Here is a 135,412-nt window from a genome sequence, read left to right on the forward strand (position 1 = left end):
GTGACAACCAACCCCATAGTGTGTGACAACCAACCCCATAGTGTGTGACAACCAACCCTATAGTGTGTGACAACCAACCTCATAGTGTGTGACAACCAACCCCATAGTGTGTGACAACCAACCCCATAGTGTGTGACAACCAACCCCATAGTGTGTGACAACCAACCCCATAGTGTGTGACAACCAACCCCATAGTGTGTGACAACCAACCCTATAGTGTGTGACAACCAACCCTATAGTGTGTGACAACTATCCCCATAGTGTGTGACAACCAACCCCATAGTGTGTGACAACCAACACCATAGTGTGTGACAACCAACCCCATAGTGTGTGACAACCAACCCCATAGTGTGTGACAACCAACCCCAATCAAAGTGAGATTCATACTTTACTCTCATTTTTAGGAAGTCTCACTGAGATCAAAATCTGACAAAAAATTACACATGATTTGCAAAAACAATCTTATCAGAGCTCCAAGGAGTCAAAGTTGGCCTCCTCAAATGTTTACCTATATCAGACTCACAGCTTTAAATCTAAAAGTCCTACATTTGCAAATCTACAAAGAGACAAAATGACTGATTACAGTATTAGGTTTAACATTTACCGCATCAAAACAAGGCATATGCATCAATTAACTTACATTTAATTTGCAGTTCAGAGCATGAAACCAGAAACCAGTTTCAAGCTTTTTGATTCATGTTGTGATCTGAATTTATGATTCAAACACCTCGAGCACGGCTTATGAACAAAAGGAAGTATGATGCTTGATGAGGAATGACTCAGCTACAGCATGACTGTGTCGGCTGTCGAGTGAAGTAAACAAAAGAGAAGAGGGCGTCGTTTCTGATCGAATTGAATTGAATATTTCCAGGATGATGATATATTTGGAAGAGAAGTGTTTGGTGTAAGCTGCTGAGGACTTCAGTGCTGTATTGTATGAATTGAATCGACACTGAGAGCATCAAAAGGAGCTGAGGCTGTATCACCAGTGGAATGTGCTCAGTCTTTTTAGGGATCAGAAGCTGGTATTGGATCAGTAGTCGTGTTTGTATGAATTGTGTGGTCTGTTCCCTGATATTGGTTTCAGACTGGTTCATTCTTCCTGTTCCGGTACGTTCTCTGCTTCGTAGTGCACAGGAAACAAAGGTGACTGAATCCAAGCGCATTATGTTGGGAGCTGGAGCTGATACATTTTTTAACTTGCGCTTCTGCGTTGGTATCATAGGCCAGGGGTTTCCAAAGTGTGGGTCGGGACCATAGACTGTATAAAATATGGACGTAGTATTTGTGACGTCACCCGTCTGTTCCTGAGAGCTGTTTTGAAGCCAATCGACGGCGGCAGCCATATTGGAAATGCTGAACCTAACCATGCAGAGTGTGACGTAAAGGGGCGGAGTTTGAGCCTCCTAGCCAACAGCTATGTGTTCCCGTCCGGGAGTCAAGTCAGTCATGTCCTTATTTGGGCAAAAACTCGTAATCTTAATATCTTCTGAACCGTCACGTTAGAAAAAAATGAACCAGGCTGTAAACACGTTTATTAATGCTGCAAAGATCGCCTTTTTCCCATTCATGTCTATGTGGTTTCCGGTGTTTCTGCAGCCAGCCTCAAGAAGATTCTTGATGTATTGCAGTTTATAACACTTCTGCATGGGCTTCATCATTTGAGACCGGAGGTTGCCGCTTGGTAGGGACCCTCTGAGGGGTCGCGAGACACAAATGGGGGTTGTAAGATGTCTTCCAGAATGTTTTTTTTTTTTAAGTTATCTAAAATGAGTACATTTTACCCATTATAGTGAAAAAAAACAACAACCATAGGAGCTAAACTTGAAATAAAACCTTGAAAATATAAAATGTAACGAGTTTTCTGCCTTTCTTTTTGCCAGATGACTCCTAAGTTTAGGGTTAGTGTACAGTTAATTAACAAAAGCATCAGTAGCAGCAGGTTCATTCATAATGGCACAGGACACAGACACAGGCTCATACAGGTAGTAGGGATGCACCGATCCGATCCTGGTATCAGCTAGATCGGACTCAAAAAGCTAGATTGGATATCGGTGACAAAGGGCCGATATATAGTGCCGATCCATATGGCAGATCTATTCATCTCAGTTCTATGCTTTTCTGTGTTTACAGCCATGTGCGTCTCCTACGTCATCAGCTCTGGCCGGTCTGTGCATGTTTGCCTGGTGGAGCATGATGGAGGATAACTACAGAGGCTCTGCAGTTTAGCTGCATGTCACACTTCTTTTGCTAACACCTCCGCCGGAAACTTGCAACATGTGCAGCGCTAATGTTTAACAGATGGCAGTCACGCTGAAAAATATAATGGAAGCCCAAAGGAGGAAGTTTACTTCAGCTGTAGCCGACTGCAAAGAAGGAAGAAACCTTCTATTAATGGATTCAAAGTGTGAAAACACGGACAGGTTATTGGATTTAATTGTTCCAGATCCTTTAAATAAAGGGATTCCAGCCTCTGGTTTAGCACTTGGAACCCAGGTACAGTTCACCATCAAGTCAGAAAAGCCTGAAGTTTCCAAAACATGATTCTATCCTCACATTCAGGAATAGAGATTGTTAAATCAATACCAGGATCGGATCGGCTTGTATCCATATCGGCAGATACCAAAAGCCCAGGTATCGATATCGATATCAGAACCTAAAAAATAGGATCAGTGCATCCCTAGTAGGTAGGGTCAATTTCTCCAGACCAGCTAAATGAAGCCACATCGAATCACTTTGAGGGACAGTGGGGGTCGCAAGTCTTTGGTACCAATATTTTGGGGGTTGCAGGCTTAAAGGATTTGGAACCCCTGATCTATGGTGTATGCTATGGCATAGATTCAATGCAGGAATAAATCCAGCTTTGGGGTTTTCACATTAACAGAATTAACAGAACAGAAGGGCATCAATAATAGTGCAACCATAAATCAACATGGATCATAGATTGATGTTAAATTATTCTGAATATGAATAAAAGTGTGCATCATCTGCATAAAACACGATACTGCATTATTGAGAAGTAAACTGCAGGGAGCCTAATTTAGATCCTTGTGGGACACCTTTATAACAAATGGAGGCATCTTATTTGATTCCATCCATCCAATACTTGTATAATACATGTATGTACCTACAGCCTTCTTTCTTTAGGGCGATAGTGCTAACCTCGATTCTTAAAAAAAGTATTCAAAATGATGAAATTACATAGAAACTGTTTTTTCAAGAGGTTAAAGCAAACGAGACGGCACATGATCAGGTTTTAAGTTCATACCACAATAACCCTGATGCACTAATTCACCCTGCAAGCACTCCGTCTGCAGAGGTGACAAGCTTTATACCACAATGTTTACTTCGTACGTTGGCACCAGACTATGAGAAAGAAAATACTCAAGCCTGAATTGTTTTTCTTCTTGGAACTGTTTGCGGATTCTTCAGCCAAGCAGAGATGTTGACGAGCTGCTATCAGCGCTGTGGTTCACCTGTGATTGTGTTGTTTGCGAGCGCGGTTCCTCAAATATTGATGTGAAACTGTTGACCTACTATTCAACTTATTGAGCCTGAGAACACGACGGGAGGGCTGAGCAATAACCGGCTCTGTCAGCATCAAGGCTACTTTTCTTTGAAATGAGTCATCACTCCTGAAATCAAGCCTTTCTTATCACTGAGAGCGACTTAGTTTGAAAATATATATATTTATCATATTTATAAGATAAGATAAGAAGTCCTTTACCCGTCCCACAACGGGGAAATTCAAGTGTCACAGTAACAGAGTAGACAGTGCAAAAAATAAATATATAAAGCAAACAAGAGCCTATAAAGTATCAATTATTAAAATTAAAGAGGTAAAAATAAGCATATCTTACAACATATATATATATTTTATTTTTTTAAATATATATATATATATATACATACATACATACATATGGCAAGCCATTCAGGAAATTAATATATATTGAATGAAGTCTGAATATATGGAATGAAACTTGATATATATGGAATGAAAGTCTGAATATATTGAATGAAACTTGATATATATGGAATGAAAGTCTGAATATATTGAATGAAACTTGATATATATGGAATGAAAGTCTGAATATATTGAATGAAACTTGATATATGTGGAATGAAGTCTGAATATATGGAATGAAAGTGAATATATTGAATGAAACTTGATATATATGGAATGAAAGTCTGAATATATTGAATGAAACTTGATATATATGGAATGAAGTCTGAATATATGGAATGAAAGTCTGAATATATTGAATGAAACTTGATATATATGGAATGAAAGTCTGAATATATTGAATGAAACTTGATATATATGGAATGAAGTCTGAATATATGGAATGAAAGTCTGAATATATTGAATGAAACTTGATATATATGGAATGAAGTCTGAATATATAGAATGCAAGTCTGAATATATTGAATGAAAGTCTGAATATATAGAATGAAAGTCTGAATATATTGAATGAAACTTGATATATATGGAATGAAAGTCTGAATATATTGAATGAAACTTGATATATATGGAATGAAGTCTGAATATATGGAATGAAAGTCTGAATATATTGAATGAAACTTGATATATATGGAATGAAGTCTGAATATATAGAATGAAAGTCTGAATATATTGAATGAAAGTCTGAATATATAGAATGAAAGTCTGAATATATTGAATGAAACTTGATATATATGGAATGAAAGTCTGAATATATAGAATGAAAGTCTGAATATATTGAATGAAAGTCTGAATATATAGAATGAAAGTCTGAATATATTGAATGAAACTTGATATATATGCAATGAAAGTCTGAATATATGGAATGAAAGTCTGAATATATTGAATGAAACTTGATATATATGGAATGAAAGTCTGAATATATTGAATGAAAGTCTGAATATATTTCATTCAATATATTCAGACTTCATTCCATATATTATTTCCTGAACGGCTTGCCATATATACATATACATAAACATATATATATATATATATATATTTATTGGTTATATATTCTAAGAAATAAGTATAAGACATTAACTTAACAAATGTTTCCTGAGGTTACTTCCTGTGTCCTCCAACCAAATGTAAAATAATTATAAAACTCAAAAGCAGCTTTTCTTGCTTCTTCTTTCCCTGAACACCAAAAACTCCTGAACAAACACAAATACTTTAGTGATAAAGTTAAATTTCCTTGTTATTGTGAGTTATATTAGAATCACTTTGTTGTTTATATTTCTTTCATAGCTGCTATTTTTTGCATTTTGTGATTGCCACCTTTTAAGAAAATCTGACGCACTTTGCAACGACAACTTTCATTTCTTGCATATTTGTTTACAACTTTTGAAAGCACACCTGCAACATCATCTTACATTAAACAGCATAATTAGTTAACATACGTCCTAATGTGGTTGGCAATATTAAAAACTCTCAAAAGGAAAAGTATAAAATAGATCAGCAATATATTCAAGAGAAGAGGAGAACATCTTCAACTCCTTTTTCTTTTAACTGGTTAAATTATTATTATTTTTAAATTGTTATGTGTTAAAAGAGCAAATAATCCAATGCAATAATAATAATATATTGAAGTAATTTCAACCTCTTTGAGTTAGTAATGATCTGACTTCTTCAGGTTTCTGATCACAGACTGTGTGTGTGTTTTGGTTTCTTGAGATCGCTCTGCTTTCGTTATTTTCTCTCGGTCTCTCTTCAACCGTGTTTCCAAATCTTGTTTTGTTCTAGTATCAGCTTTATTATTTACGTCTATTATTATTATTATTATGATATAGTATTTTTATTCTTATTTTTACTTTATTACATTTTTTTCTCTATTTATAATTTTTTGTTCTACCCTTATTCTTGTGCTACTCTTGCTACTTTATCTGTGCAGCTGCAACAACTGAATTTCCCCCCTGGGGATCAATAAAATATGATCTTATCTTAACTTATCTGAAATCTAAAAGTGAAGATCATAAAGTACATTTCATTAAAATCATCTGACATCTGTACGAACAACCTTACTTTGTTCAAATTGACTTCAAAACTGTTTTGAAATGCAAAATAATGGAACATTAGACATGCAACTACAAAATCAATTTAACCATGACTTACTATTGAAATAAAGCAATTGTGATTTTAATAATTAAGTGTTTGACTTCCTTAACTTTTAGTATGTTCTCCTGTTTTTTAATCTAAACAGTAAGTGTATTAATTCAAGTAGATATAAGTCAACACAGAGTTCCTTCTTGTGTTCCTGCTCCTCTCACCTTACCATCACTATCACGTGCAGTATCACGTTTCTTCATCACAGTAAGGTATCAGTGTTTTCACTGCTGGGTCAGTGTTGCTAGAACTACTTCTAAATACCATTATTGTAGCTTCATTTGTAACTTAACCCACTTTTATTTATCCTTTTATGCATGCTATTCTTTTTATTTAAACTTCATGTATTTTGTACACAATAAGTTTGTTTCATGCTTTTATTTTGAAGGGTAATGTTGGAGCAACCAGACACCAGAAATTAAATTAAATTAAATTCTGTTTTCTTACTGCTGTGAATGATTTCACTAGAAACACTTCAGCCACTTAAAAACAATTAAAGTTGTATTGTTAATGCTTTGTCTTAAGTTGTGTTTTTGATGTTTCTATGAAGTGTTTAAGTATTTTTATTATTGTTATTCCTTTTAATATTTTATTTTATACATTCATATTTCTTTAAAGTTTACTGTGTGTTTTTCTGTTAATATTCTACTTATTATTTATAAATTATTTTGATTTATTAATTTATTTTTTTATTATTTTGTATTTATTTATTTACTCATTTTATATTTATTTAATATTTATTTATTACCTTTTATTTATTTTGTTTATTCGTATTTCTTTAAAGTTTACTGTTTGTTTTTCTGTAATTATTCTACTTATTATTTATAAAATTATTTTGATTTATTAATTAATTAATTAATTTATTTTTTATTATTTTGTATTTATGTATTCACTCATTTAAAAAATATATCTATTTATTATCTTTTATCTTTTATTTATTTTCTGGACTATGGTCTAGATGTTTTTGTGAATCACTCTGATTGAAGAACACTCCTTTAATGATTCCCTTCTTATTCCTTATAAGGTTCATTAGAGAGCAGCTCTACAGTGGGTTTCTTGTAAATGTGTCTCTTTGTCTGACTGCATGTGTGATTCTGAAAAAAGCTAAAGGTGAGAAGAGAAGCTGGAAGTGGCAGAGAGGTGGAAAAAAAAACAGTTTCACATCAAGAAAACTTCAAGCCACCAGCTGCTCCTTTCAACCACCGGAGGGCGGACTGAAACCTGCTTCACTTCTTTCCTGCACAACTGAAACACTCAAACTCACACCATCATTGATTAATGGCAGAGATATAAATCACTAAGAGGTTATTTTTACTACTTTCACCACACTGACATGCAGAGCTTCTCTTTTACTTCACTGTTTTATGGGTGAGCTGTTAAAGCTTTTCTTAAAACCCTGAGGAGCCAAAATATCTGTATTCTTCACCATCGTCTAAAAACAGGACGAGGTGTTTCAGGTTTTAAATCAAGATACCAAACATTCACTTTACAGACTCCATTTTGCATTCAACAGATGAAGCTTAAGAGAGTTAGTTCATGATGCTTGCATGCATGTTTTTGCCTCATTATTTAACCTTAATTGGCACATATTAATATTCAGTCTGTTGTAATTTAGTCTGTTTGAATTTTGCAGTTTGAGTTTCTCTCAGGAAGACTTTTTGTCCGATGTATATTTCACAGGGGATTCGTCTGCAGTGGTTTGTTTGATGTGGGGGACGTAGCAGGTAGTGTGATGTGTCAAAGTCGTTCCATTTCATACCCTCACACTCGTGCAATGACTCTGTTGTTCATCCTGCAGTCTTTCTCTAACCAGAGGTGTGGGCGAGATGTGTTTTTATGAGACTGTAGAGGGAAATTTGATCGAAGACGTTCGGTGAAAGAGGGCTGTAAGAGTGCTCTGTTCAGACGCTGTTCTGCAGAGCTTCCTCCTGTTTCTGAGACTGTTATTTATGGGATGGTGAAACTAACACCACCACATATCTCAACTCAACTCATTCTTATTTATAAAGCACCTTTCAAACACTGAAGCATGCAGCCCAGAGTGCTTCACAAAAGAGACACAGGAAACAGCAGTAACAGGTTAAAGTGGAAAGGGAAGGGATAAAATACTTACAAATAATATCATTATAATAAAATCAGAGAAATATCAGAATAAATATAAAATAAAATCATTATGATCAAATCAATAAAAATGAATAAAATCAGATAAATACTAGTAAGGACAAATATTAAATCATTATTAAAAAAATAATAAAATAAATAAAATCAGAGAAATATCTGAAAAATAAATATAAAATAAAATCATTACGATCAAATCAATAAAAAATGAATAAAAAATGTAAATCAGATAAATACTAGAAAATTTTTTAATAAAATCATTATTAAAAAAATAATTAAAATAAATGAAATCAGAGAAATATTGGAAAAATACAAAATAAAATAAGATAAATATCAGAAAAAAAAATCATTAGACTACAATCAATGATATAAAATCTGAGAAATATCAGAAAATTAAAATTAAAAAAAGTCATTATAATAAAATCAATGAAATAAAATCAGAGAAATATCAAAAAAAATTAAATAATTAAAATAAAATATAATATTATAAGATAGATCAAATAAAATAAATACAAATTATGTTAAAACAAAGGTTGTATTTTTAAAGCCAGATTAATGTCCAGAGGAAGAGAGTTATACAGTTTTGTTGCATAAAAATAGAAAGCTCTCTGGTCGGCGATGTGCATTTAATACTCTAAACAAGAAATTCTGTGCATTTCTCATCTTAATTGTATGATTGCATGCAACAATTAATCACTTTTATCACTGTGACTATCAGAAGTGTTCATGCACTAAATAAACAAATATTAAAGGGTGCATTTTTTGCTATAAGTCACAGCTCGTCTGTCTTCTCTGATATCCTGCAAAATGTGCTCTTACTGCAATAAACAAGGACAGGTTGTTGAAATGCATACTTTTAAGAATTTCTGCAAGACGATGCATGCAAACAATTTGAGCTTTGACGTACTTTCTTATGAACTTCAGATGAATGTTTTTATGATGAAACCTCAGAGCGTCAGAGTCGAGGAGCCTTTGTGACGCATGTCCTTCACATGTGGTCTGTTTCAGTGTGTTTATTCATGTTTAATTACATGCATTATGTTACCTACTGTTTATGTTCTCTCATGTGCCTGTGACTCAGAGTGATATAATGGTATGTAAATTAAAAGAGCAATAAATAATCTGATATTTTAAACTGTAGCACTTTTTGTATTTTCATTTTAACCCCACAAATAATTGCATTTTGAGAGCATGCTATTTATTTTAGCATTCACAGATTTTACACAGTTAGATTATTTAAATCACACAATATTTAATGTGCAAACTAATTCTGTGTGCAGCGGGATCTTAAGGCCTTTTCAAGACTTGAAATAAATTTGTATGTAGGACATCGTCAGTCCCGTATTTCTGCTTTAAATCTGATTTATTATGCGGTTTCTGGATTCCAAACATGAGATGTGAAGCTCTTCGAACATGCAGCAGAGTCCTGAATGCCAGAAGCGTTTCCTGTGTGTGCGAGCTGAGGTGCAGATAGTAGCCATTAGAAAAGGCTCAGACATCCTGCATGCTGAAAACCACAAAGCACAGGAAACTGCTGCTTTTACCCGTGGTTTGTGTGTTAGAGGCACATGCATGCTGCCTGTCCTGTGTTTAAACATATGTGACATCCAAGAAACATAACTATACGAGTGTGAGTGAATCATTTCTGCTACCTTTACAAATCCGTCAGAGCTCTCTGAGAGCCGGCTTACTTAAGTGTTGAGAAGTTTTTGGCTATCTTTCACGCTGCACCAGCTTCCTGATTCCACCCTGTCTCTGTCCGGCGGCCACATTCCCTGCCCGCTAAGTGAAGGAGGAAATCCCTTGAGAGTGTTTTTCACCAACTATCTGAGGAAGAGCAGGAAACGACGCCGTGCTGCCTCCCTCTGCCCACTTCCTCACCTCATCAGGGTGGTCCCTCTACGACTTAAAGACATATCAGCGAGGTATTGTGTGTGCGATCGTGTGTTTATGTGAGGAGACCCTAAGGAGAACAAGAGGACATACCAGCATGTCCCTTTATTTAGTCCTTAAAAATACCCCTACTTGTACACATGGAGAGGTCGTTTGTCTCAGTTAATATAAATAAAGCTGATCTAACACTTCAGATTTACAGAACATGAGTGAGAACAAAGCAACTTTAACTTTAAGTACATTTTTAAAAATGGTCTAAAATTAGAAAGAGAAAGATTTCTTCTTAAAGCAGCTGCTCTTTGAGGGGTTTTTCCTCAACTTAACTGATTAAATAATGCATTTCTTTGGGCCTTTAAGAATCAAGATTTGGTGCTTTAAAAATCCTGATGGTTAAAATCAGGATAAAATATTAACTTGAAGATGAATACACGAGAAAATAAACAATATAAAGGTTCTCATTGGGGATCAGGAACTCAAAATAAAACACTACATCCTCTAATCCCAAATATAAATCCATTAGTATTTATTTTATTAGAATCAGAATCAGAATCAGCTTTTTTGGCCAAGTATGCTTGAACACACAAGGAATTTGACTTTGGTAAACTGTGCTCTCTTTGTACAAGGCATAAGAATAAGAATAAGACCTACAATAAAAAATAAAATAAAAATATAATAACAATAACATCAGCTATAAATACAAAAGAACAACAAATAGGCTTGACTAATATGTACAGGCTAAAATAATATGATAAAGTGCAGTGGTGAGTTGCAGATGGACTGATGTGAAATGTTGAGATCTATGTCCTTCAGTTTAAATAATAAGGCCAACATAGTAAAACGCTGAGCTGGAGAGAGAATGTTTCCATGTGATCACTGCTTCTGTCTCAAAGCTCCTGTAGGGAACTTTTGCTTTCCATCCATTTTGGCGCCCCCTTGTGGACAGAGCAGTGTATCTTATCTCTCTGCTGATCTTGTCTTGTACATGTGTAAACAAGTATTTAATAAAAATACATAAAACTCATCCTACTGTCTTTAAAGAGTCACATTTATGACAGACTTTGAATCTGTACTACAGAAAATGTAAACAAATCAAACAGACTCTGCACGAGCGGTTCCCTCGTTAAAAGTAGGGGTGGGCATTTCAAGCCAAAATACTATTTGATAATCATCGGCATCTATTTGACGATTATTTGAATAATCATCGCTGTCGTCTCTACTTAACCTTTCAAACCTGCTGTCAGGGGTCTGGACCAAGCAGCAACCTCCAGTCTAAAAATACGAGTCCAATGCAGAAGTGTTAAAAACTGCAGTTCATCGAGGATCCGCTAGAGGCTGGCTCCGGAAGTAACAGAAACCACATACACACCAATTCAAAGAAGCCGATCTTTACAGCAGAAATAAACATGTTTACATCATTTCTCAATCTGAACTCTTTTCTGTGGATTGATTTGACATGACGTGTGTTCAGTTTGCCTCTTATGTCGCTCATGTTAGTGAAAGTTAATAACCGTTGTCAAGAGTTTTGACCAATCAGAATCAGGTTCAGGTTCAGGTTCAGGTTACTTTATTTGTACCCTGAGGTAAACTTGTTTTGCAGCCAGGGAGATGTTAGGTCGATACAAAATTACAAGATAGACTTCAGACAGAACAATCTACTTAATGTGCAAAACATACAAAAAATATCCTAAAAACTAATCTAACACTAAAAATGGTAAAATGAATAGACATGATAAAATGATAAAATGATAAAAGTGCTAAAGGTTCCATTTTAAAAAGCATATCAGAAAACAGTCAACCAATAAAAACAATGGAATCACATGAATAAATAAGACAACTGGGCTCAAGTCATAAGATTGGAGGCTGACTGTGTGAGAAAATAAAAGCTATTGCTTGTTCAGCTCAGTAACAGCAGCAGGAACAAAGCTTTTATTGTGACGCTGTGTCCTGCACCTTGGGACTAAAAACCGTCGTCCAGAGTGAAGAAGCTGGAAATCACTGTGCAGAGGGTGTGTGAGGCATTATTTAAAATAGAGGTGGCTATCCGCTGTAACTGATTAGTGTACAGAGAAACTGTGGATGCCTGTGGCTCACCAATCAACTTGCTTGACCATTTAACTATCTGGTTTAAAGAGTTCCTTTCCTTCAGAGTGATTTGGCCAAACCACGAGACTAGGGAGAAGGACACAACAGATTCAAGCATCTTACCAGCTGGAAGATCAGTAAGAAAGCCGGGTGATTAGTGTGTATAATTCATATGTTTGCATTGCTAAGCTGATACTCAGTGTGTGTTCATTGGTTGATTTGCAGCGGCCCATGCGTGGCAGTCATTGTGCTGGCTTCTCTGTGCAGCAGCGATGACAAAGATCTATTCTTTTAAGAAACACAGACTGTTGCAGAAGTGTTAAAAACTGCAGTTCATCAAGGATTTGCTTGAGGCTGAAGTCACATAGACACCAATTCAAAGAAGTTGATCATTACAGCAGAAATAAACATGTTAACAGCCTGGTTCAAAAGACGAGTGTAGTCTGGATAGCTCATTTCTTGATCGGCACACACTGTACGGGGGGTGAGTTTTTTCATAGCGTGGCAGTTTTGAAGATATTGAGATTACGAGTCTTCCAATGAGAGGCACAGCTGACTTGATTGACAGGCGGGAACACTGCAGCTGTTGGCTAGGAGGCTCAAAGCCCGCCTCTTTACGTCACACTGGCTCCACAGCGGCAATATGGCCGCCGCCGCCGATTGACCTCAAAACAGCGCTTCAGAAACAGATGGGTGACGTCATGGATACTATGTCCATTATTTATACAGACTGTGGTCTGGACCCTACAAAAACCCACTCAAAGACTCAAATCAATTACAAATAATCGCCGAGTAGATGTCAGTGATTAATTGTATTTTAGCTTGAACTGCCCATCCCTATTGGAAACAAGCAGTAACCTCCTGTCTTACAAAATGAAGCCCCAAAAACTGCAGTACCCCAAGTGTCCACTCGAGGCCGGCTGCAAAAGCTAAGAAAACTCCATTAACACCCATATTAAAATTCTGTTTACAGCCAGTCAACAACATCAATAAAGTTTGGGTTTGAAAAGCTCATTTCTCTAATTGTTTATGTGTTTTGGTTACATCAAGGCTGAGAGATGTGCCACGATTCCAATATGGCGACTATCATCATCGTCAGGCTTCAGAAAGTGTGTTCAGAAACTCCATCCTTGTTTTATAAAGACTGTAGTTGAAAAACAATCACAGCAGCATCAATATATCCTGGATGAATCCTCCTTAGTTGATGTTGGCTATAAAATAATATATGATTTGAGCTCTGGTCACCTAAACAATCGTTAAAGCTGAATAGGAATTTGGTTCCTCCTTCCTCCTTACCATCACTCATCGTTGAGGAGGCACACTTTGTTACGACAGGAACACAAAAACACACACACCCATCACACACAGTCATCAGTGCTGTGATAAAGAGGGCTGGACTTCTTCCTTCACACACTCTGCTCTCAAACCTTCAGCCTCATAATGGCACCTCAGGTCAGTCAGCGGCCTCTGAGGTTACAGCTGATCCCTTCCTCGCTCTGCACCATGATCCTGAACCTGCTCGTCCCTGCTCTCATCCTCGGTACGTGTCACATAAATATATATATATATATTCTTACACACACACACAGGTTTGAGGTTTCTCATGTTTTAAACTTTAAGGATTTCCTGTTTTCTGGGTCTGCTGCGTGTTTCCAGAAGTGTCCATTGTTCTCCCTCCGTGTGGGGCTGATGAAGGATACAGGGCACTGCAATCTCAAACAAACTGCTGCTGGGTGTCTTTGAAACGTCCTCGACTTGTTTATGTAAGGTTAATTTAAGTCACTGAATCTATCTGCAGGTGTGGTGGAGGCACAAACTGCAAACACGACAGAGGGTGAGCTGAGCAGAACCCAGGAGAACCAGACTTTCATCACATCCACCACCGCAAACTACAGTAAGACAATCAATCTTAATCACTCTTCATCTGTTAGTTACGTTAATAAATCCCTCTGTTTAGAAAGGAGACGTCTTGTTCTGTAATACTAACTATTAGGGAAACAGCGGGCTGCGGCTCATTTCCCCAAACAGCTCAAGGTCAAATTCCACCAGATCCGTGTCCGGTCCATCTCTGATCCATCACAGCACCTGATCTGATAGGTTTCTATTCTAGTCAATGTGTTAACTTCCACTGGATCCGCTCCGTTGCTTTCCGGATCAGTTACACAAGACTTCTATTTCTGCCGGATGCCGGAGCACGACCCATCAATCTCAACAGAGCAGATGGAGCGGGACAGGAAGTCAGGTTTCACCAAAAAAAAATGAAAACATCCGGTTAATTTTCAGAATAAAACACTCTGTGTTATCACCAGATCGTATTTCACTTAACTACAACAAACCAAAGTCATGATGAGCGGAGCCAGGCCTGGAGTCAACAGGTCAGAGGTTTTCAGAGGACCAGAAAGACAACATGGATGAGGAGAGGAGGAGGAGAATCCTTGATTCAGGGATTACAGCGGGAAAACCTCGGTCACATGACTCCAGCTGTCTGGCGGTCCTGATCCGTGCTGCGTATTGGAAACGCAACCGGTGGGTGTTGGCGGACGGGAAAGCATGGAGTCGGGCTGCAGTGGATTGGAGGTGGACCCGGACACGGATCTGGTGGAAGTCCTGTGTCAAAGTTTAGCCGAACCGTCTGACACCCGGAGCCATGCTCTGCCTTCCGGGAATCACATGTTCCTGATCCCCCGAGACTACGACGTAATAAAAGTGATAAACAGTACACATGCTCGGCTCATTTATCAGGACCGGTTCACTAACTTTACCCAGGACTGGTTCACTAACTTTCCCCAGGACTGGTTCACTAACTTTCCCCAGGACCGGTTCACTAACTTTCCCCAGGACTGGTTCACTAACTTTCCCCAGGACCGGTTCACTAACTTTCCCCAGGACCGGTTCACTAACTTTCCCCAGGACCGGTTCACTAACTTTACCCAGGACTGGTTCACTAACTTTCCCCAGGACCGGTTCACTAACTTTCCCCAGGACCGGTTCACTAACTTTCCCCAGGACCGGTTCACTAACTTTCCCCAGGACAGGTTCACTAACTTTCCACAGGACCAGTTCACTAACTTTCCACAGGACCAGTTCACTAACTTTCCCCAGGACCAGTTTACTAACTTTCCCCAGGACTGGTTCACTAACTTTCCACAGGACCAGTTCACTAACTTTCCCCAGGACCGGTTCACTAACTTTCCACAAACAGCTCAGAGTTTAGACAAACAGCTCCTTCCAACACCCGGAGCCGAGCTCCTCTGCGTGCACATACTACACTTCAGCCTCCTCTGCTCCGGGCGTCCCATGGTCCTGTTGCCCCGGAGACTACTGAGTGATAAACTAATAAATGATAGAAGTCCTGATTCTAAAGTATTTTGTGACTCAGCACTCAGAGACCGTTTGAAATGAATAATTTTCAGATTCTGGGTTTTGATGTCTTTAGATTCAGAGTCAGACGGCTCAAACATGCAGGCTGTGAACACACTTCATGAAAAATGCTCTGAACTGCAAAATAATGTTCCTTTTGAACAGTGCTTTTATATTTATGGATGTTTATTTTCACTCAGATTTTCACTGATGCTTAATGACACATTAAATTTGGTATTCTACATGAATTTGAAGTATTCCATTCATGTTTCCAGAGGCTTTAAGTATTGATTTTCTTGACCTGTACTTTTGGCTCGATTTGATCTTTCACTCTGATTGTTATTGATGCTGAATGCTAAATGATCAGTACAGGACCGGTGTTGCTGAGAGGCGATTATTGCTCCATATAATCAATAAATCCTCGTCCACAGGTACGGTGAAGCCCGGCAATCTCACATCCAGTTTGTTAACCGACTTGCAGCGCCAGGTTGAGAATGAGCTGCTGAACAATCAGACTTTTCCTGAGGTCTCAGAGGAAAATGGTGAGTGTTTGGGGGACCAGGGTCTTTATTGATGCTGTTTGAAGCTGAAACACAAACTGTGAGGTAAGGGATCTGTAATCTGCTCTCAGGTTTTCAAGATAAAGAAACATGCCCTGAAATAAAGAATCAAACCTTTGTAAACCCAGAGTACAGTAACAAACCTCTGGTTCATTCTTGTGTGTTTGTGTGTTCCTGTACATTAAGTTCTTTTCCACTGATTTTGCAGAGGACTTTCAGGACCAGGAGATACTGTTTCCAGGCAGACACTGCGACCATGAAAAGCTGGTGGAGTTCAGTCATTACTTCTGTGGGGACCTTTTTCACGTGGAGATGATGTCAATCAAGCCAGAGGACTGGTGCGTGCTGAATAAAATCATCTGGTAAGGATGACTGAGAATCTCTCTCTGATGTTTCTTTATCTGTTCATTCAGTCATGATTCAACAAAGATCATTTATCTCTTGAGATATGATTGAAATACTGAGCGAGGACAGCTGCAGGGAGACTGGACTGCGCATAATTTACCTCCCTATCAGCTCAGTCTTAAGGTCTAACTCACAAAAGACATTGTGCTAACGATATTAAAGCACAAAAACACCAACAAAGCTCTGCGCTCTGTGCAGTTTGCTCCAGTTTGGGTAAGATTGTGTCTGAGATGAGCTGTCAGTATCTCCACTCTGCTGCACAGAGCTGTGAGCTCTCATCCTGATGGCGCTAAATTATATACAAGCTGGATGGAGACGCTTCTTACTATTTATGCTGGCTGTTAGCGAAAAGGCTAAAGGCCTGCCTCTTTACCTCACATTAGCTCGGACAAAGTTAGGTTGCGTTCAGCATTTCCAATATGGCACTTGCCGACGATTGCCTTCAAAACAGCGCTCAGGAACAAATGAGTGACATCACAGAGACAACATCCAGTTTTTATACAGTCTATGGTCTGGATAAAGAAATGAGCGACTCAATCCCAAATCTATTTTTGAACCAGGCTGTTAAAATGTTTATTTTCTGCTGTAAAGATCAGCTTTTTAGAATGGGTGTGTATGTGGCTTTCAGGGCTTTTGCGGCCAGCCTCTAGTGGACACTTGAGGAACTGCAGTTTTTAGCCTCTCTGAATTAAGAAGAAGAAAGGTACTTTATTGATCCCCAGGGGGGAAATTCAATTTTTTCACTCATGCTATTTTGGACATGCTACACATACAGTTTTTTTTTTGGTAAATACATACAAATGCACACACATGCAGTGAACATGCTTAGGGAGAGATGTCAGAGTGAGGATACTGCCGTCAACCAGCGCACCGCAAGCCTTGCTCAAGGGCACCTCGGCAGTGCCCAGGCAGGTGAACCAGCACCTCTCCAGCCACCAGTGCACTTGCCAAACTTCGTCCATGCTGGGACTCGAACCGGCAATCCTTCGGTTCCCAAGCCAAGTCCCTATGGACTGAGCTACCGCCGCCCCCCGAATTGACTTCATATATCAATATGTGAAGTTGCTGCTTGGTTTTAACCATATTTCAGTGTACTACAAAACACCCTGCAGTGTCTACTAATACAGGAAGTAGTTCACAGATATGTTTTTAAATTATAAGTACTAAAGCGTAAGAGCAGACTAGCATTGGGACGAAATATCAAGACAGCAAGATACTTGGGCTGGGCGATATGGCCTAGGAATAAAATAATAATAATCGATTTTGTGTTTTTCTCCTGAAAAAAGAAAACTACAAATCACTAACAACAAGTTTTGATTTAATTTTATCACTAAAATTTGACAAAGGCAAACTGAATTTCCCCTTAAAGGTACAGTGTGCAGTACATAGTGACAGAACAGACTTGGTAGGAATGGGATCAATATTCATTGTACTGATATTCCTTTTTTGATTGTAAAAACCTGACAAATTGAGTATGATACTTATCGTGCATCACAGGAACTTATTTTCATTAAAGGCCACTGTTGTTTCACGGGAGGGGTGGACTGTTAAGACATTGCTAAAAAATCCTATGTCCACACACTGTACCCCAAACTGTAAACTTTTCTTTAAAAGTGCATTTTGTAGTTTCGCTAACATCGAATTCAAACACAATATAATTTTAAAGCCTCTGAAAACAAGTGGAGGGGGTTACGGAGAAAATCTAGATTTTCTTTTTTTTTTTAAATCGCCTGAAACCAAAAATTAATGGATTAAATGGATTTATCGTACAGCCCTACAAGATACCGTATGATGTTGCTCTAGAAATTCTCACAAACAATATATAGCGAACATCAGCATCACATCAGCTTATATGCATCCAATCGCTTCAAAATGTACTCAATGGAATTTGTAGAACTTTGAAAATACCCTGGCGAACGTTAGCTAACATTTGGCTAACATTGAATCACTCAACGGTCAGCCTGGTGTTCGGTTCTAATGATTCCACTATCCTCCATTCTGAATGCTCCCAGTTTACAATCATTTATAAGACATATTCATTTTGGGCGGTTAAGCAGACGCAGGCAGGTAACTGTTTTGTGAAGCACTTCCTGTTCCTTACTTCCAGTTAATGGTAAATTCCAGTAGCTTGACTAATTCAAAGCCGATAGAGCAACAAATCTCTCGAAAGTGACGTCTTTGAGGAAAAGGTGAATTATGTGTGGCGTCAGAGGATGTCACAACAGCTGGTACAAACAGAAGAGGCCAAGCCACACAACAACGAATATTTTAGTGTGTCATAGTTTTACTTCCGCATTCAAAAATAAGGTAAATAGTCACTTATAATAATAATGATAATAATAATAATACATTTTATTTATATAGCACCTTTTAAAAACATGTTTAGACAGAGCGAGCGAAAACAAAAACAATAAAGTACATAACAAAGCTAAGGAGAGCTAAAATGAGTGAAGTAAAAACAATAATAAAAACCATGCAGAAATTAAAAAGTCAGTGATGAGTTAAGAACTAAAAGCACATTTAAAAAAGTGTGTTTTATATAAGCCGTATATACTCCCTTTAATTCTTTTTTAGAGAAGGGGAAGCAAGAGTCAACCCTCTATTTAATATTTCAGTAAAAAAAAGTAGTTCATTTATTATTTATTTTATTTTATTTTATTCTATTTTACCTTTATCATTACTATCATTATTAATATTATATTTTTAACTATGTAAGCACATTGTTGTATTCCCCCCAATGGGGGACCAATAAAGAATATCTTATCTTATCTTAACGACAAGATTGTACTGCACATGCGCAAATACGTGAAGACCCGCTCAGGACCGCTTTTCGATAGGTAGCACAATGAAACACAACACCTGTTACAAAACTAGCCAGCAAGCACACAGAAAAGAGACAGAAGTTGTATTTTACTCACATTATTTGACGTAGAAGTCCATTTTCTGCTTCTGGCTTGACGGTGACGACGTCCACATCCAATGTTTGAAGACAGAAAGTCCTGAATGTCCCTCCCATGGTCCCTCCATCTCTGACAGACAGTCCTCTCCTGTCCCTCCATCTCTGACAGACAGTCAACATTAGCTAGCTAACAAATGAACAAACACACAGCTAACAGTTGATTCATTATTTAGGGACTAGGGAAGACTGAAGGATTATATCTTCATATAATCTGCTTCTGTTAACTCATGAAGTCACATTAGGATAAAAACGATGAATCCACAGGACGTTAACTTCACAAAACTTTCAGTTACCTGACAAACTGTCACGACCTCACGGGTGCAGTACCCTTTATGACCACCTATGTAATGAAGGGGGGCGCTGTTTGACCAATTTCAGGATTTTTTTTTTACAAGATCACAAAACATTGATACGGAAGAGGATTAGGGCCACTGAAAAAAAAGTCCAATTTTTTAAATTTTATTTATTACTCTGAGATTAAAGTCAGAATTCTGACATTAATCTCAGAATTGTGACTTTAATCTCAGAATAATAATATTCAGTGGATTCAGTGGACCTAATCCTACATTGATGTTTGTTTATTTTTACCGAATATTTCTTGAGTTTTGAGTTCGAAAATTCTCAACTAAGTCCAGCAAATTTATTTTTATGCTCACTTTATTCAAATACTAAAATTTGAAAACAAATGAGCTCAAAAAAAAGAAAAGTTTGCACCAATTTGCCTTTCAAAAAAAACTTTACTTTTCATCAAATATAAAATATATACAGCACTGTAGACGCAGGGTGTGTCTGTGTGTTTGTGTGTGTGTGTGTGTGTGTGTGTGTGTGTGTGTGTGTGTGGGTGTGTGTGTGTGTGTGTGTGTGTGTGTGTGTGTGTGTGTGTCTCACTTGGGCTGACTGATTGCCTAATGAATATCACCTGCAACTGCCTGTGAATCTGTTTGCCTGGTGCAGGGAGAGAGGAGGCAGGAGGCAGGGTGCTGATATTTCTGTTGACCACTAAAGCTTTTTACCACCACATAGTTCTGTTCTGCAAGTTCATCTACATGAAATATATTTTTTGAAGTATGTTTTATCGAGAAGGTCAAATAAACACCCTCTAATTGCAGTAACGGCTTCATGTTTCCTCCCTTGTAGTCCGCGTGTCAGACAGATCCCTGTATTCCCCTCTCTGTGACTAACTTAGTTTTTGATAGTCATGCAACAAGCACATACAGACCAAAGGTATAACATTTGTATCAAAAAATAAGGTAATAAATTCAAATAATAATAACTTTATAAGCTTCGTTTGCTGATCATTTTAGATGAAGTCTGTCGGTGCAATTAATTTTAAATAATAATATATAATAATGATACTAATAATTATGATTCACTAAGTATTTGACTGAAGATTGAAAATAGCTTAAACAAAAATTATGCAAATTCTGAAACACACAAAATGCAGAGCAACTGTTTCAGGGACATAGACTGTATAAAATATGGACGTAGTATCCGTGACGTCACCCATCTGTTCCTGAGAGCTGTTTTGAAGCAAATCGACGGCAGCAGCCATATTGGTAATGCGGAACTCAACCAGGCAGAGTGTGACGTAGTGTGAGTCTCTTAGCCAATGGCTGTGTGTTCCCGACCGGGAGTCACGTCAGTCATGTCCTTATTTGGGCAAAACTCATAATCTTAATATCTTCTGAACCGTCACGTTAGAAAAAAATTCACCCCCCGTACAGTGTGTGCCATTAGAGAGATTAGCTTCATAGGGCCAAGCCGTTTTTTGAACCAGGCTGTAAACATGTTTATTAATGCTGCAAAGATCGTCTTTTTCCCATTCATATCTATGTGGTTTCCGGTGTTTCTGCAGCCAGCCTCAAGCGGATTTTCGATGTATTGCAGTTTATATCACTTCCGCATTGGCTTCATCGTTTGAGACCGGAGTTTGCCGCTTGTTCAGGGACTGTAAACTTAAATTACCTTATCCATTTTAGATTTCTCTGACATCTGCCCAGTCTATCAATTATTAGTGTGGCCCCATAAAAGGTCAGATGCAGATCAATTCCCAAAGATTTCCAATACATAATGTTTCATAACAGAGAGTAGCAATAAATCCTAGCATTGATCAGCAAGAAAACATCAGTTGCTGGTAATTTCTGCTCCATGAATGTCTTTAACTATCATCAAAAAGTGGAATAATTATTCCCCCTGGCTGTTTCCTCTTTCTGCTGCAGGGCGTACAACAACATGTCCCACTGCCTGGAGAAGCTGGCTGATCTAGTCGGCTGTTATTACCCCAATCCTAACATTCACGACTTCTTCATTGAAATCCACTCCATCTACTTCCACAACTGCACCAACGACGAGCTTCTGCTGGTGGACGCTCCTCATTGGCTGGTGATCACCCTCACTCTCATCCCCGTCAGCCTCATCCCGGTGCTGGTTTACCTGGTGGTGTGGAAAAGCAAATTCCAAGAGTGACCCCTGAACCACCACACTAAAATAAATGTCAGTTTGCCATACCTATTGTATAAATGCTGCGTAGTTTCATGTTTTTTAAAGGTGTTTTTATGTATTCTGAATTAAAGGATTACTGCCACATTTATAGAAATGTGCTTTTTTACTTCCTACTGAAGATTTGTATGAGGAAACTGATGCTATTTGAAGTTTATGAGGTTAACTTAAATATATTCACAGCAATCATTTATTCATCTGTTGCTGATGAGTCTCAGTTTCACTGTAAATAGTAAGTTACACAGAGGCTTACATTTGTTAAAAACACAGTATCACTATGTTGATTTGTATAAAGAAAAGAGGAGAAGAGTGCAACTTGTAAAATTGTTGTTGATCATTTTTCAAAGCATTACAGGAAGTCAGTGAATCTCAACCATGATTGGCTGAAGGCAGATTCGGCGCTCAAGTGTAAATGTTTGATCTTTGACACACTGTAAGCTGCAGATATCTGTTCATAGAGATAAAGAAACTGTTGTAGTATTACTGATTTGTCATTACGGTGATTTTGTGTTCTGCTTGCTTTTGCTCTCCATACTTACACTGCATTAAACCCTGCTTATACCTGATTGGACAATACTACTCACTCAGACAACAAACAGAAGCTGCAGCACTTCTCAAACTCAAATCCAGACTCTGCCCTAAGACTCTACATTCCTATTGACCTTGGAACGGAGACCGGATACAGGGATGCAGCCAGCCTTCGCCTATCAGGATGTAATTTATTCATAACGCAGATTTCATGCTCAGAGGAAACTCAAAGTACGTCAGAGAATAAAGTTCAGAAAACACAGGGACAAAAGAGTGTGAGGAGTTTTAAAGGACAGATAAACTGCAAAGAAATGTTTAAGGAGAAGTGTGAATTTAACAGCGGGTAGTTTTAATTAGAAGAAAGGTATGAACAAGAGTCTTTGGACCATTTTTAGTTAGATGATGAATATGTGGAATTTGATGGTCATGCATATTTAAAGTGTGTTAAGAAAAGACAAGAAAAGAGCAGAAAACATAAACCTTATTGATTCACCTGAGGGGAAATAAACTTGTTCACAGAAGAAGAAAATTAGATTTAATAATTATAAGTACAAGTCCATTTACCATTTACCTTGGAGCAGTGTTTTATTCTTCACATTTTGTTGATGACTGCTAAAAAAAACAATCACTATAAACTGGATGAAGCCTAATCCCCCCTCAGTTGACCAAGGGCTACAAAAAGTTAAACATGTACAGTATGCATGATGGAACATATGACTGCCCAGCTACAGCTGACACTGCCTGTGTTGGAGAACAGTTACTTATTATTTTAATTAGCACTTTTATGTTTTATTATGGGCTGCACGGTGGTGCAGTGGGTAGCGCTGTTGCCTCACAGCTAGAAGGTTCCTGGTTCAAAACCCCGGTCGGGCAGGTGCCTTTCTGTGTGGAGTTTGCATGTTCTCCCCGTGCATGCATGGGTTCTCTCCGGGTACTCCGGTTTCCTCCCACAGTCCAAAAACATGCTTACCAGGTTGATTGATCACTCTAAATTGCTCATAGGTGTGCATGAATGGTTGTCTGTCTCTCTGTGTTAGCCCTGTGATAGGTTGGTGACCTGTCCAGGGTGTACCCTGCCTTCCGCCCGGAGCCAGCTGGGATAGGCTCCAGCCCCCCGTGACCCCTAACGGGATAAGCGGTCAAGATAATGGATGGATGGATGTTTTATTATTTGGATGTTCATCTCTATAAATTTTGCTAGATGACTTTTATTAAGGTCAATCTTTATGTGTGCATGTTAAGCCAGGTATATGTATGTCTATTTGTAAGTCTGTATGTATGTATTATTATGTGTCATGTGAATGGTAGGTGTACATGTGTATACCTGTATATCAGGGGTGTCAAACTCATTTCAGTTCAGGGGCCACATACAGCCCAAGTTGATCTAAAGTGGGCCGGACCAGTAAAATCACAACATAACAACATATAAATAATGACAATTCTAAATTTTCCCTTTGTTTTAGTGCAAAAAAGTACAAGCACATTCTGAAAATGTTCACATTTGATGAACTATCTTTCTACAAGAACTCTTGTATTTTCTGCCATGATGAGTCTCATAGTGGGCCGAATCTTTGACTCTTAAAGCCCTGAAACCTGCTGCCAACACACCAAACACACAGGTTACCCATTCACCTGACACCGAGTGTAATGTTTACTGCAAAAGAAAAGATAGATTATAATAATGAAGAAGGTAAAGTTGACTATTTAGTGGATCATCTTATAGTGCTCTAAAAAGTCTTAATGAATCTCAACCGGATTATGCAAACAGCAAGTAGCCTAATTTATTTCCTCACTTTAAGAAAAAAGTCCCAGGAAAAAAAGCGCCTTTCAGGTGTGCTCCGTCAACAATATAATTTAATGCGACCCCTAGAGGACAAATCTGAAATCGCAGTTACTTTTATTGAGAAATTGCAGTCTTAATGTCTTCTATGTAACCCTTTCATTTCACTCTTAACCTAACCAGAGCTCAGAGGTCTGTGTGTGCTCAGCTGAGATGTGGTATCCTTCCTCTGGCATTAGAAACAGGTCGCTTCCACTCTGTTCCAGAGGAGGAGAGGAAGTGTTCCTTGTGTGATCTGGAGGAAGTTGAAAATGAAATGCACTTTTTATTCTACTGTCCATCATATCATGATCTCAGGTCCCTCCTTTTCAACAGAATATCAGAAAACTGTCCTGATTTGTTTTGCATGTCCGATGAAGATAGACTTCAGTTCCTGTTTACACACAAAGTGTTCCAGTTTGCTCAGTTTGTGTTAAATGCTGTTCAGCAGCGTAGGAGCACACTTTATGTCTGATTTAGTTGTTGTCACTGCCAAATGTCTGAAGTATAACTCTGTGCTTTTGAATTACTTTAGGTCATTGTTGGACATGTGCAGTATTGTAACTGCTCTTCTTTCTTCTATTTTTCTTTTTCTTCTGATGTTGTTGCTCCTATTTTGTTTTGTTTTGTAGTGTCTTGTAAGTACATATGGGCTGGGCACCTTTTGCATGACACGATGAATAATAAATAAACTAAACTAAACATTTTACAAAGTTATTCCGCGGGCCGGATTGGAACCTCTGGCGGGCCGGTTTTGGCCCGCGGGCCGCATGTTTGACACCCCTGCTGTATATGAAGATGATTGTGAGTGGTGATATATGGCTGATGTGTGCATGTTCCACCCTGTGTGGGACTGCTAAGCTAATATCTTCCTGTGAGTCAGAAGGGGCCCAATCTCAAGGTGAAACTATTTTTGTGTTTTTATAAATTGCCTGTTGTTTTGAAACTGTGGCAATAAAGTAAAAAAAAAAAAAAACACTTTGGATGCATTACATGTATTAGTTTGTTTTAGTTTGATCTAAAATGTTGTTTCTGATCAGGTTTAGAAGGAAGCTAACCAAACAAATCCAAACATCTGCACAAAGATTCAAAGAACATCAGCGAAACTGACTCTCACTTCTGAGAAAAAGACCTCATCTTTGCATCCTGGTGTTTCTGTGTGTTTCAGTTAATGAATGTGCTAACCTCAGACGGTTGATGCTTTGTTTTAAAATCAGAGATTAGAGCACACACACACTCCGTCACTGAGACTCCACACAGAGTACAGAACTCACAGGCTGATAACGGCTCTGTGATAAAGGCTGTCGGTTCCTGATGGGTTGTAAAACGGAGCCTAAAGATAAGGAGATGAATCATTAGCACAGAGACTCACCGACACGTCTCTGACTGTCCTCTGTATGCACCACCACCACCACCACCTCCATGAGCTGTGAACACACAAACAGGTGATTTGTGTTAAACAGGTCAACTGACAGTGAAGTAACAATTTCCATCTTCACACCTTCACAAACCTGAAGCCACAAACTCCCTCAACACTAACAGGAAGTGACTTAAGATCACACCTGCTTTAATGTCCTGTTTTCATTTTTAAAGAGTTACTTTTCCCAAAATTGGTAACACACATGAGAGAGAGTGAGTGAAAGGAACTCATGGAAGACACAGTGTATTGGGATTAAATGCAACAAAAGGGAAGCCACAGGGTGCTGAGATTGAAACGATGCATTGTTTACAGACTGTTAAAACAATAATGGTCCACGTTTCCTTCCTCACACGTATCACTGACACACGTTTGTTGATTCTCTGTGCACAGAAAAGCATTGTGTCTCTTATCTTGCAGCCTCTGTTACTTAACGTCCTGCTGCTTTGCAGCATGCCCCCGAAAACCTCAAATCACACTTCATCAAGATGGGAGGATTTCAACTTCAGGAGGAGACAGTATTTCATGCATCTGTCTGCTCATGCTACTGACATTCAGGTTCTTCAGGGAGTACTGATGCTTTTTAAACACACTCACATTCCTCAAAGGGAAGCAAAATCTGCATGGAGTCAATTTTAGTCACCTGGAATGATTAAAACACAGATTTATTCTCATGGATGAGCAAAAAAATAGAAGAAAATACAAAAAAAAAGGAACAGGCAGTGTTGGTTTCTCTTCTGTAGGTCATGTTGTGATCATCTGAGGTTTTTCTACCCACACACTGGGAGTCACCGCTCTGAAATATCTTTGTATGTATGTTGTAACTTTAAGATTTTACTCCATTTGTAACTCCAACCTCATTTTCAACTCTACCTTACTCATCCAACATTCCCTTTATCTCGTATCGAGGTCTGATTTCCTGAGTGGGAGGTCTGGTGTCGACATCGTCAGGTGAAAATATGTGCTTTGCCTGTTCATGTAATTAATGTAAAGTTGTGACGACAACTGGGACAAAGAAACTCATTTTCATTTTAAAATCACAACAATAAATGAACTTTATGATATCTGGGCGATGAGAGGATGAAGATTTAACACAGAGGAGGAAACAGGAACAGAGAGAGACATGTTGGACTCACTTCACCCAAACCTTCACACATGAATAAATGATGCTTTGGTTTGAAGTGTGCACAACCTGTGCAGCGTTTCTCTGTGTTTGTTTGTTGTGTGGATGTTCATCATGACACAAGCTGACATGCTGGGTTGTGGCTCCCCCTGTTGGGATGATTGTGCTGGTTGCAGAACCATAATTTACCCCAAACTTTAAACATAACTTCTGCAACAAAAATAAATAAGGTAGTTGTTCTTTTTTTTTAGGATTAGGGCCACTGAAAAGAAAAAAAAATATGGTCCAATATATTTTTTTATTATGATTGTTCTGAGAAAAAACTCAGAATTCTGACTTTAATCTCAGAATTCTTACTTTTTTCTCAGAACAATACTAATAATAAAAAAATATATTGGACCTTAATTCTTTTTTTTTCAGTGGATTAAAGTCAGAAATCTGAGATTAAGGTCAAAATTCTGAGATTAAAGTCAAAATTCTGAGAATAAAGTCAGCATTCTGAGATTAAAGTCAGAATTCTGAGAATAAAGTCAGCATTTTGAGATTAAAGTCAGAATTCTGAGATTAAGGTCAAAATTCTGAGAATAAGGTCAGCATTATGAGATTAAAGTCAGAATTCTGAGATTAAAGTCAGAATTCTGAGATTAAGATCAGCATTATGAGATTGAGGTCAGAATTCTCAGATTAAAGTCAGAATTCTGAGAATAAAGTCAGAATTCTGAGATTAAGATCAGCATTATGAGATTGAGGTCAGAATTCTCAGATTAAAGTCAGAATTCTGAGAATAAAGTCAGAATTCTGAGATTAAAGTCAGAATTCTGAGATTAAAGTCAGAATTCTGAGAATAAGGTCAGCATTCTGAGATTAAAGTCAGAATTCTGAGAATAAGGTCAGCATTATGAGATTAAGGTCAAAATTCTGAGAATAAAGTCAGCATTCTGAGAATAAAGTCAGCATTCTGAGATTAAAGTCAGCATTCTGAGAATAAGGTCAGAATTCTGACTTTTACTCATAATAATAATAACAATAATAAAAAAATCTATTGGACATTAAGTCTTTTTTTTTTCAGTGGATTAAAGTCAGAATTCTGAGATTAAAATCTCAATTCAGACTCTTACTCAGAATAAAAATAGGAATTTTTTTTTTTTTTCTTGTGCAAGCTTAAATATTAAAATTTATAAAAGAATGTACCCAGGTACTTATTTTGCACTTTTACTTTGTGCTGTATCTTAATGTATTCACTGTTTATTTTTCTCCTGAACATGCATCAGTAGGAGCAATTTATTTGGCGTCTATCTGCCTGTTTTAGAAAATTGAGTGCTGCTCTAATCTGTTTTTTTTGGGGGGGGGGTTGTCTTTATGATGGGACAGATGAAGAGAGACAGGAAAGAGATGGATAGACATAAATCATGGGACAGCAGCCTCTGTCTCCAGCATCCTTATCTTGATCTTTATGAGGAGAGCAGCATCCACATACTTCACTCGTGCACCTTTAATCTTGAAGCAAAGCAGCACACTGCCGCCTGTTTAAAGCAGCTAAAAGAAAGTTTCTGCTGCAGTGATAAGCATCACAACAATGACTAACAGTGGGGCCTTCAGTGACCATTGTTAGCTGATAGATAAGGTGACATCAAACAGAGCAGGCCGTTATTAGCGTTAGATGTAAAGTAGTGGGGGGGAGGTGAGTGAGGGGGGCTTTAAGGGAGACGCAGGATCACACACCAGCAGTCACCTCATGAGACAACCATAAGGACACACTGTTTGAAACACTGGAGCAGACGGAGGGACACAGAGATAGAGGTAAGGCAGGGGGTGGAGGTTTCTTTGTGGGTTGTTTTTACATGTAGTTTAAAAGAGCTTTCATAATACTCTTAGAATTATACTGAAGTGAAGTCGGTAATACTGTGAATATAAATAATCTGGGAACATGCTGGAGACATACTCAGCGCTCTGATGATACTGTGTGGGCTGATTTTAAAGAAGTGGGTCCTTTAGATTGAGATTAAGATGTCTTGGTTGATATGAAAGGTGTCTGTCTGTCTGTGCAGGTAAAATGGTCGGTCTTCATTGGCTCCCCTGGATTAATAATTCAAGATCTGGATCAATCACAATCACTTCAACCAAGCAGGAGCAGGACATGTGTAAGTAATATCAATCCATCTTTATTTATAAGCGCAGAATCACAACAAACGTTCTCCTCAGACTCTTTCCAAACAGAGCAGGTCTAGACCGTACTCTATGTTCTATTATTAACAAAGACCCAACATCAAGACCGGATCAGATCCAGTCCCCTCTTACAGACAGGACTCAGTCTGATCTCATCTTAATCCACCATGAGCAGAGCACTTTGCAGCATTTAGCAAGTTACAGTGGCAAGAACAAACTTCCTTTAACAGGCAGAAACCTCCAGCAGGACCAGACTCATGTTAGACACACATCTGCTGAGACCGTGTTGGAGAGAGGGATAGAGGGAGATGAAGAGAGAGAGAGAGATGATAGTGGGGAGACGGATAGTAGTAGTTGTAGCAGCTGGAGTCTGGCACGTCCACAGCAGCAGAGATCCAGAGGAACCTACGAGACAAGGGAGCTCAGGGACTCCAGAAAGGTCTATGGTTAGTAAGAGTTAAAGTAAGTGAGGAGAGAGAGGGAAAGACAGGATCCCAGTGTGTCAGTCTAAGCCTATAGCAGCATAACTAAGAGCTGGTCCAAGCCTGATCCAGCTCTAACTATAAGCTTTATCAAAAAGGAAAGTTTGAGGCCTACTCTTAAAAGTAGAGAGGGTGTCTGCCTCCCAGACCCTGACTGGTAGATGATTCTTAAGGAGAGGGGCCTGATAACTGAAGGCTCTACCTCCCATACTACTTTTAGAGATTTTTTTCATCATTTAAAATCACTCCTTAAAAAAAATGAATGCATTTTAATTCCTTACAGTGTGGTTGCAAACAGATTAAAGCCTATACCTCGTGCAAAGGGACATTTTTGATATATATTTTTGTTAGTCAATCATAAATCCTTAAAACTTTATTTTCCTGTTCACTCATTTATCTCAGTTGCATCTGTATTTCAGATCATTTGACACGAAAGTGAAGAAGGCTTTAAGTTGTTTTTTGGATACTTGAAAAGCAGCGTGTCTCTCATTAGAAGAAGTTTTGATTTGACTGAACGGGCTCTACTGTCTGTAAAAACACAAACAGCTCATATAAAACATTGTTACCTCCATGAAATGTTAGATCACTCTACTGCTACCTTTTTTAAAATATATTATTAAAGCACTTTGTAACATTGTTTAGAAATGTACTATAGAAATAAAGATGAATATTATTAATACTTGTTGTTGTTGTTTATTTCAGCTCCAGCTTGCCTCTGCATCAGAAAAAACACAACGTGTCACCACGTCTGTCGGATCGTCGCTCTCTCCACACTCTTCTTGTGTCTGTTTGTGACCTGTGTATCACTTTCTGTCCTGTGTAAGTACAAGTCATGGTGTTATAGTCCTTTTTGTAATACATTAAACTAAACTTTACAGAAAGATGAACACTTGGACATGACCACTTTTAAGTCCAGACTAAAAACGTTCCTCTTTAACGCTGCTTACTCTGCTCAGTAATGGATGCAAAACCGTTTTTAAACCTTAGTTTTTATTTCTGTAACTACAAACTTTTAATTTCTCTTAACAAACTGAGTTTTAACTAAGTTTTGTAACTAAATTTACTTTCTTTCTTTCTCGATCTTATATTTTAAAATATTTGATGTTTTCATGCTTATGTTTGTTTAATGTCATATTTTAAATTGGGTATTTTCTGACAAGGGATGGCGTTATGGAATAAACCTGATATTGGATCTATTAGATGTTGGGCATACAGGCACCCTGTAGGGGGGTCAAGAGGTCTGAGCCACGACACAGTAAAGACTCAGTTGTGATTCTGTGTCCTGCGGGACAGTAAAGGCTGATTTATACTTCTGCGTTGAATCAACGGCGTACCCTACGCTGGGGGTCCGCGTAGCTCCTGTACCTACGCCGAGGCCTACGCACGTAGCTGACGTGCACCTCCTCCAAAATGTAACTCCCCGTAGAGCCGACGTGGACCGCAAGCTCTGTGATAGGTCCGCATTTACAACACTTCCGGGATCCCGGACATCGGCCGCACATCGGCCGTGTATTTCCTCTTCTCCTCTCTATTCTTCATGTAATCATGTCTGTATGATAAACAGCAACATGTATCAGCTGTAGATTAACAGAACACGCTCTGAATCTCTGTGGAAAAGTAAACAGAGATCGTAGCGGGACCGGAAGCAGGCGGCCGGCTATCAGAGAGACCACACTGCCCTCAGGCGTTTCGGCGGAGAATTGCTGCGCGACACGGACTCATCGACGCACAAGTATGAGGGGCTCATGTCTACGTCAGCCCCTGCTGCGTAGGGGCGACGCAGAAGTATAAATCAGCCTTAAGACTCTGCAAGTTACGAATTTCAAAGCAGTGAAGGAGGCTGATAATTTATAATAATCCCTCCTAATTTTGATAAATAATAAGACCCAACACTATTTATTATGTACGTTAAGTTACATAAGTACACAGAGAGAGAGAGTAGATCAAACATAACTGGCCGCATATACAGTTTTTATGTTTGAAGTGTTTGCTGTATGTTTTTGTTGATTGTTACTGTTCTGGTTTTTGTTTTTAACTCTGTAAAGCACTTTGAATTGCTCTTTGTATGGTGCTTTGTACATAAACTTGCCTTGCTTTGCCTTGCCTAAATCAATGTGATGATAACTAACTATAATGACCGAAACCATATTTGAGAAACATATATTTGATGTGTATTCAGATTTTTTAGTTTGACCCATGTCCCATCTGTTTACATGGAGGAGGCGGGTCTACAGACTTATACTGCAGTCAGTCAGAAGGGAAAAGCAACATGTTTAGGCTTCACTTGTATGAAGTTTAAAGCTACTGCATAAGAAAAAAGGAGGTAGATGATGTGTATTGAGGGGTAGCACAACCGTGTTAGAGGTGCAACACTGCCACCAAGTGGACGGGAGTGGAAGCAATTAAGAGGAGTCAAACCCTGTGGGATCCTTAGATTGATTCTGACCTCTCACATTAGTCTCAGAATAAAAAACAAACTATCTACCTTCTCCTTTAAGTCATCGGTGCCAAGTTCATCTTTGTTTACATTTCTTTCTCCTTACCTTTCAGATAACAGTGAGCCAGACGGTAAACCAGAAAAGAAAAGCCGCATCTTTGAGTACCAGAACGTCACTGACAGCCTCCAGGCTCTCACTAAAACAAACACAGAGCTGAGGAGAGAGACTGAAACTCTGAAGGAGCAGACCAGACTCCTCAACAGGACTTCAGCCAAACTGCTCTCAGTTAATCTCGCTTTGAGTTTGGAGAGCGCCGAGTTAGCACAGAGTACCTCTAATCTGACTTCTGCAAATTTACAACTCACACAAGAGCTGGAGCGACAGGTCCAGATCACCTCTGAGCACGAGGACAAGGAGCTGAACATGACTCGAACCATCAAACACCTGAAAGAGTCCAACACCCAGCAAGAGGAGGAGAGACGGCGACTGTCTGAGACGACCGGCCTCCTGAGAGACGAGCTGCTCCAGGTGAAGAGAGAGAATCAGGAGCTTCTGGAGATCAACGACAAGTTTCACATAGAAGTTAAAAACCTGAGTGAGAAGCTGGAGGCTTTGTTGAATGACGGCTGTGAGGAGCTGAACGTGCAGCTTCAGGAGAGAGTGACGGAGCTGCGAGAACAGAAGCAGAACCTGAGCAGGGTGTTGATGGAGGAGAGGGAGGAGGCTGCAGAACGAGAGGAGAGAAGGAGAGAACAGGGGGATAGAATGACGGAGGAGGTGAGGTCGCTGCAGGAGGCCTATCACTCCCTGGACCTCTACTGCCCCGTGGTTAATCACGAGACCAACGGTACAAATCTCTTTTATTATTCATATCTTCAACAGTCCCTGCATCACTGGCATTCAACAAATTAAAACGCACCTTTTCTGCAAACTTCACCAATCACCCTTTTCCCTCCCTGACTTTGTTTTGCTCTAACAAAGCTCTGGTGTGATAGTTTCTCCCAAATCCATCCAATTCAGCATTTCATGACACTTTAATATCCTTTTCTTGGCATCTTGACACCCAGACTATACAGGAAGTGATGTGAAATGATGAATCTGTGATGCACAATGACAATAATCCAATGCAAAGACGAGACATTTGCATGTTTGTGGGAATTCAACAATTTAAATTCATGCAACAAACCTCACGAAGCACATTTTTTACATCCAAATATCTTCTTTGACGTACCTTAGGAGCTCACTTGATATGATGCTCTGCCAAAAGTGATGCTAGAGGTCCTCTAGATCATGATATTTTGCAGCTTAGGTCCACGGACTGAGCTGCTGTTTGACGAGGAATAAAGAGTTAAGAAAAGATGCTGTGAAAAGAATAAAATGAGTGTTTATATAACTATGGTAACTTATACTGAGAGATGTTTTTGTCTTATTGTTTTTCCACAGAGCGAAGCTGTAAAAGGTGTCCGGACAGCTGGAGACACTTTGACTCAAAGTGTTACTACTTCTCCCCTCACACTCTCACCTGGAGCTCCAGCAGAGCCTGGTGCCAAACACAAGGGGGCGACCTTCTCATCATCAACAGTGAAGAAGAACAGGTAGAATTCAACAGAAGAAAACATGACTATTAAATGTCTGTGAAGGGTCTAAGTCATCCAGGTCATGGTAATCCAAAACTTGATCTGTAAGGCAACTGGACCAGTCCGGACACTGGACCAGTCCAGTTGCCTCACGGATCAAGCTTTGGATGACTGTAATAACAAATAAAACAGAGTGTAATCTGAGTTTTCTCTGTGTTGTTCAGAGTTTCATCTTTGAGAGCAGCCGGGCAGTGCAGCAGAGTGGCTCCAGGTTGTGGATTGGGATGACGGACGCTGAGGTGGAGGGTGACTGGAGCTGGGTGGACGGCGGATCGCTTTCTTCAGACGTACAGTAAGTCAGACTACGAGGACATTTTGATGTGTCTCTCTTTCAATTTACTCCTTTCAAAAAGTCTGTCCTCTCTGTCTGATCTCATCTTAATCCACCATGAGCAGAGCACTTTGCAGCATTTAGCAAGTTACAGTGGCAAGGACAAACTTCCTTTAACAGGCAGAAAACTCCAGCAGGACCAGACTCATGTTAGACACACATCTGCTGAGACCTACCGTGTTGGAGAGAGGGATAGAGGGAGATGAAGAGAGAGAGAGATGATAGTGGGGAGACGGATAGTAGTAGTTGTAGCAGCTGGAGTCTGGCACGTCCACAGCAGCAGAGATCCAGAGGAACCTACGAGACAAGGGAGCTCAGGGACTCCAGAAAGGTCTAAGACAAGAGAGAAGAGAGGGAGACCAGAAGAAAGAAAAAGAGGAGAATAAATGGTGAAGGAATAGATAGAAGGAAAGAACGGGATGAGAAAAGGAGACAGAAAGAATGAAAGAAAGAATGAATGAAATAATGAAGAAAAAGAAAGAAGGGATGAAAGAAACAAAGAAACAAAGAAAGAAAGAGAAGAAAAAGAAAGAAGGAAGGATGGAAAAAGAAGGAAGGAAAGAAATGAAGGAAAGAAAGAAAGAAGGAGGGAGGAATGAAAGAAAAAAAGAAAAAGAAAGAAGAAAAGAAAGCAGGAAGGAAGGAAGGAAGGAGAAGGAACGAAAGAAGGAATGAAAGGAAAAAAGAAATAAAAGAGAGAAAGAAAGAATGAAAGCAAGTAAGAAGAAAGAAAAAAGAAAAAAGAGAAAGAAGGAAAGAAAGAAGGAAGGAAGGAGGAAGGAAGGAAGAAGAAACGAAAGAAGGAACGAAAGAAGGAAAGAAGGAACGAAAGAAGGAAAGAAAGAAAGAAAGAAAGAAAGAAAGAAAGAAAGAAAGAAAGAAAGAAAGATGGAAAGAAGGAAAGAAAGCAGGAAGGAAGGAAGGAAGAAGGAATGAAAGAGGGAATGAAAGAAAGAAAGAAAGAAAGAAAGAAAGAATGAATTAAAGAAAGAAAGAAAGAAGGAGGGAGGAATGAAAGAAAAAAGGAAAAAGAATGAAAGGAAAGAAAGCAGGAAGGAAGGGAGGAAGGAAGGAAGGAGAAGGAACGAAAGAAGGAATGAAAGAAAGAAAGAAAGAAAGAAAGAAAGAAAGAAAGAAAGAAAGAAAGAAAGAAAGAAAGAAAGAAAGAAAGGATGAATAACAGACCTCAAAAAATGAATCTACAGCAGAGATCGAGAGGAACCTACGAGACAAGGGAGCTCAGGGACTCCAGAAAGGTCTATGGTTAGTAACTTTAATGGGACAGGAAGAGTTAAAGTGAGAGACAGGCAGAGAGAGGAGAGAGAGGGAAAGACAGGATCCCAGTGTGTCAGTCTAAGCCTATAGCAGCATAACTAAGACCTGGTCCAAGCCTGATCCATCTCTAACTATAAGCTTCATCAAAAAGGAAAGCTTGAAGCCTACTCTTAAAAGTAGAGAGGGTGTCTGCCTCCCGGACCCTGACTGGTAGATGATTCCAAAGGACGCATGCGTGAAGTATAACACCTCCTCTTACTGTTCCTCCAGGTTCTGGCTCAGCAGACCAGGAGTAGGAACTGAGCCCGATGACTGGAAGCAGGACGACCCTTCAGGAGAAGACTGCGGACACATAGACACCACCGAGGACACACACACGTCGTGGATGGACGGCTCCTGTAGGATTCCTTACAGATGGATCTGTGAGAAGAGCGTTTAGTTTTGTCCTTTAACATTTTTTTTTCATATTGTATATAAAAACAGATTATCTGAAGTTTCCCTCACTGTGACAGTTACAGATCTAAGACCACAGGAGTTGTTCATTTCTTACTTTTTTATTTACATCTACAAACAACTTGAGCAGACTTCTTTTTGTTGATACAGTTCATAACAAAGTTGATTCAAAATCCTTCAATAAAAACAAATAAGACATCAATGTGTTCTTGTCTTTTTAAGCTTGGGATCTGTGACCGGTTTTCAAACTCTTAATAGTGCAACTTAAAGTAGGGGTTTTGCTCATACAGTGAAAGTAAATACACACAGAGTGAATAAACATTTGCACAGACAAACTCTTCTCCATTCAGTGCACATATATAAAGTGATTTCAATGATTTAAACCCCTAAAATATAAAGTAGCTTCTTCACAGCTGTCATTGTGTGTAGTTTCAGGATGCTTCAGCTGCAGGATAAGGCTGCACGGTGATCATATTTATATTATATACAATTATGCCCAACAAATGCATGGAGGAGAACAAAACCAGTGTTTTCTGTCGATCCAAATGTTCTAACAGAAATAAATCTATTAGTTTGATGTTAATCTTAAACACAACATTTGCACAGATGAAACACTCACATGCTGATGCTTAGCAAACGTAATGCCCAACGTATTATCCAACTTAAACTTAGTTTAGGACAAAGGGTTAGAGGCCGGGTCACATCACCAACGAGTGGGGGGCGCCTTATCTGGGAGCAGGGGGGGAAACCAAGCGGCAACCTCCAGTCTAAAAATATGAGTCTAATGTGTTAGTGCTAATGAAGTATCTGATAGGAAATAAGTAACTGATGTAAAACAAGTCAAAGAGAAACCTATGTTGCCCCAGACATTCAAGGAATTTTGGTTGAGACCCCCTTCCAATTTAGTGACATGCATGGACAATGTTTGTAACCATTAGGCTAGCAGAGCCCAGGAGGGTATAGTAAATAACTAGAGATCAAGACAAGTTTGGGCTTTGCAGTAGGCTATGTCATTGGCTCAAAGACCTATAAAAGGTGCTGGACAACAGCATTCTGGGAGTCAGCAGATTTGCAGAGCTGTCTTCCAGGCATTCCGCGGTGCTTGTCCGATACTGGTATTGTTTTCTTGTAATAAATGTATTACTAAACAAGCAAGCCAGTGTCACGAAGATTCCTTCTACATCTACACATCACGGGCAGGGCAAGATACGACACTAAAAACTGAAGTTCATGGAGGATCCGCTTGAGGCTGGCTCCAGAAGTACCGGAAACCACATACACACCAATTCAAAGAAGACGATCTTTACAGCAGAAATAAACATGTTAACAGCCTGGTTCAAAAGACCAGTGTAGTCTGGATAGATCATTCATCGATCGGCACACACTGTACCGGGGGTGAATTTTTTCATAACGCTGTGATTTTGAAGATATTTAGATTACAAGTTTTCCAATGAGAGGCACAGCTGACTTGATTGACAGGCGGGAACACTGTAGATGTTGGCGAGGAGGCTCAAAGCCCGCCTCTTTACGTCACAACCGCTCGACAGCAGCAATATGGCCGCCGTTGACGATTGGCCTCATAACAGCGCTTCAGAAACAGATGGGTGACGTCACGGATACTACGTCCGTGATTTTGCAAATTTTGTTTCCTCCAATGCTGCTCAGGCCACATATTTAACGTGTTTTATTTGATCTATTTATTACATTTAAGTGTCTTATTGGGCTTATGTTTGATTTAATAATATGAAGACTTAAAGGTGACATATCATGCAAAATTGACTTTTTAATGGTTCTTTACCTGAAATATGTGTCCCTGTCTACAAACCCCCCGAGAATGAAAAAAATCCATTCTGCCCCTGTTCTGATTTCTCCACCTTTCTGTAAATGTGTGTGAAACCAGCCGTTTCAGACTTCAGTGTTTTTGTTACGTAACAACAATATCCGGTCTGTCACGGAGTCAGAGCTCGGAGCTTGTTCAGCCCATAGACTGTATAAAATACAACTCAACCCCTCCTCCGTTTTTCATTCCCTGCACACATGTGTGCTAACAAGGAGCTTAGGAGGGAGGCATGCTAGTTGTAGGCTGTCTTAATAAACACAAAGGTCGGTTTTACTCCCCACGTCTGCAGATTTGAAGATCTAGTGGATGATTTTTATTTGTCATGGATAAGTGCTAGCGCTAATTAGCATAGCCACATAGCTATATGTTCATAGCTGTAGCTGTAGCTGTAGCTTTAGCTGTGTACCAAGACACACGTCGACATACTGACAAATAAAACAACAAGAAACACTAAATCTGTGACCAATCCTTCAGAAAAGGTCCTGCTGCCTTTCTGGTAGAGGTCGGTTTTACTCCCCACGTCTGCAGATTTGAAGATCTAGTAGATGATTTTTATTTATCATGGATAAGTGCTAGCCCTAGTTAGCATAGCCACATAGCTACATGTTCGTAGCTGTGTACCAAGACACACGTCTACATATTGATAAATAAAACAACAAGAAACACTAAATCTATGACCAATGGTTCAGAAAGGTCCTGCTGCAGGCGCCTCTCCGTCAGGATCAGATTCAGAGGGTTGAAGTAACGTGATCTCTGAGCAGCCGTGTATATTCAGCCAACATGTAAACATTAGATCAACGTGCTGGAGAGCCGAGGCACATCCACTTCCGGAGGGGGCGTGGTCAGAGGGAAAACAGACTGTTCTGATGAGGAATGAAGAAGAGGACTTTTCAGGCAGACCAAAATCTGATTTCAAAGTGTTTTTTTGAGCATAAACTTTAAAGACATGTTTTGGGGACCTCCTAGACCAATATATGTTGATGAAAAAAGCGTGATATGTCCCCTTTAAGTAATGAAGATGTGTACTTTGTCCACCACTTGAAGGCACTAACCAACCCTGACAAAGTCTATTTTCTTTAGTAGCTTAAATATTAATCATAGCATGAATACAACAAGCCTTGTTTATCATACTGTGCGTCATTACATATAGTGATCGGCTATTATACTTTGGATTCCACCTGAGATCGTTGCAGGTGAACAAAAGAGTTAATTTTCAACCCTGCGTGAGAGGCATGACTGTGCAAAATGTGTTGCTAATGAAGCCTCTAGATTTTGAGATACTTTGCCGTTTGACTCGCTGAAAGCACTGGATGGAGAGTAAAGTAATCATCCACCATGGATATCAATCAATCAATCAATCTTTATTTGTATAGCACCAAATCACAGCAAACGTTATCTCAAGACAGAGCAGGTCTAGACCACTCTATGTCAAATCATGAACAGAGACCCAACTTCAAGACAGGGTAAGACTCAGTCTGACCCCACCTTAATCCACCATGAGCATTACACCTTGCAGCATTTAGCTAGTTACAGTGGTGAGGACAAACTTCCTTTAACAGGCAGAAACCTCCAGCAGGACCAGACTCATGTTAGACACACATCTGCTGAGACCGAGTTGGGTCTTGAAAGAGGGATAGAGGAGAATAAGAGAGAGAGGTGATGAGATGAGATATGTGTGATGGCTCTTGGGACTCTTAGCGTCTGCACAAAAATCCACTGGCAGTGCATTCAACAGTTGTTTGCATATTTAAGTCCAGATCAAAGTGGTTCACATCCTGATTGAAGGGTCAACATCACCGTCTCTGGAGTTTGGCTGAAGATCTAAATTGTGGCCTGCCAAATGTTAGTATTCATTTGGTATGCATGTGCAGCGACTACTCCTGCTTGGGTTTTCTCCTTCTGCACAGTCTCAAGCACAGACATCTTATTGTTCCCACCACAACGGCCGTCAGAATCAAAAGGATTGCCACCAAAAAGCCCATAACATCCAAAGAATAGTAGGCGTACCAGGGCATCTTGTAAGACTCGGTGCGTAAATGTGAAGCACCTTTATTCCTGATGACATACTCAATCCAGTAAATGGCGGTGTCCAGAGGGGGCATCGGTGTGTCCCGGTGCAGAGAGGAGAGGCGTTTCATGTTGTAGCTGTAGGACGGGTTGTGAAGAACTTCTTGTATCACTTCTAGGAAGCTCTGGCTGGTGAGTGTGGATGCGTCAACAGACTTGGCGGCTCCTCTTGCCTCCAATCTTAAAACGTTTTCAAACTGGTCGAACAGAAGGGGGATGCCTACGACTGGCACTCCGTGGAAGATGGCCTCGTAGATTCCGTTGGTGCCGCCGTGGGCCACAAAGGCTCTGACTTTCGGATGACCTAAGAGATCATTCTGGGGCAACCACTTCACCAGGAGGGTGTTGTTGCCCAGATTGTTTGGGGGTTCACCTAAATGCCTCCATATCACCTTTTGAGGGATTTGGGCAAAGGCGGCAGCGATTTCAGAGGTGATCTCTAGCGGTAGACCTTTGACCAGTGTGCCAAGAGACATTACGATGAATCCGTGCTCTCCTGAACTTTGCACAAACTCCTCCAGCTCGTCCGATAAAGCCTCAGAAGGCTTACACTGGAAGCCACCAATGTAGGCGATGTTCGGCATGGTGGGTCTGGGGAATTCAAAGACGAAGTCCACCCTAATGAGCCACATGTCCACTCCTTGAAGAAGATGATAGAAGTTCACATCTGGACCAAAGTACCGATCCACAAGTTTATCGTAATGAGGGCATACTATGTATTTGTCGATGCACATGTTGAGGACAAAGAAGAGCATGTTCTGGACTCTTTCCACAAAGCTCATCTTGTCCGAGGCGGCGTATCCTGATGCTGGAACATAGGATGTGGGAGATGGAGCCACCACAGAGTGCCCCTCTCCACTGGTGATCCATCTCACGTTAAACACAGTTGGCAGCTTAAGTTCGTGAGCCACAATAACTCCAACGGGCAAACCTGGGTCGGTCAGAACTATGTCGAACTGAGTGTCCCGGATGCTCTGCAGTAGAGTCTTGTTTTCAAGTATTTCCACCCCCACCAGGCTGGCTTGTTGGTGAATTTTTGACAGTGAAGTGAGCATCTCCCAGTAGAACTCCATAAAGGCTATGGGAGACCCCCCTGCTTTCTTAATTGCCAGCATCTTGACCAGGAAGGTTACAAAGAAGTCCTGCTCCTCTATGCAGATGGCCTCTGGTAGGGTGATGGAGATGGTGCTGTAATGTGGTTGGTTTTCTTTGAGGTACCAGCTGGAGGCCGTACGGACCACGGTGACCTCATGGCCTCTGGCGTGGAGGTTTTGGATCAGCAGGTTCATGTTGACCCAGTGGCTGCCGTCAACCGGGAACACCAGAATCTTTCCTCCCTCGACACTGGGACTCATCAGGAGGGGAAGACTGAGAGCCAGAAAGAGAAGTGACACTCCTGGGATGCCCCCCATGGAAACGAGTCTGAGGAGAAGAGCAAGCATGCATGGGTGTGAAACACAGACACAGTGGACTGCAACAACCTATAAGGACTAGTCTACCTGCGATCTATTTCACATGCATTATAAGTAGTTTCGTTTCAAGGAAGCAAAGGTGCTTTTATTTTGAAATCCAGCTTCAGTTCAGCGGTTCTCAGCGCCTGGAGCAAGGAGCAGGCTGTAAGCATGGAGTTGGGATTATGGACAAGTTTGAAGATTACTTCACCAATGTGCTTTCTTTTTACCTCGATGTGCCTCGACTACAAACTTCCTGCAGTCTTCCACAGAAGAGTCATGTGACGTGACGTTGTTGTGATTTGTCTGCCAGCTGATTTATAGGACAACAGGGAGCATGGTCGCCCTGCAGCTTCAGGTAGGACGACCAAACCTCTATAAATCAGCTGACAGACAAGTCGCAACAACATCAAGCAACTTTTCTGAGGTAGAAAGAAAACACACTCGTCTCACTATAATATACGGTGTCAAGTTTAAAGATCGTTCCCTCCTTTTTGCAGCAAACACGTTTTCACCGTGGATTTGGAGGAAAAGCTGCAAATAAACATTGTAAGAAAACCTGTGTGTGTCCATCTGTGCTACGAGGGAATTACATTATTCATAACTGTTATGGCCATGTCACACCTTGACAAATTAGCCAGTGTATAAAAAGTTGGCGCTGGGGTACGTTGCATAAGTTATAGGTAAGTCAGGGTTCCCACTCTTTTCCAGAGATCATTTTCCAGGACATTTCCAGTGATGATCAAGCTGGTATGATAGTCTAAATTGAGTTCCTAATTCAGTTCCTAAATAGTCTAATATGTTCCTCTCAGTGGAAGTCTACATTGAAGACATGCAGTCTATGGCTATCCATGAAATCATCTCTTGCTTAAAAACGATGGCAAATTAATTATAGAACAATGCAACCACAGATGCAATGTAACAGGGTTAAATGCAGTCTTAATTATTATTTCTTTATAATTACACAAAGTATACCTGTGTGTGTGTGTGTGTGTGTAGAGCCTCATTGTATATTTCTTTTTCCAAAAGTATTTTGAAGTGCAGCCTCGTCTTCCGGTCATTTTCTTCTTCGTTGGTATCTTGACCTTTATATTTGATTTGCCCCCTTCCCTCTCCCCTTTTGTATGTTATCAATCAATCAATCAATCAATCTTTATTTGTATAGCGCCAAATCACAACAAACGTTATCTCAAGACGCTTTTACAAACATAGGAGGTCTAGACCACACTATGTCAAATTATGAACAGAGACCCAACACCAAGACAGGGTAAGACTCAGTCTGACCCCACCTTAATCCATCATGAGCATTACACATCGCAGTATTTAGCTAGTTACAGTGGTGAGGAAAAACTTCCTTTTAACAGGCAGAAACCTCAGGCAGGACCAGACTCATGTTAGACAGCCATCATGCCTCGACTGAGTTGGGTCTGGAAAGACAGATAGAGGGGAGTAAGAGAGAGAGGTGATAGTGATGAGACGAGTCGTAGAAGCTGTTGCCGCTGGAGTCCAGCACGTCCGTATCAGCTGGAGTCCAGATCGTCCACAGCAGGAGGACGTCTACGGCAGCTCAGAGGAATCTACGAGACAATGGAGCTCAGGGACTCCAGAAAGGTCTATGGTTAGTAACTTTAATGGGACAGGCAGAGTTAAAGTAAGTGATGAAGGGGTTGGGGGGAAGAAGGTGAGCTAGGATCCCAGTGTCAGTGTGCCAGTTCCCCCGGCAGTCTAGGCCTATAGCAGCATGACAAAAGCTCTTGGGGAGAGGTAGGTGTCCGTCACTTTACTTTTCTGTTTCCATATATTTACTTATTCTATGTGTGCTTTTGTCCTGTATAGTGTTCCTATGTGTATATTAAACAGAGTTTACTTTTATTCCTTTTTAAAGTCATGGTTAAGCAGACTAACTGAACATGCACGTGCTGGTTTACGTGCACTGAAGGTTTAAGCTAGTCGAAATGTGCTTTCATCTGTGCAGGAGCGGAGGCGGGCTGCATACTTTATAAACTCTGAGGTTCTTGTCTGTCTGATTAACAGGTATGATTATTGTGTTTTATATCCTTTATGTGAGTGTAATGTTTATGTTATGGTCCTGATTTGTTGTGTGATTTGCCCTAACCCTCTCTCTCTCTGCCTGCAGGTTGCATGGGTAGGGGCGGGGCCGGTCTCCTCAGCAGTGAGGCTCATCAGGCACACCTGTCCCTGATCTGCTCATCAGCACTGGCTTCTTAAGCCACCACCAAACACTCCTCCAGTGCCAGATTATTCCTCTAGCCGCATGCTCCATGTCCCGTTGTAGCCTTGCTCCTGAGGAGACTCAAGCCACGCTTTTCTGTTTACTTATCTCGAGTTGTTTCCAGAGGATTGATTCCTAGTTTTTGTTTGTGAGTTTTTGATAGAATCTTTTTTCCCTTTTGGGTGATTTTGTGTTACTCCTAGTTTTGTACTTTTTCTCAGTTGTTTTTACCTGCAAGGCGCTTTTTGTTGAACCTTGGTTTTTGCTTAATAAATACTTTTTCCCTGTACTCTGCATTTGGGTCCTAGTCCTTTGCTCAGGCCGTAACAGTTCATGCTTGTTACGCCGCCCTTTTGTATGTTATCCCTTGGGGAGAGGAGCGGAGGCGGGCTGCATACTTTATAAACTCTGAGGTTCTTGTCTGTCTGATTAACAGAGAATAAACGCAGAACAAACGAAGTCCTGGTGTTGGTCGTCAGTCAACTTTAAACAAACACAACGCAGATTTCCACCGGTTACAGATGCACAGCACTTTATTAGTGCAACCAAGCAACAATGATGGCCAACTCTCATCTCAGCTTTCTCTTTTCTCAAAAAATATGAAATAAAATGAGCTGAGTAAAAAACAAAAGAGCCAGCAAAGGACTCTGGAAGCTGCCTTACTGAAATAGATAAATAAATAATAATAATCAGAGGATCAGAGCATTAATGACCTAAATAGAACTGAATGACAAAAATGTCCTCAAATGTTGAATGGGGATGTGTTTTTTTTAACCTTGTCAGGTCGCACACAGTCATGTTGGAATCATTTTTCAGGACATTTTACTTGTTCTCCCATTTTCCAGGTGTTTTCCAGTCCTGGAAAACTGGTCAACTGTTTTCCAGGTTTTCCAGGATGCGTGGGGACCCTGTTAAGTTTTGTATAAGTTAAGAGCCCGCTGAATCATGCGGGTATACGTCGTAGCATGGCGAGTAAAGGCTGATTTATCCTTCTGCGTCGAATCGACGGCGTAGCCTACGCCGTAGGTCCGCGTAGCTCCCGTACCTACGCAGAGGCCTACGCACGTAGCTGACGTGCACCTCCTCCAAAATGTAACTACGCGTAGAGCCGACGCGGACCGCAAGCTCTGTGATTGGTCCGCTCGACGGCTTTGTCTTTCCCGCATTCACAGCACTTCCGGGATCCCGGACATCGGCCACACATCGGCCGTGTATTTCATCTCCTCCTCTCTCTTCTTCATGTAATCATGTCTGTATGATAAACAGCAACATGTATCAGCTGTAGATTAACATAACACGCTCTGAAACTCTGTGGGAAAGTAAACAGAGATCGTAGCGGGACCGGAAGCAGGCGACCGGCTATCAGAGAGACCACACTGCCCTCAAGCGTTTCAGAGGAGAATTGCTGCGCGACATGGACACACCGACGCACAAGTATGTGGAGCTCATGTCCGCGTCAGCACCTGCTGCGTAGGGGAGACGCAGAAGTATAAATCAGCCTTATGTCTGCAGCATATGGATCATACATCCGACATACGCCTGCCATAAGTTGTAGGTACGTTCTGCGATGGTTGCCACATGCTCACACACGTAGTGCTGTGTGTCTGCGTGTGTGTGATTGTAAGAAGCCTTGGGGCCTTCACTCAGGGTCAAACAGCAGAGCCTCTGAAACAGAAGCTGAAGCCAGCATGTCGGAGTCTGCTGGTGTTCAACGATAAAGCTGCTGTTGTTGAATTCAATGAAGTTCAAAATGTGACGTTTTTTAAAAGCACTGCAGTCAATAAGTGTGACTTGCTGTAAAGAGCAGAGGCTGTGTTCCTGCTGGTTTCACTCCTCTGACACTCTCCACGGCTCATCATCATCAGAGTTTTTAATAACACACACCTTTTTTAATCACCAATGAAGAGCATCTCATTTCAACACGTAGACATCGTCATTAACGAGCCGCAGCCTTTGTACACACTTCGTCGTCTGTGCTTTGCACAAGTGGACTGTAGTTGGGCATAAGTTATGAATATGATATGAATACGCCCAAAACTGAAAAGAACATCAGCGTATGTCAGCGTTTTAGAGGCATTTTGATACGTCGGGAAAACGCTGGCTAAATCTTCAAGGTGTGACACGGCCATAAGTCTTGATATCTTCAGAATAGATGAGTCTATAAAAAAATCCTGAATAAAGAATTGAGCTTCAGACATTATGACGTTAAATTTTGCTCTAAAAATGGGTGCTAATGGTATATCCTTGGTTTTTGGAGCCAGCCTCAAGTGGACACTTGAGGAACTGCAGTTTTTGGCACTTCAGCACTGGCCTGTCCAGTTTGACTGATTAACAGCTTAACTTGAAAGCTCTTTGATTACCTTTTCATGTTGATTGATCAATGGCACTGGAATGTCACGTCATGCATTTGGCAACATAATGTACAACGCAGCTGTAAAGGTTTCAAGATCACATTTAGACACAGACTTGCTGAAAGCTGGGGATTAATTTGGGACTTTATATGCATTTACTGAGAGGACAGGATGGTGGGTGGAGTTAGAAACAGGGAGGAGAGAGAGGGGAAGGACTTGTGGCAAAGGCTTAAGAGTGGGAATTGCACACGGGCCGCTCTACATGGCGTGCAAGATGTCACCACAGAGCTGCACCAGCAGTCCCTGAAAGAACAATCTGATAATATGTTGAACAAAAGGACTGAAATCAACATCAAGATTTATACAAACGGTCAGTCGTGCACACTGATAGCTGCAGCCTGCAGTACAGAATGTGCAAAGTATGTCCTGCAGTGTTTAAAGAGTGACATGCTGCAAAAGATAACAATGATGTTCTCCTTTAGCTGCAGCACAGCGCGACTTTAATGCTACTTTCAATGGGATATATTTCATGTTCCCAGAAGAAGGAATGAGTGCAGGATTATGCTACTGTTATCAGCTATATGATCCATGTTTTTAAGATGAAACAAGTAGCAACAAGTGTTATGCATTTAAGCGTTTGTGTTCCCTGCATGGTTAATATGTAAACCAGAGGATCATACAGAAACCAGGGGTGACTGGAAAGTTGCTTTAACAGATTAAAGTCCAGGGGAATGCAAGCACAGACTAATTCCTGGCAGTATTTTGCTTTCTAATCACATCATCTGTGTTTAGTCGGGACTTCCTGGCAGACTCACAACACTTAACAGGATCTGTAATCAAAACATGCCCTGGAGGGTCCAGTTTCCTCTCTGCACGTCTATTGTTGACAGAGTTAGAGAGGGAATCTAACATTTTACACAACTGAATACATCAAATACAAGCAGCTGTTCAAAATCAGTCTTGCACAAGTCCAGAGATCTGAGTGTTTTCTCTGCAGGGCTGCTGCAAAGCTCATGCATTGTAGAAGAAGGAGAGCTGCTGCCTACCTTGAGTTCCTGAAGCAGTGGAGAAATGTTCTTTGAGTCACGTCAGGACGAGCGAGCCCGGCGTCTGTTTGTAAAAGAATTCAAACTCCAACCTGATGACTGTGTTACATAAGGAAGTGAGGTTTGCGGGGGTGGGGGTTCAACAAATGGTCTTCAGATGTATGTGTGTGTGTTTTGAAAGGGGAGGAGAGGGGCACTGCACTCCCACTGAGCCCGCCCTTCTCTCTCTTAGGACCACACATACACACACACACACACACACACACACACACACATACACACACACACACACTGCTGTAACATAATATTTTCCCAAACACTTCTTTGTCAGAATCGAATCTGTCCTGCTGCGGCCTGCACAGCGAGCTCATCCTGCACAGCTACTTAGTCTAGAAAAAGGGAGGTTTTGAGATCCTGAAGTACTTTGTATTGTTTCATTATTTAACATGTTTAGTTCTTTGATGAAGAGGAAAATATTCAGTACTTTTACTGCAATTCACAACAAGAAATGACGGTTTAACCGCCTGTAAAGTTGCAGGGTGTGAAGTTATGTTCATGTTGGATTTAGCTTTTGATTCCAGTTTGGTCTGCACCACCATCTTCTGGACCGGCAGGGTGAAACTGGTTAACTGGAGTGTTTTATGTAAGATTGACTTTTGTGCATCCAACTGTTGTTAGATAAGAAAGTTGGAGAGAGGCTGGACATGCAGGGAAAGCATGGGGAATGGCGTGCAACAATTTACACTCTTACCTGAGTGTTTTGACTAAAAACAGCTGGAAACAAAAGTCCTGAAATGGCTAAGTTCATGCTCATAAAACCAAAACAACAAACTGAAAGGTGCAAAAACTACAACATGTCTTTCAGTGTTGAGTATCTGACGACAGAAGACAGCACAAGCAGAGTTTCAGGACTAATCTCCCAAAAAGTATCAAGGCTACGCTGACATATACAGTCTATTGTAAATACTGATACTTATGAAACAATGATTGGTAACTTCTGAGTCAAAATGGTGACAACAAAAAGACCAAATTCGACCCTTTCAGCATGTTTCAGTTCCTTTACTTGGAAAGCTGCTTCTGTCACAACATTCATCACACACTCAAACACAGTTAACAGACGGTTTTAAGTCATATCTCAGAAATTTAGCAGCTGAAAGTGTCCACAGGTATTCATCATATACTGTTTTATAGACACTGTGCAGATGTAGAGCTCCCCCTGCTGACTGGCTGCAGTACAAGTCAGATGGAAGCATATCAAACTTTAAAATCAAAATACTTGAATATCACCTTTCTTTTGAGATTTAAAACCTCTTTTTCAAGAGTGACCTGGCCAAGATGTCAGCACAAAACAGGTAACAACACACAACAAGCACACAAAACAAATCCAGTTTAGTGCTCACTGAAGAAGGCTTTAAACTAATGATCCACTGACCAATGTGTGACTACGTCCAGTTTTAAAATATAGTCGATAGAAGGGGCTCCCAAACTTTTCAGTCTGCCACCCCCAAAATATAATAACAATAACAATAACCATCTTCTCTGGAGTGCTCTGCTGCTGCTGCTGACAGGAAGAAGCTGAACAGACTGGTGAAGAAGGCCAGCTCTGTCCTGGGCTGCCCACTGGACCCTGTGGAGGTGGAGGCTGACAGGAGGATAATAGCAAAGCTATCTTCTCTGATGGACAACACGTCACCCCCCCTCCAGGAGACCAGAACAACACTGGGTAGCTACATGTGTGTGTGATTTTAAGATATGCTTATTTTTTACCTAATTAATCTTAATTTTAATTGCTAATAACTTTTTAATAATTGTTACTTTATAGGCTCTTGTTTGCTTTATATATTTTGTTAAATCACAAGTCTCCACTCTACCTGACTGTTAATTCACCAGGCCACACCTGATCACCTAAGCCAAGCCCCCTACACTATAAAAGCCTGCACCCAAGCCTTTGTTACTTTCAAGTTACTTGAAAAAAGATGGCTACCTTTCAAAGCAAGGACAGGATATCAATGAATATAAAGTTATGTGCCTGTAGAAAAGAAAATGTTGAAGCTTATGCCCCTTATGTATGTATGTACGTATGTACATATATGTATGTATATGCATATGTATGTGTATGTCTATGTATGTATGTGTGTATATGTATATATATATGTATATTTATTTTATTCTACTGGGTTATTTATATATGAATTTATGTATTTTCAATTTTTGTGTTTTGATCATCTTTAGATAACCCTTTCTATTTTTTTTTCATTTCTATATAATTCACTTTCCAATTTTGTATGGGTGGAGGGTCACAATGTCAAAAAAAATAAAAAATAAAAAGTGTGTCAAAAAATGTTCGAACCTGTAAGAAATGTATATCATGTATATATAACATTGACACAATAAAGTATTAAAAAAAAATAAAATAAATAAATATGGCATCATGGATAAACTCAATATCACAAATAAATCCGTAAAAAATTAACTCCTTAAAAAAAATTTCAGACATGAGTATGGGAGGTAGAACCTTCAGTTATCAGGCCCCTCTCCTTTGGAATCATCTACCAGTCAGGGTCCGGGAGGCAGACACCCTCTCCACTTTTAAGAGTAGACTTCAAACTTTCCTTTTTGATAAAGCTTATAGTTAGAGCTGGATCAGGCTTGGACCAGCTTTTGTCATGCTGCTATAGGCCTAGACTGCCGGGGGAACTGGCACACTGACACACTGGGATCCTAGCTCACCTTCTTCCCCCCAACCCCTTCATCACTTACTTAAACTCTGCCTGTCCCATTAAAGTTACTAACCATAGACCTTTCTGGAGTCCCTGAGCTCCATTGTCTCGTAGATTCCTCTGAGCTGCCGTTGACGTCCTCCTGCTGTGGACGATCTGGACTCCAGCTGATACGGACGTGCTGGACTCCAGCGGCAACAGCTTCTACGACTCGTCTCATCACTATCACCTCTCTCTCTTACTCCCCTCTATCTGTCTTTCCAGACCCAACGCTGTCGAGGCATGATGGCTGTCTAACATGAGTCTGGTCCTGCCTGAGGTTTCTGCCTGTTAAAAGGAAGTTTTTCCTCTCCACTGTAACTAGCTAAATACTGCGATGTGCAATGCTCATGGTGGATTAAGGTGGGGTCAGACTGAGTCTTACCCTGTCTTGGTGTTGGGTCTCTGTTCATAATTTGACATAGTGTGGTCTAGACCTCCTATGTTTGTAAAAGCGTCTTGAGATAACGTTTGTTGTGATTTGGCGCTATACAAATAAAGATTGATTGATTGATTGATTGATTGACATGATTTAAAAGAAGATACAGATGTTGCTTTAAGGAAGTTCCTGCCTTTATAGGTGCTTTAAAAGTGAAAACCTTAAGTTTTTCTTCTTGGTATCTACCCAGAAGGATGTTATATGACCAAAAGGAACGAGTCTTTGTAGACCTCTGCATATTACAGGCTAAAAGAACAATAGAGCAGTAACATGGAAAAACAGTATACAGTATAAACAGAGTATTACACTGTGGTTTAATGAATGTCTCTGTGCTTGGCTCTGGAAAAGATAACATACACACTAAAGGACAAACAAGAATTATTTGAAGACATCTGGGGCCTCTTTATTACTTTTCTTCAGGATAAGGATTTGTCACACATCTTGAACTAGGCTGGGAAAGAGTTGGCAATGTCTGTAATTGTGGTCGTTTTTGCAGAAACTGTTATTGGACAGAATATTTGTGATAAACAAACCAGCTATGGTAATGTACAGATAAAAATAATGTAACATTTTGTAATTAAGTTTTTTTTTTTTTTATTGTATATGTGTATATATGTGCATGTGTATGTATATATAATTTTTATTTATTTTTTCCTTAGATTTTCTTTAATTGTAATTGTGTGTCTTTGGAAATGGTTAAAAAACTCAAACATATTGTGTTTAAAAAAAAAAAAAAATTAAAACTTTAAAATCTCTTCTAAAAGCAACGTGCAGCCAGTGTAAGGTCATTAAACAGGAGTGATATACAGTCATGGCCAAAAGTTTTGAGAATGACACAACTATTAATTTTCACAAAGTCTGCTGCTTCAGTTTTTATAATGGTAATTTGCATATACTCCAGAATGTTATGAGGAGTGATCAGCTCAACTGCAATTAATTGCAAAGTCCCTCTTTGCCTTGAAAATGAACTTTATCACCAAAAACACATTTCCACTGCATTTCAGCCCTGCCACAAAAGGACCAGCTAACATCATTTCAATGACACACAGGTGTCACACACATTAACACAGGTGTGGGTGTTGATGAGGACAAGGCTGGCGATCAATCTGTCATGATTGAGTGACTGGACACTTTAAAAGGAAGATGGTGCATGACACCATTGTTCCTCATCTGTTACCCATGGTTACCTGCAAGGAAACACGTGCAGCCATCATTGCATTGCACGAAAAGGGCCTAACAGGGAAGTTTATAGCAGCGAGTAAGATTGCACCTCAGTCAACCGTCTATCCAATTATCAAGAACTTCAAGGAGAGAGGTTCAATTGTTGCCAAACAGGCTCCAGGGCGCCCAAGAAAGTCCAGCAAGCGCCAGGACCATCTCCTGAAGGTGTTACAGCTGCGGGATCGGGCCACCACCAGTGCAGGGCTTGCTCAGGAATGGCAGCAGGCAGGTGTGAGTGCATCTGCACGCACAGTGAGGCGAAGACTTTTGGAGGAAGGCCTGGTGTCAAGGAGGGCAGCAAAGAAGCCACTTCTCTCCAGTAAAAACATCAGGGACAGACTGATATTCTGCAGAAGGTACAGGGACTGGACTGCTGAGGACTGGGGTAAAGTCATTTTCTCTGATGAATCCCCTTTCCGATTGTTTGGGGCATCTGGAGGAAGGCTTGTTCGGAGAAGACGAGGTGAGCGCTACCATCGGTCCTGTCTCTTGCCAACAGTGAAGCATCCTGAGACCATTCATGTGTGGGGTTGCTTTTCGGTCAAGGGAGTGGGCTCTCTCACAATCTTGCCTAAAAACACAGCCATGAATAAAGAATGGTACCAGAACGTCCTCCGAGAGCAACTTCTCCCAACCATCCAAGGGCAGTTTGGTGATGAAGAATGCCTTTTCCAGCATGATGGAGCACCTTGCCATAAAGCAAAAGTCATAACAAAATGGCTCGGGGAACACAACATTAAGATTTTGGGCCCTTGGCCAGGAAACTCCCCAGATCTTAATCCCATTGAGAACTTGTGGTCAATCCTCAAGAGGCGGGTGGACAATCAAAAACCCACAAATTCTGACAAACTCCAAGCATTGATTATGCAAGAATGGACTGCCATCAGTCAGGATTTGGTCCAGAAGTTGATTGACAGCATGCCAGGGAGAATTGCAGAGGTCTTGAAAAAGAAGGGTCAACACTGCAAATATTGACTTATTGCATGAATTCTGTGTAATTCTCAATACAAGCTTTTGATACTTATGAAATGCTTCTAATTGTATTTCATTATACCATAGAAACATCTGACAAAAACACCTAAAAACCCTGAAGCAGCAGACTTTGTGAAAATGTAATATTTGTGTCATTCTCAAAACTTTTGGCCATGACTGTATATATGTGCATGTGTATGTATATATAATTTTTATTTATTTTTTCCTTAGATTTTCTTTAATTGTAATTGTGTGTCTTTGGAAATGGTTAAAAAACACAAACATATTGTGTTTAAAAAAACAAAAAGTGAAAACTTTAAAATCTCTTCTAAAAGCAACGTGCAGCCAGTGTAAGGTCATTAAACAGGAGTAATATAGGTTGCTTCCTCCTTCGTGTAGCAGCTCTGCAGAAAGTTAGCATGTGTTTGTGTTTCCTGTTATGAATTAACCTGCTGCTACTGATGCTTTAACTGAGAGATGTGATCATTAATGAGCACAGGTTCATTTGAAGAGGGGTGCATGATTTATATCTCCCAGTAACTTAATAAAACACAAACAGCTGATCCAGCGGTGATCAGCTGACGCGTCATCACAAACCGACGTCATCACGTGACGCTCCGAAGGAAAGGACGTCTCATGTCTCTTAAAACTAATCTCCTCGTTTCCTCTTCCTGTCTTCCACTGTCCTGTCCTCTCCTCACATTACAGCCCGAGAATAACCTCTGGAAAAAACCCAGAAGTGAAAGTAGTTCTGCTTCCCTGAGAGGCCATGCGTCTCCAGAGGGGGGAGCATTAATGATTAATGCCTCTCTGCATGTCAGAGAGAGAGTCTCTTCGTGAAGGTGTGCTCCCTTTAGTTCTCTGACAGCAGTGAGACCTCAGAGATGTCTGGTTGCTGTTCCCCTGCTCTGTTCCTCCTGCTGCTCTTCTCTGGAGGACTCTTCCTGTGTGCAGCTGATGTCGGGGATTTCGCTCCGTGTCTGCAGTTTTTCTACAAGTCCTGGCCCCCTAAAGGTCTGACAGGGACCCCGATCTGCCAGCGGTATGTCAACCAGTACCGGTTCTCCACCCTGTACAGCAGACAGCGCCGGTCCCCCTGGTTCTCTGGGTATGTGTACGGAGCTCCAGCAGGGAAGAGACCCACTGCAGCCTGGAAGTTTGAGCCTCAGGTATTATCACACTCCTCTCTCATATACTGCTTTATTCTCTCTATCTCTAAGGACTCATCTACAGAAACCTCTCTTATTAGACTCATCTACAGAAACCTCTCTTATTAGACTCACCTACAGAAACCTCTCTTATTAGACTCATCTACAGAAACCTCTCTTATTAGACTCATCTACAGAAACCTCTCTTATTAGACTCATCTACAGAAACCTCTCTTATTAGACTCATCTACAGAAACCTCTCTTATTAGACTCACCTACAGAAACCTCTCTTATTAGACTAAGGACTCATCTACAGAAACCTCTCTTATTAGACTCACCTACAGAAACCTCTCTTATTAGACTCATCTACAGAAACCTCTCTTATTAGACTCATCTACAGAAACCTCTCTTATTAGACTCATCTACAGAAACCTCTCTTATTAGACTCATCTACAGAAACCTCTCTTATTAGACTCACCTACAGAAACCTCTCTTATTAGACTAAGGACTCATCTACAGAAACCTCTCTTATTAGACTCACCTACAGAAACCTCTCTTATTAGACTAAGGACTAATCTACAGAAACCTCTCTTATTAGACTGAGGACTCATCTACAGAAACCTCTCTTATTAGACCCATCTACAGAAACCTCTCTTATTAGACTGAGGACTCATCTACAGAAACCTCTCTTATTAGACTCACCTACAGAAACCTCTCTTATTAGACTCACCTACAGAAACCTCTCTTATTAGACTCACCTACAGAAACCTCTCTTATTAGACTCACCTACAGAAACCTCTCTTATTAGACTCATCTACAGAAACCTCTCTTATTAGACTGAGGACTCATCTACAGAAACCTCTCTTATTAGACTCATCTACAGAAACCTCTCTTATTAGTCTAAGGACTCATCTACAGAAACCTCTCTTATTAGACTGAGGACTCATCTACAGAAACCTCTCTTATTAGACTGAGGACTCATCTACAGAAACCTCTCTTATTAGACTGTTTTAGTTTCTGTTATGGTCTGTAATAACAGACTGAGGCAGCAGATCATAAAGGAGGAAGTGAGACTGAGGAGGAAGTGTCTTGTTTGTCTGTTCATGCTTTTTAAACATGATCTGCATCAAATAGAATAAAATCCAGTCAGGACAGCACACAGAATCTTAAACAGCTGGTTTTCTGTGATTGTTTCTTTGTTGATTTATGTTGATTTTCTGCTTTAAAACAAACTGAAACCTGAAGAAACAGTGCGACACAACAACACAGCTCCATATCCTGAGAGGACAGCAGGGGGAAGCAGATACCAGACAGTGAAAACTCTCAACTCAACTTTATTTATAAAGCACCTTTCAAGTGCTTCACAAAACAACAGAGACAGACAACAACAGCAGTAGGTAAAAGTGGAAAGCAAAGGGATATAAAATACTTAAAAAATACAATTATGACGATCAAATCAATAAAATAAAGAGAAGTATTAGACAATAAAATAAAATAAATTAATAGGATAAAATAACATCAGATAAATACTAGAAAAATAAAATATATAATATAATAAGATGGAAGAAAATAAAATCAGAGAAGTATCAGAAAAATAACAATGAAATAAAATTATTCAAATTAAATCAATAAAATTAAATCTGAAAAATAAAAATAAAATCAAATCGAATAGAATAAGATACAATAAAATAAAATCAGAGAAGGATCAGAAAAATAAAATAAAATAATCAGAATAAAATGAATACAATAAAATCAGATAAATACTAGAAAAATAAACTATAAACTAAATATAATAGAATAAGAGAATAAAATAAAATCTGAGGCATCAGAAAAAAAAATACAGTTAAATCAGAAAAATTTAAATGACATGAAATTATTCAAATTAAATCGAATAGAATAAGATACAATAAAATAAAATCAGAGAAGGATCAGAAAAATAAAATTACAATAAAATGAATAAAATAAAATCAGATAAATACTAAAAAAAATAAACTATAAACAAAATATAACAGAATAAGAGAATAAAATAAAATCAAAGAGGCATCAGAAAAATAATAAATAAATAATAATTTAAATAAATACAGTAAAATCAGAAAAAATTAAATGAAATAAAATTATTAAAATGAAATCAATAAAATCGAATAGAATAAGATACAGTAAAATCAAATAAAATAAAAATGACGCTAAATAATGGCCATAATGGTAAAAATGCAGTCTAGCACTAAAAGGAAGTTACTCCAAGTTAAAAGCCAGATTAAAAAAGTGAGTTTTAAGTTTATTAATAATAATAATAACAATTATAATAATAGCTTTTCTGTGAGCTCAAATTCGCCTTGCAGAAAGTGTAAAAACAAAGCAAATAAATAAAACAGAGACAGAAGGGGGGCGGGAGTAGAGGTCACATGTTGCAGGCTTTCTTGAACAGGAAGTTCTTGAGGTGGATTTTTGAATGAGAGAAGAGAGTCAGAGTTGAGGATGTTTGGAGGGTCAGAGTTCCAGAGAGTCGGGGCAGCGATGGCAAAGACTCAAAGGAGGTTGACATCTGAGGATCTGAGGCGGAGAGATGGGAAGTGGCGTTTGAGGAGGTGGGTCAGGTATGAGGGGGCGAGGTTATTGAGGACATGAGCAGGAACTTGAAGCGGATTCTGTGCTGTATGGGGAGCCTGTGGCGCGGAGTCCAGTCTCTCAGTACGAAGGCGTCGTGAGGGCAAAACTTCTTTACAGTGTTACTGAAGTGCATCAGTGTGTGTGTATCAGCCTGCAAAGTGGAGCTCCAACATGCAAAGTAGCAGGAGGATGAAGCTGCAGCAACAAAAAGACGCAGTAGATCAGTAAATCTTCCTCTCAATGACTCTGTTCAGCATGAGATCTGCATGTTATGAAGTCAGCTTTAACACTTTCTCATTTTGAATACACAGCTAGCTTACCCTGGAGCTGATGGCAACATGATCCCGTTCCCTCCAGGCCCTCTGGACCAGAACGTGTTGGAAAGCCAAGCGGTGGAACTGGACTACATCAACTCCACCTACTCTCGAGGCCACCTGAACCCCAGCCTTCACCACCAAAGCCGTGAGGACCGCTACGCCACCTTCACCCTCACAAACGTGACTCCCCAGAAGGCAGGCTCCAACGACGGGCCCTGGGAGAGCCTGGAGCAGACTGTCAACAAAACCCTGGCGGCCTACTGCCTGGGGGAAGCTTACATAGTCACTGGAATCATCCCCTATCAGAGCGGCGAGCCCTGGCTCAGGAACCGCGTGGCTGTGCCAGAGTATATGTGGTCTGCCTACTGCTGCCCCAAATACAACGTCAGCCTCCCCGAAAGACTGAAGCACACGTTCCCCACCTACGCTGCTGTCGGCAGGAACGACCGCAACAGCACCGAGGAGATCGTGCCTGTTGATCAAACGGCTAAGAAACAGTTCAGGGGGTACGATGTGAGACAAATGTCCCTGCAGACGCTGGAGACGTATCTGAAGGACCGCTTCAGTGCTGTGATCTCTGTCTTCTATGAGCAGTGCTCCGGATCGGACTGATGCTGCTCAGGATGGAGAAACAAACAGAACCGACGGACAGACCCCCAAAAACAAATCCCCTGAATGTTAATGTTTCAAGATGCTTCTCTTCTTGTGTTGGACAAATTCCATCAGATCCGTGTCCGGTCTGTCTCCGGTCCATCACAGCACCGTCATCTGAGAGGTTTCTATTCTAGTGAATGTGTTAACTTCCACTGGATCCACTCCGTTGCGCTCCAGCTGCGTCTCTGATCGGATCAGATACACAAGACTTGTATGTTTGCAGGATGCCAGAGCACAACGCATCAATCTCAACAGAGCAGATGGAGCGGGACAGGAAGTCAGCCTTATGAACAGCTTAGTTAATAGATTTGCAAAGGGGTGGAAAGTTTCAGGTAAATTTCCATGGGAAGTTAAGCTGGGGAATTTTGGAAATATTCCAAATTGGAAATGATGGGAATTTATGGGAATTTAATGGAAAAGTATCATATCCACACATAAATATTTGTTTTGTTCTAAGCAGACATCCATCCAAAATAATACAATTAAAACAGATTTATTTCTAAGTAGAACTTTATCAAGTGTTAAATATTTTATTGAACAATCAATTATTTCATTGAAGAACAAAAACATGAATGTTGAGTTAAATATTACTCATCCCCCAGACTCAACCCATTCAAAAAATAACAAAAATGCAATCCCAAACTAGTACCATTCAAAATGTTAAATTAAAAGTGCCCATCTGCTTCCAAACAAGTACCATTCAAAATGTTAAATTAAAAGAGCCGCTCTCCCTCCAATAAAGTCCCATTCAAAATGTTAAATTAAAAGAGCCGCTCTCCCTCCAACAAAGTCCCATTCAAAATGTTAAATTAAAAGAGCCGCTCTCCCTCCAGACAAGTACCAATCAAAATGTTAAATTAAGAGCTGCTCTCCCTCCAAACAAGTACCAATCAAAATGTTAAATTAAAAGAGCCACTATCCCTCCAAACAAGTACCAATCAAAATGTTAAATGAAAAGAGCCCCTCTCCCTCCAACAAAGTCCCATTCAAAATGTTAAATTAAAAGAGCCCGTCTGCTTCCAAAAAAGTCCCATTCAAAATGTTAAATTAAGAGCCCCTCTCCCTTCAAACAAGTACCATTCAAAATGTTAAATTAAAAGTGCCCGTCTGCCTCCAACAAAGTCCCATTCAAAATGTTAAATTAAAAGAGCCGCTCTCCCTCCAACAAAGTCCCATTCAAAATGTTAAATTAAAAGAGCCCCTCTCCCTCCAACAAAGGCCCATTCAAAATGTTAAATTAAAGGAGCCCCTCTCCCTTCAAACAAGTCCCATTCAAAATGTTAAATTAAAAGTGCATGTAGGGGGCGTGGTCTCAATAGCCCTGCAGTAAGCAGTGTGCTGTGTGCATGTGATTGAGGAATAGCAGAGATATTCAACTGTACTTGATGAAATCTGGTTGTTTTAGTCAGGATTATGCTAAAATATATTTTCCCCAACTATATTTAAGTTCCCTATTAAGAGCCAACATTCAATTTAGTAAATTCCCGTTAACTCCCATGGAAAGTTTTCAACTTTGAAAATTCCTGGAATTTTGCAACCCTATTAGATAATAACCTTTATAGTCATTTTAAAACTTGCTTGAAGCAGAAAAGAAGTAAGCCTCAACCATCTTCCTTTTAAAGTGTCCAGTCACTCAATCATGACAGATTGATCGCCAGCCTTGTCCTCATCAACACCCACACCTGTGTTAATGTGTGTGACACCTGTGTGTCATTGAAATGATGTTAGCTGGTCCTTTTGTGGCAGGGCTGAAATGCAGTGGAAATGTGTTTTTGGTGATAAAGTTCATTTTCAAGGCAAAGAGGGACTTTGCAATTAATTGCAGTTGAGCTGATCACTCCTCATAACATTCTGGAGTATATGCAAATTGCCATTATAAAAACTGAAGCAGCAGACTTTGTGAAAATGTAATATTTGTGTCATTCTCAAAACTTTTGGCCATGACTAGTTTTGTTATTTCAATTTGCTTACACTGAATTCCTCTCCTCTTTCCCTGGCTTTAATTTATTTGTTTCTGCCCTTCATCCCCTGGCCTCCTCTGGGGTCGCAACAAATTAGCTGTTCTGCAGAAAATTTGCCATGTTGTTGTGTTTCCTGTTATGAATTAACCTTCTGCTGCTGCTTTTGTTTATGAACTGTTAACTAACCTCAGGAGTCATCAGGCAACAAAGAAAGGCAGAAAACTAATTAACATTTTTTACCTGCAAGGTTTTATTTCAGATGTAACTACAATGTTTGTCTATATTTTAAAATAAAGGGTAAAAAAAATACATGCTGTATTAAACACTGAACACTAGGTGGCGACCTTGTGCAGTGCTGATGGTGGAAAGCTGCTGCAGTGCCAGCTTCTATTGACTGCATGTAAAGACATAAACCAATAAAATAAAACAAATAAACACATTTCATTAAACTTCTTGTTTTCATGGTTTTCTGAAACACTTCTGATCTTTTTTTTTGCAACACAAATCCCTGAATCTGTGGATTAAATCAGTGATTTTTCAACCACTGTGCCGTGGAACACCAGTGTGCCGTGACAGATCGTCAGGTGTGCCGTGGGACATTTTCAAATGTCACTTAATTATTCCCAAAAAATGTTATGGAGTGCGTCTGTGCCTGCAGTGTAGTGACTGGCGGAGTAATTCAATACTTGTCCATGTACTGACCTGGGCTACCCACCCCCTGAGTGGCAATAAAGCCCACTAATGACATTGTTAATTTAAGACAGTAGAATTAATGATGCGTGCATGAGGTGTATGTGACAAGACGTAGGTGTACAACAGTAAAAATGAAAACTCCAAACAGGGCCCTGGACAAAATTCTAACCTGCATGAAGTAATATGGGAGGTGGAAAACTTTTATGAGAAAAACCACAACTGTCTGTGAGAGTTCTCAAAGCTAGCTACTTAGGATCTGAACTCATAGCCAAATCAAAAAACTCACACACTGTCACAGAGACATTAATACTACCTGCAGAAGCCTTTGTAAATGAGATGCTTTGCCCTGACACAGTTAAAGAAGTAGCAAAAGTCCCTCTCTCAGATGAATAGATTCATATATTGAGAGACTAAATGTGTCATTTTGTAAAACTTTTGGTTGGTGGTGTGACTCAGGATTTTTTTTAATGTATGAAATGTGCCTTGGCTCAAAAAAGGTTGAAAAACACTGGATTAAATAATGAGCACAGACAGATTGACAGCCGATGACTCATGAACACAAACGTTAAGTCGCTCCACGAGTTGGACCGGACTCCCGCACTCCTCTGGGACGCTGCCAGACTCTTTGTAATGATCACAGAGACACAGTTCTCTATTGAAGGGTTGATTTATTGCATGAACAGATGGTACAGTAGCACATGTGTGCAGAGGAATGAAAAAAACTGAGACTACTCATAAATGTGTGATGTGATGATTGATTTGATGATGAACGATCGGTTTAGTAAGGACTTTGTGTCATGGGAGGATGGAACAGCTTCTCCCAGATCTCCACCTTCATGATGGAGCGGCCCAAAGGGGACATGGTGGACATGATGTCCAGGCAGGCGTGCTCGAATGTAATGCCGCTGCCGTTGGCCTCCGCCCGCACAAAGCCCTGTGGCTCTTTGTCGTAATACATCTTTTTGAACAGCTTCTCGTCTATCTCTGTTTCCAAGCCGAAGACCCCAGAACCGTGCCAGTTCTTGTACATGTTTTGGTCGTACGGCACAGAGAACATTAGCACAAAAAGCAAAACAGGCTTTTTGGTTTGAATTTGCACCACTTCGTAAGTCAGGACCCCGACAGCTCCAGAGGTCTTGGCGCTGGTCTTGGAGAAGTTGCAGATCTCAGTTTTCATGGGCCCGATGGTAGGTCCAGGTGGGACATGGCAGTGACCACTATCCATGTAAATCCTGTTAGTAAAGAGGAGATCAAAGGAAGGGAAAAGAAGCAAAGGGCCAATTATATTTGAATCCCTGGTGTTCTCTCCTTCAACTCTCCTTTACATCTACACATTCAGTCTCAAGGTGAGGCACTTACTTGGGGTCGAGCAAGGCGTAGTTACTGGTGTAGTTGGTGATCTCTATGGTGACATTTCTCCGGCTTGAGAGATTAGCCGCCAAAGCTTCAGCTGATTCACTCATGATGTTACCGGGAAAGTCTGCAAGACAGCACAGAGCTGCTGACTGAAAACGTGGGATGTGTTTTTATAACGCAGTAAAGCAGCTTCTTCTACACACACTGATGTTAACAGTGCACAAAATAAAGATGCTAAATCAAAGCACAGCAAGGGAAGAAACACACTTACCTCTCTGGATCACAGGTGTGCTGCTCACTCCAGGGAAGCCAAATCTGAAGCACTGAGATCGGTTTTTGGTTCGCTTCTATGTTTGGGAATGTTTGACACCTTAATCACACCCTAAACTGTCTCCACCCACAGAGCACACCTTCGTCTCATCGCTCACCATCTCAGGTGTTTTGTCAACGTCTCTGCTTGAGGTATGAGGAATGGAGGCATTACCCATAGGAAAATAAATTTAGAGAGGAGATCTCAAAAGTGTTTCATTTATGTCTCCTAGACAACAATGGGGTCTGTTTGAAAGCAAAATGAGACTATAGCTTATGTCTGCTGTTTCTCATTCTTGCCTCCAGAAAAAAAGTTCAAAAAGTCTCAGCTTAGTCTCCCTTTCAGTTCAAAAGGAGATCTGGTCAGAATCTGAAATGATTCTCAGGTATTTCTCAAGTGTTGTGACTCCTTTTGAGCTCAGGTGGAGAAATCAGGGAGTTCTTGTCTCAATCTAACCTCATCCATTTGTTTTTGTCAGACTCAGTTTTTGTGTCTCAAGTTGAGCTCATATGGAGCAAAGAAAGAGCCTGAGCTCATCTTTTCATCAACATTTATAGTGCCCTGCAAAATTAAGATTTCGATGGAATTGTCCACAAACTTACAATTCTCATTAAAACATTTGAACCACTTGAAAGATCAGCTATTTAGATGTCACATGATCTCTTCTTTGACTTCACAGTCTGGTCCTTCCTTTACAAGTCTGTTTGGAACAAAACAACTTCACAAAGATTTAGTGGATTTGAGAGAAACTGCTAAAGATAGAGATTTCATCCCAGGTATGACAGACCATTTATTTAAAATATGGGCCGCAAAAGGGCCGACCAGATTTAGCCAGATTATTACAATTAAAGGGGTGGATTCTTTTGGGCGCTGGTGGCCTAGCGTTCTAAGCGCCCCACATAGAGGCTACAGTCCTCGTCGCAGGGGTCGCCGGTTCGATTACCGGCCGGTTGACCATCTCCTGCATGTCTTCGCCCGCTCGCTACTCCCCACATTTCCTGTCTCTCTTCAGCTGTTCTGTCAAATAAAGGCAAAAAGGCCAAAAAGATATTTTTAAAAAAAGAGTAGAAAATGAGCCATTAATGAGATCTCTCATTTAAGTCTCAAATAAGACTCATGTCATGGTCTCAACTGTTTCTCCTAGTGAATTTTAGGAGAAACTAATGAGAACAATTTGAAACTTGAATGAGGCTGAAGGGAGAATCTCAAGTTTGTCTGCAGAGACTTAGAAGAGAAAGCCTTGTGCAGTAAAATTTTCCTCTGGGTAGGACAGGGTGTAACCCACATCAACAACATGAGCGTGGGCTTTTTTTGTTTTGTTGCGCCAAGCTACGAGCCGGTTGGTTCAGCTTTCTGTGACCTCGTCTTAAAGCACATTGTGTCTCCGTGCACCACGCCTCATGTCTCTGTCTGTTTTTTTATGTCTGATTAGGAGTGAAACATCCAGAACATACTTCCTCTTATCACTCTGTGCAGCCTGACTCACATTACAGTCAGTCCTTTAGTTTTATTCATACAGCTCCACATGAAAACCAAAGTGAGCTCAAGACACTTTGCAGAGCGTCCTCTTTAATCAGAGCCTCAGAGAGCCAGAGTTTGGCAACATGTTGCAACAGAAGCATGGACGCTCCCTTATAAAGTGCAGTGTGATTGCATTTGTGTCCTCTGATTGGATGCAAAACTTGTTTTCTACTTTATTCCTGCAAATCTCTGATCATGTGTGAAGAAGCAAAGATGATACAAAAAACGTAGGACACAAAGAATTCAAATAATCGTGTTTTTATTTACTTAAATCTTCGTTTTTGACAATTCATTCCATATAAGCGCACACATTTAGGTGCTCAACATTTTATTTTCAGAGTTACAAACAGACTCATCTGCCCATCTTGTCAAACAGTTCCAACTTCACAATCGCCCTGCCCTCATCAGACATGCAGGCCCTCAGATCCAGACTCTTCCCCTTGAAGACGATCCCCGAGCCGTCCGACTTGTAGCGCACAAAGTTGGTGAAATCCTTGCTCTTGTACATTTGGTCGAACAGCTCGTGATCGGTGGCTACCGAACTCTCAAAGACGCCGAGTCCGAGCCAGTTCTGGTAGAAGTTGTAGTCGTAGGGCACGGAGAACATGATGGCCATCATCTCGGGGGATTTGCGTTCGCGCATGTGGAACAGCTCGTAGGTCAGGACGCCCACGGCGCCTGAGGCCGTGTTGTCGTCCTTGGTGAAGGAGCACACTTCGGTCTTGGTGATGCCCAGGGTGGGTGTGGGAGGGCTGTGGCTGAAGCCGCTTTCCATGTGCACCCTGAAGGACAGAAGAAGAGCGTGAGTGGGATTTTTATGCAGGATATAAAATGTGTGCAGGGAATATAAGGAGTTACTTGTCATGCATTTCAGAAAACTTAATCGCTGACTTCATTAATTCATACACAGAATCATCATATCAGTGACAGGACACAGCAGCAGGTCTTACTTTGGGTTGTAGAGGCAGTACATAGTGCTGTCATTCTTGATCTCGATGACACAGATGCGGTTGGTGGTGAGGGTGACCAGGTGCGACTCTGCAGTGTCAGGCATGTTGGCGGCTGCTGGAGAAGAAGCAGGATGAGAGTAATGAGGATGATACCGTCGATACAACAGAATGAAGCACTCTCAAATCAGGCACTGACTTGATCTGTTATTTTTTTACTGACATTAGCTGCTACTAGGGATGCAAAACAATCACTTCAAACACTGCAGGATGGACAGATTTATCAGCACCCAAAAGTACTCTATCTTTTGTTTCACTGACATAAATAACCTCCTGGAAGCTTCACTCCATCATAACACTGAAGTTTACTAAGCTAACAGAACAAAACAAGTCTAGCTTTGTGAGATTCTGCATGAATATGTGAAAGTTAAAGCACTTACTGTCGTCTCAGTCACACACACAGGATGGCAGCGAGTCCTCTGAAAACAGGTCTGGGACTGATTTGGAGCCAGGTGTAAAGTCCCACCCTCAGAAGGTGCAGTCACACCTCGCACACAGCCTGAGCTGATGGTAGGTGTGTCTGCTTTTTTTTAAGGACTGGTGTAACCTAAAAACTTAAAAACCATCTGTGCAAAAGTTCAAACCTTTAAGTCTCAGTGAGAAATTGAGGACAAAATGTGACTGCTATAGGCTTAGACTGCGGGGGAACTGGTGCACTGACACACTGGGATCCTATCTCACCCCTTTCCCCCAGATTGCGAGGTGCAATGCTCATGGTGGATTATAAGACTGAGTCTTATCCTGTGTTGGTGTTGGGTCTCTGTTCATAATTTGACATAGAGTGGTCTAGACCTGCTCTGTTTGTAAAAGCATCTTGAGATTTGGCGCTGTACAAATAAAGACTGATTGATTGATGGATCACTTTGGCTTAACTTGTGCAGGTGTACAACAGATCAGGCCTCAGAGAAATACCTGATCACCTGAGAAAGAGGAGAAGCCACACCCCTCAGACAGTCAGTACATCGGATGATGATGATGATGATGATGATGATGATGACTCATTTTGGATGAAGACCTCCCGAACAGGTTCACCTGAAAGAACACAGTCTGGCAGTTAGTGGTTAACAATGGATCTGAAGTCATTTATCATGCATGTCAGTGTTTTCACTACCAACTCAAATAAACACTAAATGAGTCAAGAGTTGATGAACGGGCGACGCTTAATGCAACACAAGGCAGCATTGTTCTCACCAGCTCTCTGTGCAGGAGTGATGGGAAACATTTCAACAACCTTAAGATGGTCACAAAGACGTGCAGGGACACTGAACGGGCACATGCAACACATCACAGACGGATGCAAAATGTCAATATACGAATGCAAAACATGCACAAAGAGACGCAGAATGTCCACCAGAGGCGTTTTTCAACCAGAGGAACTTTACCCCTGAACTACGTGCGTTTCGACCAGCGGACCCAGGGTCTAAATTTAGTTCAGGGGTAGATAATCTCCCCCTTAAAAAGCCCCTGCTAGGGGGTGTAGTACTTTTCAAAGGTCCTGGGACTTTCAGGGGATGGGGCCTGCAAGGCTGAACGTGTCTAATTTGTAGATTAACCGCAGTGTTTTTATTCCGCCGTCCGTCCACAATAACATCACACACATCTGTGATTCACTTGATTTCTCTTTCTTTCATTAGTTTTTATTTGTTCGTTCTTTTTTGTATGTGTGTGTACTTTTCAAAAGAAGAAGCTGTGATTCTCTTGATTTAGCAGCTTGTAACAGTAGTCTTCTCTCAGCCCACCGTGAATGCGTCTCTCCTCCCGGTGTTCCGGTTTTAAAAGTGACCCTGTAAACTGGAGACCTTCGGCTGAACGTGTCAGTGTTTGTGGAGTTTACACAGCTGTTGAAACATAGAGGGAGTTCCTGGGAATGCAAACTAGTTTAGTTTTTATTAAGATTTCAAAATATCCTCATCAGATATTTAATGATGGTCTAAAGACGTTTATGAGGGATGCATCCGGCTGAGAGTCTCCAGTTAACTGGGTCGCGGTTTAAACCAAAACACCGTCCGATCTCTGCCACGGCTTTTTGAGTTCAAAAGGATTTTAAAGCCGTGTTGAAACGTCTTTGCTACTTGCGCTTATCTCCTCTCACGTGTTGATTCATTCATTGCTTTTTCCATGTTCTTAACTGCAGATGCAAAATTTTCACTTTTTTTCATGTTTTCTGCTTTTGGAGCACAATTTCAAATTTGAGGAAAATAAATTTTTTCGACAGGCTCCGGGTCAACTTCTCTGTCAAAATATTTTGTCACATTTTTTTGGGGCAATTTTTTTTTATATAATTTCTTTGGGCAATTTTTTTTTTTTCAAATTTTTTTTTTATTCAAAAAATATTTTTTTTATTCAAAAAATATTTTTTTTATTCAAAAAATTTTTTTTTTATTCAAAAATTTTTTTTTTTATTCAAAAATTTTTTTTTTTATTCAAAAAATTTTTTTTTTATTCAAAAAATTTTTTTTTTCAAATTTTTTTTTTTTTCAAATTTATTTTTGTCAATTTTTTTTGGTCAAATTTCTCCAAAAACCATTCAGTCATTGTTTTTTCCATCTGTGTTTCACTTGATTTCTCTTTCTTTCATTAGTTTTTATTTGTTCGTTCTTTTTTGTATGTGTGTGTACTTTTCAAAAGAAGAAGCTGTGATTCTCTTGATTTAGCAGCTTGTAACAGTAGTCTTCTCTCAGCCCACCGTGAATGCGTCTCTCCTCCCGGTGTTCCGGTTTTAAAAGTGACCCTGTAAACTGGAGACCTTCAGCTGAACGTGTCAGTGTTTGTGGAGTTTACACAGCTGTTGAAACACAGAGGGAGTTCCTGGGAATGCAAACTAGTTTAGTTTTTATTAAGATTTTAAAATATCCTCATCAGATATTTAATGATCGTCTAAAGACGTTTATGAGGGATGCATCCGGCTGAGAGTCTCCAGTTAACTGGGTCGCAGTTTAAACCAAAACACCGGCCGATCTCTGCGATCACGGCTTTTTGAGTTCAAAAGGATTTTAAAGCCGTGTTGAAACGTCTTTGCTACTCGCGCTTATCTCCTCTCACGTGTTGATTCATTCATTGCTTTTTCCATGTTTTTAACTGCAGATGCAAATTTTTCACTTTTTTTCATGTTTTCTGCTTATGGATCACAATTTCAAATTTGAGGAAAATACATTTTTTCGACAGGCTCCGGGTCAACTTCTCTGTCAAAATATTTTGTCACATTTCTTTGGGGCAATTTTTTTTTTATATAATTTCTTTGGGCAATTTTTTTTTTTCAATTTTTTTTTTTTATTCAAAAAAATTTTTTTGTCAATTTTTTTTGTCAAATTATTTTTTTTTCAAAATTTATTTTTGTCAAATTTTTTTTGTCAAATTTCTCCAAAAACCATTCACAGTCATTGTTTTTTCCATCTGTGATTCACTTGATTTCTCTTTCTTTCATTAGTTTTTATTTGTTCTATCTTTTTTGTATGTGTGTGTACTTTTCAAAAGAAGAAGCTGTGATTCTCTTGATTTAGCAGCTTGTAACAGTAGTCTTCTCTCAGCCCACCATGAATGCGTCTCTCCTCCCGGTGTTCCGGTTTTAAAAGTGACCCTGTAAACTGGAGACCTTCAGCTGAACGTGTCAGTGTTTGTGGAGTTTACACAGCTGTTGAAACATAGAGGGAGTTCCTGGGAATGCAAACTAGTTTAGTTTTTATTAAGATTTCAAAATATCCTCATCACATATTTAATGATGGTCTAAAGACGTTTATGAGGGATGCATCCGGCTGAGAGTCTCCAGTTAACAGGGTCGCGGTTTAAACCAAAACACTGTCCGATCTCTGCCACGGCTTTTTGAGTTCAAAAGGATTTTAAAGCCGTGTTGAAACGTCTTTGCTACTTGCGCTTATTTCCTCTCACGTGTTGATTCAGTGAATCCATCTGTGATAAGGACATGAAATGTTCAGAGAGAGACACCAGAGATTAAAATGTCCAAAAAGGCGCACAAAAGGTCCTCAGAGGGACATGTAACATCTGTAAAGGGATACAAAGTGCTGAAAAGGGTATGCACAAAGTCCAGAAGTGGTACAAAATGTCCACAAAAACAAACAAAGACGTTCTGAAAAGTGTAAGACAAGGACACGAGAGATGAGAATGCACCAGCAGAGAAATACAAAGAGTGTCATAGAGGCATAAAATGAATACAAAGGGATGTGCAAAGGTCACAGTATTACATTAAATGTTCACGAAGGGATGCTAGGACTTTGAATGCATCATATAAGCAAACATTATTATTATTCACATTGTTTTTAACCACCTTATACTCCAGCAGAGGATCTGAATACTCAGATATTTACTTATTCTCTTTACAATCATGACTTTTGGAGGACTGAAGGAAAAGAGGAGACCCTAGTTCTATAGAGCATCACAGCATGACTCAGCATGCATTATTCAGGGTGTAAAAAAGAAGGTGATCTAGTGAATAAGAGGTTTTTAGAATCAGACTCTGATGTTATCCCTCCATGACCTCCTTGTAAGTGTTCTTTATGTAACAGATTTAAATCAGTGCACCGCTCCAGCAGCCGAGAACAAAACGGGACATTTTTCGTTCAGCCGGTTCAACAACTTTGTCTCACTGCTGCAAAATTTGATCCAAGCTGATCAGCAGAATCAGATCAAACCCAGAGCCCAACCCTGTCTCCTGGAGGAGGTGTGTGCAGAGTCAGAGTACTGTACTCTGCTTCAAACTAACCTACTGCCGGGTTCAGCAGTGGAGCAAGGGAGCTGGTTTTTGCAGCAGGTGTAAACCTACATTGAAATGATTGTTTTTGGAGCCAAGGAAGAGAGGTTAAAGGTTACTGCTCAGCTCCCATCTGCAACGATGAAATGTTCAAACCAAGCCAGAAACCTTGGTGTAGTCATAGACTCAGACCTTAATTTCAGCAGCCACATTAAGACAATTACAAAGTCCGCCTACTATCACCTTAAGAATATATCAAGGATTAAAGGACTCATGTCTCAGCAGGATGCAGAAAAACTCGTCCATGCATTTATCTTTAGCAGACTAGACTACTGTAACGGGGTCTTTACAGGACTCCCTAAAAAGTCCATCAGACGGCTGCAGCTCATACAGAATGCTGCTGCTCGAGTCCTAACAAGGACCAAAAAAGTAGACCACATTACTCCAGTTCTTAGATCTCTACACTGGCTTCCTGTCTGTCAGAGAATAGACTTTAAAATACTGCTGATGGTTTATAAAGCACTGAATGGTTTAGGCCCAAAATACATTGCTGATCTGCTGCTACTTTATGAACCACCTCGACCTCTGAGGTCATCAGGTACTGGTCTGCTTTCAGTTCCTAGAGTCAGAACGAAACATGGTGTAGCAGCGTTTAGTCATTATGCACCACATATCTGGAACACACTCCCTGAAAGCTGCAGGTCTGCTCCAACTCTCACCTCTTTTAAATCAAAGACTAAGACTTTTTTATTTGCCACTGCCTTCCTATCTTAGATTATTTTAACCCACTTTAAATTAAATTTTAATGTAATTTTTAATATATTTCTAATTTTCCTTTTCTTTTCTGTTTTATCATATTTGTCATTTTAATTGTGTTCTTTTATGCCTGTCTGAATGTCTCCAATGCTTTTAATGTTTTAATGTAAAGCACATTGAGTTGCCCTCGTGTATGAAATGCACTATACAAATAAAGCTGCCTTGCCTTGCCTTACATTAGAGTATCCTGGTGTTACAAATAAATGCTCATGAATCCTGTGAAGGAAACAGCAACACAACAACCACCATTAACAAGCAGAGGTCAGATCAGTCTCCACAAAAACATCTGAGGACTCAGAGAGTCTCACTCAGAGTGGTGCTCGACAAAGAATACTCTCACGAGTTTCAATTTCCAGTTGTTGACATCAAATTACTGTTACGACATATTTGTGTACAGTAAGAATAACACCAGCATGTTTTAGCATGGTAGCAGTAATTTAATGACAAGTATAGACACACATAGATAAAGGCACAGCACATAACAGCAGTGTTGTGTTTGAACATGCTAAAATGAGCTCAAGCAGCTGGTCTGCATTCAGTATGGTTCAGATAATGCTGCTGAAGTCAGCTGTTCACACCTGAAGGAGGCTTAAGAAGAAAGCAGATTTCAGCATGACTGTGTGGGTTTAAAGGAGGTGCAGCTTCAGGAGAAGAAGGAGAATTATTTGGTTTTAGTGTTCGATGACACAGTTTCATCCACCACAACATTTAAGAGGCAGATTATTTTGGAGCATATATTCCTGTATATAAGAAAATATGACGGTCCATTTTTAATCCTCTGGTGCTATTTGTACTTTTCTTTTCTTCCTTTCTTTTTGTTTGTGTTTTGGTTTCTCCTCTCTTTTTGTTTAATCTTGATCTTTACAGGGAGCCTTTTTAACATCTGGCAAGGGACTACGGATGTAAACTAGCCTTTTGGCTAATTCTGGCATATTTATAAAAATGTTAAATAATCTGCACGGTTCTTTTAAATGAAAAATAAATGACAACATATTTTCCTCTGGGCAAACTGGAGGCAAAGGAGGCATGAAAACGTAGTGAAAATAATCATCAATTCAATGTTTGCTGCAGTTTTATTTGAGAAAATGTAACAATATACAGACTAATTATTGCACAGTTTTGGGACCTGAACCTCAGACTTTTACAGATAAAATTCAGAGATTAAATATGCATCTTGAACTTGCGCAATCCTACAAAATAAAAGGTTCCATGTGCAAATGTGGGCTGTACGGTGGTGCAGTGGTTAGCGCTGTTGCCTCGCAGTTAGAAGGTTCCTGGTTCGAATCCCCGGCCGGATGGGTGCCTTTCTGCATGTTCTCCCTTTGCATGCGTGGGTTCTCTCCGGGTTCTACGGCTTCCTCCCACAGTCCAAAAACATTGATCACTCTAAATTGCCCGTAGGTGTGAGTGTGTGCATGAATGGTTGTCTGTCTCTCTGTGTTAGCCCTGTGATAGGTTGGCGACCTGTCCAGGGTGTACCCTGCCTTCCGCCTGAAGCCAGCTGGGATAGGCTCCAGCCCCCCGTGACCCCTAACGGGATAAGCGGTCAAGATAATGGATGGATGGATGTGCAAATGTGTGCACGCAGTTTATAACCCATGCATATACATTTGAAGGGAGGCTCAGTGACATGCTGGGCTAACTTTCTTCACAAATAAATATTAATGAATAGGGTTTATTGGCTTGTGAATCTAATTACCCTCTATTATTCTGTACAAGCATACAGTAAAACATTCAGTTCAGGCTGGCATTGAAGCACTGGAGATTTCACCCTGGCCTTAAATTCAGCAAAGCTGCAGCACTCTGTGATTTTGCTCTGTAATAAGATAAGATAAGATACTCCTTTATTCGTCCCACAACGGGGAAATTCATGGAGTTACAGCAGCAAAGAAAAAAGTGTTCGATACAAGAATGTTTACAAACAGCCTCACAGGGACTCACACAGAAAAAATGGATTTTTTAGTTTGTTTTTGTTTTGTTTTTTCGTAGCCACTCCACATTTTTATTAATAGAAAAGCTGACATTTTAGTAAAGGCGTTGGGGTTTGCCCATGGTGCTCTTGATGTAGAGGGCACGCACGTTCTGCCAGTTCTTCTTCAGCAGAGACACCAGGAAGTTGACCGCCAGGTGGATGTTGTACACAAGCTCGTCTTCTGTCATCTTCACGTGTCCTACTGCTACAGCCAGACAGAGCACCTTCTTCATCTGGAATTTGATGGTGGATTTGACCTCATCCACTTTGGTATTCATGTTCTCGTTGTGGGTGAGCAGGGAGGGGAATTTGCCGGCCTTGTTCAGCCCGGGTCCCAGGATACGAGGGATCTGCTTGATAAGAGCCTCAGAGGCCAGGAAGGCATCGTACTTCTCGGCAAGCTTCTTATTCTTGTTGAGCTTCTTGAGAGCCTCAATGTTCATGTGTGGTAGTTCGGCAGCTTTAGCCTCATCACAATGCTGCTGGGCTCCCAGAACGCACACGGAGAACTTGGGCCTGGGCAGAGTCTGCAGCCTGACAGTGCCGGAGAAACGCTTGTCCTTCTGGGGATCATAGTTTTTCAAGCTGATTTGCAGCTCAACTGACTCCGTAAACTTCCTTGGCTTGGCCTGAGAGTTCTGCAGAACCTACTTCACGGCTTCGTACAACGTATCCCTGGAGACCTTACTCATTTTAGCGGCTGCTGCCTCTCTCCTTGCTACGCTGGAAAAGCGTATTTTTTAGTTTTAATGTCATTGTCAATAAGGAGGAAATTGTTTGCTACAGCCTTTAAAGAGCACAAACACAATTGTGTACATCTAAACAAAGTATTACTGTTTGTAAAAAACTACCTTCTGTGCCTTTTCAATCAGAAAATCACAGCATACAGAAATAAAAAAAGTCAGTGACACTTCTTTTATTTGTACCACATTACCGCCCTCTTGTGGCCACTTTAATAACAGCAAGAAAATAATAATATCAAGCTCAGTATTTACAAGAATCAAAACAGCTTGACTAAACAATACTAGAGTTTTTGTATAGGTTACAGCAAGTGAGTAATAGCTTCTTATAAATTCAGATTTGTGCACTCAAAATGTGAAAACAAATACTGTGAAGATGTTACTTTGGACTCTGCATTACTGAGATAGCATTTCACAAATTTTTCAGAATTGTACAATCATAAAATCAAATAATGACTGGAGAAATTTAGATTTATAACAGTTTATTTATATCAATTTATAGCTAAGAGAAGCAGTTGGAGAAATAAAGTAACTTTAAAGAATTTTCTGCATTTTATACATTTCTCTTTTTACTCAGGCATTTTTTTAAAAACAGACAAAATGTAAAAGTACAAAAATATTTACATTAATTACAACGCAATTTAAAAAAACAATTTGTTGAGCATGTTTTTCTCTCAGTAAAAATAACACTAACATCTATTCCTGCAGTACAAAACAATGCAAAGTGATCTAAATGAACTGAATAAAAAATATAGAACATTTTTTACAATATCAACAAAAATATCTGCACAAGCTTTAAAAAAATCTACAGTTTTATTCCTAAAGAAACTCAAGAATAAGTCTTACATCTGTGTGATAATATATCATTTCCTTATGAAAGAAACAAGCAGCTCAACAGAGCGGTACTCAAGGGTATCACAGGATAACTGTGCCTGTGTGAGATAGCTTATTAAAGGTGAAATGCTCACCTAAGTTCAAGGTTTAGCTTCATCACTACAAAGAGAGAGCTTGCACATCTTTATACATCCAGTTCTTTTAAAGGAACCGTCCACGTTCTCACTTCTGAGGGTACATAGACCCCGCAGTGATGGACGACAGCCCCGTCTTCTCCTCTATCCATCCGTTGTAGTTCGTCACTTTGGCGTAAACCCCGGGTCGAAACTCTTTAGCACAGCCGTCTCCCCAGCTGATCACTCCGAACAGGAAGAGCCTGCCGCCCACCTCGCACGCCAGAGGTCCTCCAGAGTCTCCCTGCAGGAAAGAGACAAGCAGCGTTACAGGAGACAACACACCGATCCGTGGAATCAAACACCGGTCGAGTTTGGACTTGTTGTGAATACCTCGCAGGCGTCTTGGCTCCAGTCGGGCCGACCGGCACAAAACATGTTATCAGTGATCTTGTCTTCGTAATAATCCTCGTGTCGACATACATCGTCGGCGAAGACGTTCACCTGAGCCTCTTGGAGGAACTGAGACCGGTACCACAGACCTGGAAGGAGGCGAAGTGTTAAAACCAGAGACATGTAGTCAGAAGGAACTCATTACATTCTTTAAAGTGCTTTCTACTTCTCTAATTTCCTCCACTTGAGATCTGCTGGGAGTTTCAATTTGACCTTTAAGGGACAGAACAGTGTGTGCACTAAAATAATCAAAGCTTAAAGCTCCAGGAAACCAGACATGTTTACAAGCTCATGTTTTGTGCCCTACAAGTTCAGTCAGATCTGACTCTGTCCGGGTTCAGTTTAGGCCAATTAAAGCAGGTTAAAGCTTTGATGTAAACAAGAAAAACGGCTGCTACTGATGTTAAAACACTGTATCTGAATCCACTATTGAATCCATATTTCTTATTTTGTACGGGATCTAGACTCAGAGTCAAATTTGCTTTCAGGTCCGTCCAAAGAGTCTTAAAGTCCTGGAAATGTTTTGTCAGTTTTCACAGGGTCCCTGAACACCTCTAAAATAAAATGTGAGACGTTTTCAGACCATTTGAAGACCCAAAGAAAAATGAATACCATCGTTTCACAGCAGAACAATTCAACAAAGGTGTCACGTATTTAAAAATATCCCAAGTTGAAAAGATTTTTGCACTTCTCAACGTTCTTCTCCTTCTCGCTTCCCTTCACAGTTTGCAAATTTGAAGTTTGTACGGTACCATGCATGCTGCAACAAATGCAAATCCACAGAAAGCATGGTACAAAAATCATAAAATACAAAGTGCCATCTCAAGTTTAAGAGATTTTCTGATCTTAAATGAGAAAAATCAAATTTGAGACTCTTTCATGAACCTCGGGGCGCCTGCTTCATATTTGGTTTCTGTCATTTTGTCTATTATAGGTGACATATCATGCAAAATAAATGTTTTAATGGTCCTCTACCTGAAATCTGTGTCCCTGTCTACAAACCCCCTGAAAAGTAAAAGACTCCATTCTGCCCCTGTTCTGATTTCTCCACCTTTCTGTAAATGTGTGTGAAACCAGCCGTTTCAGTTTTCAGTGTTTTTCATACGTCACAACGCCATCCGGTCTGTAACAGGAAGTCAGAGCTCGGAGCTTGTTCAGCCCATAGACTGTATAAAATACAACTCAACCCCTCCTCCGTTTTTCATTCCCTGCACACATGTGTGCTAACAAGGAGCTTAGGAGGGAGGCATGCTAGTTGTAGGCTGTCTTAATAAACACAAAGGTCGGTTTTACTCCCCACGTCTGCAGATTTGAAGATCTAGTGGATGATTTTTAGTTTTCATGGAAAAGTGCTAGCGCTAGTTAGCATAGCCACATAGCTACATGTTCGTAGCTGTGTACCAAGACACACGTCGACATACTGACAAATAAAACAACAAGAAACACTAAATCTGTGACCAATGGTTCAGAAAGGTCCTGCTGCAGGCGCCTCTCCGTCAGGATCAGATTCTGGATCAGATTCAGAGGGTTGAAGTAACGCGGGTCTGTGAGCAGCCGTGTATATTCAGCCAACATGTAAAGATCAACGTGCTGGAGAGCCGAGGGCACATCCACTTCCTGAGGGGGCGTGGTCAGAGAGCTCATTCTCATTTAAAGGCACAGACACAGAAAACAGCCTGTTCTGAGCAGGGCTGACAAAGAGGGGTTTACAGGCAGACCAGAATCTGATTTCAAAGTGTTTTTATGAGCAATAAACTTTAAAGACATGTTTTGGGGACCTCTTAGAGGAATATATGTTGATGAAAAAGATCGTGATATGTCACCTTTAAATCAGAAAAATCGAATGAGACTCTTTCAGGAACCGCAGGGCCCCTGCTTCATATTTGGTTTCTGTCATTTTGCCTCTAAAATATCAAGTTTGGAGTGAGTCTGTTCATCTTTTTTCTATCTTTCCTTGTTCCTTTTCATGCCCTCATTCTCATCGAAGTCCTTCCTTTCTCCTATTCTTCTTTATCGTCTCTTCTTCTGCCCTTCATTTCGTACAATTTCCATCCTGTTTCTATTCTTGTACTCCTTTTCCAGATAATGTCACAGCCCTGTTAAGTTGCTGTATGTTCACTAACACGGGACAATAATCACCAAATTTCTCTTTCCCATATCCGGCGATCTCACAGGTGTCACCGGGCTGGAGTCTCTGCAGAGGAGGAGGCAGGCAGATGGTTTTCACTAAGTTGCTTTCTTCTGCACACTTCCCTTTGTTGGCCTTCAGCTTAATCAGAGCTGCAGAAGAAGAAGAAAAGCAGAAGTCATTACTCTGATTACACAACATGACGGATGCTGCAGCCTCTGCAGACGATGACTTCATACCGATGTCGTTGTTGAAGTTCCCCTCGCTGTTGTCGAAGTCCTCGTGCATGATGATCTCCTCCACCCTGAATGTTTGCTCCGCAGCCACGTCCGTCTCATTCAGCGCGTTCTTCCCCAGGCTGACGGAGAAGCGGTGCGCTTTGGTGTGGGATCTGAAACACAAACCCACTCCCATCAGCATCTGTTGCTTTGCACCTGCTGTGCTTACAGTCAGTGACATCACTTCCTACCCGTCGGGAAAGCAGTGGGCAGCTGTGAGCACCCAGCAGGCTGAGATCAGACTCCCCCCACAGCGGAAAGTCTTCTCCTTGGATTTACCACGCCAGAATATGGCAGCCACCCACGGGTGAGATTCCACAGTGGAGATGGTTCCACCCACGATCTTAGTCTGCCTTCTTCTGGTGCGCTCGCCACATGTGGACTCTGCAGCTGGGGGGGGAAATCCCAGTCAGGACAGTCAGAGGAGGAAACATGGAAGGAGATGCATTGAGTTTCAGTGTTCTGATGAACTCACCTGGTTCTGGTTGTTCTGGTTCAGTGGGTGCAGGAGAAGGCAGGGCTGAGACTATGAAACAAAAAAAGAACATCATGAAGCAACAAACAGATTTTCTCTGAAGACGTTCAAATGAAAATCCACGTACATGAATCGACGCCACAGCGAGGAATGTCACAATACTCCCACCTCAGCTTCTGTTTCTTCCACACGTAACACCACGGACGCCGCTTAAGGAGGAGATTTCTGGAGAGAAATAAAAACATCAAATCCTTCAAACTATAAAACATGTCACACTGAGGAGATCTCTTACATGGAGTTCTTTACTCAGGCCCTAAAACTGTTTTTCAATCAGCTTCACAGAAAGCATTAAGGTTCAGTGTAACCAAACGACTGTTTAATCACATTGTGTGTGTAAAAGTTAAAATGCATTCAAAGTAAGTCTGAGGGGTAACGCTTTGACTCCAGTTCAAGCCGTCAGCAATGAAAGAACAATTTGAGACTCAGGGCCTCCTTAGATTTTGGTGTTTAAAGGGGACATATCACGCTTTTTTCATCAATATATATTGGTATAAGAGGTCCCCAAAACATGTCTTAAAATTTTATGCTCAAAAAAACACTTTGAAATCAGATTTTGGTCTGCCTGAAAAGTCCTCTTCTTCATTCCTCATCAGAACAGTCTGTTTTCTCTCTGACCACGCCCCCTCCGGAAGTGGATGTGCCTCGGCTGTCCAGCACGTTGATCTAATGTTTACATGTTGGCTGAATATACACGGCTGCTCAGAGATATACGTTACTTCAACCCTCTGTATCTGATCCTGACGGAGAGGCGCCTGTAGCAGGACCTTTCTGAACGATTGGTCATAGATTTAGTGTTTCTTGTTGTTTTATTTGTCAGTATGTCGACGTGTGTCTTGGTACACAGCTACGAACATGTAGCTATGTGGCTATGTTAACTAGCGCTAGCACTTATCCATGATAAATAAAAATCATCCACTAGATCTTCAAATCTGCAGACGTGGGGAGTCAAACCGACCTCTGCCAGAAAGGCAGCAGGACCTTTTATGAAGGATTGGTCACAGATTTAGTGTTTCTTGTTGTTTTATTTGTCAGTATGTAGACGTGTGTCTTGGTACACAGCTACAGCTACAGCTACAGCTACAGCTACAGCTACAGCTACAGCTACAGCTACAGCTACAGCTACAGCTACGAACATATAGCTATGTGGCTATGCTAATTAGCACTAGCACTTATCCATGATAAATAAAAATCATCCACTAGATCTTCAAATCTGCAGACGTGGGGAGTCAAACCGACCTTTGTGTTTATTAAGACAGCCTACAACTAGCATGCCTCCCTCCTAAGCTCCTTGTTAGCACACATGTGTGCAGGGAATGAAAAACGGAGGAGGGATTGAGTTGTATTTTATACAGTCTATGGGCTGAACAAGCTCCGAGCTCTGACTTCCTGTTACAGACCGGATGGCGTTGTGACGTATGAAAAACACTGAAGTCTGAAACGGCTGGTTTCAGCACACATTTACAGAAAGGTGGAGAAATCAGAACAGGGGCAGAATGGATTCTTTTCATTCTCGGGAGGTTTGTAGACAGGGACACAGATTTCAGGTAAAGAACCATTAAAAAGTCAATTTTGCATGATATGTCACCTTTAAGAAGCCATTTATACGGACCAGAATAAGGGCCAACGTTTTTTTTTTTGAAAGGACAGGAAATAAATAAAAACAAGCGGCGATGAACGGGCCCTCGCACACCTGCAGCCAACGCCTCATGTGAGCCACCACCTGATATGAGCCAACACATGATGTAAAAGCAAGATCCAAGAGTATATACCGCCTGTGTCCCTTAGGTGGTGCTAAAGTTCCAAGTTTTTGGCAGATTGCCAAGAAAAGCTCCAAATTTGACAGTCTGCCACGCCCATAATTTTAGTGTGAACAGTATGCCTCTGACAACTTTGAATTGTCAATGTGTCTACTACATAATGTGCATTGTTTGGACTGAATTTGAGAAAAACCCTAGGAGGAGATCTTAAAAGTATGCACCCTTATTTGGGCGCCATTCTTCATATTCAAACCTATATGTGCATTTGATGCACCGCCTGAAAGCCTGCCACGCCCACATTTTTAGTCTGAACAGTATGCCTCTAACAACTTTGAATCGTCAATGTGTCTACTGTAGAATGTGCATTGTTTGGACTGAATTGGATAAAAACCCTAGGCTGAGATCTTAAAAGTATACACCATTTTTAATTTTCAAAGCTAGGTGGCGCTCTTCCTGTTGAGTTTCGAATATGGGTGTAAGAGGCTTTTTTGTGCGTCCTGATGCCATTAATATGCGTATTCATTTTCATGCATGTATGGAGGGGTTTTCAAAAATTCTAGGTGGCGCTAGTGAGCCCATTTTTGAGGATAGGTCGAATTTGGCGCGCTTTGGGGCTGACATGTAGAAAACAAGACGTTAAAGACAGAACTTTGACAACAATCCCAGGATCTTTCTTTCTTTCTTTTGAGAATTCTGACCTTTTTTTTTTTTTAAGAATTCTAACTCTAATCTCAGAATATCTCAGAATTCTGTCTTTAATCTCTGAATTATGCAAAAATCCCAGAATTCTGACCTGGATCTCAGAATTTGTCTCTAATCTCAGTATTCTGACTTCGGTCTCAGGATTCTGCAATTGATCTCAGTAGTCCGACTTTAATCTCAGAAATCTGACTTGGATTTCGGAATTTAATTTCAGAATTCCGAATTTAATCTCAGTATTCTGATTTAAATCACAGAATTCAGACTTTGATCTCAAATTTTTTACTATAATCTCAGAATTTTGAACTTGATCTCGGATTTGTCTTTAATCTCAGCATCCTGACTTTGGTCTCAGACTTTCTACTGCAATCTCAATTTTTTTACTTTAATCTCAGAATTCTGTCTCTGATCTCAGTATTTCAACTTTAATCTCAGTAATCCGACTTTGATCTCAGAATTCCGACTTTGATTCGGAATTTAATTTCAGAATTCCGACATTAATCTCTGAATTCTTAGTTTAATCTCAGAACTCTGATATCCTGAGAATGAAGTCAGAATATTTGTATAAAAGTTAGAATTCTGAGATTAAAGTCAGAATTCTTTAGTTTTTCATCTCAGAATGAAACATTTACAAATGATTGAATTTTAACCTCCAAAATATTCTTTCAGTGACTTTAATCCTCCTCTGTAAATCTACCTTCTCCTGCCTGTGTGCTGTTGTGTTGCAGTTGTTATAATCTGATCAGATTAAAGGTGACATATCATGCAAAATTGACTTTTTAATGGTTCTCTACCTGAAATATGTGTCCCTGTCTACAAACCCCCCGAGAATGAAAAAAATCCATTCTGCCCCTGTTTTGATTTCTACACCTTTCTGTAAATGTGTGCTGAAACGAGCCGTTTCAGACTTCCGTGTTTTTGTTACGTAACAACAATATCCGGTCTGTAACAGGAAGTCAGAGCTCAGAGCTTGTTCAGCCCATAGACTGTATAAAATAATACTGAATCCCTCGCCCGTTTTTCATTCCCTGCACAAATGTGTGCTAACAAGGAGCTTAGGAGGGAGGCATGCTAGTTGTAGGCTGTCTTAATAAACACAAAGGTCGGTTTTACTCCCCACGTCTGCAGATTTGAAGATCTAGTGGATGATTTTTATTTATCATGGATAAGTGCTAGCGCTAATTAGCATAGCCACATAGCTATATGTTCATAGCTGTAGCTGTAGCTGTAGCTGTAGCTGTGTACCAAGACACACGTCGACATACTGACAAATAAAACAACAAGAAACACTAAATCTGTGACCAATCCTTCATAAAAGGTCCTGCTGCCTTTCTGGCAGAGGTCGGTTTTACTCCCCACGTCTGCAGATTTGAAGATCTAGTGGATGATTTTTATTTGTCATGGATAAGTGCTAGCGCTAGTTAGCATAGCCACATAGCTACATGTTCGTAGCTGTGTACCAAGACACACGTCGACATACTGATAAATAAAACAACAAGAAACACTAAATCTATGACCAATCCTTCAGAAAGGTCCTGCTGCAGGCGCCTCTCCGTCAGGATCAGATTCTGGATCAGATTCAGAGGGTTGAAGTAACGCAATCTCTGAGCAGCCGTGTATATTCAGCCAACATGTAAACATTAGATCAACGTGCTGGAGAGCCGAGGCACATCCACTTCCTGAGGGGGCGTGGTCAGAGAGAAAACAGAGTGTTCTGATGAGGAATGAAGAAGAGGACTTTTCAGGCATGCCAAAATCTGATTTCAAAGTGTTTTTTTGAGCATAAACTTTAAAGACACGTTTTGGGGACCTCTTAGACCAATATATGTTGATGAAAAAAGCGTGATATGTCACCTTTAATATTGTCACTCACATTAAAAAATGTCTTCCTGATGATTGAGAGTTACGAGGCGGAAGTGTAGGACCAAAAAAGGAGCTCTGCAGACCACACAGGAGTTTTTATTCTACCTGAGGCCATTCAAATATTTCAGCTCCTCCCTGATTTACAGGAGAAAGAATGAAGCAGGAATTTTCCCGTTCATTTTTAGGACTCTGAGGTTCATCGTGACTTTGATTCAGTCATGATGGTAGTATGTCCTTCGAATTAACTCCACAAGAGTTTGGGGCATGGAAAAGAACATGATACTACAAAGGCGTAATGATCATCATCAATGTATTTGGAGGTGCATTCACTTACCTGCAGTGGTTGTGCCTCCCTGCATTGACATCTGAAGTCATGTATCGCTCCCTGGTGTCTGCATCCCACTCCTGACATGTTCGCCCACTCTGTGATATAGCCGTCGTGCCTTTGTAGTACAATCCCACGCCCTCATAGCAGGCGCCTCTCTTCACTGGAGGGACACAGAGGTGTTCAGATTAGAAGTGTCAAAAAAGATGAATGGAGAGTTTGGTTTGCATTCGAGCTTCTCACCTGTTTCACATCGGGTCCCCTCAAAGCCGTCAGCACACAAACAGAACATGTGATCACCAGAAGTCAGGGACCGCATGGAGGTGCCTCCGTTCAGACAGATCCCACCTGAGGAAGAAAGACACACCTTGTGCTCAGCGTTACAGCCTGATGTTACATATTTTGGAGACTTGAAGAGGAGCAGAGTTTCTCACCTGAGGTATCAAGAGAGGACAAGAATGAAGAGGACGAATGAGAGGGCAAGAATGAAGACGATGAAGAGGATGAGTGAGAGGACAAGAATGAGGACGATGGAGAAGACGAGTGAGAGGACAAGAATGAGGACGATGGAGAGGACGAGTGAGAAGACAAAAATGAAGACGATGGAGAGGACGAGTGAGAGGACAAGAATGAAGATGATGAAGAGGACGAATGAGAGGACAAGAATGAGGACGATGGAGAAGACGAATGAGAGGACAGGAAACCAGAAAATTCCAGTTGTCTTCTTTTTCTCAGCAGGCCCTGGAAGTAAAAACAATCTGATAAATACACATGAAATTAAAAGCAACATTAAGTGCATAAAAGATAAAACCTCTCTTACTGCGTCAGCCGTCCACAGAGCTGCAAGGGTGCAAATCAAAACCTGAAACCCTCTCATCTTTGCCGTGTCGTCTCTCTGCACAGATTAAAATCCCAGCAGCATGAGCGTGCATGCACAGAGCTGAATGTGAGAATCTCCTCGGGGTCTTCTCTGTTTTGTATTCCTGCACAGGGAGGAGGAGGGAGAGTCCTGATTGGCTGATTTGATGTGAAGAAATATTTGTTAGCAGTGCGTTCGAGTGAGTAATCTGCGTTAATCGATGTTATCTAATCCTCTGCTCACTGCTCAGTAACTTTGGCATGTTGGAAGCTGTGGAGGGTGATCAGACACGCAGCTGTTTGCACGCTTGATTTTTAACTAACTCTGGATTAAATGAGTCTATATGAGTTATAGGTTGTTACTGTAAAGCATGATTATCACTGTAAGGATTTTATCAACCCACAGGTTGGATTACTGATGCAGCGATGCTCCTATAATGACCATAAGAGGAAGAAGCTTCAGTCCTGTGTGGGCTTGGTTTAATTTAAAGGTACAGGGTCAGAGTCAGAAGAGTCAGAAACATTCAAAATATTATGAATTTTAAAAGTGAGAAAGTAGCATGTTAGTCGGTGTTAACTCAGAGAAAAATGTGACCAAGTGCAGAAAGTTTGATTGTGTTTCTTCTACTTTCAAACTTGATTTATTTATTTTTATTTTTATTTTAAAAACAGATTAAATTCTACATATTTTTAAAACATTAAAAAATAACAACATGTTGGAAAAAGACAAAAAAAGCTCCAGAAAATAAAAAGACATTCAAATATTGTGCTTTAAATTAAAAATCATGATTAAAAAAACAGACTTTTCAGATTTTTTTGAAACTTTTCTTGTTTGGAATTTTTTCAGCCATGTGTTTGTGACAATTTTGTTTTTGTTTCCATTATTTTGTAATTTAATTCCACTTGTTTATTTGCTGAGACACTTCATTTATTTTGCATTTCCATTTTTGATTTTTATAAATGGCTGCGAATACATTTTTGTTTCTTGGACACTGTGGGATTTATAAAAGTCATTTTTTAAAATCAAGTTAAAAATTCCATCCATCCATCTTCTTCCGCTTATCCGGGTCCGGGTCGCGGGGGCAGCAGTCTCAGCAGGGAAGCCCAGACACTCCTCTCCCCGGCCATTTCCACCAGCTCTTCTGGGAGGATACCGAGGTGCTCCCAGGCCAGCTGAGAGACATAGTCTCGCCAGCGTGTCCTGGGCCTTCCCCGTGGCCTCCTCCCAGTCGGACATGCCCGAAACACCTCCCCAGGGAGACGCCCGGGAGGCATCCTAACCAGATGCCCGAACCACCTCATCTGGCTCCTCTCGATCCGGAGGAGCAGCGGCTCTACTTTGAGCCTCTCCCGGATGTCTGAGCTCCTGATCCTCTCTCTAAGGCTGAGCCCAGACACCCTGCGGAGAAAGCTCATTTCGGCCGCTTGTATTCGCGATCTTGTTCTTTCGGTCACTACCCACAGCTCGTGACCACAGGTGAGGGTCGGAACGTAGATTGACCAGTAAATTGAGAGCTTTGCCTTCTGGCTCAGCTCTCTCTTCACCACGACAGACCGGTACAGCGCCCGCATCACTGCAGACGCCGCCCCGATCCGTCTGTCAATCTCCCGCTCCCTTTTCCCCTCACTCGTGAACAAGACCCCGAGATACTTGAACTCCTCCGCCTGGGGCAAAGACTCCCCTCCGACCCGGAGAGGGCAGGCCACCCTTTTCCGACTGAGCACCATGGCCTCAGACTTGGAGGTGCTGATCCCCATCCCCGCTGCTTCACACTCAGCTGCAAACCGTCCCAGCGCGAGCTGGAGGTCACCGCTCGATGGAGCCAATAGGACGACATCATCTGCAAAGAGCAGAGACGGAATCCCAAGGCCACCGAACCGGAAACCCCCCGCCACTTGGCTGCGCCTAGAAATTCTGTCCATAAAAGTTATGAACAGAACAGTTAAAAATTAAATTAGAAATTTATTTTACTTAAGTTGAGTTAACATTTTTAAGAAATATATTTTAACCGACTGACTTACTTTTTCATCTTCTTGGTCCACCTTTAACATTTGTAAGATGTATAACCTGTTTTGTGTATCTTATATTTTCTAGTAGTGTCCTTTAGTAAAATGTCTGAGCTGCTTTATTTATATTCCTGTTTGTTTGTTTGTAGGTTGTTTTTTTTATTTATTTTTTTAAACCCCCCAATAAAAATATGATTGAAAAAAAAAGAAATATATATTTTTTTAATATTTTTATTCTGTTAGAGTTATTTTAGGGGAGTTTTATGCCTTATAAAAAAAATTCTTTATCTTGCCTTGTGCGATTTTACAAACTGCATGTTTTATTTTGCTGCCCATGAAAAGCACTTTGTAACTTGTTTTTTAAAAGTGATCTAGAAATACAATTATTATGATCTTTTTGTTAATTATTAATATTTAGGCCATAAAATGACTCCAAATTAAAATCAGGATTAAAAAAAAGAGTTTTAACTTTGATTAAATTAAAAAAAAAAAAAGACAGTGTGAGTCATTTTTAAACTGAAAGGCAGAACGATTTAATCACTGTTTTTAAAATTTGGTGTGATTAATTTTTGGTGCCACGTTTTAGTGACAATTTTGTTTTTGTTTCCATCATTTTGTAGTTTACTTCTTCTTCTTGTTTATTTGCTCAGACACTTCATTTATTTTGCATTTCCTTTTTTGATTTTATAAATGGCTGCAATTACATTTTTGTTTCATGGACACTGTGGGAATTATGAAAGTTAGTTTTTTTTAAATCAACTTAAAAATTCAATTACAATTTTATTTTACTTTAGTTGAGTTAACATTTTAAGAAATATATTTTTAAGTTTTACGTCTTTAAAATAATGTCTTTATCTTGCCTTGTGTGATTTTACAAACTGCATGTTTTATTTTGCTGCCCATGAAAAGCACTTTGTAACTTAGTTTTTAAAAGTGCTCTATAAATACAATTATTATTATTATTATTATTATAATTATTATCTTTTTATTAATTATTATTATGTAGGCCATAAAATGACTCCAAATTAAAATCAGGATTAAAACAAAGAGTTTTAAATTTGATTACATTTTTTTAAAAACAGACAGAGAGAGAGATTTAATCACTGTTATTCAAATTTGGTGTGATTAATTTTTGGTGCCACGTTTTAGTGACAATTTAGTTTTTGTTTCCATAATTTTGTAGTTAACTTCTACTTATTGTTTATTTGCTGAGACACTGATTTTATAAAAGGTTGCAATTGCATTTTTGTTTTATGGATACTGTGGGACTTTAAATGATTTTAAGAATGTGTGTTTCATTGCATGGACCCCAGTTAGACCATCAACCCCACTGAGGAAGCTAATGGGGATCTCAATAAAGAATAAAGTTTCACACATCAGACTTGGTCCCTCCATTGGATGTAACTATCACACCTTAAACCTGCAGCATGAAGACAGCTACAGTTTTGGGGCCTCCAAACAGAAGGCTCTCTTGCTGCTCGTGTGGGACCCATGAGGCACATTTAAAGTTTTGTATCCTGCTGCTAAGCTACGTTTGTTTTCGTCGTGTTCACACGCTTCCTACAGTTTCAGATTCCCCTGCAGAGGAAGCGTGCTTTATGTCATCGTGTAGTCATGATAACACTGAATGAGCAGAGCGAGTGTCAAAGAGGGAAGAGCTTATTTGGGCATTCCTGGTCCGGTCCCGTTAGCCAAAGTTTTCCAGGGATAATGTTACGCAACTCACAGCTGGAACTTGGAACAACACTCATGGTTTCAAGTGATTGAGTGTTTTCAGAAGAAGGGTGTGCGACTCGACACGTCCTGAGCACGCTTCTGCAAGCGCTGTTCAGTGAAACATCACAAGATGATGCATGTGCAGGAAGCTGGCTGCACTTCTGATATCCTGCTTTATGTAACTTTATAGGTCGATTAATCTTAGCATGTAATTACAACTTCTTTCTTCTAAACATGCAACTTTATTCTCAGAATATTGTTTGTTTAATCTCCTAAAATTACAACTTTAATTTAATAAATTTAGGACTTTATCATTGTACATTTACAACATTTTTCAAACAAATTTTAAATTCTTTCTCTAGGAATTTATTCTTGTAATATTATGACTTTATTCTCCAAAATCTCTAATGTGGCTTTTTTGACTCATGATCTATTCTGCAGCCAGTCAGCAGGGGGAGCTCTTAATGTTTTGGCTTCACTTTTAGGGAGCTGTCATGTCGACCATCTTTATATGCACTACATAATGATGGACAGTGTTTGAGATGCACAAGGTAATAACTTGCTCCCACAACATCACAGTGTTACCTTAAACACTGTTGTTTCTCATTTATCCTGACTGCACCTGAATGTAAATAAAAACATTACATTCAATGACTGTGGAGAGAGAGCAAATATGTACACTGGGATCCCGGAAGTCTTTAACTCTGGATCCTGCTTGGTTCATGTTGCATTTGAGGACAGTCGGAATTTACAAACACCTGTTGAGCAGACTTAGACGGATATTGATTAAATTAAATATTTAATTTAATTTAATTCAAACAACTTTATTAATCCCTCAAGGGGCGATTCGTATGGCGCAGCTTGTACAAAAATAATAATAACATAAATAAAAATACTGAAAAATGGACAACAGTGAATTGTACACAGGAGCTACAGTACTGGTAAAAGCAGACAAGTAAAGGAATATGTTGTGGAATATTATTAAGGTTACCTATGTAGAAGCATTTGACATGTTTAATTTGTTTAATTTATTTTTTAGCCTCCTATGACTCATTTTTGTATTTTTATAACACATTTTTGGTGTTTTAATTGTTAATTATATTTCCTTTTATTAAATATTATTAAATTTATTGCATTTTCTGTGCTTTATTTTGTTCTTTTTCTTTTTTCTTTATTTGTTTGGCTATTAATCTTTTATAGGGGCAACACAGAAACCATTATTATAATATTTTTAAATATGGTAGACTTTATTTAGATGATTTTTTTTCTGTTTAAGTTAGTTTATGTTTTTATTTTGTGTTGTTATAGTTTGTGATAATTTAAAAATGTGTTTTTGATATGTTGGTTTGACATCTACATTTATTATTTCACTACACTGTTTTTAACAAGTATCTGCATTTTACTGCCTGTTTTTAACCCTGTTTTTATTCTTGCTTCCCTTTTAATATGTCATGTAGCACTTTGAGATTTGTTCAGAATGTAAAGTGTGTAATAAATACAATGTATTATTATTATTATTATTATTATTATTATTATTATTATTATTATTATTACATGTTGTTGCACAATTAATAAACGTGTATTTCCTGTCTTAAAAAAAAGATAAATAAATAATAAAATAATATAAAACAGCTTCATTTGACACATTTCCGCTTGGACTCTGTAGTTTCCGAGCAGCCCCTGAACGCAGCAGAGCGGCTGTCAGTGGTGATGAGGGAGATTATCCTCCTCCTCCTCCTCCTCGGACACTCAGCGTTAACACGGATCCACACAAGCTGGAGGGGAGTCGTGACACAAAATGGGAAACGCGGACACCAAACTTCACTTCAGGAAAGCTGTGATCCAGCTCACAACCAAAACACAGGTTAGTTCTTCCCTGAGAGACCCTGAACACATCAGAGAGGTTAGAGGAGGTGTGTGCTTTAAATGCACAAAGTTAGTGTAACAGATGGTAGGCTGACCTGCAGAACAGATGACACAAAGTGAAGAGGAGCAACATGGAAAACACTCAAACTGGTGTATAATTCATAATATCAGTCAATTCACAAACATTCATCTCGATTTTGTCTCATTTTATTTAATATTTGTGCTTTTAAAGTCCCTGAAAACACCTCTCTCAGGTGTTTAGATCATCTGGTTCCCTCTAATATCTTCTTTATTTAGTAAAATGAGTCCAAAGTACTTGAAATATATTGAATTAAGTTATTAAATCAGCAGAGAGCAGGTTTGTGTTTCCATGACAGGTGCATTTAATGTAGAACTCCCCACATACAGCTGATAAGAACCTCCAGGCTCTGTTTTCATGTTGAATTTGGGATGCAGCAGAACAATAGTCCATTGTCCTGTCAGATTAGCAGTTTCTTGCAACTTTTAAACAATCAATTCACATATTTAATGCATGAGTCATTTGCAAAACTAAAAACCAAGGTTGAAACATGAGAGTATCTTTCATTTCAGGACAAGAGATCACAGAGAAAATAAATGTTTAATCATGTTCTGTCTTTATTTGAGTTTGTTGTATCTTACTTAGGTTGTTGTTTTTTTATTCTGAACCATTTATGTCCAGTTTTTTAATGTCTAACAGATCAGATTCTTATATTCAGATCAGATTAGTTCTTATTGTGATGGTTGATTATTTGTCTCTGGGATCTTCCTGCAGAAATGCAAAGAAAAAAATCTGCAGATAAAGTCAGACTTTACAGCAAACTGAGCACATGTAAGGAGTAATCATGCCCATGAACAGAGTTATATTACTCCTTGTTTTCATCTGATATATTTAGCAGCTGTGTGATGAATAATAAATGCAGCACTGAGTGCAGAATCACAGCTGGTGCTCATGTGGAGGTCAGAGCTTGGCGGTATGGCGGCTCTGGTCTGAGGTGATGATACTGTAGTTTGTGTGTGTGTGTGTGTGTGTCTTCCTGCAGCCTGTTGAAGCCACAGACGATGTGTTCTGGGATCAGTTCTGGGCCGACACCTCCACAAACGTGCAGGATGTTTTCGCTCTGGTGCCGGCGGCTGAGATCCGAGCTGTGAGAGAGGAATCTCCATCCAACCTGGCAACCCTCTGCTACAAGGTAAGCTAGTGATGGTTTTATTTACTACTTGATTTATGCACTCAGTCATATTCGTCCTCCACCGTCTTCAGTCCATCCTGGACACCGTCAGAGTCGGAGGAATGCTGCTGTTTGTTGTTCCCACCCGTGAACTGTCACACGCCTCTTTGTTGTAAAGGTCAGAGGTCATTTGAGTGAAGAAGATCAACATCGTGAACTGACTGAGAGTTTCATGTACTCTGTAATCCATCACTGCTCCTCCTGGTTTAAAGTTACAGGAAGAAAGTTAAAGGAGGAAATTCAGGCTTGATTTCTGCCTCATTTGAGTCATTTTGTACGATTATGTGAGGTTCTATCATTTCTTTTCCTCATATTTGTATCTGTCTGAGTTTGGATTCTGGTTTCTGGTTTTGGGGCCGTAGAGTTTCTGAACATCGCTTTCATACAGTCAGGCAACTTGTAGTTGTTTTCTTTTAGTTTACAGGTTGATGGAAACTATAACAATGTTTTATTTGGTGTATCTGACCAGTTTCTTAGGGAAGAGGATTAGGGCCACTGAAAAAAAAAAATTAAAGTCAAATTTATTTATTTTTATTATTATTCTGAGAATAAAGTCAGAATTCTGACTTATATCTCAGAATTCTAACTTTATTCTCAGAATTCTGACTTTAATCTCAGAAATCAGAATTCTGACTTTAATCTCAGAATTCTAACTTTATTCTCATAATTCTAACTTTATTCTCAGAATTCTGACTTTAATCTCAGAATTCTGACTTTAATCTCAGAAATCAGAATTCTGACTTTAATCTCAGAATTCTGAGAATAATATCAGAATTCTGAGATTAAAGTCAGAATTCTGACTTTAATCTCAGAATTCTGATTTCTGAGATTAAAGTCAGAATTCTGACTTTAATCTCAGAATTCTGACTTTAATCTCAGAATTCGACTTTATTCTCAGAAATCAGAATTCTGACTTTAATCTCAGAATTCTGACTTTAATCTCAGAATTCTGACTTTATTCTCAGAATTTTGACCTTCATTTTTTTTTTTCAGTGGCCCTAATCCTCTTCCGTAGTTTCCTACTTTGTAGCATGCATGTTTGCCTTTTTTGGAAGCACAAGTCTAAAACCTTGCATCCTGCAGGAGTTGCAAAGAAGAATTTTATTTTATGTCTACATAACCTTTAATTGAATGTTCCTTATGCCTTAAAGATTTTTAGATACAGGTGTGGTAAATATTTGGCTTCACATCTTGAGACTGTTACTTTTGACCAACAGGCGGCTCAGAGAAATGAAGGTGGAACAAACTTCTATTTGTGTTTTGTGAAAACCTAAACAAACAAAGTAAACTTAGAAAACTTAAAGCTGCAAGACGCAGAGCTCACTTTAACTAATGTCAAGGTCCTTCCCCGTTCAGACTCAGTCCTTATCATCAAGGAATTTAAGTGCAGTCTGTATTGGATAGACAACTCTAAGCTGGACCTTCAGTGTGCAGGATAGCAGCAGAGTTCATGACAACAAACTTGATAATTTGAGCAACTTTTAGCATCTTTCAGTACAAACATCAAAATAAGGAGGGATTGATAAAGAGTCCATAAGAAGCTTCTTCAAAAATGGACCCTGTAAATCACAAAAAACATGCAGACCTTCTGCTGAGTTCTGGATATGGCTGCAAGAGGCTTTTATGTCAGTCTTGACATTGTTAATATGCACACCAGATATCATCCATGTAGGTTAAAATTAAAGTCTGTGTGCTCTCCTTTTTGCTGCATGAAACACTCACAAGATCAACAAAGGATCAAACTTTTAGATACTCTGTTTTAGGTATTCTGAATGTGGGCTGCATGAAAAAGAAAAAAGGTGGTCCTTGCACGGCGTGATGCTTGGGCCCTGAAGACATCATCCTTCATAGGTTAGAAATGTAGGCAGCCTTTGATTCTCCTCATGCTCTGAAAACACAACACTTCTTTAGAGTTGCACAGTGACCTGGCTGAAAAAGCTTGAATTCAATGAAGTGGAAGGTTTGTAGTCACAGAGCATGATTCCTCTGAGACAGTTTGACCTGCTCCTGGTTTCTAATGCAGGACAGAAATAATATCTCACTGCACAAACTGAACACAGCGTTAATGTCTGCATGTGTTTCCTCCCAGGCCGTGGAGAGGTTGGTCCAGGGTGCAGACTCCGGCTGCCCCACAGAGAAGGAGCGTCAGATCATCCTGAACTGCACCCGCCTGCTCACTCGAGTCCTGCCGTACATCTTCGAGGACGCCGACTGGAGAGGTTTCTTCTGGTCCACCGTGCCCGGAGCTGGCAGAGCAGGGGTAGGACTCTGAGACGCTTAGATGTCACCTTTGGCTGTAAACTGTGTCAGTGTTTACAGAACCGGCTGTTTTTTTCAATGATTACTTCACATTAAAGCTGTTTAAAGATGTATTTCAGGATGACTGGCCCTTTAAAATAGTTCATTCTTCCATCTTTGGTTGTGCATATTGCTTGTTGGAAACTCTGCACAGTTTGCAGGGTCAAATCCATCAGCAGCCTTTCAGCTCTGAAGACATCCGAGCATCTTCATCCCTTTGAGAGTCTCAGTTCAGATAATCCAAAGTGATGCTCTGGTTCAGGGTCTGGACTGTAAGATGAGACTGTTGTTGCTGCTGTTGATGCTGCAGAGGTCAGTCCTCTTCCCCCCTCCTCCTCTCCCTCCTGGAGGCAGCTGGTTCTCTGGTTCTCTGGTTACCTGGTCTGCTGGGGACCCGCGGTGCAAACACTGCCCATATTGTGTCCCCCCCTTCCCTGCAGCCACTGGTTGAATTAAGGAGGGATTGAATGTCCCTTAATTAAAGTGTGGGACTGAGGTAAAATGCAGAGCTGCTGCATGTTTGTGTGAATTCAGTCTGACGGGGAAACACTGCTACTGACTCCATTTGAAGAAAAGAAACCACTGAAACTGTCTTTATTTTTACAGTTACAACTTTAATTTGTCTTAGGGATTTATTAAGCTTCTCTTTGGGGCCAGTGTATTCAGGCTTAGACATTATAATTTGATTACAAATGAAGATACTGTCATTTCTGAGGCTGTGATAGGAAACATGATTGTATTATTTTTAATTTTTGGACATTAAATGAAGTTAATTGTGTGTTTTTTGAGAGTTAGATCAGAAGACAGAAGCCTGGTTTTTGTAAGTTCAGTGAATATGTATCTGCATTCAACAGCTAGTTAGCTTAGCTTAGCACAAAAGCTTGAAAAGAAGGGAAAAGCTAACCTGACTGTCAGTGTGTGGTAAAATAAAAACACACCCTCCAGCACTTTTAAAGAGGGAGGATGAACAAGTTATGTCAGGTTTATTCAAGACTCCCTGGAAGTGCCCTGACAGATTCATGGTAACATTAAAGCTCCAGGCTAATTATATGCTAAGCTAACATTTCCCTGGCTTTTTAATGTTTACAAAACAACAGAAAAACTATGAATTAAAACCTCAAATCTGACATATCACTCTTTATTCTGCAGCGTCTGAATGAAGATGGCGTCGACGATGAAGCTCGACCCCTGGCTGAGTCTCTGTTGCTAGCCGTCGCTGACCTGCTCTTCTGTCCGAACTTCACCGCTCAGAGTCACAAGAAGAACAACTCGGTGAGTCCACAATCCTTTTTTTAATTTATATTTTTGGGCTTTTTTGCCTTTATGAGATAGGACAGCCGAAGAAAGACAGGAAATGTGGGGAGTGGAGAGTGGGGGAAGACATGCAGTGAATGGTCGACCGGCCGGGAGTCGACCCGGCGAGTCCTCTGCGGCGAGGATTATGGCCTCTATGTGGGGCACTTGGACCGCTAGGCCACCAGCGCCCCTCCTCTCTCTTCTTTACACTGATATTAAAGGTGACATATCACGCTTTTTTCCATCAATATATATTGGTCTAAGAGGTCCCCAAAACATGTCTTTAAAGTTTATGCTCAAAAAAACACTTTGAAATCAGGTTTTGGTCTGCCTGAAATGCCCTCTTCTTCAGCCCTCCTCAGAACAGGCTGTTTCCCTCTGACCACGCCCCCTCAGGAAGTGGGTGTGGCCTCGGCTGTCCAGCACGTTGATCTAATGTTTACATGTTGGCTGAATATACACGGCTGCTCAGAGATCACGTTACTTCAACCCTCTGAATCTGATCCAGAATCTGATCCTGACGGAGAGGCGCCTGCAGCAGGACCTTTCTGAACCATTGGTCACAGATTTAGTGATTCTTGTTGTTTTAATTGTCAGTATGTAGACGTGTGTCTTGGTACACAGCTACGAACATGTAGCTATGTGGCTATGCTAACTAGCGCTAGCACTTTTCCATGAAAACTAAAAATCATCCACTAGATCTTCAAATCTGCAGACGTGGGGAGACAAACCGACCTTTGTGTTTATTAAGACAGCCTACAACTAGCATGCCTCCCTCCTAAGCTCCTTGTTAGCACACATGTGTGCAGGTAATGAAAAACGGAGGAGGGGTTCAGTTGTATTTTATACAGTCTATGGGCTGAACAAGCTCCGAGCTCTGACTTCCTGTTACAGACCGGATGGCGTTGTGACGTATGAAAAACACTGAAAACTGACACGGCTCTTTTCAGCACACATTTACAGAAAGGTGGAGAAATCAGAACAGGGGCAGAATGGATTCTTTTCATTTTCAGGGGGTTTGTAGACAGGGACACATATTTCAAGTAGAGAACCATTACAAAGTCGATTTTGCATGATATGTCACGTTTAATATGTGACTAAGGTGCCCTTGAAATGCAAAACCCAACAACAAACTAGACGTTAGCTTCAGGACAGAGCGTTTGTCTGATCAGCCATGATCCTGTCACAGCAGAAACCTACCTTTTTAGTGAGAAGTTAATGTTGTTGAGCTTTGTGATTTGTTGTTGTTGTGTTTTGCACTACAGGGCTGACAAATATTTAACTGTGGTCTAAATCAAAAATGCAAAATTCTGCCTCAAACAAATAAAAATGAAGGGAATTAAAGCTGCAAAACGCAGAGTTCACTTGAGCCAACATCAAGGTGCTTCCTTGTTCAGACTCAGTCCTTTTCAACGAGGCATTTAAGTGCAGTCTGAGTCTGAGTCAAAGAGACTTCTCTGAGCTGGACTTTCAGTGTGCAGGAGAGCAGCAGAGATCATGACTAAAAACGTGTGATTTGAGCAACTTTAGTGACTTTAAGAACGAAGGGTTAAATGAGGAGGATTTGATAAAGAGTCCAAAAGGAGCTCCTCTCAGGACTGCTTTTAACACAGAGCTGGAGTCTGAATGTGATTAGCCCAGCCTAGCATAAGCATTAAATGCCTTGTCTGTCTGAAAACACAGCTAGCCTAGCTCTGTCCAAAAGGAAATTGAACACCTACTTCAGCTCACTAACAAACAACATGAGTCTCTTTTTAAAACCTTGAAACGTAATGAAAAAGTCAAATTTGAAGTCTTAAATTAAATGTAGTTTTAGCAGACGGTTTGATGTCTTCTCTGTTCTGTACTGTTAGCTGCTCCAGCATCTTAGAGTTTGACAGGAACAGAAAATAAAGCTGCAGATGTCTCCAGAATCTCAATTAAACTATTTTAATCTACTTTTAAACAATCAAAGACAAACATCTGACCAGGTGATGCTAAAAAACAAACCACTCTGCCTTCACATGGTTTCAAACTGTTAGCATCTTAAGCTAGCTTGGGGCTTTACTGCATTTGCTAACCTGCCGTCAAATTTAAACATTACAGTTTGTTTCCACTTCGTTTAAACCTTGTGTGTGATCGGAGTACAACAGAAGGAGTCATAGAGTTTGATTCTTGAATCTTAAGCTAGCTAGAAATTGCTATTTGATTTAGTTAGCTGCATAGCTAATTAGCCACTCTCTGTAAAAGTTTATTTCTCAACCGTTAGCTGTTTCATTTTTAATTCAAGATGAGTAGTTGTGACAAATTAACCTCCAAATTAACGGAGGGACTGCTAGCTGACCTCTTTTGTTCCCCTCTGCTGGATTCATCCACAGATAGAGATAATAAACAGTAGCTCTAAGCGGCTAAGTTAGCTGTTCTTCATAAAATAGCTATAAAAAGGTTAAAAAACATGTTATATTATTCAAATTACACTGTTTTTACTTGTTTTTGGTGGAAGTATTCTTTGACAAAATAAGTTCTCTAAACTAGCTAGCATTAAGTCTGTTTGCAGCCTCAATGCTAAAGCTAGGCTAACCGCTACCTTGCTCTAACTCTACGCTTTTCATACAGACATCAAATATTTATCAATACTTTAATCCAAACATTCCTGGAAGTTTGGAGTTACTGATTCATAAAGAGAAAAGCCTTCTTTAATCAGGTGTTTACTTAGCTTTAGCCCTGAAGCTACAACAGTTCCAACACTGAGCTCCTCATATATATAAAAAAAAGGCATGTCAGTGTTATTAGGCCCTGTGGCTGAACTGTTATCTCCTTCACGTAATCTTCTCAGGCAGTAGCTTGAGTTAATGAGTTACACAGCATGAGACAAAGAGGGAGGGAGGCTCTGTTTGTCTACTGGGCTGAGGAGAACAGGGCGGACACTTCTGAACCGTGTTGAGCAAACACCGTCGGTGGTGCTGCAGAGAAAACCTCCATCCTGCAAGTGCTAAAAACTCTGTGTACGACCCTTTCACACCCTAGAGTCTGACCCCTCAGAGGGAATGATGGGATCAGTGGAGCGTGTGTGAAATTATGCAGCAGACGGTGGAAAATGACCAGCGGCGGTTGTTTGTTCACACCTGACTCTGTGACCTGTGATGCATGCAGGAAAAGTCCCACAGGAAGGTCGAACTGTGTCTTTAATAAAGGCTTTGTTCACAGAAGTTACACAGAAACATGTCTGGTTTTCAGTGTTGTGAACCAAGTTTGGAACAGTTTTGCATCAGAAAGTTGTCCCATTTTAAAAAAGAGAGGGTTGTAGATTATCCATAGTAACAAGGATGTGGTTTAAAAGCTTCAGTTTAGTGCCAAAAGCATACAAAAATGATCATTTAAATCAAGTAATTTGCATGGTGTTAGACTGCTTTCACCAAACCTACCAAAATCCAGACTTCCTGCAAAATTATATTCCACTCAGTCGTGTCTTTTTGCAAGAAACCTTATGTTTCTATTATGTTTTCTCAGAGGATAAGGGTTTACATGATGTTTCAAAGGCAGAAATTACATAAAATCTTCATGATGTTTTTAATTTTTCTTGTTTTTAGAAAGTTGTGTTTAATCTTAGCATGAGTCCTTAATTTTAGAGGAAGAAGGGAATTCATTGAGATGTGAAGAATTAGTTTTTACAGGGTTTAACTGCATCTAAATAATGTATTTCAGCATGCTTTATAATAAAATACGGTCGTCTCAGAAGCTGTTTTATAGTGAGTGATATGCAACATAATGCAGTTTTTGCAAAGGTTCTGGATTACCAAAAGGAGCCCAGAGGAAAACCTGATGTCTCATGAGATAAAATAACTTGAAAATTTTCAAATAACTTGCTTAAATCAATTCTAGCTGTTTAGTTACTGATGGCAAAAAATGGCATTTCAGGAAGTCTCAATTAGGAATGTTTTAAAGGGACTAATTTAAAAATCACTAGAGTAAAAAATGAATTTAGCCAAGTTAAGAGTCTAAAGGTGAGAAAACACTCAGACAACAGTGTGCCTAAAGATAGCAGAGCTAGCACCTCCTGCAGGTTAGCGTCCTCATGCCTGTGCTGGTTCCTCATGTCTCTGGTGGAGTGGTTATATGTCAGTTTAACCAGACACAGCCTACATACAACTTTATCTACATTTACTTTATCAACATACTGACAAACCACGCCGTGCTACGAGACGACATCATCACCTGTGCTTGTTTACATCCAGGTAGTGAGCTGCAGAGCGTTATGGCAGAGCTACAGCGCCGGTTAGTGGCTACTGGTGCAATATAAGGCTCACATTTCAGGCCTAAAGTAATAAAATGATTAATGATTAGTTTAACGAATGAGTAATCTAGACTAAATGTGCACATCCCTCGTCACAAACTTAAAAAGTAAACACACAAAGGGATAACAATGAACTTTGAAATGGATGGCCTGCTGCCCTTTGCTGTCACTTTGCTCCTGAGGAACAGGCAGCACCTTGTTTCAGTCTATTCCTGAAGCTGCTGCTATCAGAGCTCTGAGGTGTCGCTTGTTGAAGCACATGGTGTCGTAGGTGTGAACAGGGTCACGCTGCCCTGCTCAGACCTTAAACTGTGGGTGTAGGAGAGCGGTATGAATCTGAAGAGTATGTGTGACAGGCGTCCTGGTTTGAAAGTGAGGACACAGAAATGACTTGAATCATATAAGTGACAAACAGTGAAAGTGAGAGTCTGTTATGTTACTTTGTTGTTGTTGCTGCAGGACTTCTCTGAGGATATCCGCTCCATCGACAGCTGTGAGTACATCTGGGAGGCCGGGGTCGGCTTCGCTCAGTCTCCTCCTCTGAACTACGCCCATGACCTCAACAGGTGATCGTCTGACTGCACCATACGTCACTTTAAAAACACATAAATAGTTTAAGATAATCCAGTGTCTGTCAGTAAACTGTTTTTACTTCCTTTGGTTTGTTTGAATTCAGGACGGAGCTCCTGAAGCTGCTGCTCACCTGCTTCTCTGAGGCCATGTACCTGCCTCCGTCCTCTGACAGGAAAAACCTCAATCCCTGGGTCTCCTTCTTCTGCTCCACTGAAAACAGGTTTACAGAAACAAACAGACTCCATTATAATCCAATATAATCCATTATGACTCCTATTTAAAGCATTTTACATTGTTTTTGAGGTACATACGAGACTTTAAAGGTGACATATCATGCAACATTGACTTTTTAATGGTTCTCTACCTGAAATATGTGTCCCTGTCTACAAACCCCCCGAGAATGAAAAAAATCCATTCTGCCCCTGTTCTGATTTCTACACCTTTCTGTAAATGTGTGCTGAAACCAGCCGTTTCAGACTTCAGTGTTTTTGTTACGTAACAACAATATCCGGTCTGTCACGGAGTCAGAGCTCGGAGCTTGTTCAGCCCATAGACTGTATAAAATAATACTGAATCCCTCCCCCGTTTTTCATTACCTGCACACATGTGTGCTAACAAGGAGCTTAGGAGGGAGGCATGCTAGTTGTAGGCTGTCTTAATAAACACAAAGGTTGGTTTTACTCCCCACGTCTGCAGATTTGAAGATCTAGTGGATGATTTTTATTTGTCATGGATAAGTGCTAGCGCTAATTAGCATAGCCACATAGCTATATGTTCGTAGCTGTAGCTGTAGCTGTAGCTGTAGCTGTAGCTGTAGCTGTGTACCAAGACACACGTCGACATACTGACAAATAAAACAACAAGAAACACTAAATCTGTGACCAATCCTTCAGAAAGGTCCTGCTGCCTTTCTGGCAGAGGTCGGTTTTACTCCCCACGTCTGCAGATTTGAAGATCTAGTGGATGATTTTTATTTATCATGGATAAGTGCTAGCGCTAGTTAGCATAGCCACATAGCTACATGTTCGTAGCTGTGTACCAAGACACACGTCGACATACTGACAAATAAAACAACAAGAAACACTAAATCTGTGACCAATCCTTCAGAAAGGTCCTGCTGCAGGCGCTTCTCCGTCAGGATCAGATTCAGAGGGTTGAAGTAACGTGATCTCTGAGCAGCCGTGTATATTCAGCCAACATGTAAACATTAGATCAACGTGCTGGAGAGCCGAGGCACATCCACTTCCGGAGGGGGCGTGGTCAGAGGGAAAACAGAGTGTTCTGAGGAGGAATGAAGAAAAGGACTTTTCAGGCATGCCAAAATCTGATTTCAAAGTGTTTTTTTGAGCATAAACTTTAAAGACATGTTTTGGTGACCTCTTAGACCAATATATGTTGATGAAAAAAGCGTGATATGTCCCCTTTAAAGACTGGTGTGAACAGTCACTTGGGGGGTCAGTTGTCACTTATGTTCATAGGTACATGTTTAATCACCTGACAGTAAGAGTTGTTGAGGTTTTTCTTACCTTTGAAAGAGTTCTTTATATCTACAAAGGGGACGGGTCATCTCTCAAGCAGTGCATCATGGCTGTACTTTTATATGTGATTCTCCATAACCTTCAACAACTGAAAGATGGCCCAGGAATTTAAAGGAGTGTCTCTAAATATAATTATCACCAATAAAACCCACTCTGCAGTACGTTGTTTAGCCCTGAGCAATCTCAGAACTCACATCCAATCAACGACTGACAAAGAGAGGTGATTTCTATGGGGCCCGTTTTGGTGAGTGCTGCAGACTGAAAATAAAAGCTTCAGTTCTCCACATTTAGCTCCAAAACACCATAAAAATGTAGTGAATTTTAAAAAAGTCACTTTTTTTAAAATCACATTTGGAGGAATATTTGAGATCTTCTTCACATTTAATTTTGTTTTGAAAAATATATTAAGTTAAAATCACTGTTAAATATAAATGTTAAATATAAATGTAAATATTAAATGTTTAATCTAAATATTAAATGTTGAATATAAATGTGAAATATCAATGTTAAATGTTACATGTACTTTTTAAATATAAATCTAAATGTGGAATGTTAAATCTAAATGTTAAATCTAAATGTGACATGTTAATCTAAATGTTAAATATAAATCTAAATGTTAAATATAAATCTTAAATATAGATATACATTTTAAATGTTAAATATAAATGTTAAATATAAATGTTGAATTTAAAATTTAAATTTTAAATGTTTAATCTAAATGTTGAATCCAAATGTTAAATCTAAATCTAAATGTTAAATCTAACTGTTAGATATAAATATAAATGTTAAATGTTTAATCTAAATGTTAAATATAAATGCTAAATATAAATATATATGTAAAAATTTTAATTTAAAAGTTAAATATAAATCTAATTTTTAAATATAAATATACATTTTAAATGTTGAATCTAAAAGGTAAATCTAAATCTAAATGTTAAATCTAAATCTAAATGTTAAACCTGAATCTAAATGTTAAATCTAAATCTAAATGTTAAATCTAAATCTAAATGTTAAATCTAAATGTTAAATATAAATATAAATGTTAAATTTTTAATCTAAAAGTTAAATATAAATCTAATTTTTAAATATAAATATACATTTTAAATGTTAAATCTAAAAGTTAAATATAAATCTAAATGTTAAATCTCAATATAAATGTTAAATATAAATATAAATGTTAAATTTTTAATCTAAAAGTTAAATATAAATCTAATTTTTAAATATAAATATACATTTTAAATGTTAAATCTAAAAGTTAAATCTAAATCTAAATGTTAAATATAAATCTAAATGTTAAATCTAAATGTTAAATCTAAATGTTAAATCTAAATGTGAGTATGAATTGAAACCAGAAGACTTCCCATGCTTAAAATCCAGACCCCATATCTGTAAATAAAGATGAAACCCTGAGTTTTGTCTTCAGGAACATCTTCCTTTAAAAGGTGATTCTCCATGAAGCGTCCTCTTCCTCTTGTATTTGTGTTCCCTTCTGATTCCTAAAGCTCTCTGGTGAGGCTCTGCTCTGCATTAACATACACTGTGCCTCTCTGAAGAGCCCTTCTGGTCCTCCTCTCACACACCGACACTCTGACAGCACGCAGATACTCAGACTGACCTCCACCCGTCTTTCACACAGACACGCTCTGCCTCTGCTCACCTCCCTGCTCAACGTGGTGTGTGCCTACGACCCCGTGGGCTACGGCGTCCCTTACAACCACCTGCTGTTCTCAGACCACCGGGAGCAGCTGGTGGAGCAGGCCGTCCAGATCCTTATCGTCACCCTGGAGCACGACACCGGGTCTGCTGCCAGCGCCGCCATCAGGGCTCTGGAGACCGACTCTTCATCCTTAGGTGTGGAGGAAGTGGAGGTAAGAAGAAGGGAATGAGATTAAAAGTTTGATCAATCAATCAATCTTTATTTGTATAGCGCCAAATCACAACAAATGTTATCTCAAGACGCTTTTACAAACAGAGCAGGTCTAGACCACTCTATGTCAAATTATGAACAGAGACCCAACACCAAGACAGGGTAAGACTCAGTCTGACCCCACCTTAATCCACCATGAGCATTGCACATCGCAGTATTTAGCTAGTTACAGTGGAGAGGACAAACTTCCTTTTAACAGGCAGAAACCTCCAGCAGGACCAGACTCATGTTAGACAGCCATCATGCCTCGACCGAGTTGGGTCTGGAAAGACAGATAGAGGGGAGGAAGAGAGAGAAGTGATAGTGATGAGACGAGTCGTAGAAGCTGTTGCCGCTGGAGTCCAGCACGTCCGTATCAGCTGGAGTCCAGATCGTCCGCAGCAGGAGGACGTCTACGGCAGCTCAGAGGAATCTACGAGACAAGGGAGCTCAGGGACTCCAGAAAGGTCTATGGTTAGTAACTTTAATGGGACAGGAAGAGTTACAGTAAGTGATGAAGGGGTTGGGGGGAAGGGGGTGAGCTAGGATCCCAGTGTGTCAGTGTGCCAGTTCCCCCGGCAGTCTAGGCCTATAGCAGCATGACAAAAGCTGGTCCAAGCCTGATCCAGCTCTAACTATAAGCTTTATCAAAAAGGAAAGTTTGAAGCCTACTCTTAAAAGTAGAGAGGGTGTCTGCCTCCCGGACCCTGACTGGTAGATGATTCCAAAGGAGAGGGGCCTGATAACTGAAGGTTCTACCTCCCATACTACTTTTAGAGATTTTAGGTACAACTAGCAAGCCTGCATGTTGGGAGCGTAGAGTTCTAGAGGGGTAATAGGGCACTATGAGCTCTTTAAGATACGAGGGTGCCTGATTTTTAAGGGCTTTGTAGGTTAAAAGAAGGATTTTAAATTCTATTCTACATTTTATTGGGAGTCAGTGTAGAGAAGCTAACACTGGAGCGATGTGCTCCCTCTTCCTAGTTCTAGTCAATACTCGAGCTGCAGCGTTTTGAACTAGCTGAAGAATCTTTAGAGACTTATTGGGGCAGCCTGATAAGAGGGAGAATTTCAAATCATCTTTTGTTTGTTTTTCAGCCGGTTGGACCCGATAACCTCTTCGTGAATTATCTCTCCAGGATCCACAGAGAAGAGGTACTCCCAAACTTTCACATTTAACATCAAACTACATGATTGTACAGGATGTTAGAGGGCTTTTCTCTCCGTGTTTTAGGACCTGAGCTTCATCCTGAAAGGTTTGGGGAGGCTGCTCAACAACCCACTGCTCCAGACCTACCTGCCTCGCTCCACCAAGAAGATCCAGTTTCACCAGGAGCTGCTGATCCTCTTCTGGAAGTTCTGCGACTTCAACAAAGTGAGGAGCGAGGTTCATTGAGTGCTGCACAGATTTAGCTGTCCCAAAGGAGTAGGAAACAGAAATATTGAATATTACACAGCACATAGGTCAAAGTGAAAGATGTAAGAACACCACAGAGCTGTTACATAACCCTTACAGAGTCATTATCTTAAAGAGAAGAGAGGAAGAGTTGGAGCCTTGACTCTGATTCGTTTGTGTGTTTTAGAAATTCCTCTTCTTTGTGCTGAAGAGCAGCGATGTGTTGGACATGCTGGTTCCCATCCTCTTCAACCTGAATGAAGCCAGAGCGGATCAGAGTGAGTCACGCTCCCTGCCGAATGTTTGTGAAGGAGATTGAATTAAACATCATGCATATCGAGTTGAGTGTTTACTTGTTTTCCCTCCCTGCAGCTCGTGTCGGCCTCATGCACATCGGCGTGTTCATCCTGCTGCTGCTGAGCGGAGAGAGAAACTTCGGCGTTCGTCTGAACAAACCGTACACTCTGAGAGTCCCGATGGATATTCCTGTCTTCACAGGAACTCACGCAGACCTGCTCATCGTGGTGAGAGGCTATAAGATGAAATTAAAGACAGAGGCTTGAACCAAGAGTTCACAAATTTGCAAGAGATTTTAAAACATTTAATGTAGCTTCAGCATGTCATCTTTAACCTAAATATTACAAATGATTATGAGCAGGATAAACTAAAACTTAAGCACAGAAATATCCCATATTTGAAAAAACGTCAGAATATTAACATTGAATATGATATAAAAGACAACAAAGGGAAAATGATCTTTCTAGGTTTGGCCTTCATAAAAAGAGGATATCAAATCATGAATAAAACTTTTCCCTGTATCAACTTTATTGCTTGAGATGATCCTGATCCAGATTAAAGTTCTATGGATAAAGTGTGTCAAACATTAAACTGGGATTATGTTCTAAATAAGGTAGAGCATCCAGTCTGACCTGACAGGACTGAGCGTCTCCCCTTTCCTCTTTCTCTCTTCCTGTATGAAAATGGGGGAATAGGGGGAGGTAGAGCATCCAGCCTAACCTGGTTGGAGTGAGCTCCAGACCAAACTTGCTTCTCCCCCTGGCTCTGAATTCTCTGTCTCTCTTTCTCTCCTCTCTTCCTTCATGAAAGTAGGGGAGGTAGAGCGTACAGTCTAACCCAGAAGGGGGGAACTCCAGCTCAAATAGGACCCTCACCCTGACTCTGCCCTGTCTAAAGAGCTCCTCTTTCTCACCCCTCTCTATTTCTCTCCTCTCTTCCTTCATGGAAGTAAGGGAGTAGGGGGAGGTAGAGAGTACAGTCCAGCCAGTTGGGGGGCATCCAGCTAAAAAAGGTCTCTCACCCTCTCTTCCTACTACATCCTCTTTGTCACAGCTCCCTTCTCTCCCTTCACACATGACAATGGGAGAGTAGGGGGAGGTTGAGTGTACAGCCTAACCTGGTTGAGTTGAGCCCTAGCCTGAACAGACTTCTCATCCTGGCTCTTGCTTCCATTTCCTCATCCTAACACCCATTTCTCTGTTGTTTCCTCATCTCTTCTCTCATGAAAGTAGGGGAGGTAGAGCATCCAGCCTAACCTTGCCTTCTTTGTCTTGTTTCTACCACCCTTCTCTCTCTTTCTCTCCTCTCTTCCTTCATGAAAGTAGGGGAGGTAGAGTGTACAGTCTAACCCAGAAAGGGTGAACTCCAGCTCAAATAGGACCCTCACCCTGACTCTGCCCTGTCTAAAGAGCTCCTCTTTCTCACCCCTCTTTATTTCTCTCCTCTCTTCCTTCATGGAAGTAAGGGAGTAGGGGGAGGTAGAGCATACAGTCTAACTCAGATGCCAGTTGGGGGGCACTCCAGCTAAAAAAGGTCTCTCACTCACTCTTCCTACTACGTCCTCTTTGTCACAGCTCCCTTCTCTCCCTTCACACATGACAATGGGAGAGTAGGGGGAGGTAGAGCGTACAGCCTAACCTGGTTGAGTTGAGCCCTAGCCTGAACAGACTTCTCATCCTGGCTCTTGCTTCCTTTTCCTCATCTAACACCCATTTCTCTGTTGTTTCCTCTTCTCTTCTCTCATGAAAGTAGGGGAGGTAGAGCATCCAGCCTAACCTTGCCTTCTTTGTCTTGTTTCTACCACCCTTCTCTCTCTTTCTCTCCTCTCTTCCTTCATGAAAGTAGGGGAGGTAGAGCGTACAGTCTAACCCAGAAGGGGGGAACTCCAGCTCAAATAGGACCCTCACCCTGACTCTGCCCTGTCTAAAGAGCTCCTCTTTCTCACCCCTCTCTATTTCTCTCCTCTCTTCCTTCATGGAAGTAAGGGAGTAGGGGGAGGTAGAGCGTACAGTCCAGCCAGTTGGGGGGCATCCAGCTAAAAAAGGTCTCTCACTCACTCTTCCTACTACATCCTCTTTGTCACAGCTCCCTTCTCTCCCTTCACTCCCTTCCCACATGAAGTTGGGAGAGTAGGGGGAGGTAGAGCGTACAGCCTAACCTGGTTGAGTTGAGCTCTAGCCTGAACAGACTTCTCATCCTGGCTCTTGCTTCCTTTTCTTCATTCTAACACCCATTTCTCTGCCGTTTCCTCTTCTCTTCTCTCATGAAAGTAGGGGAGGTAGAGCATCCAGCCTAACTCTGCCTTCTTTTTCTTCTTTCTACTACCCTTCATTCTCTTTTCCTCTTCTCTTCCTTCATGAAAGTAGGGGAGGTAGAGCGTACAGTCTAACCCAGAAGGGGGGAACTCCAGCTCAAATAGGACCCTCACCCTGACTCTGCCCTGTCTAAAGAGCTCCTCTTTCTCACCCCTCTCTATTTCTCTCCTCTCTTCCTTCATGGAAGTAAGGGAGTAGGGAGAGGTAGAGCATACAGTCTAACTCAGATGCCAGTTGGGGGGCATCCAGCTAAAAAAGGTCTCTCACCCTCTCTTCCTACTACATCCTTTTTGTCACAGCTCCCTTCTCTCCCTTCACACATGACAATGGGAGAGTAGGGGGAGGTAGAGCGTACAGCCTAACCTGGTTGAGTTGAGCCCTAGCCTGAACAGACTTCTCATCCTGGCTCTTGCTTCCTTTTCTTCATTCTAACACCCATTTCTCTGCCGTTTCCTCTTCTCTTCTCTCATGAAAGTAGGGGAGGTAGAGCATCCAGCCTTACTCTGCCATCTTTTTCTTCTTTCTGCTACCCTTCATTCTCTTTTCCTCTTCTCTTCCTTCATGAAAGTAGGGGAGGTAGAGTGTACAGTCTAACCCAGAAGGGGTGAACTCCAGCTCAAATAGGACCCTCACCCTGACTCTGCCCTGTCTAAAGAGCTCCTCTTTCTCACCCCTCTTTATTTCTCTCCTCTCTTCCTTCATGGAAGTAAGGGAGTAGGGGGAGGTAGAGCATACAGTCTAACTCAGATGCCAGTTGGGGGGCATCCAGCTACAAAAGGTCTCTCACTCACTCTTCCTACTAGGTCCTCTTTGTCACAGCTCCCTTCTCTCCCTTCACACATGACAATGGGAGAGTAGGGGGAGGTAGAGCGTACAGCCTAACCTGGTTGAGTTGAGCCCTAGCCTGAACAGACTTCTCATCCTGGCTCTTGCTTCCTTTTCCTCATCCTAACACCCATTTCTCTGTTGTTTCCTCTTCTCTTCTCTCATGAAAGTAGGGGAGGTAGAGCATCCAGCCTAACCTTGCCTTCTTTGTCTTGTTTCTACCACCCTTCTCTCCCTTTCTCTCCTCTCTTCCTTCATGAACGTAGGGGAGGTAGAGCGTACAGTCTAACCCAGAAGGGGTGAACTCCAGCTCAAATAGGACCCTCACCCTGACTCTGCCCTGTCTAAAAAGCTTCTCTTTCTCATCCCTCTTTATTTCTCTCCTCTCTTCCTTCATGGAAGTAAGGGAGTAGGGGGAGGTAGAGCGTACGGTCTAACTCAGATGCCAATTAGGGCGCACTCCAGCAAAAATAGGCCTCTCACCTTGAATCTTCCTTCCATGTCCTCTTTCTCATCCCTTGCTGTCTTTCCCTTCTCTCCCTTCCCACATGAAGTTGGCAGAGTCTGTGTGTGGGGGGGGGGGGGGTAGAGCGTACAGTCTAACCTGACTGTTCAGCCTTCCTGAGATCTCATCGGCCTGTCTTGTTGATGTATCTCCATGTTTATGTTGTGGAAAACATTAGGGGCCGCTTTGTACTTCTGTAACTTACAAGTAGAGCTTAAATATTGGGAATATGGGATGGATTTGCCTCCTGAGCACTTCTCCTTGTCATATGAGCACAAGTATCCGCTGTCATAATAAGACATTTGAAATAAACAGAGTATTTCTGATTAAATTTGATGCTTAGTATATTTAGGATGTCATATTTTGAAAGATAAACATGTTGTGTCATCTTCCCTGAGCTGAATATCAGTGTGTTTAGTCACTACCTTCTTTCTGTTGTAGTTTCTCATGAAAGAGAATCATGACAGCAGAGCTCTCAGTTTAAATTCTCTCTCTTGTCATTTTCAGATCTTCCACAAAATCATCACCAGTGGACACCAGCGCCTGCAGCCTCTGTTCGACTGCCTGCTCACCATCATAGTGAACAGTGAGTATCACACGTGAAACACTGCCCCCTGGTGGCTAAACATGAGAACTACATCTTCACTTTCACTCCCTCTGCAGTCTCACCGTATCTGAAGAGTCTGTCCATGGTGGCTTCCAACAAGCTGCTCCACCTGCTGGAGGCTTTCACCACACCCTGGTTCCTCTTCTCCACCCCTCAGAACCACCACCTGGTCTTCTTCCTGCTCGAGGTCTTCAACAACATCATCCAGTATCAGTTTGATGGTGAGAAAGAAGATGTGAGCTCAGGTCTTATAAACACACAAGCCTCCACCAACCTGTGCACCTCCACCAACCTGTGCACCTCCTCTCAGGTAACTTCAACCTGGTGTACGCCATCATCCGAAAGAGGAACGTCTTCCACCAGCTGGCCAACCTGCCGTCCGACACGGCGTCCATCCAGAGAGCTCTGCAGAGGAAGAAGAAGACGGGGATATCTAGAACGAACTCCACAGAGATAGAGCCCATGGAGGGCTCCAGACCTGCTGTACCTGCTGAGCCCGGTGCTCTCAAAGCCAGCTTAGAGGCCACTCCAGGTACGAAGTCCAGTAAGACTGAAAGAGGCAGGAGGATTGTTTTTGATTTGTTTGTTTTCAGTTAAAGAAACATTCCCTTGTTTCATGAAGGTATCGATAAGATAACAGAGAAGTCCCAGGTGAGTGAGGACGGCACGATGGTGGCTGTCCCTCATTCAGAGTCTCCACAGACGACGGCTTTCAGCAGAGCGAGCGACACAGAGTCCAACTCAGGGGGAGACCTCGAGGTACCAAAACAAGGATCCACATCACTCTGTTTTCATCTCATCTTTCTTTACTTCCAGTGACTCCCACGCTTTCATTCTGATATCAGGTGTACCACACAGAAGCAGCGAGGAGCCGGCTCTCCAGTGTGTCGTCGTCAGCAGCCTGGAGCCCCAATCCAGACTGGGTAAGAGAAGGTTTCCCCTCAGCTCTCTTGTTATCCTCCTATGTTTTTATATATCAGCTCTCCTGATACTCCCTTGGTGCGCTCAGGTGTCGTCATGGAAGGCGAAGCTCCCTCTTCAAACCATCATGAGGCTGTTACAGGTTCTGGTTCCTCAGGTGGAGAAGATCTGCATCGACAAGTAAGAACTTTTAAACTCAGATGCAAAGGGACTAAATCCTTGTTATCTTTGTTAGTGAAATGTGACGCCTTTTTTAGAAGTTAAAGCTCCAGTAAGGAGTTTTTACCAGGTTATAAAACAGACTGGAATTAATACAGATGCCTCTTTTATGATCTACAAAAGCAAACAAAGCCACCAGCGATGAGAGATTATTTATGTTTAGCATTTAAAACTGCTGCTGCAGGGTAGGTGTCAAAAAAGGTGATTTAAAGTTAACTCAAAAAACAGCCTTTTATTTTACATTTCTACAGCTAAAATTCTCAGAAAGGGACACACTGAATTTTTAAAAGATTACAAGATATATATATTTTTTTTAATCAGAACAAAAATAGCTTAGAGAGAAGTACATCACTTTGTCCACAGGGGGCGCCAAAGTCGATTCAAAACGTTCCTTACAGGAGCTTTAAAAATAATGTATCATGAATTTTAAAGTTTCTTATGAACTGAGTCAATGACAGTTGTTGAAAAATCACCTTAACTTTTCAGCAAGAATTGACAATATTCGTGGCAACTTAAAGCTCACCCTGTTTTATTGTCCATTAGACTCTAAATTAGATAATTATTTGCAAAATGAAAATTATTCTGTCTGGAAGAAAACTTAAGATTAGAGACTGAGGCCATTAACTCTTCAAAAAAGGTTTACAGAGGGACTAAATCATAGACTGTAAATAAAAATGGACAGCGTTGCTCCGCCTCTTCCCATTGTATGGTTCTGAAGCCAAAAATTCCCTCTCCTGGGCGCCGCCATTGTGCAACCAGAGCCTGTGAAGCCTTTGTAATAAGCTCCGCCCTACAGCGTAGCGTCACAAGACGCTGTGTGTTCTTTGAAGTTTCACTCCACGGCGGCTGTGAATCAAAGGAAACAGGAAGTAAAACCCTGTTTTTTAACCTCTAATAACTAACGAAGAAGAAACTTTTCAGGAAAAAGAGTCCTTGGACACAAAACACTCAAATACTAACTACATATCACCACAGCATACGGGAGTGAGAAACATTCATACCACGTGTATCTATTTTTGAAAGTTTGACTGCTCCCCCATTCAAATGAATGGGGGAGGCGGATTTTTGGACCTATACTGCAGCCAGCCACCAGGGGGCAGACACACTGCTGAAAGCTTCAGCTCCAGCCAGGCGAGCTGAACCCCTTGGACTTAAGGCTGATTTATACTTCTGCGTCTCCTCGACGCAGCAGGGGCTGACGCGGACATGAGCTCCACATACTTGTGCGTCGGTGAGTCCGTGTCGCGCAGCAATTCTCCGCCGAAACGCCTGAGGGCAGTGCGGTCTCTCTGATAGCCGGCCGCCTGCTTCCGGTCCCGCTACGATCTCTGTTTACTTTTCCACAGAGATTCAGAGCGTGAGAACATGTTGCTGTTTATCATACAGATTACATGAAGAATAGAGAGGAGGAGATGAAATACACGGCCGATGTCCGGGATCCCGGAAGTGCTGTAAATGTGGGAAAGACAAAGCCGCCGAGCGGACCAATCACAGGGCTTGCGGACCGCGTCGGCTCTACGGGGAGTTACATTTTGGAGGAGGTGCACGTCAGCTACGTGCATAGGCCTCGGCGTAGGTACGGGAGCTACGTGGACCCCCGGCGTAGGGTACGCCACTGATTCAACGCAGAAGTATAAATCAGCCTTTTATCCACTGAAATGTAGTTTGATGGCGTTGTCTCCCCCTTTTGGCCATTAGACAGAATGCAGGTTTAAGGCACTTCCTACTTTACATCACTGGAAGTCATATCTGCTTCTTTTATGGCTCAATCCGCCATCTATGATTTGTGCGTACACGTGGGTTCCCGGATTCTTGTCCAGATGGAGGGATAAGGCGTAAACTGATGTCTAAGTATAACTAGCCAGCAAGCTAACGTTGTGTCTGTTTACGTAAATGCATGTGACGACTTCTTATGACAAATCAGGGTCTGGAAAGGTCGTCCCATTTCATAGGTGAAGATTTCACCACTCCTAATTTTAACTCTGTTCCTAAGGGCAAAGAGGCGCCTCAAGAACGAAACATGGGATTGAGCCTTCGTCGTAATCTTAGTCTGATCTAAAGTTTAATTTAATTCCAAACACTGATCAGTGCAGCTTTAATCACGTAAAGTTTTTATTTTTTGTCCTCAGGGGTTTGACAGACGAGTCCGAAATCCTCAAGTTCCTCCAGCACGGCACGCTGGTCGGCCTCCTGCCCGTCCCCCATCCCATCCTCATCAGGAAGTACCAGGCCAACGCAGGCACCGCCATGTGGTTCCGCACATACATGTGGGGAGTCATCTACCTACGGTAAAACACCTGAACACGGGGCAAGTCATGTGTTGAGAGAGCTTGAGCTTTAACACGTTTTCTCCTCTGACTGTAGCAACGTGGATCCTCCGATCTGGTACGACACGGACATCAGGCTGTTCGAGATCCAGAGGATTTAAAAACACCGTCTGCCTGTTTGCCTTCCTCAGACTGAGATCAGAGGAGCATCTTAAGTCTTCTCTGGTGTCAAGACAGCAGCTGAAATCTTCCTCCTCACTCTTCGGGCTGAATGTAGAGATTCAGCGTCTACATTTGAAACACTTCAGATCACAGAGAGGAGACACAGATGGTCGTCCAGTTGGCCAAAAATCACAAGTGTCAAAGGGACGTGTGTGGAGGAAGCTGGATGATTTCTGCTCGGGTTCTAAGGACCGATCTTCAGACTGGAGGATTCTGTAAACATGGAGCTGAAAAAGGACTAAAGTCGGTCTGTTCAGGGACAGAAAAACTCTCATCATGTATTTTCCGTGAAGTGAACCATGTCTGAAATGTCATGAATTAAAACTGGTGAGATCAAATACAGCTGGGAGGACGTTTCTTTCCTCTTCTTATTTAGATTCAGATTAGTTTGGGTGCTTTTAAGAACTTTACTCAGAGAATTAGAAATAAGATATAGTAGGAAACTGGGTGAAGATTTAAACTGAGGCTGAACTTCAGCCTCTGTACATGGGGCGCATGATTTAACCGCTGAGCTGAACCTGGGCTATATCTCCATTATTTAAGACGGGTGCAAATTTTTACTTTTTTATCTGAATTATGAATTTAAATCTCAGACTGGGTCAGATTTTTTCTTAGATGTTTTTTTACTGGCCTAACCGCCTCTAAAAAAATGTGTTTCCATAAACACTACCAGTCAAAGGTTTGGACACACCTTCTCATTCAATGGTTTGTTTATTTTAATTATTATAAACATTGTAGATTAATACTGGAGACAGTAGGAGTTTATCTAGCATCATATAACGGATGAGATCCGAGATCCGTAGGGCTGTCCTGGTTGACATGCCTCTGCAACGTTGCATGGACATCGGGGACGGTGCCTCTGGAGTGGCAGACGGGTGTGGTGGTCCCCCTTTTCAAGAAGGGGGATCAGAGGGTGTGTTCCAACTATAGGGGGATCACACTCCTCAGCCTCCCTGGGAAAGTCTACTCTAGGGTGCTGGAGAGGAGAGTCCGGCTGTTGGTTGAACCTCGGATACAGGAGGAACAATGCGGTTTTCGTCCTGGCCGTGGAACACTGGACCAGCTCTACACCCTCGGGAGGGTGCTGGAGGGGGCATGGGAGTTTGCCCAACCAGTCCACATGTGCTTTGTGGACCTGGAGAAGGCTTACGACCGTGTCCCCCGAGGTATCCTTTGGAGGGTGCTCCGGGAATATGGGGTGGATGGCCTGTTGCTACGGGCCATTCAGTCTCTGTATTGTCGGAGCCAGAGTCTGGTTCGCATTGCCGGCAGTAAGTCGAATTCGTTCCCGGTGGGGGTTGGACTCCGCCAGGGCTGCCCTTTGTCACCGGTTCTGTTCATAACTTTTATGGACAGAATTTCTAGGCGCAGCCAAGTGGCGGAGGGTTTCCGGTTCGGTGGCCTTGGGATTCCGTCTCTGCTCTTTGCAGATGATGTCGTCCTACTGGCTCCATCGAGCGGTGACCTCCAGCTCGCGCTGGGACGGTTTGCAGCTGAGTGTGAAGCAGCGGGGATGGGGATCAGCACCTCCAAGTCCGAGGCCATGGTGCTCAGTCGGAAAAGGGTGGCCTGCCCTCTCCGGGTCGGAGGGGAGTCTTTGCCCCAGGCGGAGGAGTTCAAGTATCTCGGGGTCTTGTTCACGAGTGAGGGGAAAAGGGAGCGGGAGATTGACAGACGGATCGGGGCGGCGTCTGCAGTGATGCGGGCGCTGTACCGGTCTGTCGTGGTGAAGAGAGAGCTGAGCCAGAAACCAAAGCTCTCAATTTACCGGTCAATCTACGTTCCGACCCTCACCTGTGGTCACGAGCTGTGGGTAGTGACCGAAAGAACGAGATCGCGAATACAAGCGGCCGAAATGAGCTTTCTCCGCAGGGTGTCTGGGCTCAGCCTTAGAGAGAGGGTCAGGAGCTCAGACATCCGGGAGAGGCTCAAAGTAGAGCCGCTGCTCCTCCGGATCCAGAGGAGCCAGATGAGCTGGTTCGGGCATCTGGTTAGGATGCCTCCCGGGCGTCTCCCTGGGGAGGTGTTTCGGGCATGTCCGACTGGGAGGAAGCCACGGGGAAGGCCCAGGACACGCTGGCAAGACTATGTCTCTCAGCTGGCCTGGGAGCGCCTCGGTATCCTCCCAGAAGAGCTGGTGGAAGTGGCCGGGGAGAGGAGTGTCTGGGCTTCCCTGCTGAGACTGCTGCCCCCGCGACCCAGACCCGGATAAGCGGAAGAAGATGGATGGATGGATGGATATAACTTAAACACCATCAACAACATTTCAAAGATAATTTCAAGTGTATTATTCGGCCGTTTGTGAGTCTGGCTGCAAAGAATCATGGGATATATGAAGGATGCACCTTGCTGCCCGGGATAAATTGGACACATTCGTGATCCTCACACAGAAAATGTTACACTATTTAAATCACTCCACAGAGCTAGGTCCTCTCCAGAACTTCACTCAGCTCATGTCTACATGTATCTAGCAGCTTACGACTTTCACTGTTGTTGTTTTTCATTAAACTGGGTTCAGTTTATCTCTTAAATGTTTGTTTCTGCAGTTACAAACATTTAAATATATCCCTCTGGTGTGGAGCGCTGTTTCTAAAGTTGTATAACACCGAAAATAACATCGCTTCAGATATCCTAACCGTAGTCTGTCAGTACTGAGTCCTACGGGTTACGAGCCGGACTGCCTGCTGTGAATGTTTTAAAGGCAGTTCTGGTCCCAGTAAGAGATTTCACAACACTCAGAGACAGAACATTTTATATTTATATTTAACATTTATATTTATATTTAACATTTATATTTATATTTAACATTTCGATTTATATTTAACATTTCGATTCATACCTAAGATTTATATTTATATTTAACATTTGTATTTATATTTAACATTTATAATTATATTTAACATTTATATTTAATGTTGAGCATTTATATTTACATTTAACATTTATATTTATATTTGATATTTATATTTAATGTTGAACATGTAGATTTAGATTTAATACTTAGATTTATATTTAACATTTATATTTAATGTTGAGCATTTATATTTAACATTTATATTTAATGTTGAGCATTTATATTTACATTTAACATTTATATTTATATTTATATTTAATATTTATATTTAATGTTGAACATGTAGATTTATATTTAATACTTAGATTAATATTTAACATGTATATTTATATTTAACATTTATATTTAATGTTGAGCATTTATATTTATATTTAACATTTATATTTATATTTATATTTAATATTAAGATTTAATGTTGAACATGTAGATTTATATTTAATATTTATATTTAATGTTGAACATGTAGATTTATATTTAACATTGAGATTTATATCTAATATTTAGATTTATATTTCACATGTATATTTAGATTTATATTTAACATTTGTATTTATATTTAACATTTATAATTATATTTAATATCTAAATTTAGATTTAACATTTATATGTATATTTAACATTTATATTTATATTTACCGTTTAGATTTAACATTGAACATTTATATTCATATTTATTATTGATATTTATATTTACCATTTGGATTAAATGTTGAAAATTTAGATTTATATTTAATATTTAGATTTATATTTAACATTTATATTTATATTTGACATTTATATTTAATGTTGAGCATTTATATTTACATTTAACATTTATATTTATATTTAATATTTATATTTAATGTTGAACATGTAGATTTAGATTTAATACTTCGATTTATATTTAACATTTATATTTATATTTAACATTTATATTTAATGTTGAGCATTTATATTTATATTTAACATTTATATTTATATTTATATTTAATATTAAGATTTAATGTTGAACATGTAGATTTATATTTAATATTTATATTTAATGTTGAACATGTAGATTTATATTTAACATTGAGATTTATATCTAATATTTAGATTTATATTTCACATGTATATTTAGATTTATATTTAACATTTGTATTTATATTTAACATTTATAATTATATTTAATATCTAAATTTAGATTTAACATTTATATGTATATTTAACATTTATATTTATATTTACCGTTTAGATTTAACATTGAACATTTATATTCATATTTATTATTGATATTTATATTTACCATTTGGATTAAATGTTGAAAATTTAGATTTATATTTAATATTTAGATTTATATTTAACATTTATATTTATATTTGACATTTATATTTAATGTTGAGCATTTATATTTACATTTAACATTTATATTTATATTTAATATTTATATTTAATGTTGAACATGTAGATTTAGATTTAATACTTCGATTTATATTTAACATGTATATTTATATTTAACATTTATATTTAATGTTGAGCATTTATATTTATATTTATATTTAACATTTATATTTATATTTAATATTTAGATTTAATGTTGAACATGTAGATTTAGATTTAACATTTATATTTAATGTTGAGCATTTATATTTATATTTAACATTTATATTTAATTTTTAGATTTAATGTTGAACATTTATATTTATATTTAACATTTATACTTAATTATGGCAAGCCGTTCAGGAAATAATATATTGAATGAAAGTCTGAATATATGGAATGAAGTCTGAATATATGGAATGAAGTCTGAATATATGGAATGAAACTCGATATATATGGAATGAAGTCTGAATATATGGAATGAAGTCTGAATATATTGAATGAAGTCTGAATATATTGAATGAAACTCGATATATATGGAATGAAGTCTGAATATATGGAATGAAGTCTGAATATATGGAATGAAACTCGATATATATGGAATGAAAGTCTGAATATATGGAATGAAACTCGATATATATGGAATGAAAGTCTGAATATATGGAATGAAACTCGATATATATGGAATGAAACTCTGAATATATGGAATGAAAGTCTGAATGTATGGAATGAAGTCTGAATATATTGAATGAAACTCGATATATATGGAATGAAGTCTGAATATATGGAATGAAGTCTGAATATATGGAATGAAACTCGATATATATGGAATGAAAGTCTGAATATATGGAATGAAACTCGATATATATGGAATGAAACTCTGAATATATGGAATGAAAGTCTGAATATATGGAATGAAACTCGATATATATGGAATGAAACTCTGAATATATGGAATGAAAGTCTGAATATATGGAATGAAACTCGATATATATGGAATGAAAGTCTGAATATATGGAATGAAACTTGATATATATGGAATGAAAGTCTGAATATATGGAATGAAACTTGATACATATGGAATGAAAGTCTGAATATATTGAATGAAACTCGATATATATGGAATGAAAGTCTGAATATATGGAAGGAAACTTGATATATATGGAATGAAGTCTGAATATATGGAATGAAACTTGATATATATGGAATGAAGTCTGAATATATTGAATGAAAGCTTGAATAAGTACTCTGAACACCACTTCTAATCGTATTGTTTTATTGTCATCAAAGAGACTCATCTTTTATTAATGTCTCTCTGAAAATAACCTTTTGCACTTCTTTTTAGTGTTTCTGAGGGGACACATTTTCCTCTACCTCTGTAACCTGTGGTAATTTGGTCGTACTTTTTCATTACACTCACTCACTGTCAGATGATGCACACAGGTATGAGCTCCACCTGTTAACATTGAACAGGATGCTACATTATCACAAGTCATAACAAAAGTTAGTCAGCGAACTAGAGGACTGAACCACCTGAATAAAGAAGGGGCAATATCTTTAGCCTTTGTAGAAGTGTGTATAACCTGTGATATTTAATATTTTCGTATTTTCACTTGTTTACTACCCTCCTAAATGCTTCTGCAGCCCACTGCTTCGTGTTCCTCTCGTCTCTCTGTGCAGACGGTCCGATCATCACTTTTGGATGAAACCAACTTAATAGAGAGGAGGGGTGGGTTCCTTTTTCCTATACGGATTGACTTAACAGCACATGCATTACCCAAGGGGTTGATAACCCCTTCATTAATTAAAATTGCAGTGAAAACATCTCGTGCCTCCCTCATGGTTGCATTACTAAAAGCTACGTCTAACCGGAAAACAGAATCACACCCCTATGATCACACCCCAGAAAGACAAGATGGCGCAGGCCATACATGACGTGATTTTTCATTCCATATATTCCGAGTTTCATTCCATATATATCGAGTTTCATTCCATATATATCAAGTTTCATTCAATATATTCAGACTTCATTCCATATATATCGAGTTTCATTCCATATATATCAAGTTTCATTCCATATATTCAGACTTCATTCCATATATATCGAGTTTCATTCCATATATATCGAGTTTCATTCAATATATTCAGACTTCATTCCATATATATCAAGTTTCATTCAATATATTCAGACTTCATTCCATATATATCGAGTTTCATTCAATATATTCAGACTTCATTCCATATATATCAAGTTTCATTCCATATATATCAAGTTTCATTCAATATATTCAGACTTCATTCCATATATATTAATTTCCTGAACGGCTTGCCATACTTAATGTTGAGCATTTATATTTAGATTTAACATTTATATTTATATTTATATTTAATATTTATATTTAATGTTGAACATGTAGATTTAGATTTAACATTGAGATTTATATCTAATATTTAGATTTAGATTTAACATTTATATTTAGATTTATATTTAATATTTAGATTTAATGTTGAACATGTAGATTTAGATTGAACATTGAGATTTATATCTAATATTTAGATTTAGATTTAACATGTATATTTAGATTTATATTTAACATTTAGATTTAACATTTAACATTTAGATTTGGATTTAACAGTGATTTTAACCTAATATATTTTCACAACAATATTAAATATAAAGATCACATATATTCCTCCAAATGTGATAAAAAAGTGACTTTTAAAAATTCACTCTGAATGTGGAGAAATGTTGCTTTTATTTTCAGTGTGCATAACTACAAACCTCCTCCTCCACAGAGACGACTCAGAGCTGTGTTCAGGTTACTCTCTCTGGTGCACTGACCTGTTGTCACCACTAGAGGGCAGCAGCCAGTTACTGTTACCAGTTATTACTTAGTGCTGCATCTTATACTGACTTTAGTATCATAGATCAAATGAGATGCTTCTCTGCAGCTTCATTATGAACATTCGTTTCTTTTTAAAGACTGATAATCAAAGTGAATCCCAGCTTCATGAAGAATCTGTGATCAGAGTGTTGACTCTGGATGTTGGAGGTCGTGTTCAGGGCCGTGTTGTTTTATTACAGTGTGTCTAAAAATATGAGTCAATGAGGAAGTGCTAAGAACTGCAGCTCATCAAGGATCCGCTTGAGGCTGGCTCCGGAAGTACCTGAAGTCACATACACATGAATGGGAAAAAGCCGATCTTTACAGCAGAAATAAACATGTTTACAGCCTGCTACAAAAGATGAGTGTAGTCTGAATAGCTCATTTCTCGATGTCCTCTCACTGTGAGGGGGGTGAATTTTTTTCTAACGTGGCAATTTTGAAGATATTGAGATAACCAGTCTTCCAATGAGAGGCACAGCTGACTGTGGGAACACTGCAGCTGTTAGCTAGGAGACTCAAAGCCCGCCTCTTTACGTCAACCTGACACGCCTACTGCAACGTAGCCAGCCAACTCCAACTGTCTGTCTGTGATTCTTCAACCCTCCCTCCCTCACCTTCCTCTACTTTAATGAACCTTTTACTTTATCCTCTTCTACTCAACTTGTGCTTGCTTCTTCAAGCCCTTGTCTAATTCCAGGTACAGCCTGGGTCAGGATCAGCTCTTGCAGGATAACACTGAGATAGAACCCATATCCTGAGTCTCCATCTGCTGGGCCAGGGACTCCCAAACTTTTCAGCCCGCGACCCCCACTGTACCTCAAAGTGATTTAATGTGGCTTCATTTAGCTGGTCTGCAGAAAATGACCCTACCTATATGAGCATGTGTCTGTGTTTCCTGTGCCGTTATGAATTGACCTGCTGCTGCTGATGCTTTTAAAATGAACTGTTCACTAACTCTAAACTTAGGAGTCATAAGGCAAAAAGAAAGGCTGAAAACTCATTACACTTTGGTTTTGTTTCAAGTTTAGCTACTATTGTTGTGGGTATTTTTTACTATAATGTGAATAAAGTCATATTTTTAGATAATTAAGAAAAACAAAAACTGGATGACATCTCGCAACCCCCCAGAGGGTCCCGACCAAGCGGCAACATCCGGTCTAAAAATATGAGTCAATGAGGAAGTGCTAAGAACTGCAGTTCATCGAGGATCCGCTTGAGGCTGGCTCCGGAAGTACCGGAAGTCACATACACATGAATGGGAAAAAGCCGATCTTTACAGCAGAAATAAACATGTTTACAGCCTGGGACAAAAGACGAGTGTAGTCTGAATAGCTCATTTCTCGATGTCCTCTCACTGTGAGGGGGGTGAATTTTTTTCTAACGTGGCAATTTCAAAGATATTGAGATTACCAGTCTTCCAATGAGAGGCACAGCTGCCTGTGGGAACACTGCAGCTGTTAGCTAGGAGGCTCAAAGCCCGCCTCTTTACGTCACACTGGCTCGACAGAAGCAATATGGCTGCCGCTGCAGATTGGCTTCAAAACAGCGTTCAGAAACAGATGGGTGACGTCACGGATACTACGTCCATATTTTATACAGTCTATGGTCCCGACCCACACTTTGGGAACCCCTGTGCTGGGCCACACTACACACAAATCATTCATTAAATGTTTAAACTCACATCCTTGTGTGGCGTGGTCCTTGCTCGTGGAAAACCCTCTGAGGTAAGGCCCACTTTACACGAAGTCAAAGTCCTGCTCACCTTGTCAGGATTCTAATTCCCATAACCACCTGCTCACCGCACATCATCCCTCACACAGCTCGGTCATCATTTTTCCTTCAGTACAAAATATAATCATTTTTAGTAATTCTACTGCATTTGAGATTTATCTATTTCTATTTATCAATATTTTATTTTATTTTTATTTTAAATTATTCTCATTTATTATTATTATTGGTTCAATTATTGCGTTTCTTTTACAAAAAACTGTCTGCAGGAGGACGTTTGAGAGCCACCACACCCTCACTGGGAGCTCGTTGTGTTGGAGGGGAACTTGTTTAAATTTGGGTTAACGTTTGAAATCAGATAACTTGTTTTTATTCCTGCCAATGAGGAACCTGATGAACTACTTGTTGTAGTTGTCGTGCAGGAAGGTGGCAGCTCTCCCAACGCTGCAGTATGCAAATGTTCTGCCGTGCCACCACACATTTTTGCCACACTGCCAATCCTGACTCACGGACTCAGCAACACCCTGATGTGACCCCCACCCTGACCACAGCACAGCTCAGCATGCACATCTGGCTCTGTGTGTTTTCTTTGTTGTGACACAAATACAGTCGGTGGTTTGGACTCTGGGAGGAAAGTAGTTTCATCATTTTAATGTCTTTATAAAACATAAGTTAGGACACAAGCTTTGGTTCACAGCCTGTACTCGGATCAGGTCTTTGTTTTGAATCTCTGGATGTTGAATTTGTATCTTTGACCTCAAATTAAATCCATTATTTCTATTGTTTTATATCTATATATTATTCTACAGACTTTAACCCCTTAAAGCCTTATTCATCTCTCTCTCTCTCTCTTCATCTCCCTCTATCCCTCTCTCCAACACGGTCTCAGCAGATGTGTGTCTAACATGAGTCTGGTCCTGCTGGAGGTTTCTGCCTGTTAAAGGAAGTTTGTCCTTGCCACTGTAACTAGCTAAATACTGTGAGGTGCAATGCTCATGCTGGATTAAGGTGAGATCAGACTGAGTCTTACCCTGTCTTGGTGTTGGGTCTGTGTTCATAATTTGACATAGAGTGGTCTAGACCTGCTCTGTTTGTAAAAGTGTCTTGAGATAAGGTTTTTTGTGATTTGGCGCTATACAAATAAAGATTGATTGATAGGTTGAGTGTGTGTGTGAATGGTTGTCTGTCTCTCCATGTTTGCCCTGTGATAGGTTGGCGACCTGTCCAGGGGGTACCCTGCCTTTTCAAAAACGTAATATGGACTTAAACCCAGAAGTCCTTCCGCTTATCCAAGATCAGGTCGCGGAGGCAGCAGTCGGAGCAACTCGACCCAGACATTCCAAAGTCCTCCAGCTCATCCTGGGGAATCCCGAGGTTTTCCAAGGCCACATGGGATATGTAGTCCCTTCACCGAGTTGTGCAGATGAGGTGATACATTCATTATGCACCTGTGATGACAGCTTACACACACCAACAACGAGCTACATCATGTGAGTTGCAAACAGAGAGGAAGAGAGCGAGAGATAACACAACACTCATTTCACTTTAACTCTTCCTGTCCCATTAAAGTTACTAACCATAGACCTTTCTGGAGTCCCTGAGCTCCCTTGTCTCGTAGGTTCCTCTGGATCTCTGCTGCTGTGGACGTGCCAGACTCCAGCTGCTACAACTACTACTATCCGTCTCCCCACTATCATCTCTCTCTCTCTCTTCATCTCCCTCTATCCCTCTCTCCAACACGGTCTCAGCAGATGTGTGTCTAACATGAGTCTGGTCCTGCTGGAGGTTTCTGCCTGTTAAAGGAAGTTTGTCCTTGCCACTGTAACTTGCTAAATGCTGCAAAGATGAGATCAGACCCCCTCTCTGCCTGTCTCTCACTCAGGGTTCCCACTCTTTTCCAGTGATCATTTTCCAGGACATTTCAAGGACATTTCCAGTGATGATCAAGCTGGTATGACAGTCTAAATTTAGTTCCTAAATAATCTAATATGTTCTTCTCAGTGGAAGTCTACATTGAAAGACGTGCAGTCTATGGCTATCCATGAAATCATCTCTTACATGCTTAAAAATGATGGCAAATTAATTATAGAACAATGCAACCACAGATGTACAGCACTTCACTTTATTAGTGCAACCAAGTAACAATGATGGACAACTCTCATCTTTCTCTTTACTCAAAAAATATAAAATGGGCTAAGAAAAAAACAAAAGAGCCAGCAAAGGACTCTGGAAGCTGCCTTACTGAAATAAATAAATATATAATAATCTGAGGATCAGAGCATAAATTTACCTAAATAGAAGTAAATGACAATAAATGGCCCCAAATGTTGAATGGAGATGTGTTTTGAACTTTGTCAGATCTCACGCAGTCATGTCAATAATTTTCCAGGACATTTTACTTTTTCTCCCATTTTCCAGGACTGGAAAACTGGTCAACTGTTCTCCAGGTTTTCCAGGTTTTCTAGGTTTTCCAGGTTTTCCAGGACGCGTGGGAACCCTGCTCACTTGAACTCTCCCACGCCCATTAAAGTTACTAACCATAGACCTTTCTGGAGTCCCTGAGCTCCCTTGTCTTGTAGGTTCCTCTGGATCTCTGCAGCTGTGGATTCCTTTTTCCTTTCTTTCTTTCTCTCTTCTTTCTTTCCTTCTTTCTTTCTTTTATTCCTTTTTCCCTTTCTTTCCTTCTTTCCTTATTTCTTTCTTCCTTCCTTCTTTCTTTCTTTCTTTCTTCTTTCTTTCCTTCTTTCTTTCTTTTATTCCTTCTTCCTTTCATTCCTTCATTCCTTCTTCCTTTCATTCCTTCATTCCTTCTTCCTTCCCTCCTTCCTTCTTTCTTTCTTTCTCTCTTTCTTTCTTTCTTTCTTTCTTTCTTTCTTTCTTTCCTTCTTTCTTTCTTTCTTTCTTTCTTCTTTCTTTCTTTCTTTTATTCCTTCTTCCTTTCATTCCTTCATTCCTTCTTCCTTCCCTCCTTCCTTCTTTCTTTCTTTCTTTCTTTCTTTCTTTCTTTCTTTTATTCTTTCATTCCTTCTTTCCTACTTTCTTTCTTCTTTCTTTCTTTCTTTCTTTCTTTCTTTCTTTCTTTCTTTCTTTCTTTCTTTCTTTTATCCTTTCTTTCCTTCCCTCCTTCCTTCTTTCTTTCTTTCATTCCTTCGTTCCTTCATTCCTTCCCTCCTTCTTTCTTTCTTTCTTTCTTTCTTTCTTTCCTTCTTTCTGTCTTTCTTTCTTTCTTCCTCTCTTTCTTTCCATGTTTCTTCATCCTTTATGTCTCCTTTTCTCATCCCGTCCTTTCCTTCTGTCATTACTTCACCATTTATTCTCCTCTTTTTCTTTCTTCTGGTCTCCCTCTCTTCTCTCTTTTCTTAGACCTTTCTGGAGTCCCTGAGCTCCCTTGTCTCGTAGGTTCCTCTGGATCTCTGCTGCTGTGGGCGTGCCAGACTCCAGCTGCTACAACTACTACTATCCGTCTCCCCACTATCATCTCTCTCTCTCTCTTCATCTCCCTCTATCCCTCTCTCCAACACGGTCTCAGCAGATGTGTGTCTAACATGAGTCTGGTCCTGCTGGAGGTTTCTGCCTGTTAAAGGAACTTTGTCCTTGCCACTGTAACTTGCTAAATGCTGCAAAGTGCTCTGCTCATGTGTGATATTGTTTCTGTGTGTTTGACTTGCATATTCTTTGGTTGTACTGTACTTGAATGATGTTTTCATGGACATGGCGGTCATCCTCTGAGATGTTTTGAATGTTGACAACACCTGCCTTCATTGTGCATGTCAGATAATTGCTGTGAAACCTCAACATATGGGTGCGGCCCCGATCTTCAAAAAGGTTTAAAGCTGTGAAGTGTTTTATTTAACTTCCTCTTGCGTTGCGTAATTGTGCAAACTTCTTTAATGTCTTCACCCAGCCTTCACTGTTGACCTCACATTAAACCCATTCTTGGCGCCTCCATCACTCCAGTTTGCACTACAATAACGAGATCAATAAACTCATAGTTTGTGGAAAAACAAACATGGCCGCCTGGTGTCGGTAACGTAGGATTAACCCTTGATCTCAGCGTGTTTGTCAGGTGAAATTACAGAGGAGGTGATAACACACAGCTGCTGTCACGTTGCGTGTTGAGGCGTAAACGTGTCATTAATTTGAGGACTTCACCTTTTGAGGAGTGTGTGTCTGTGTCCAGCTGCTTCGCTTATCATCCAATCATGCGACAACCACCTCCAGGAACACCACAAGGATGTTGGGCCCCATTAAAAACAAAGATACACATCATTTAATCTTAAAAGTCACAGAATGTTTTATTATTTTTAAGGGTCCTTTTAAGTTATGGGCCTGAGATTAGTCCCAACCTTTGTCCCCCCCGAAAACATCCTTTACCACCTCAGAAATATTGCCTCCTCTTTTAATCCTACGTTGTTGAGCTCGTATGTTTTATAAAGAACTTTGTGATATTGGTTTAGTCAAGGATTATGTAAACTCACGTTACCATAACATGTGGCAAATGAAGTTCAGGTGTTAACTTAAATTCGGGAGCAGGACCGCGCCTAAACCACATCCTCAATCACCTGACAAGCCTACTGCAACGTAGCCAGCCAACTCCAACTGTCTGTCTGTGATTCTTCAACCCTCACTCCCTCACCTTCCTCTACTTCAATCAGGAGAGACACAGTTTGAATATTAAAGGTTATTTATCACAACTGAATGAATGATGAAACTTGTCAGAAATCTTTGGCGTAAGGACTCTATGGGGATAATGTTGTGAGTGTAGGATGCATGAATTTGGCAGCTGAAGAAATCCCCCTAGAGTCCAGACTCTGGTGGTGGTGGTTCATGAATCCTAGGAATTGAAGACTTGCAGAGACCAGGTGGAGATGGGGAGGTGGAGGGGTGCGCACCATCAATGCAAGAAGGAACTAGCTGGAGAGAGAGACGCATTTAAAAAGACAGCAGAGAGTTGATAGGCTGACGATAAGGGCGTGCCATTGAGCTATTGGATGACGCAGCTGCTGATTAACCAATGACAGCTCCGGAGCGTGCGGCTGGACGAGGGTGAGCTATTGAATCAGGGAGACAAGAGTTAAACTGCTGTGATTGCTTTATAGTCTTCCTGTCTGAACTTTTGCTAGAGCTACATTTTAATAAACCTTTTACTTTATCCTCTTCTACTCAACTTGTGCTCGCTTCTTCTATTTCTTTGTCTAAATCCAGGTACAGCCTGGGTCAGGATCAGCTCTTGCAGGATAACACTGAGATAGAACCCCCATCCTGAGTCTCCATCTGCTGGGCCAGGGACTCCCAAACTTTTCAGCCCGTGACCCCCACTGTACCTCAAAGTGATTTAATGTGTCTCCATTTAGCTGGTCTGCAGAAATAACCCTACCCATATGAGATAAGATAAGATAAACTTTACAAACAATACATTCATTCAACATACCAACAGAGGTGTGTAGTAACAAGTTACATTTACTCTGTTACAAGTACTTGAGTAGTTTTTTCAAAAAAAATTGTACTTCTGAGAGTATTTGTTTTGCAGAGTACTTTTTACTCCTACTCAAGTACATTTATGTTAAAAAAAGATGTACTTTTACTTTGTTACATTGGGCTGTGCAGTCGCTACTTTTACTGTTCCTTTTTTTCTTCATTTTATATGTTTTATACTCGGCCGATCTCTCATGCAGCGCCTTCTGATCCAGAGCTATAGATAACCTCCACACTGAATGAACGGAGGAGAAGCTCCGTCCCCTCCTCCACCAACAGCTGAGGAGAGAGGCTGCGTTATACCTGCGTCCCCTTTGGAGGAACATGTTTACCCTGTACCCAACATCCAGACTCTCTCATAACTTCTAAATGACGAGGAAAAACAGTCACATTATGAGCTGCTTACTCTGTTCTAAAAGGTGGAAATCTGGAGCTTTAATATAGAACAATTAAATCTTAAAGGTGACATATCATGCAAAATTGACTTTTTAATGGTTCTCTCCCTGAAATATGTGTCCCTGTCTACAAACCCCCTGAAAAGTCAAAGACTCCATTCTGCCCCTGTTCTGATTTCTCCACCTTTCTGTAAATGTGTGCTGAAACCAGCCGTTTCAGTTTTCAGTGTTTTTCATACGTCACAACGCCATCCGGTCTGTAACAGGAAGTCAGAGCTCGGAGCTTGTTCAGCCCATAGACTGTATAAAATACAACTCAACCCCTCCTCCGTTTTTCATTCCCTGCACACATGTGTGCTAACAAGGAGCTTAGGAGGGAGGCATGCTAGTTGTAGGCTGTCTTAATAAACACAAAGGTCGGTTTGACTCCCCACGTCTGCAGATTTGAAGATCTAGTGGATGATTTTTATTTGTCATGGAAAAGTGCTAGCGCTAGTTAGCATAGCTACATAGCTACATGTTGGTAGCTGTAGCTGTAGCTGTGTACCAAGACACACGTCGACATACTGACAAATAAAACAACAAGAAACACTAAATCTGTGACCAATCCTTCAGAAAAGGTCCTGCTGCCTTTCTGGCAGAGGTCGGTTTGACTCCCCACGTCTGCAGATTTGAAGATCTAATGGATGATTTTTATTTGTCATGGAAAAGTGCTAGCGCTAGTTAGCATAGCCACATAGCTACATGTCGTAGCTGTAGCTGTGTACCAAGACACAAGTCGACATACTGACAAATAAAACAACAAGAAACACTAAATCTATGACCAATGGTTCAGAAAGGTCCTGCTGCCTTTCTGGCAGAGGTCGGTTTTACTCCCCACGTCTGCAGATTTGAAGATCTAGTGGATGATTTTTATTTGTCATGGAAAAGTGCTAGCGCTAGTTAGCATAGCCACATAGCTACATGTCGTAGCTGTAGCTGTGTACCAAGACACACGTCGACATACTGACAAATAAAACAACAAGAAACACTAAATCTGTGACCAATGGTTCAGAAAGGTCCTGCTGCAGGCGCCTCTCCGTCAGGATCAGATTCTGGATCAGATTCAGAGGGTTGAAGTAACGCGGGTCTCTGAGCAGCCGTGTATATTCAGCCAACATGTAAACATTAGATCAACGTGCTGGACAGCCGAGGGCACATCCACTTCCTGAGGGGGCGTGGTCAGAGAGAAAACAGACTGTTGTGAGGAGGACTGAAGAAGAGGGTTTTTCAGGCAGACCAAAATCTGATTTCAAAGTGTTTTTTTGAGCATAAACTTTAAAGACATGTTTTGGGGACCTCTTAGACCAATATATGTTGATGAAAAAGAGCAGAATATGTCACCTTTAACAAAAAACATGCCTTGCTTTAATTGTTTATATCTATCTTTTGTATGTGATGTGTAAAAAAATCAAACAAACAGATCTTTGAAAAAACAAGTTTAAAGCAGTAAATAAGGACAGACCCGCAGAGATAAAATCACAGTTATTTTTATAAAGATTCTGAAAAAGGTCAAAATCAAAGTCATGAATTGCACCGTAAAGGTTTCCCCTCTTCCGTTTAGTAAAAATATGATACAGTATTTCAGATCTCTTGATCACTTAGTCTGATTTGATATGAACAAACATTTTAAATACACTTAATCCCTGATCTGTAGTGCGTCTTTGGTTTCTTTCCCTCCACGTCAGACCCATGGAACATACCTGTCATCACACGGAGAGCTTATTGCTCAACTGGTGACAGTTAACCTCGATGAACTCTGACTCTTCACTATCTCATCTCAGAGGAGTCCAGGTGAGCAGGTTTCATCAGCCGTGTCCTCGGGGTGGAACAATGGACAACGAGTCTGTGTGAGAACTTCCTTCTCACCTCCGAAACGTCCTCCTCTGTCACAAAGCTTCATTCAGACAAATGTTCACATTTCAAAAGGCACTGACAGCCACAGTGTCGTAATCATCACAGTGCGGCTCATGCCAGAGTAAAGTACACTTGTGTGCTTCAGACAACAAGATGAAGAATAAGTTAAGTCCCTTAAAGTAAATACACTTGAACATGCTTTGTCGTCACACCCAGTGGGGCTTTTGTTTCCTTCCACAGATGACTTAACTTGAGTGGGGATCAGAATAGACTTTGGCCGCTGCCAGCAGGGCTCAGGCTGTCTATTTGAGGCGGGATATTTTAAGCAAGTGGCAATTGAAGTCTTGTCCCTTTACAGCCCACTGAATCACCCTCACTAGACCGTCCACATTCACTGATTGTAAGATACGCTCTGAAGGCGCCCCAGTAAACAGAGGTTACAGTGAGACGGATGTCAGAAGACCAGACTGAGTATTGGTACGGGGTAGCTTTTGTTCTGGTTGTTATTTTAGTTAAAAGCAGCTTTCAAACCTCAAACCTCAAACTGACTGACTCACAAACTCATAAAAAAGACACATTTTTAAGGGTTAAGGTTCAAATCAAGGTTTGTTTTGTGTGTGTCTGCAGTCAAACATGTAAAATAAGACAAACACATTTAAAAATAAATGTTAAAATGAGTGTTTCTGCCCCCCTTTTAGGACACTACATGAGGTTACCCTTTCAAAATAAAGCTCCGTGGTAGAGGATCTAACCTTCTGCTGCAGACAGGCTGGCTCTTTTGATTCAGTGCACTATTTCACAATAAAAGCCTTAAAGTGACGGTCACAGGTGAGACCGCTGCGTACGCAATGACTTTGAAAGTATTTCTCGGTAAGGTAAGAATCTTGTTAGCTGTGAACAAAGCGACAGAGTCTGCATATTTATCAAAATAAAACCTTAAAAAATGACCTAAAAGAGAAATCTGTGGCTCAGAGTCATTAGTGTTCATCCTCTGAGACCCTGAATATGTTTACCAGACTTCTGTTCCTTAAGTATTTCACTCTAACTCCGTCCATGAGGCTCAGTCCTCAAACCAAGTTCAGTCTGGTCTTCATGAATCTGACCCCCAAATCACCAGAACCCGTTGAAAAGGTTTTAATATTTCCTGAAACTCACTAAAAAGAAAAAACAATCCCTGTTTCCTTCATGAAAAGATATGCTACGTCTGTCTTGGACTCAGAGAGCCGTGAGCAGTCATTTGGAGGCAGAGCGGCCGGTTGTCCCAGTTTTGATGTCCGTCACCGCGTTCCGACGCCGTCTCGGCGCTCAGTCGTGCATGTAGAGTCGAATGAGTCCCGCCTGATTCAGATGCTGCCAGAGGATCATCTCCAGCTTCATGTCGTGGTTGATGAAGAAACCCACCTTGTGGTAGATTTTGTCGTAGTAGTGGTCTGAGTACTTGTTGTAGTCTGGAGTCATGAAGCCGTACGCACTCACCTTCAACATACAGAAAACAATGAGACAGAGTGAGCAGGAGTACACACGTCCTGTACTCACAGAGGTGTACGCACATTTGTGTATGTCATATCCTGTATAATGAATGGACGTAGTATCCGCGACGTCACCCATCTGTTCCTGAAGCGCTGTTTTGAAGCCAATTGTTGGCGGCAGCCATATTGGAAATGCTGAATACAACCTAACTTCTGTCAAGCTAGTGTGAGGTAAAGAGGCGGGCCTTTAGCCTTTTCGCTAACAGCTACAGTGTTCCCGCCTGTCAATCAAGTCAGCCACGCCCTTATTTGGGCAAAACTAGTAAGTTTAATATCTTCAAAACTCCCACGTCCAGTGTGTGCTGATAGAGAAATGAGCTACTCAGACCTGAACTGTTTTTTGAACCAGGCTGTAAACATGTTTATTTCTGCTGTAAAGATCTTCGTCTTTGAATGGGTGTGTATGTGCTTTCCTGTGTTTCTGCAGTCAGCCTCTAGTGGACGATTGATGAACTGCAGTTTTTAGCACTTCAGCACAAGCTTCATATTTTCAGACCGGAGGTTGCCGCTTGGTGTTTGTTAGATTTTCCACAATAAGGAATGACAATGTCTGATTGTTAAAATAGAAACATAAACAGCAAAGACAGCTTTGTCCACAGGGGGGCGCTATAACTGACATAAACTGAAACCTTTCTCACAGACAGTCCAAGGCCAGCATCCACTGTACGATTTCATAAATGTTGCGATGGAAGGTGAGCTTCCACCGTCATCACGATGCACGACAGAAGGTCAGGATTTAAGAGCTCGCACTCTGTGATAAATCCGGACAGAGTTTTGAAACTTGACAAGAAAGAAAGCTCGGATAAGAAGAAAACTCTGACACACAGAGGATTAAGTCAGAGAATATGACTTCAGTTTTGAATATTAGTACCAATATCAGAAAAGGTAGAAGCTTCATGTGACTCAACTTTCGTGTCCGAATAGTTCTCAATTTACAGTGTTTGTGTGACCTAAGTTCCCTGAGGTTGTTTTCCTGTTTTATTCCCTTTAACCAAGCGACAACCTCCGGTCTTAAAATATGAAGCCAATGCGGAAGTGTTAAAACTGCAGTTCCTTGAGTGTTCCTTGAGCTTTTTAGACTCTGATCCGGACTACAGTCCTGAGCAAAGCCCCTCATGGGGTCAGAGGGGACTGGCCCGAGGTGGAGCGAGAGGGGCAGTCAGTAGAGTCAGGGGAAGCAGAGGCAGGGGACGGGGAGTGAACGCTGGGGAAATGTACGCTCTGCAGGAGGCGGGCAGAACGGCAGGACGGGGTTTGATTGGTTTAAAATGTTGGACCCCAAAAACAGTGATTGGTTGGTGTTTTCCCAGGTTTACTCCGGCTGTAGATAGCAGGGTTTTTTACCTCTTTTTTAAGAACACATTATGTATTGATTACCATCAGGACATAAAGATCATTTTAACCAGTATAACAAAAAGTGGATCTAAATCTGAACACCAACCCCAGCTTTAAGATATTAAACGTACGAGTTTTGTCCAAATAAGGGCGTGGCTGACTTGCCACTGTAGCTGTTAGCAAAAAGGCTAAAGGCCCGCCTCTTTACCTCACACTAGCTCGACAGAAGTTAGGCTGTGTTCAGCATTTCCAATATGGCCGCCGCCGACAATCAGCCCTCAAAACAGGCACTTCAGAAACAGATGGGTGATGTCACGGAGCCTACGTCCATTTATTATACCGTCTATGCCTTTAACTCTGGACAGGTTTCGTGTACGTGTAAAGCACACTTTGCACTAAACCTGAATCTGATTCTTCAGGTTTTCTCTCTCTGACACGGAGGTTACTTTTACGTGACACCTCTTATCTGCAGCTGAAGTTTCCTCATATTTGACTGTAGCACAGGTGGAGAAGGACAGGACCTGTTTGAGTGTGTGTGTGTGTGTGTGTGTGTGTGTGTGTGTGTGTGTGTGTGTGTATGTGGTGAGGTTTTCATAACATCTATTTAGGTTACAATCAATCTTGTTGTTGGTAAGTTAGTGTCAGTGATGCAAATTAAATCAATACCTCCTCTGAAATGCTCTGCTGCTAATAAAACCGGTGTGTGGTGAGATGAACTGAAAACACAGGAGATAATAATGCCGACTCTGTCCTCTGATTTCATTCTTCCGTCACAGAAAAGCTGGAAAACTGGTTTCCAAAGTCCTGACATGTTTGGATAGTTGATGTAATCCCAGGTTAATCTAACCAGTAAATAAATCATGAAGCTGGCACTGCAGAGGTTAACTTATCTGAGCGGACTCTTTAACAAGTCCCTCCCAACCTCTACTCATCTGAGATCCGGTCTTTACAAGGCCAGCTGCAGGGAGTCAAAACATTATCACGCTATCAGGTGCAGCCTTGTCCTCTGGTAAATAAGCAGCCAGCTGATTGTGATGTGCAGTAATGAGGAGCTCTACCTGGTCACAGGTGTGCAGAGCAGCCAGCAGCATCACAGCTCCTGTCGACGGACGGTAACCGTTCTTGTGTTTGCCATTCAGAATTCTGGAGCGGAGGAATCTGAAATAAAGATCACACGACGTGAATACATCTGAGGGATGCACATACAGGATGTTACAGTGACACAGTAAACAGACGCTCAGCTTCTCTTCTGGGCACACAGAGGCGTGGGAATGTCCCGCCGCGGCACGCTCGGCTCTCGGCTTCTTCTTTTTCGTTTAATCTCATTTCAAACTGTTTGAAATTCGAGCCCGGGCTTGTTTCTGTGCACCTGCTCCTCTGTGAATCTCTCACTCACCTGTTTCTGATGTAACGGATGAAATCGGGGTGATACATCTTCAGCTTGTCTGCCGACACGTCCTCTCCGAAGTACTTGGTCGGACTGCAGAGAAAATACGACAGGACTGTAAAAATCACACGAAACTTTGAGGGATGAAATCTGGTCTGAATGTGTTTCATGGGAAATAACAGTTTAAATGCACTTATACTCACGGTGCAATAACAGTTTAAATTCACTTATACTCATGGTGCAATAACAGTTTAAATTCACTTATACTCAAGGTGCGATAACAGTTTAAATGCACTTATATTCATGGTGCAATGAAAGTTTAAATGCACTTATATTCATGGTGCAATAACAGTTTTAATTCACTTATATTCAAGTTGCATTATCAGTTTAAATGCACTTATACACATGGTGCAATAACAGTTTAAATGCACTTATACTAAAGGTGCAATAACAGTTTAAATGCACTTATACTAAAGCTGCAATAACAGTTTAAATGCACTTAAACTCGCGGGCAATAACAGTTTAAATCCACTAATACTCACGGTGCAATAACAGTTTAAATGCACTTATATTCAAGTTGCATTATCAGTTTAAATGCACTTATATTCAAGGTGCAATAACAGTTTGAATGCACTTATATTCAAGTTGCATTATCAGTTTAAATGCACTTATATTCAAGGTGCAATAACAGTTTAAATGCACTTATATTCAAGGTGCAATAACAGTTTAAATGCACCTATTTTCATGGTTGTAATAACAGATTAAATGCACTCATACTCATGGTGCAATAACAGTTTAAATGCACTCATACTCACGGTGCAATAGCATTTTATATAAACTTATACTGACGGTGCAATAACAGTTTAAATGCACTCATACTTACGGTGCAATAACAGTTTAAATGCACTTAAACTCACGGTGCAATAACAGTTTAAATGCACTTATACTCATGGTGCAATAACAGTTTAAATGCACTTATATTCAAGGTGCAATAACAGTTCAAATGCACTTACTTCATGGTTTTAATAACAGATTAAATGCCCTCATACTCAGGGTGCAATAACATTTTATATAAACTTATACTCACGGTGCAATAACAGTTTAAATGCACTCATACTCATGGTGCAATAACAGTTTAAATGCACTTATATTCAAGGTGCAATAACAGTTTAAATGCACTTATATTCAAGGTGCAATAACAGTTTAAATGCACTTATATTCAAGGTGCAATAACAGTTTAAATGCACCTATTTTCATGGTTGTAATAACAGATTAAATGCACTCATACTCATGGTGCAATAACAGTTTAAATGCACTCATACTCACGGTGCAATAGCATTTTATATAAACTTATACTCACGGTGCAATAACAGTTTAAATGCACTTATACTCATGGTGCAATAACAGTTTAAATGCACTTATATTCAAGGTGCAATAACAGTTCAAATGCACTTACTTCATGGTTTTAATAACAGATTAAATGCCCTCATACTCACGGTGCAATAACAGTTTAAATGCACTTATATTCAAGGTGCAATAACAGTTTAAATGCACTTATACTCATGGTGCAATAACAGTTTAAATGCACTTATATTCAAGGTGCAATAACAGTTCAAATGCACTTACTTCATGGTTTTAATAACAGTTTAAATGCACTCATACTCATGGTGCAATAACAGTTTAAATGCACTTATATTCAAGGTGCAATAACAGTTTAAATGCACTTATATTCAAGGTGCAATAACAGTTTAAATGCACTTATATTCAAGGTGCAATAACAGTTTAAATGCATCTATTTTCATGGTTGTAATAACAGATTAAATGCACTCATACTCATGGTGCAATAACATTTTATATAAACTTATACTCACGGTGCAATAACAGTTTAAATGCACTTATATTCAAGTTGCAAAAACAGTTTAAATGCACTTATACTCACGATGCATTAACATTTTAAATGCACTTAGTTTAAAACAAAGGTAGATAAAAGCTGCTATCCTGGATGTGTTAAGATGCAGGGTGTGTTATGTGTTGCTTACTCTCGTCCCTGTTCCTTCCCTCTCTCCACCAGCGTGTGCTTTGCCGCGGCCTCCACCATCAGGTAATCGCGGTCGTGATCAGGCAGGAAAACGTACCGTGTCTCCTGTTGGAGAGCAGCGGAGCGTCACATGACGCTGATGCGTTCAGTGAAGGACATACTTTCACATTGTGTTCTCACCTCAGACTGAGGAGGGGCCAAATAACCGGCTCCTCTGTAGCTCCTCAGAGAGTTAAAGAGTGTGTTGGTGGAGAAGGTGTAATGCGTGGTCCTGGACCCCACGTCCTGCTCGAAGCCTTTAATGATCGCCCCGTTGGTCCTGAAGATAAAGAAAGTGCACAAATGTTGAGAACACAACAGTTTGAATTCAGGACGCTGGGTGAGATTTAACTTAGGACAAATCCTCTTAGCTCCCAACACAGCTCATAATCTGCCCCTCTTTAGGGCACACCAAGAGGTTTTACAAAGATGTGACCCAGCGTGCCCCAAAGTGCTTTTGAGAGTTGACGTTTTTTGGGATTATGAGGTTAATGAGAAGGAAATTAATCAAATGTTAAATTGAGAAATGAGACGGCACTTCAGGAGTATTTGCATCAACTGAGAGGAGACCGTGTAAAACCTGGACGTGGTCTCACTGAGGAGGTGTTTTGAAGCCCACAGATGATGGTCCCCATTAGAATGGACGACTCCTACTAACTCCTACCTGATCTCAACACAGGCCGCCCCCTAGCTACGCCCCTTAAACTGTACATGTTTTGGGGGGTAAGGGTGTTAAAACCTGCTTAGGGCTCAAAAACAGTTAAGCCAGCTTATCAAAGGACGTGGAATCAAAACATTTACGTCTGAAATAACATGTTTTTGTTGTTCACCATAAAACACACAATGCATTTTGTTTTCATTACGGGAAGAGGCGACAAGCTTGTTTGACACACTTTAAGTCACTGTGAATGAATGTTTATATAACAATATAAATACCTGGATATATTTGCCAAAGGAAGGTTTGTTTGGTTTGTATCTTTCTGAATATGAACTCAGCCTTGTTTTTGGTTTTAAGGGCCTGTGTCCACTTCAGATGTTTTTCCTCTGGTAATGCTCTCTACCTTTGAGGTGTCAGAAGTCGTCTCATGGTTCTCCCTTCCCTGACAAAGAAAACGTAGCATCTGCTCAGACTTGGAAAATGTCTGTTTAGTTTCTCTTCTACCGTAGTTGATGACAACGGCTGCTTCTGAAACCGCCTACTACACTATCAGTATGTACTGATGTGGCCTAAATTCAGTATGTAGCATGTGAACAAGAGCAAAATCTGCAGTATGCCAAACTACTCGGGTGTCGTACTGATTCAGGAAAATGTCACAGTATGCAGCGGACCAGTCTGCCTTGTGTACAGTTTCCCACAATGCACAGCGCTAACGTTCTCCTTCTTCCACTTCTCAACTTTTGAAATCACAAGTGATGCTAAATAAGAAGTTTCACTTTTAACTTGGCCGTTGTTTACTTCCGCTTTCCGAAACAGGAAATCCAGCGATGCCTGACCCAGCATCCAACAGAGATGTTATACTACAGACTGCCTTCAAACCAAGCGGCAACCTCCGGCCACGAGAATTGAAGTCAATGCGGAAGTGCCAAAACTGCAGTTTCTTGACTGTCCACTAGAGGCTGGCTCCAGAAGGACCAGAAACCACATACACACCCATTCAAAGAAGCCGATCTTCACATCAGAAATAAACATGTTTACAGCCTGGTACAAAAATGTAGTCTGGATAGCTCACTTCTCTATCGGCTCACTCTGTACGGGGGGCGAATTTTTTCATAACGCAGCAATTTTAAAGATATTAAGATTAGGAGTCTTCCAATGAGAGGCACAGCTGACTTGATTGACAGGCGGGAACACTGTAGCTGTTGGCGAGGAGGCTCAAAGCCCGCCTCTTTACGTCACACTAGCTTGTTGTGTTCAACATGGAGCATCCTGCAGAAGGATCTGAGAGGAGCTGAGAGAGATATTGAGACTTTTAAACGTAAAGTAAAAACGTATTTATTCAGTCTGGCTTTTTATGTAGGGTTTAACAATTTTATTATTTACCTTTTACTATAATATTGATTTAAATGTTGCTTTATTATTTTAGTAATTTTAACTGTTATCTTATTATATTTTAATGTATTTATTCATTCATTCATTTACTCAATTTTTATTTATCTACTCAGTTTTATTGATATTTTTAGCCTTAGTATATATTAATCAACTCTTATCCTTACCCTTTTTAAATCTATTTATTTTCACTATTTTTATTCTTAATTTTGATGCTTTAACTTTTTTTAATTATACATATTTTATTTTTGGTGTGCATAAGTCTCTTTTTTATTTGATGTTTTCTTATTATATTTAATTGTTATTATTAATTTTATTATTATTATTATTATTTATTTATTATTATTATTATTATTAATATTTTTATTATTATTATTTTTATCATTATTTTTTATTATTATTATTATTATTATTTTTTTTAATTTTTGTTATTTTTTTATTATTATTATTATTATTTTTAATTTTTATTATTATTATTATTAT

General features: G+C 40.3%; 11 protein-coding genes across 18 annotated transcripts in view; 4 read left to right on the plus strand and 7 right to left on the minus strand.

Moving 5' to 3' along the window:
* The window catches only part of ccr10 (chemokine (C-C motif) receptor 10), a 48,381-nt gene extending 28,542 nt beyond the window's left edge, over window positions 1-19,839 (minus strand). Inside the window, exons 1-2 of one of the 2 annotated variants that reach the window (XM_034707536.1) lie at window positions 19,780-19,839; window positions 19,446-19,588 (exon numbers count right to left, since the gene is read on the minus strand). In XM_034707536.1, the coding sequence (XP_034563427.1) occupies window positions 19,446-19,586 (141 nt within the window). In that variant the 5' untranslated portion in view covers window positions 19,587-19,588; window positions 19,780-19,839. Of the gene's footprint in view, window positions 1-19,445; window positions 19,589-19,779 lie in introns of those variants that run through there. The other variant, XM_034707537.1, reaches the window with a different exon arrangement.
* Window positions 13,526-22,551, plus strand: LOC117829832 (receptor activity-modifying protein 1-like). The gene is made up of 5 exons (XM_034707543.1): window positions 13,526-13,742; window positions 14,001-14,096; window positions 15,994-16,104; window positions 16,331-16,484; window positions 21,706-22,551. The coding sequence occupies exons 1-5, from the start codon at window positions 13,643-13,645 to the stop codon at window positions 21,950-21,952; spliced, it is 708 nt and encodes a 235-aa protein (XP_034563434.1). The 5' UTR covers window positions 13,526-13,642; the 3' UTR covers window positions 21,953-22,551.
* Window positions 22,552-28,913: 6,362 nt separating this feature from the next.
* Window positions 28,914-35,856, plus strand: LOC117829826 (C-type lectin domain family 10 member A-like). The gene is made up of 6 exons (XM_034707535.1): window positions 28,914-29,013; window positions 30,223-30,339; window positions 32,071-32,805; window positions 33,402-33,553; window positions 33,760-33,887; window positions 35,472-35,856. The coding sequence occupies exons 1-6, from the start codon at window positions 28,926-28,928 to the stop codon at window positions 35,638-35,640; spliced, it is 1,389 nt and encodes a 462-aa protein (XP_034563426.1). The 5' UTR covers window positions 28,914-28,925; the 3' UTR covers window positions 35,641-35,856.
* A 3,224-nt stretch (window positions 35,857-39,080) lies between these two features.
* On the minus strand, window positions 39,081-46,790 carry LOC117829825 (UDP-glucuronosyltransferase 1-2-like). Its single transcript, XM_034707534.1, has 2 exons — window positions 46,643-46,790; window positions 39,081-40,983 (listed from the first exon to the last, which is right to left on the minus strand). Exon 2 carries the CDS (start codon window positions 40,971-40,973, stop codon window positions 39,369-39,371), a length of 1,605 nt encoding a protein of 534 aa, XP_034563425.1. The 5' UTR covers window positions 40,974-40,983; window positions 46,643-46,790; the 3' UTR covers window positions 39,081-39,368.
* Window positions 46,791-52,650: 5,860 nt separating this feature from the next.
* LOC117829830 (endonuclease domain-containing 1 protein-like) lies at window positions 52,651-56,916 on the plus strand. Its single transcript, XM_034707541.1, has 2 exons — window positions 52,651-53,202; window positions 56,100-56,916. The coding sequence occupies exons 1-2, from the start codon at window positions 52,918-52,920 to the stop codon at window positions 56,715-56,717; spliced, it is 903 nt and encodes a 300-aa protein (XP_034563432.1). The 5' UTR covers window positions 52,651-52,917; the 3' UTR covers window positions 56,718-56,916.
* A 3,148-nt stretch (window positions 56,917-60,064) lies between these two features.
* Window positions 60,065-61,260, minus strand: LOC117829833 (DELTA-stichotoxin-Hcr4a-like). The gene is made up of 3 exons (XM_034707544.1): window positions 61,041-61,260; window positions 60,773-60,893; window positions 60,065-60,645 (listed from the first exon to the last, which is right to left on the minus strand). The coding sequence occupies exons 2-3, from the start codon at window positions 60,874-60,876 to the stop codon at window positions 60,192-60,194; spliced, it is 558 nt and encodes a 185-aa protein (XP_034563435.1). The 5' UTR covers window positions 60,877-60,893; window positions 61,041-61,260; the 3' UTR covers window positions 60,065-60,191.
* Window positions 61,261-62,842: 1,582 nt separating this feature from the next.
* LOC117829835 (bryoporin-like) lies at window positions 62,843-64,654 on the minus strand. Of its 6 annotated transcripts, none has more exons than XM_034707550.1 (4): window positions 64,520-64,654; window positions 63,988-64,161; window positions 63,551-63,665; window positions 62,843-63,382 (listed from the first exon to the last, which is right to left on the minus strand). In XM_034707550.1, the coding sequence occupies exons 3-4, from the start codon at window positions 63,652-63,654 to the stop codon at window positions 62,953-62,955; spliced, it is 534 nt and encodes a 177-aa protein (XP_034563441.1). In that variant the 5' UTR covers window positions 63,655-63,665; window positions 63,988-64,161; window positions 64,520-64,654; the 3' UTR covers window positions 62,843-62,952. The 6 variants fall into 6 exon arrangements, with proteins under 6 accessions (XP_034563441.1, XP_034563439.1, XP_034563440.1 ...); XM_034707548.1 differs by having other exon boundaries at window positions 63,988-64,173; window positions 64,520-64,653; XM_034707549.1 differs by having other exon boundaries at window positions 63,988-64,173; window positions 64,528-64,652.
* A 6,467-nt stretch (window positions 64,655-71,121) lies between these two features.
* Window positions 71,122-71,827, minus strand: LOC117829836 (60S ribosomal protein L10a-like). Its single transcript, XM_034707553.1, has one exon. The coding sequence runs from the start codon at window positions 71,541-71,543 to the stop codon at window positions 71,154-71,156; it is 390 nt and encodes a 129-aa protein (XP_034563444.1). The 5' UTR covers window positions 71,544-71,827; the 3' UTR covers window positions 71,122-71,153.
* A 190-nt stretch (window positions 71,828-72,017) lies between these two features.
* On the minus strand, window positions 72,018-96,703 carry LOC117829824 (urokinase-type plasminogen activator-like). 2 transcript variants are annotated; one of them, XM_034707533.1, is made up of 13 exons: window positions 96,693-96,703; window positions 95,778-95,782; window positions 81,646-81,808; window positions 81,260-81,566; window positions 81,069-81,173; window positions 80,835-80,988; window positions 76,249-76,346; window positions 76,122-76,172; window positions 75,838-76,036; window positions 75,608-75,759; window positions 75,380-75,520; window positions 73,181-73,329; window positions 72,018-73,091 (listed from the first exon to the last, which is right to left on the minus strand). In XM_034707533.1, exons 3-13 carry the CDS (start codon window positions 81,700-81,702, stop codon window positions 72,897-72,899), a joined length of 1,608 nt encoding a protein of 535 aa, XP_034563424.1. In that variant the 5' UTR covers window positions 81,703-81,808; window positions 95,778-95,782; window positions 96,693-96,703; the 3' UTR covers window positions 72,018-72,896. The 2 variants fall into 2 exon arrangements, with proteins under 2 accessions (XP_034563424.1, XP_034563423.1); XM_034707532.1 differs by lacking the exons at window positions 95,778-95,782; window positions 96,693-96,703 and having other exon boundaries at window positions 81,646-81,924.
* LOC117829823 (protein HID1-like) lies at window positions 87,093-110,322 on the plus strand. The gene is made up of 19 exons (XM_034707531.1): window positions 87,093-87,270; window positions 88,334-88,483; window positions 90,612-90,782; window positions 91,970-92,092; window positions 96,849-96,955; window positions 97,066-97,182; window positions 100,137-100,368; window positions 101,505-101,561; window positions 101,641-101,781; window positions 101,990-102,080; window positions 102,175-102,326; window positions 106,252-106,330; window positions 106,408-106,572; window positions 106,662-106,883; window positions 106,974-107,110; window positions 107,197-107,274; window positions 107,361-107,452; window positions 109,621-109,779; window positions 109,856-110,322. The coding sequence occupies exons 1-19, from the start codon at window positions 87,205-87,207 to the stop codon at window positions 109,917-109,919; spliced, it is 2,403 nt and encodes an 800-aa protein (XP_034563422.1). The 5' UTR covers window positions 87,093-87,204; the 3' UTR covers window positions 109,920-110,322.
* Window positions 110,323-126,171: 15,849 nt separating this feature from the next.
* st6galnac (ST6 (alpha-N-acetyl-neuraminyl-2,3-beta-galactosyl-1,3)-N-acetylgalactosaminide alpha-2,6-sialyltransferase) overlaps window positions 126,172-135,412 on the minus strand; it is a 26,229-nt gene continuing 16,988 nt past the window's right edge. Inside the window, 5 exon segments of the mRNA XM_034707554.1 lie at window positions 126,172-128,030; window positions 130,477-130,576; window positions 130,815-130,898; window positions 132,845-132,948; window positions 133,024-133,162. Of these exon segments, the coding sequence (XP_034563445.1) occupies window positions 127,860-128,030; window positions 130,477-130,576; window positions 130,815-130,898; window positions 132,845-132,948; window positions 133,024-133,162 (598 nt within the window). The 3' untranslated portion in view covers window positions 126,172-127,859.

This window comes from Notolabrus celidotus, chromosome 18, assembly GCF_009762535.1.
Source record: "Notolabrus celidotus isolate fNotCel1 chromosome 18, fNotCel1.pri, whole genome shotgun sequence".
NCBI classification, from domain to species: Eukaryota; Metazoa; Chordata; class Actinopteri; order Labriformes; family Labridae; genus Notolabrus; species Notolabrus celidotus.

Coding starts and splice junctions, on each gene's coding strand:
- LOC117829833 (XM_034707544.1), bottom strand. CDS start 60,876: ATGAGTGAATCAGCTGAAGCTTTGGCGGCTAATCTCTCAAGCCGGAGA. Junction 60,646..60,772: donor TACGCCTTGCTCGACCCCAA/GTAAGTGCCTCA, acceptor CTTTACTAACAG/GATTTACATGGATAGTGGTC.
- LOC117829835 (XM_034707550.1), bottom strand. CDS start 63,654: ATGCCTGACACTGCAGAGTCGCACCTGGTCACCCTCACCACCAACCGC. Junction 63,383..63,550: donor TACTGCCTCTACAACCCAAA/GTAAGACCTGCT, acceptor TCTGTCCTTCAG/GGTGCACATGGAAAGCGGCT.
- LOC117829832 (XM_034707543.1), top strand. CDS start 13,643: ATGGCACCTCAGGTCAGTCAGCGGCCTCTGAGGTTACAGCTGATCCCT. Junction 13,743..14,000: donor CGTCCCTGCTCTCATCCTCG/GTACGTGTCACA, acceptor ATCTATCTGCAG/GTGTGGTGGAGGCACAAACT. Junction 14,097..15,993: donor ATCCACCACCGCAAACTACA/GTAAGACAATCA, acceptor CCTCGTCCACAG/GTACGGTGAAGCCCGGCAAT.
- LOC117829836 (XM_034707553.1), bottom strand. CDS start 71,543: ATGAACATTGAGGCTCTCAAGAAGCTCAACAAGAATAAGAAGCTTGCC.
- LOC117829830 (XM_034707541.1), top strand. CDS start 52,918: ATGTCTGGTTGCTGTTCCCCTGCTCTGTTCCTCCTGCTGCTCTTCTCT. Junction 53,203..56,099: donor CCTGGAAGTTTGAGCCTCAG/GTATTATCACAC, acceptor TTGAATACACAG/CTAGCTTACCCTGGAGCTGA.
- LOC117829826 (XM_034707535.1), top strand. CDS start 28,926: ATGGTCGGTCTTCATTGGCTCCCCTGGATTAATAATTCAAGATCTGGA. Junction 30,340..32,070: donor TGTATCACTTTCTGTCCTGT/GTAAGTACAAGT, acceptor CTTACCTTTCAG/ATAACAGTGAGCCAGACGGT. Junction 33,888..35,471: donor TCGCTTTCTTCAGACGTACA/GTAAGTCAGACT, acceptor CTGTTCCTCCAG/GTTCTGGCTCAGCAGACCAG.
- LOC117829825 (XM_034707534.1), bottom strand. CDS start 40,973: ATGGGGGGCATCCCAGGAGTGTCACTTCTCTTTCTGGCTCTCAGTCTT.
- LOC117829824 (XM_034707533.1), bottom strand. CDS start 81,702: ATGAGAGGGTTTCAGGTTTTGATTTGCACCCTTGCAGCTCTGTGGACG. Junction 76,173..76,248: donor TCGCTGTGGCGTCGATTCAT/GTACGTGGATTT, acceptor TTTGTTTCATAG/TCTCAGCCCTGCCTTCTCCT. Junction 73,092..73,180: donor GGAGCCAAGACGCCTGCGAG/GTATTCACAACA, acceptor TCTTTCCTGCAG/GGAGACTCTGGAGGACCTCT.
- LOC117829823 (XM_034707531.1), top strand. CDS start 87,205: ATGGGAAACGCGGACACCAAACTTCACTTCAGGAAAGCTGTGATCCAG. Junction 90,783..91,969: donor CCGGAGCTGGCAGAGCAGGG/GTAGGACTCTGA, acceptor TTTATTCTGCAG/CGTCTGAATGAAGATGGCGT. Junction 96,956..97,065: donor TACGCCCATGACCTCAACAG/GTGATCGTCTGA, acceptor GTTTGAATTCAG/GACGGAGCTCCTGAAGCTGC.